At 37.0% G+C, this 144179-nt stretch overlaps 4 protein-coding genes and 1 long non-coding RNA gene across 17 annotated transcripts in view; 4 read left to right on the forward strand and 1 right to left on the reverse strand.

Annotated features, from left to right (window-relative positions):
• Positions 1-665: 665 nt before the first annotated feature.
• On the forward strand, positions 666-6373 carry LOC105201731 (class E basic helix-loop-helix protein 22). Of its 2 annotated transcripts, none has more exons than XM_011169890.3 (5): positions 666-1145; positions 1659-1856; positions 2276-2511; positions 2691-2914; positions 2997-6373. In XM_011169890.3, the coding sequence occupies exons 2-5, from the start codon at positions 1719-1721 to the stop codon at positions 3227-3229; spliced, it is 831 nt and encodes a 276-aa protein (XP_011168192.1). In that variant the 5' UTR covers positions 666-1145; positions 1659-1718; the 3' UTR covers positions 3230-6373. The 2 variants fall into 2 exon arrangements, with proteins under 2 accessions (XP_011168192.1, XP_039312754.1); XM_039456820.1 differs by lacking the exon at positions 666-1145 and adding an exon at positions 1205-1304.
• Positions 6374-7863: 1490 nt separating this feature from the next.
• LOC105201732 lies at positions 7864-63785 on the forward strand. Of its 3 annotated transcripts, none has more exons than XM_026137029.2 (5): positions 7864-8387; positions 49291-51421; positions 55211-55455; positions 57417-57839; positions 60893-63785. In XM_026137029.2, exons 2-5 carry the CDS (start codon positions 49291-49293, stop codon positions 62108-62110), a joined length of 4017 nt encoding a protein of 1338 aa, XP_025992814.2. In that variant the 5' UTR covers positions 7864-8387; the 3' UTR covers positions 62111-63785. The 3 variants fall into 3 exon arrangements, with proteins under 3 accessions (XP_025992814.2, XP_025992815.2, XP_039312746.1); XM_026137030.2 differs by lacking the exon at positions 7864-8387 and adding an exon at positions 47363-48177; XM_039456812.1 differs by lacking the exon at positions 7864-8387 and adding an exon at positions 48206-49082.
• On the reverse strand, positions 43248-44160 carry LOC120359420. The gene is made up of 2 exons (XR_005576179.1): positions 43922-44160; positions 43248-43758 (listed from the first exon to the last, which is right to left on the reverse strand). It is a non-coding gene; the product is annotated as an uncharacterized LOC120359420 (long non-coding RNA).
• Positions 63786-68929: 5144 nt separating the features above from the next.
• Positions 68930-117345, forward strand: LOC105201729 (ral guanine nucleotide dissociation stimulator). Of its 3 annotated transcripts, XM_011169886.3 has the most exons (8): positions 68930-69632; positions 71659-71964; positions 99474-100065; positions 108096-108200; positions 108859-109279; positions 110896-111521; positions 112160-112471; positions 112877-117345. In XM_011169886.3, exons 3-8 carry the CDS (start codon positions 99880-99882, stop codon positions 113519-113521), a joined length of 2295 nt encoding a protein of 764 aa, XP_011168188.1. In that variant the 5' UTR covers positions 68930-69632; positions 71659-71964; positions 99474-99879; the 3' UTR covers positions 113522-117345. The 3 variants fall into 3 exon arrangements, with proteins under 3 accessions (XP_011168188.1, XP_011168191.1, XP_011168190.1); XM_011169889.3 differs by lacking the exon at positions 99474-100065 and having other exon boundaries at positions 68931-69632; XM_011169888.3 differs by lacking the exons at positions 68930-69632; positions 71659-71964 and adding an exon at positions 87703-88394.
• Positions 117346-121389: 4044 nt separating this feature from the next.
• The window catches only part of LOC105201728 (whirlin), a 124943-nt gene continuing 102153 nt past the window's right edge, over positions 121390-144179 (forward strand). For all 8 annotated transcript variants that reach the window (XM_039456813.1, XM_039456815.1, XM_039456819.1 and 5 more), the window contains exon 1: positions 121390-121647. The gene's annotated coding sequence lies outside the window, so the exon portion shown is untranslated. The remainder of the gene's footprint in view (positions 121648-144179) is intronic.

Genomic DNA, 144179 nt, shown 5'->3' on the forward strand with positions numbered 1-144179 from the left:
AAAAATTACGCGCACCGAAATTGATAGATAATAATAAACAAGTCTACGTGATGATTATTAAGCTTTCGCGAAATAATTTCAAGTCAATAATAATCAAATGTTTAATAATATTTGATGATCATTAACCGATTGGCCACTATTCATATAATTACTAAATATTACTATTTGTTTATGTTAATTTGTTTATATTAATTAAACACATAATTGAAATTATTTTGCCAAGATTTAATTAATATTAGAGCCAAACTCTTTTTTCTTAGTGTAAAGCAAATTTTTCCTCAATAATAATTTTATTTGACATTTTATCTTTGTTTATAATTATTAATTTCCAAACCATCTTTTCGAACTCCAAAATTGCTCCTACTTTTTCTACGGAGAACAAATTTTTATAAACACCTACGTGCATTTCTTACGAATAGCTCTCGTTAAAAAGATTTAAAAGTGCACGGCGTCCTTACGTAAAATGTATTTCTGGCAACTAGCGACTTCTCTCGCTTCCCTTGGACACGATTCTCCTTTCCCGATGGTAACAAGCTGCTCATCCGGGAGTAGATCTCCGACCCGATCCGCCAGAGTACGCCAGTCGATGGTCCAGCACAGCATCCCCCGGTCGTAACGGGCGCACCCTCTGGCACACGACGGCCGAATTAATTCGGGGGTTGCGCACCCTCCTGCGCAGAATCCACCAAACAACGGGTGAGAGACGCGTGCGTGCCCCCGACGCCTGGGACGTCGGGCGCGATAATTTCATCAACGACGATTTCTTCATCGGAGATCATCGTCGCGAAACGGGAAACTCAAGAATTCGTCTCGAGCATCCTTCGCGCGAGACGAAGATCCCGCGAGGAAATCGCCCGAGGGCTTCACGGGATTTTTTTTTTCACCGAGAGACACAGCTCCAGCAAATTAAAATGGCTGTGTCTGACTGTCGAGTCGGGTGATTTCGACAGCGGCGACAATAGAAGAGGCCACAGGGTATCACGCGGGGTCGTGATTCTTGAAAAATCGTTTGTCGAGAAAACGCAGACGGAGGGATGACCCGGCGCTGCGCGCTGGAGCGCGAGAAACTTCGCTGAGCGCCGGATTCTACACTCCGCCGGGGGAGAGACACGCGCGGAGGGGGTGGAAAAAGAAAATCGTCGTCGGTAAGTGTTCCGCTTGCTATTGATTGCATTAGAACGACCGATGACGCCTCCCGCCCCCCGCCTACGAATGGCGGCGGTGATGCTAGTTTGAGAAATACGAAATGACAATAAATATTTTCCTTCGGAACAAGAGAAAATAAAATTTAGAGTCGTTGAAAGGTAAAACTATCATGTTTATGAGATCTAACGTTGACTTTTTTCTTTAAAAAAAAAAAAAAACCTGCGAAAAAATGTAATAAAATCACTTTTAGGAATTTATGTACATATATCATCGAAAAGTGTGGAAAGCTTAAAATTTCAATTAATTGCATCAACAAAATAAATTCCAGCGAGATTAAACAAATTATTCGTGTGAAATAAACAACGAAAAATAAAATAATAAATTGATTAAAACCGTATGTCAAATTTGTTTAAAGAAAATGCAAAAAGATTTAAGATAAATTTATTTTTGTCACTACTGTAATTTAGTTAAACGAGATGGGATAAGTGTAAAGTTGAAATTTACGATTGCAGGAATTAAGAGCAAGAGGGAAAGGATTTGTCGGGTAAATTGAAAAAGTGTCCTCGCGAGAAATGAGATCCTACGACGGCGAGAGCAGCTCGACAGAGGACGACGATCGTAGGGAGGGCCTGCCGGAGGCGCATCTGCAGCAAGGATCCTGGCAACGCACTGCGTCGCATCCTACTTGGGCCTGGGAGCATCGCAATGCCGTAAGTAACGCAGGATATGCCTCGAATTAAGCACTGACAAACAATTTTAAGAATAACCAAAAATAAATATTAAAAGAAAGAGAATAATGATATTTTCTAAAAAAACAATAAAACTGATAAATAAAATTTCTTACTCAACGATATAAATACTTACAAATAATATAATATATATTATATGTAACAGTTATATTATTGAGTGCATAATTATAATATTGACGTTACTTTGCTATTAATTAATATTTAAATGGATAAATTGCAGAGTACAAGATGAAATATATTTGGAATAAAACAGAAATTAATTTAATTCATTGCATTATACATATAAATATGTATAATGTAAAAATGTAAATAATAAAGATACGTGTAAAATATTAATATATTTTTTATTAAAAACTGCAGTAAAGAATTATTTCTTCTAGCATCCGCTGCCTCCACAATCTGCGGCAGCCCTCGAGTCTGTATATTCAACACCAGGCGCTTCGCACCCGGGTGTCTCGGGTCCCCCGGCGGCGTATTCATCGGAGCACACTCAGAGCGCACCAGGACGAAGGACTCCGCTGGGTGCCGTGGGTCTCGGTGGCTTTTACTTTCAGCAACAACCGCAACCCCACGCCTCGTCGAGCGCATTGTCCGATGAAAATCGACCGGACGAGAGGTACTCAATTTAAATTAAAATAAAGGAAACAGTTAATTTAATTTTAGAAACACATTTTATTAAATATAATATATTCAATAAAATATGTCTGTTTCTAAAGAGCGTTGGTAAAGTTTTAATCAAAATACAAAACGTAAATTAATAATATTGATACATATGCAATTCCGTAAATCTTTTAGACCCACGGGTTCGCGACTGAACTGCCCTCCGAAATCGAAGACAACTCGTCAGGGGAAGAGCGTGAGGCTGAACATTAACGCGCGAGAGCGCAGGAGGATGCACGACTTGAACGACGCCCTGGACGAGCTCCGTTCCGTCATCCCTTACGCTCACAGTCCCTCAGTGAGAAAGCTGTCCAAGATCGCCACCCTCCTGCTGGCGAAAAATTACATTCTCATGCAAGGTAACGACGCGAATACCTTGTAGTTTAAACTTAAAGTTAGAGATTGAATTTTAATCGACTGACTGCTCTGTCGCTCGCGCAGGAAACGCCTTGGAGGAGCTCCGGAGAGTGATCGCCGTCCTGCAGTCGCCGCACGCGCACACAACCGCCCTGCCGCCCACGCCGGTCTCCTACGACCTCCTGCAGGGATTCCCCGGCAAGTTGTTCCAAGGGGTGCAGGGGTTGCAGGAGATGCAGGGGTTACCCGCGAACGAGCCTCAGATCGTGACCGGCCCGCCCACCGACGGCACGGTCGCCAGCGGAGAGTCGAATTAAGGAGTCAATTTTTGTCCTTTCTTTTTCCCCGCGCGACTTCATCTCTTCTTTGGTTTTCCGCATGAAAGATCTGTGAATCGCTCGCACGCGAATACATGCCACGGAATTAAAAAGAGAATGTCGGAAAGAACAGCAAGAAGTAGAAGTCAAAGAAGTTTTTAGAAGCGAAAAGAGCGACGATCGATAAACGATGAAGATATCGTGCGAGATTTTTTAGAAGATATAGAGAGAGATGCTTTCAGAAAACGCCTTTGGCTACGAAAGTATTAATTACTAGAGTATTATAAAGTGCTAATTTCTCGAGAAAAAGAGAGAGAGAGAGAAAGAAAAAAGAAAAGAAGGGGGATTAGTCTTTTAAATATTAAGAATCTTATTTATCCGATTAAAATGAGGAAGGACGAACCGTACAATTTTATCTTTTCCGTATAGAAAACGAAAAAGAAAAATGTAATAAACCGTTCCAGAAAGAGAGAAAAGATGTCATACTCAAGTAATCAAAGATAAACACGAAAAGAGAAATGTTGAAACACAGGAATCAATTTATCGACAGTCTAAAAAAAAAACAACTTCTCAACGAAAAAAATAAAATGTACGGCGATTTCAAGTATCACCAATTCCCTCCAGCGGATTAATTAAGCTCGTCCAAATAAAGTCTGGACGGAAGCATTGTGAAAGTATTGCGAAAGTACTAGCGATTAAGAGAATAAAACACTGTCGCGATCTTACAGTCAATAATGCAGCAATAAGACGACGGCGCCGTTCTCATCCATCCGACGATTTTCGAAGAGACAACAAGTTTTCCGATCGCTCAATAATTCTTTATGAAATACACTTCCTTCGTGGGAAGAAAGCGCAGATTTTCTTCTGGAGGAAAATTCTTCTTATTGAATTTGATAGCCGTTTTAAAAATGTCGAGCCAACAGTAGAGGACTGAGGATTCGCGAGGATAAAGAGATCGCAAAAAAAGGGAAATTTAGAGAAATTTGGTACTGATAGTTATTTATTTATATTTATTTCGTTAGTAATTTTTTAAACACTCGAAATAAGTTAATTAATCTTCTGCAAACCAGATGAAAAAAATCATCATGGCAATCATCATGTGGAATTTCTTACATGCCACCCACGCTATAAATATACCAATTGCCTCTTAAGGTATACAAAATAAAATAATAAAAAAAAAATAAAATCTTTAATCTTTTAAAAGAAAGAAAAAGTTATAGAAGTTTAAATGCTAAGGAATGTCGCACCTCATCCAGCTCATTGAAGATGAATTCATTTTAATCAAATAAATATCGGTATTAAATTTCTCAAAAAAAGGTTCCAGGAGGAAATACAAGGAATTTGATTTCTGAGGCTTTCCGGTTTTCGAGTCGAACGGAAGGACGAGAACGTCGCCAAGACTCGGGACGCGAAGTGCTCCCGGGTCTCGTCCTGAAACACGATAGTCAATATTAGTATGTGATACGTATGTCGAGGAGTTCTAGTCGTATATACAACATAAAGATGTTGAATATTCATATACACATATACGGTATATATACAAAGTGTCTGATAATTGCTGACACAACGCTCGTGGACAAATAGAGCGAACTAAGCTAGTGACTATGCATGAGCGGCGGATTGCTGTTTACAGAATGCTCCTCTCGTTGTCTACACGCGCACTAAACTAATTTTAATCGCTAGACTGTTTCTTATCGCCGACGTGCACGCAAATCTTCATAAATTAATTTCTCGAAAATTGCGAAAATCGCAAAATTGCACAGGAATTTTTTTAATCAGTTTAATTCGCTCTATCTATCCACAATCGTTGTTTCAATAATATAATTATCAAACACCTTGTATACATATATATATACACATATATACATATACATATATATATTTAATAATCTAAACGAGTCATTGACTTATGACTTATTTATATACTTAAGAGTCTACTATACAATGTGCCAATGATTTGTCCGCTTCTCGAGAAGCGTACGAGTGAGAGAATGCGATGTGAGTAGCGAGAGAGAAGCATGGGATTGTGTGGAAAGAGAAAGAAAATTATTTATTGTGCTATTTACATGTAAAAGATATCGTGCGATTTTCTTTCCTTTTTTTTCGCGACACCACCCTCTTTCGCCGGAGGGGAAGGTGAGGGCTAAGCAGCGTCTCAACGAAGGTAAAAGAAAGATATACCTGTTGTAGAGTGTAGGTAATAATTGTTTAGTGCTCTCGAATAAAATCTATTTAAGAAAATCGCATCTCGATGTCCGACGCGCACACTAAATTGTATAATTATCGAAGTATCCACTTTAAGTTCACTTCATTATTTTATTTTGTTACACCTTTTACTTTATTTTGTTTTCTTGCGTCAGGTTTTTAATTTTCACATAATGACGTATTGTACACGGAAAGAATTTACTCTCAAAATTACCATGATCTTGGGATAACATGGTGCTTTGAAGAATTTTACTATAATTTTAATAAGATTTTAATAAAATTTAACTAAACTCTTTTATAATATAAAACAGTTTGGTTAAAATAAAGGAAGATAGATAAAATAGTCCAATTTTGCCTATTTTTGTTTAATAAATTTATGTGCTGAATATTTTCCTGACAAATTAAAACTTTTAAATGCAAAAATTAAATTCAGCAATTTAAATTATAAAATAAACATAAAATTATAACAAAGATACTTGTAATTCCAAGGGTAAAAATCTAATTACACATTTTATCTATCATCTTTATACTAAAATTTGAAATGTTGTTCCACGACTATTTAATTAAAAAAAATTCTATTTGGCTGCATTTACACCCTGCATTCGGGCTACGGCTTGTACTTCAAATTTGACCTAAAATTATTTAGGCCTTCTGATGTAAACATTTGGTAGGTAATAGTAAAAAAAATAATGTCTGAGACAGCTCCTTTCCTCCCTCCGTTTCCTTTGCCTTTTTTACTATACTGTTGACAGCAATCATCAATAGACTAATTATCAAATAGCTTTTTTAATTTATTAAAAATGCGTTTGCATACTTACCTATTACAAGCAACAAAATTTTCTCCGTTACAGATAGAAATTTATCCCAATTGTAGTAAAAAAAGAAATTTGGCATAAAAGTTTCGTTACTTCAATCACTTCTCTTTCGTACAAATCTATCAAATCTATAAAAAAAAAAAAAAAATCTTCGATTCAAAAGTATTATATCGCGCTTAAGGGGGACCGTCCTCTCCGCCTCCCTCCCTTATTACACTACTGGTGACCTGGCTTTAAGTTAAGCCTTGCTTTTGACCTGACCTACAGCAGGTCGCATGAAATTTCAATGTAAATACACGTTACCCAACCTTTACTACCAAATTGTCAATGTAATCTCAGATTCGCAATAAGAAAAACAGCGTTATCAGGAGGTCTCAGCAACGCTGAGAATACTTCAGGTTGATTACGCTATAAGTAGTTGGTGACTAAACCCATCTTGGAATATAAGCCAGGCCGCGCATAAGTCTTTGGATGTACACGTAGCCTTTATGCATTATAATTGATTCAACTCGGCCATTTTAGAGAATCTTTCTTCCGCATCCGTTTATATCCCAAAATGTCGTCAGAGACGTTATTCTGACGTTAAAATAATAATAAATAGCGTTAGTTCGCTACTTAGGACTGTTTCTTCTTTTCGGAAGCTGTTGCTTAAATCGCTTCAAGCAACATTTCTTCGCTTCTGAAGTAATATTCATGTTTCTAGACATTAATAACAAGAATCTAAAGTAACGACAATTTTGCGAGATTTTTCATAAATCGTACGTTCCGCCTTCATCTTCGTCGCTCTTTAATCAAAGAGCAGACTCTTCTGAGAACCCAATTTACTTTCAAAGTTGCCGCCTTTGAAATAGCGCCGCTTGCCGATTGCAAGTAAAAGCTTCTCTTCAAGGTCACTCAGCTATCCAATCTTCATCATCGTCGTTTCAAAAGTACCTTTTGAATCATTCTGAGTGTACTTCGTCGGCGTCGGTATAGAAACGTTTCGGAGACGGTCTACAAAGAGTTTATCAGATTCCATCGCACCCTTTTCACCAGTACTAACTGTCGCGATCCAATATTGAAGAAGCAAATGGTAGTAACGGCGGCAACGGTTGCAACGGTAGAGCGATGGCCGCGGTCAGGACCGTATCCAAGATTTTCGTTCCGGAGGGGGTTTCTGTTTTCACATAAACAACAATTTTGTTAGATTAATAAATTTATTCTTTTGGATATTTTAGAGCTTAGAATGGTTCCTCGTTCCTAATTTTGAATGGAAGATATATTAGATTTTATAAATTATAACTTTCAACCTTATCCTGAATGAAATATAGGCAAGTACACTTATATTAACTTCCAGAGAACTGGAAGTTGATTGACTTTTAACGATTTAATTAAATCTCGGTATAACCCAGTTGAAAGACTTCCTACATAAAAAACATTATTAGACTATTAAAAATAAGATGTTAAACTAAAGTTATATAACAAAGAAACGAAATGAAGAAAAAAGCAAAGAAAATTATCCAATAAAATTTACGAAATTAAAGAATTTTTTCTTTCCAATGCGATCAACACACTTTATTATTTAATATGACGACAAAAAATTTACTCAAAGGAGTCAAAAGTAAAATTGTATTTTTTATAATTAAACCTGTATAAACGAATAAAAAAAAATTTCGAGGGGATAGGCCCTCTCCCAAAAACCCCCCTCGGATACGTCCATGGCGGCGGGAGCAATGATATCAATGGCGGAGGTGGCAGCCGTCGCGTGGCGCCATCGCAACTTATTCTTTCAGCGTGCATCGTATTCTCATTCAGCCGCCTCCCGTCCTGGCAAGAGGACCTGACCGTCGCGTTCGGAGGAAGGTTGTGTCGTTGGTGCGCGCGTGCCCTCCTCAAGATGGCTTTGTTCGCCGCGGCGCAGTGATATCGCTCCGAACGAGGTAGGCTCCGTCGCGATCCAGACTTGGATTACGCCGGAGTACTGGAGTTGAGGTGGCCAGAACGACCGCCAGCACGACGACAATCATCGCGACCATCACCATCACGACGACGACGACGACGACGACGACGACGACGACGACGACGACGACGATCGGGACGAAGGCGCCAGTCAGCGACGTCCTCAGCGGTGCGGAGATGTGACGCTCGTTAGTGAACCGGTGAGTCCTCCTTCACGCTTACCCTGACGCGACTCGGCCGCTCTCATCCCGTGGGAATCATTTAGACCGGGAGGGCTTCTCGCTCCAAGCCGGAACCTCACGATGGCGTAGTTGCTGACGATCAGAGAGGAAAAGAGAGAGAGAGAGAGAGAGAGAGAGAGAGAGGAGCAATTTCGATGAGGTGGGAGAAGGAGAGAGGTGAAAGAGGGAGAAAGAGAAAGACAGTAGAGGACAGGGGGGGAAAAGAGAAAGAAAGAGATGTTGTTAAAGATATTATATTAACCGTCTAGATACTGTTATTTGCAATATAAGGTGGCTAAAGCCTCACGTAGCACCGCGCCAGCCTCGCGAAAACGACCCCGAGGTCCCCACAGGTGCGGGCGCAGGATAGGCACACTCGGTTGGCAACAGCTCCCCGATTGTTCTTTAAGATAAGCGGCGGGAAAAAGGAGGTGCACCCGCGCGGGGATAGGAGAGTTTGCAATAACAAGTCGAATAGTTAAATATGTCACGCGTTATCTCGCTTCTTCTTCGGCGGCCCCGCGCACGCGGTACGTAAGTGCGCCCACGTAGCACAGATCTCCCGGGGACGTCCATGGGACGTTCGTAGTACGTCCATAGTATATCATTTGAATAAAGTGTGTTGTTTGGCTCGGTTTCTCCCCGTCATTAGCGATAGTGCTTTTCGGAGCGCGCGGACAGGTGGCTACCCGGAGGCGGGGTAGAGCTCTCCTTACCGACGATCTTGCAGCGGGGAAGCGTTTTCCACGCGGCATCAGCTTTATTTTCAGTTTGCAATGCTGAATTCCGATTGACAAATAATAATGCCGGATGGAGTGCACGTCGCGCGCGCGTGCGAAAGTGTCTTGCCAGTCGAGGAGATAAACGGGCATGTAAAGCTGGTATATATATGCATATAAAGTAAATACGTCAACTGACTGATATCACGAACCACTTTTCCGCGTATCCGCTACTATATTTTAAGCGTCGCGTGAGGAAAAGAGAAATTAAATTGCGCAAAGAAATTTATATTAAAATGTAAACGTACGTAACTTTGTGCGAATTTTGATTGCGGAAATTTACGCTGCTTCACGTTAAAAGCATGAAAGAATCAGATTCCCAATCGACACAGTTAGGTGTTCGCTATATGATAGCTATAAGTTTCAATATTTTGTATAACGTGAAAGTTGCATCAAACTGTTATATTACAATTTCGCCCCTTTTTAAAAGTAACGATGATGGTATATTTATATGGTCTTATTATAATTAATTACTTTTTCGTATAACGTTTACGTAGTTCCAACATCTAAATTCTATATATTAAAGCTTTACATATTTGTTATGCAAATAATATGCAACATTTGCACATTTATATGTGCATAAAATAAAACAATAGATATAAGAAATTATGATATAAATATCATAATTAGTTGTATATAATATAAATATTTATTCCTCTTGTATTTTCCTCAAAAGTATTTTTACCGCAACTTAAAAAGAACCAAGTTAAAGAAACGATTTCATCAATTTAAACACAACTTTTCTCTGAGTACTTCTGCGGTTTAAATCCCCGCGCAGCGTAAATACCGTTGTTACTACCCTAATATAAAGCACTAAAAATTACCGACTAAAAACTCAAGAATAATATTCCATAAATTAATTGTAAGCCAATATCGTAGATCAAGAACAAATAAAATTTATATAATAAAAATAAGCTACTATCAATTAAAATTACAATCACAATAGTTAAATAATTGCCATTTTCTTGCTAATCAAGTAGATTGCAGTCAAATGGACACGACAAAGGAAAAGATTATAGTATAGTATGACAACCGGATTGTTTTGTTAATGTTAACATTACTGAAATTAAATAATAATGTTGAAAATATACATAGTGGTAGTATAAAATAAGATAACAACGATTATAAGACTTTCATAGTTTAACTTACATAATTTATACGCTGTTTTTAACTTTGCTATATGTCGAAATCTGTTACGAAATATGTATTTAAAAAGACAATCTCATCTAATCTACTCATTTCTCTGGTTGAATTGCTTAGTTTTAAGATAATGTCCACATATTATCGTGTAAGTACCTAGTAAGTAAAAACTAAATTTGAGTCGAATTTAACATTTAAATTGTTTAAAGAATTACATAGTTCTTTGATGCTGAAAAATTACTAGTTCTTGGAAATTTTTTTGAAAAAGATAATAAACAATTTTGATATCTACAAAAAAATGTTTTACTGATTATTAACATGAAACATTCTTTTAAACTGTTTTAATTTATTTAAATTAACTTTTATTAAGGCTGTTCTCGGGCCCTCCGACAAAACGCTCTTCTGTTTCGTAACTCTAAAATTCTGTAAAGCAAACGAAAATAAGGAAAATGATTACGACCCTCTAGATTGCGTCATTAACCGGTTTAGCACCAGCGTACTATATAAAGAAGCTCGAATATGTCAAGGACAGATTAATATTTTTTTTTAGTGAATGACCATATTAATCAGAATTTTAGGCTTTATATCTTATTGTATGCCATTATCCATTTCCATCTTACTTGCAATTTTCGATGCAATTTTTAGGATCGCGTTCGCTTATATAATCATTTATAGTAAATCATCTAACAGGACAAAAAAGATGTTGTTTTGTGCTATAGAAGTGAAAAAATTGCAAACAAAAAATTTGAATTTGTAAAGAGTGTAACGTCAGGTTTTGCATAATTGTTTTCAGATTTATCATACAAAAACAAATTTTTTATGTTACTTGCTAAAATCATCGTTTAAAATAAATTTTTATTTTAAATTACTCCTGAAAGGATTAAAACCTGAAGCGGATTTCAAAATTTTGTAAAAATTGAAAAGTTATATTATTAAAAAAAAAGTTCAATTTTGTCGACAGATTTTCGACCTTTAACTGTTGGCAAAAATTGTTATAATAAAAAATTAAATAAACTGGCCTCGCAGGTCAAAGAGAATTGCATTTTACACGATTAAATTTCGTTTTATCAAAAAGGATTGAAAATTATTAAAATTATCGCGTTGACTTTTGAAAAACATGGTTTCGGTTTGAAAAACGCATTCAAAGTTTGACAAAGAAAATTCATGTAAATAATTATGTTTTTGGAACTTTCCACTTTATTTCTACACTGGAAAAAAAAGATCTTGTTGCATTATTTAAAAACTTGGTAGATTCAACAAATACACCTGTTCAAAAAAAAGGGTCGAATCAGAAATCTTATGGAAATTACCAGATTATTAAAGTGTATTAAATATTTTAATTATAAAATCTCGAGTTTTATTATAATAACCAGAAATTCTGCTTGGTTTCACAAAAACGCACTCAATCGTATAAATCTTGTTCATGTAATAAAATCGTTTTTCTCAGTGTATATTCTAGACTATAAAGGCTGATTTAATATTGAAAAAAAATTTAACTCTTTTAAAAGTATGTAACTCCTTAACTTCACTGTTTTAATTAAATTAACGACGTATTACGTAAGAACAATGGTGACCTATAGAAATATTAAAAATAAAATTGGGCGTAATTCGAACTTAACAGTGTTGGAAACCTCTATATTGGTCAATCGAAAAGATTTCTCCGGTTTAATCATTTGTTTTTCGTCACGCGACCTTCGGACAGTTGATTTATTTCGTTCATCAGTCGCGCGTGCAGGCTATATGAGTAAATAAATGGAAAATGTCTCGAGACTCGTGTCTAGTCAGCGATATTGAGCACAATGGGTCAAGCGCCTCCGCTGTGCGGATACCTGAATGAGAATACGAAGCAAAACACTGCAGCACGTACTATTACCTGCAATTAGAAAGTAAAGTATAAGCAGCCGGGGAAAACGAAAGGAAAGGGAAAAGGATAGCGACGGGCGATACGACGATGCGATATGCTAACAACATTTTCGTCCTTCCGTATACTTGAGTTTCATCGCTTATTTATTTACGGGGGAAGTAAATTCAGCAGAGAGCTCTCGTTGAAAACAGCATTATTCGTTCTCGCATTATTATTATTATTATTATATTATTATTATTATGCGAGTGATGTTTCGAGCAAACCATCACGAGAACCGAAGAAATAATACAAATGTTACAATTGCGCCTCTATACTTTACCTGATTGATTTCTGTACATTTCTTTCTCGTATATTTTTCAATCGAACGGCCTCAAATTATGAAACGAGCGAATTATTTACGTCGACGTTTACTGTTGCAAGTAGAAACTTTGAAAGTGATATTTTCTGCAGCGAGCGAGAAAGCGTTAGGCTTCGCCTCTCGTCACGAAAGACCAGGTTGCCATCGAGTAGTTTCGTCTTGTGTGCCTGGGTCCCATCGGCACCGGGACCCAAATAGTCCCCTCACCTTTTACGAGCCTGCGGTACATCTGTTTTGCTTCTACAAAATAGCTCCGAGCGCCCGAAATAATTCTCGATCAATATCGTCAGAATTTGTGAAATCTGGGATCTCTTCCATTTCCATCGCTAAATGCAAAAACGCATACGCAATTGGAGCTTGCGGAGCTTGCTTCTACATAAAATTCTAAAAAAAAAATGGTAACAATAATCAAACCTAGATGATAGTTGCTAAACCATATTAAAATAATTTCAATTAAACGTTCAGTTAATGTAATCAAATATTTAGTAATATTTAGCAAACGTTTGGTTACTTATTATCATGTTTGGTTAGAGGAAAGTCGTCAATGCTAATACAGCAACGTTCTCTTAGTTCTCGGAAACTGAACATTGCACTTTATTAACACTGATAAAAACATGACCTGCTTACATAATTAAGGAAATAAAACTCCATAGTTTATATATTCATGGCTCTTTTCTATATACATAAAATCTGTGGAAAACAAATTTTTGAAAAACGAAAATAAAATTCACAAGATTTTCTCTTGTACAGTTGAAACAGTAGTATGTTATTTAAATAATATTAAATCATTTTACATGTTCTTAATGTCCAAAAATGTTTTATTTATATTTTTTACGTTATTATTTGTCTCACAATATTATTGCACATGCAACGTTTTGCAGAAGAGCACAAGACATTTGTATACCGAGAGAAAAACTTGTCAACTTGATTAAATTTTTCAGTTTGATTAAATTTCTTCAGTTCACGCATTTACGTATTTAAATTAAATAGATATATAGTTAAGTTTAATATATAAATGGAGTTTAAGTATTTTATATGTTTGAGTTCAAATACATAAATAGTTAAATTGAAAAAATTTAGTCAAATTAACAATTGATTTTTTTCTCAGTGTATGAATCGACAAAATTGAAAACATTTTACATAGAAGTGAAAGGCTTCTAGGAATCCTCATGTACTGGTAAATATTTTATGCAGATGACCCACGTGAAAGGAAAAGAAGAAAATGTAGAATTACTGTCTGCTGTCAATTCTAAGGCTCGTTTTGTTAGATGCGTTTTTTCCTTATTTTACGAAAAAATTATTGCAAAATTCGAGATAATACACTGAAAAATGAATTTGGTAATCGCTATCAAACGAAGTTGAGTGAAATAATGTCAATTAATATAACCGAAAATAATGTTACTTTGTATTTAGTAAGTATTATCAGATTTAATAATATGTATAAAATGTTTAGAAAAAAAATTATTTTTTGTTATATTAGCCAAATATTTAATCAGCATTATTTCAATATTTGGTAGCTATTATCAAACTTTTTTTATTGTTTTATAAAAACATCATATAATAGAAGACAATTTCTAGTTCGTATTTATTTCCAAAGTTGTATGTTTAAGTTTTAAGGAATAAAATCTAAAAACAAAATGGTATGTCGATATTAGCGATTTTTATTATTGATATAATTATTAAATATTACTAGATGTTTAGTCATATTAACCAAACGTTTAATCAAAATTATTTCACCAAACCTTGATTATTATTAAACTCTTTTTCAGTGAAAGAATTCAGTCAAATGCTTGTAATTGACGTAATTAAAGACCAACGCGCTATATACATACAATATATACTCGCATGTGATGGATATTAAAACATATTTTTCATAGGCGATTTACGTCCTGCGCATTTAAAAGTCAAGGTTATCGGTGAGCTGCAGATGTTTTTAAATATTCATCGCAGCATTTAATTTTTCAAACAAATTGTAGGACGGCGTGTACACAAGTAGCGATAGACAGACAACAGGAAAAATGGACAAAAGAAACATGCGGAAATCAATGCGGAAAACAAAACCTGCGAGTTTCCCCGTTCCGATAGCCTTACCGTGCCCTACATCGCGCTCGCCACATCCGTCACGTTGATACACGTGGACGGCCGCATATTTGTCGCGTACGAGGTAAACACGTGCTCCGCGGAAAATGCAAGCGTATAGTAACGCGTGTGTACGCACCGCGATTGTAAATAATGAATGTAATTCGCGGTAGGGTTCACCCCAGGCGCTTCGCTGCATAAAATTGTTGCACTGGTATCGGGAGGATCGATACCGGCCGATCTAAAGAAGCCGATTCCACTCCCATTTTTTTTCTCCCCCGTACAGTGAACAGCACGTGCGACAACGAAAAATGTGTATCAGAATGTTTTTTCAAAGTTTAATATTTAAGGGTTGCGGGACATTATTTATCGTAATTTTAGTTTTACCTACTCGGTAAATTTTCTCTGCGGATAAATACTGATTTTAAAAGGGTAGTTTAATAAGTAGATAGTGTACACGATATGTGTATGTACACTGAAAAAAGAGTTTGGTAGTAGTAATAATTAAACTTTGGTGAAATAATTGCAATTAAATGTTCAGTTAATTGCTATTATTTAGTTAATACAATCACAAATTATTAATACTCAGTAATATTTAGCAATTACGTTAATAGTGATTATAATAATAGTAACCAGTCAGTTACTAAATATTACTAAATATTTGGTTACTTTAATCGAATATTTAATTGAAATTATTTCACCATAAGCTTAATAATTATCATCTAGGCTTGATTATCATTATCAAACTCTTTTTTTTTTCTTTATAACGTAGGATAAATAAGTATTGACGTTTTCGAGCGGGACCGTATATCGAATAATAATTTTTATGAATTTTATACATTTTGCCCTTATAGTTTACGCACTGAGGAAAAACGTTGTTATAAAAAAAATCGCACACTTCAAAATGCAATTAAAAACCCATAAGAAATTTATTTCGAGGACCTTTTATATCTTAAAATCGATTACATGTTAAAATAGTTTTCAGTAACATTCTTTTCGTCCAAATTGTGACTGGCGCAGTTCAATTTCGTGTCTTGAACGAGCACCCGGGAAAATTTTCCGGTTTATCGTACGCCGTGCGAACCTCACGTGAGAAGTATAACGGGTTCTGACGCACTTCCGGCGCGCTTATCTCACAGGTAGCGTCCGTGACGTATGTGTGTCGCAAAATCGGCCAGCAACGATTGAAATGCGCCTACACGAAAAGTACCAGTCTATCGTATCCGACATCACTCGTGAAAAGCACAACTTCTCTCACATCCAGAAAATTATCCTGATGCTTGTAGGTGTTATCTGTAATAACACTTCGTGCGAAAGTTAAAAATATCCTTGTATCAGGACAAACATTGCCTATGTAGATGTTCACAACTGCTATAATTTATATTTAAAATCGTGCGGAGATAAAAATAATATTCTCGTCGTGATGAGAACGAAACGAATCTTTAGACACACTTTTCAATATATAGTAGATTGAAATTTTATGATGAAAATTATATTACGGCCGCGCGAAACCTTCAGAAATAGAAAATTAGGAAAAAAATAAAGTCTGATATCAAATTATGGAAACGTCAATCTCGCGACACGATGAGAAATAATTAGATATGATCTCGCTAATATTATTAAACGCGTTTAGAAAATCAAGCTTGAATGCTAAATGCCTTGCTCCCAAAATTGTCATTTTCAAAAAAAAGAAAAAAAAAACGCGAATATCAAGTCGATATTCGTCGTTACACTTTTGCACGACGGAAACTCGCATTGGCGAAGTTCCAAAGCTGTTTTTATCGCTCCGTTTTCATCGTTTTCGTTTTTTAACCGAACGGATTCGACAAACTGATTTCCAGCGTCGATTTTCCCTTTCGATCTTTTTTTTCTAAGGCAACTCCGAATTGTTGCTAGATCCTGTCAACTGGGTTCCGATGAATTGAGCTCAATTAACGATCTTAGACGTGGCTTCAAGTCTTGCGCAACGCGGAATCTCGGGGTGTTTTTCACAGTGAGAATCACATTCTTAATTTACAATCGGGGAATTATCCCGGCGCGCATAAACGAACGAAACGACTGGCGGGACGGGTCAAGGTGCGCCGATTGATGAAATTATCGACGACTGAGGATAGAATTGGAGCGCGTGAATAAAGAATGCGACGTCTGCCGCGTTGTATAAAGAAAAAAAAAAGAAAGACACGATCAATCTTGAAAAAATTCTCTGATCACGATGTACGCATGGAAAACACGATACGTCACCGTCTTATCAGTGGAATTGATATCGATCGAATAAAGACTTGTTTTGCTACCGAAATTTTGCGTTTGTGACCTCACTTTAAGCACAACCGCCCGATTTTAAAGGTTTTCGCGAAAAGAAATAGAAATAAAGCCGGGTGTTATAGAATAAATTTGTGATGCTACGTAGATTAACAACATATTATTTTGATAATAAGACGAGTTTCGAGAAGAAAATGCTAATGTGGTCGTAACATATTTCAGTATTTAAATGTTAATTGAGTGTATTCTGTAAAGCAATAGTAAAATATTGATTTAAGAATGGCTCTCTTTCAAATTGCTTGTTTTAAGAGTCTATGCAAAGAACGCCATTTTTTCCGAAGGAACCAGAAATAAAATAGTACTTTTTATAACATATAATGTGCAAATTCTAAAACATGAATTGTTCATTAATCTTATCTTGGACTGTACATCGAGTGACTCGTTTTTACCACATTGCTTTTAAATAATAGAAAGTTTTTCATCGTCTCATTTTGTTTTTTAATAGAGAATCGTCGTCAATATCGACAAACCACTTTGTTTCTGGATTGCATTTCTCACACAGAAACTAAAAATACAACTTTGGAAATATAAGAACAAACTAAAAAATGTTTGTCAAATGATGCAGAATTTTATTATACAGTTTCGAATTTTGCAATAATCAAGTTTTATATAACTGACATAACACAAAATTCATTTATAACAAATTGCGACAAAGCGGATCGGTCTTTTGATTGATCAATAATTCACGATCCATTCGGTATCCATTTCGAATAGCTTCGTATATTTTCGGAAAATATTACAAAAGAGAGGAGAAAAGAAGGAAACAGATAGCTATAAATAACAGCGTCGTTTCATTGTCCTTTCTGCGCATGCGTCCATGCGAGATAGGAAACAAATGTTATCTCCTTTTATCCGCCATTTTTTATCCATTTTGTCGCAATTCTTATTAAAAGATCTCTACTAGTGCTCTTCCTTTTAACATGTCATGTGTACAAAGTATTTATAAATTAATGTACATGAAGATAACCTTTCACTTCGATATAAAATAATTTCACTTCGTTTATCATCGGTCTATATTAATACCTTATGCTGTTCCGCAAAACGCAACATGTAGCGAGGCAATATATTGTATAAAAACTAGATTAGATTACCAACTTGATAGATAGATCTCTCTGTGTCTTTTATTCTATCCTATGCAGTTTTTACGGTCCTGTAAACTATTTTATTGACAAAAGTGTATCAGTTTATGCTGCACTTCGATTTTATATTTAAAATCATATTGTGAGACAAACAAGAGAGAGAGAGAGAGAGAGAGAACTGTTATATAAAACAGTTTTAAGACTCTATGAACATGTGAAGAGATCTAATATTGTCAATACTCGTAATTATTGTAACTGCGCAATTTGCAAAAAAAAACTCGTGCCTTTACGTTTGCTTTTGAAGAATTCGTAGTGGATTTCATATGGAAAAAGTTACAAATGTATTAACCACGAGTTTTACTTCTTTCACTTTCTAAATAGATCATGTTTTTATCTGCATTAATAAAGTGCAACGTTTAGTTTCCAAGAAACAAAGGGGTACCGCGTTAGAAGTCGGTACTGGCAACTTTCGTCTGTTGCAAACATTTTTTTATAAAATCTTGGATTGGAAAAGGTTTGTAATACAAAACTCTCACATCTGAAATTAATTAAGGAACACGCCATTGTGTCATCATTTATCTTTTCTCCTGAATGAGAGAACAATCTTTTTCAAGACAAAGAAATCTTCTCTGAATCGACTAAAGAGCATAAAAAAATAATCCGGTGAAGACGGAGAGATAGGATAAAGGAGGCTACGCCATGTATTATACATTTGGATACGTCACGATGTCGACGCCGGCTTCGCGGGGTATGAATCAGTTTTCGTTCACAACATCGTTCGCTCGAGTTGCGATACACGGGCATGGAAAATGAATGGAAAAAAAAGGGGAAACAAATGTCGGAGCAGCGTCGTGTGGGAGGTAAAACTGGTTCGCCAAAGAAGCTGCCGCTGCTGCTTGCTGGTCGACCGTCGCATTATCTCGTTATTGTATAAATCGTTTTCCTGATCAAGAAAGAGTGAGCGGAGGGAAGATGGAGGGGAAAAGATGGGACCCAAGATAAATGTCTTATCCGGTTGAGCACTAATAATTTCTTTAAAGTCGTTCGTATATAAAATTGAAATATTTGCATACTCGATTTATTAGTCCTGCATTTTCAACTAGGACTGTTCTCCGACAGGATTTGGATTTTTACAATCGTAAACAGTGACTTCTAAGAATTTTGTTCTTTCTCTTTCATTTGCGCTTCCTCCCCGCATTTTTTTTTCGCCGAAATAAAATTTTTCTCCGCGTTAAATTAAATTTCAACGAAAAGAATTCGTCGAGGCACGTTTCACGAAAACCACGTATTTTTCGCTTCTTCTGATTTTCGAAGATTTGCATTGAAATGGCACGTCGCGAATAATTCGACTGTGGCCTCTGCGAATCGTGCGATTCGTCAATTTTACCCCCCCCCTCCCCCTCTCCGTTTTTTACGAAAGCGCGTTATATCGAAAGAAAAATAAAATTTCATTATCATAACGCGTTATGTTGCGTCTTACTAATTTTTTTCTTTTTCTTCCATTTTTCGATATCTCCTTAATCTTTCTCCCGAAAAGTCTCTGACTTTATCAAATATTATCGGGACTTTATTGAATCGTATCACGCGTCTTTATCTTATCAGCCTTCTTCACCGGAAATTCCGCGGGTATTTACATCGGGGCGATTCACAGCAAATATAATTCGGTCTCCGCGAATCATTCCGCGCGAGCCCGCGATCGACAAATGCGCGGGTGGAAATACTGAGCGAAACACGTTGAAACGAGGCAAAATGCAGAGGAAAGAAGATGGGGAAATGAGATGAACAAGCGAGAGAGACGGGGAGGGGGCAAGAGAGAGAAAGAGAGAGATAGAGAAAGACGAAAACAAAGCGAACGCAGCCGCCGAGGCAACACACAATGGCGCATCGACCCGCCAAAACTCGCGCCGTTGGCCGGCCGATGCGCAGGAACACGCGCACGTCGTGTCTCCTCGAAACAATGAATACTTTTGCCACCCCCTACCCCATCCACGCTCGCTTTGCGCCATCCACCCCGCGCCGCCCATCATATTGATCGTTCCCCAAGCGAAAATCGATCGCACCGCGCCGAATTTCCGAGGGAGAATTTCCGGTTGGCTCGGAAGCAGCTCTCTCTCCGTCTCTCTTCCCTCCCCCCCCCTCTCTTTCGTTGCTCACCCCCTCTCTACCCCACCCCCCAAATTTCCCTACGTCGAAATTTTATTTCAGCTCACCTGATTTTGCTAATCGAGACTTTGCCAATGTACGCACGACGTGCAGAGCCCCCTGCCCCCCTTCTCCTCCTCCAGGTAATTTTCGTTAATTTCTCCGCAAGTTTTACCGATTTTCATGAATTCTTCGCTCGAAGCTTGATTCGAACTTTTTCTAATTCTCGCTGGTTCCCCGGATCTTGCTTAACGTTTGCCGAGTTTCGTCCGAACTTTGCTCAACTTCCGGCCAATTTCGCATCAACCTCCCGCTGAATTCTGACGGCCTCAATTCGCTCGGAAATATTCACCGGAATGAAAAATCTACGGACAAAAGGGGGTCCACGACACCGAATCCATGTCAAGTCTGACAACATCCCGCTAACGATCTCCTAGTCGCACTCGTAGGATCAAGGGGTGCGAGGGGGTGAAATCCGCGAGAGTCCTCGCGCGGATCCTTCGCGGACCCCTGGTCTTTTCCTCGGTTCGCGTCGGTCCCCGTGACCCCCTCCGGCGCCCCCGTGGTGTGCGCGCGGGGTCGGACCGAGCGAGAAGTACACTCGCTCCCCAGGATGGATGGAAGGAAGATCAGGTGCCGTGGTTGTCCTGGCAACCGGCATTGATCCTTCCCCTCTTGTTCTACCGCTGCCCTCCTCTTCTCTCCCGTCCGTTATTGCTGTGCGCCTCCATCTCTCGCCCCCCTTTGAACCCCCTCTCCGATTTGGTCCCCCTTCGGCCCCCTCGCGCGCGCAGCACCTCCTCACCCCCGCCTCCTCACCCTCGCGCTCATTCTCTAATGCATTCGGAGACTCGCGCGCGCACACAGACTAGCGCACGGTCGGTTACGCACGCATTGCCGGTATATACACGCGAATGCCGATCATTCCTCTTGCTTGTCCACGACTCCTTGATTCTCTCTCTCTCTCTCTCTCTCTCTCTCTCTCTCTCTCTCTCTCTCTCTCTCTCTCTCATGCTCTCCCTTTATCCTCCTGTCCTGCGTTTCCGCGCGCGACTCCGGGGGGAGAGGGAGGGGGAAGGGTTCTTCTTATTCCCGATCTCTCTCTTTCTGAACTTGAATATTCAGATTCAGCGTGCATTAGCGGTACACCGAGCACACCTTCGCTGCGCTTCATCCTTATTTATGCGTTTTTATACGCGCTACCTTCGCGTCTCCATCTCGTCCGCGATTTTTTTTACCCTTGTTTTGACAGTCGCCGGGGACGATCTCTTTATGGGCGAGTTAATTCGGTCGGCGAATATTTCTCACGATTTTTCGAAAGCTCCGTAAATTTTTCTCCTTGCGAATCTTAATACCTCTTGAACTCTTAATTAGATCAGCATTAACATTAACAGCACGCATACGTACAATGTCTCGAAGTGGTTACTCTCTAAATCTTGTTATACTTTTATAACTGTAATCATCGTTGGTTATTCGCTGTCTTTCGCTGATTCCCATTAAGAAAGGGCTCTCGCTGATCAGCGTATCAATGAAAGATAGCACGTGCATCACTGATTGATATAAGTATAGCATTGAAATCAGACTATTCACAGTCTTTCAGAGAATGGTTTTAGAGAGTATTCTCTAAATCCGAATCAGTGAAATTTACTAATTTGCAGTGCTACACCTGTAACTGTGAGCGACAGTGACTGTACTCACTGTCGCTCACAGTTACAGGTGTAGTACTGACTGTACTGGCTGTCTTTTAGTGATTCTGATTAAGAAGGGGTTTCATAGATCTCTTTCACTGATCAGTATATCAATGAAAGATAGCGCATGTATCGCTGACTGATATAGTAGCACTGAAATCAGACTGTTCGCTGTCTTTCGATAAACAACACACCGATTCCGATTACGGGGTAAATGACCTAATCGTATAAAGTAAAAAATTCGTGAAATTGGGTTATAATTAAGTCTCTATTTATCGCGAGAGAGCTCTTCCAAAAATCTGATAGACGCGTAATCGTAATCATGACACATCGTTTTCTATTATTACACGCTGTGTATATATTTATTATTTTCGTATTAATCACCGTGGAACAACGGTGTCGTAAATTAACGCTAAAGTCTCAGTCCCTCTTCTTTACAACTTTACTCGCTATTACCGCGAGCTTCTCGATCTTATCCGGAGACGTACCGTATACAGTAATTACTCAACTCATAACTTCGCTAGAATAAAGTCTACTAGAGAGACGAATGCAGAATAATTAGAAGTCGTTTTCTCTTTCTCTCAGCAGAAAGGAGCCCCTTTCTCCACCATCCTCCATCCCGTCCCGCTCTCTTTTACACGTTCCTGTTTCCTACCTTTCTAACTTTTTTCTCGCTCTCTTCCATGGAGAACAATGTCAATCACTTCTCGTCTCTGTCCCTCAACCAATGAGGCGCGAGGGCGGAAGATTGGGTAAAACGAGACGGACAGAGGGAGAGTGAAATGCGCATAGGGATGACAGGGGGGAGTTAGTCGCGAGTGAGTGAGAGAGAGGGGTGGGTGACGGGGAGAAAAAGGTGGAAAGGAGGGCAAGGGGAGGGAGGGGTTCGCTAAAGGTAGAACTGGTCGTGAACAGAGCGGTTGCCAAGCAACCGATATTGTTCCCATTGTTGCGGGCGTAGCGTAAATATTTGAGGCGAACTCGGAGGTCACAAAACTCATCCACGCTCCGCTCCCCCGCCCCCCTCCGTTACCCAGCTACCCCTCTGCCGCCCTCGTTCTTCTTTAGCGTTTTCTTCTTTCTCATTTTCCCGAAAGTTACCAAGGTACGCCTCGTAAGTCCTCGAAAGCACCTAATGGTGCCCGCCAGTAGATTGCATATCGGGGACACGTCGTCTAGTATTCTGCTCCTGTCAGTGTCGTCCCGCGTCTGCCCTCTGGCCAATACGCTCGCGTCGAATTAGCAGAAACTTGTTCGTCGCGAAAAAGGGAGAAAAAAATCACATTGTCGAGAATGGAAGGTTTTACTTTTAATTAAGATGAGTGAATTTGCGTAACTCTTAATGAGATTATGCGCCCATTATATAATGGACAAATATCAATTGTTTCGCTGAATTTCAACAGTCCTCATTTTATCAAAATCCTATTCTCTAAATTTGAATCAGCGAAAACTTAATGGATTTGCAGTGCTATACTAACTGTGATCATCAGTAACTATTCATTGTTTTTCAGTGATTCCTAGTAAGAAGCAGGTATTCTCATTGTCACTAGAAGATAGTTTATGTATCACTGATTAATATACTTGTAAGTACACAGAAAAAAAATTAATATCAAATCAACAATCTTTGTTTCATATACAAGCAAGAATATAAAATTTTCTTGAAAGATTTTATAGGGGAATTATACGAGAAAAATTTTCTTCATGTAAGCGAATTATGTTTGTTTAAGATTAGAAAGTCTTCCAAGAAGATTTTATATTCTTGCTTACATATGAAACAAAGATTGTTGCTTTTATACTAAATTTTTTTTCTACGTAAAATCAGACTAATACACTGATTCCGATTTGGAGAGTGACGTTAATTGGCCGCAAGACTTCGAATGTCTATAATTTGGAACAATGGCAGTTTTTGACGCAGAAAGAGCTGGAAGAAAATTTCTCGACTGGTGGGCTCGATCGCGTCGACTGAATAGCAAGGCGAATGAAGCGGCTTCTGGTATATACGTACGTCGTGCGATTTACTTTCGGGATCCGCGCGCAAACTCTTGAATGAACGTCGCGCACGTTGTTACGAGATCGTCACCGCAACGGCGGCGATGGCGGGAGCGAGCGAGTGTGCGAGACCGGGTGTTTGTTTACAGGCATTTATTTCGGTGGTCCCGCGGGAGCGTGTGAACGTACGTACGTCGTTGACCAGCGCTGCTGACCCCGCGGCCGCGGGTCAACCCTTCCGCGGTTGTGACAGATTACGGACGGGTCATCAACTTTCAAAGGGAGCAACGAGAGAAAGGGCGCGAGAGAGGGAAGAGAGAGAGAGAGAGAGAGAGAGAGAGAGAATTAACGAGGGAGATTATTGATTATTTCTTTACAATTTATTGGGATGTTGTAAAATGGCTCGTGTTCGACATTTTAATTGAAACACTCATAAATTATTGGCGCTCCACCAGTTTTTTCGGAGTTAAATTTAATGATTAAAATTAAATGTTCTCACAGCGAGACAGATACGTTTTATCGATTTTGTGAAGCAGCTTCTGATAATAATTCATTAACCCTTCAAAAATTCATGGATATATTTTAACATTAACATTGTTCGTAATTTTTGGAAAATAAATTTTGTAATAAATTAAATGGTAACTGATGGTAAAAAGCCAACATGTTTAATAGCTTATGCAAAATAACGTCTGACAATGCATGTAAATTGAAGAGAAACAACAACTTAATGAGGAAAAATATTTTGATGAATTAAAAATCGAGATAAATAAAAATTCTCGCTAATTAAAATTATATTTTAATCTCAATTAAATCAAAAGCATTTCCAACTTGAACTTTTCCGAAAGAGGATTTACTAACTGACGCAATATTCTCTCCATTTCTCTCACATAAATTTCAATCAGCAATGGTATCAATAATAATCAGCAGTAATCTCAAACAACACTAGTTAATACCAAATTTAATATAAAATATCACATAATTTCTGCATTACACGTTTTCCAAAATCCTTTTCATTAAAATTTGGGAAGTTTGTTCATAAAAGCATTAATTCGTTGATAATTTTCTCCTATTATGTACGATTAATATATTACCCAGAATTCACTTTATCGTAATCTTTTAATCAATATTACAATCGATGCTTTACAATATTCGCGTTTCCTGAGTTTCTCTTTTTTTTTTCTCAATGCCGAAGCGATTTTCAGTAGTATCTTTCCACTGTGCGGCGTCTCATCTTGATACGTCGTGACTGATCCTCGTGAGGACTTGGAATTAGGAATGGTCAGTTACACGGGAAATCGAGTCCGTCCCCTTCTCGCGTTATCCCGACGGCTTTACGCGCGGTGACGTCCGCCTATGGGACACGCTATTGACGCGGGACGTCGGGACGCCTCGTGCACGCTCGGCCCACTCCCGCGCTCAACCCTCTTATCCCACCTGGCGCATTTTCCCTTCCCTTTCCACCCCCTGATGTTCTCTCCCCTTGATGTTGCTCTCAAAGCGCATCTATGCGCTGCGTATTGATTTATTATCGAGAATTATATCGAGAAAAATCAAGAGCTGATTATAAAAGTCAGGAGAGCTTCCATTTTCAATTTTAATGGGAGAAGCAGAAATTTTTTCTTGGGAGATTTTTCGTTAAGGCATAATTTACGTTTCTGTATTAGAAGTGATAAAAGTAAAAACTAAGAGAAAGGTTCGATCAATGCAATCGCAATTCGTATTATAAGAGACAAGTCAAAAATGAATAATAATATAATGATGTAAATTATTATAATTAATCAATCAGAATTAACATTAAATTCTATAAGATCAACACAAGATGGACGAGCTCACTTGTCCTTCTTAAATTTCATCTTCAAAAAATAATGTAAATAAGACAGAATATTTTTATAAAAATTAACAGACAGACACGTCAAATATACAGAAAACTTGTCTATTAACAATGGATGACTTAAAAAAGTATTTTTCTTGAATCTTGAAATCATCATTTAATAACATGATTGGATTATCATTATATTATTGCATAATAATAAGCATTACGTGAATTCGAAATAGTTACACTGACAATGAGAAAAAAAAGTTCAGTATTTTCAACTACAATCACAGTATAAAATGATTATAGTTAAGAGCGTCATTTTTATAATTACTACTGCTATATTAATAATAATATCTTTGGCTATATAGTCTTATCAACTATCATAAAATCATCTTGAATATTTAAATTAAAAAATTCAGATTTTCTTTCATTATTTTTTATTTCATGATTAATTATATTTTCATTAGAGACCATGTCTACTTCTTATTGAAACAATTCTTTATTCAAATAGAAACTCGTCGCCAAATTCTTTTCACTACCTTCAAATGCAATATAAACCAATCTGTAATTATTTCATAATTTTTTTAATGTTTTAAGAAATGTCCAATACGTCCATAAATCGAACAGATTTATAAATTCGCAAGCGCGATATTTTATTGACGGTTAAGCCGCACGTGCGACGCATATCTTCGATCGTTCGCGTTTGATGAAGAAGACTAAGTGAATTTCACGGTTCCTCTGAGCGCCGTAAAATTTTTCGAGTTCGATTCCAGTTCGTCTCTCGATCTTTCCGCGCGAGTTTTCGAAAAGGTCGATGCGCCGCGCGATGCTCCGTCTGCGCTCTGGCCTCGTTTCCTCTAAAATTGATGCGGTTTCGACATCGTTCCATCTAACAATGGCCGTATGTTGTGAAACTTTCGCAACGCAACGCGCAGCGCACGGCACGTCACAGCACAGTACAGCGCGGCCGAGCCGAGCCGAGCCGAGCCGGACCGAGTCGGCGATCTCAGGATGATTTTGCAACTACCGCACAAGCCCGTTCGTCCGTCCGTCCGTCCGTCCGTTCGTTCGTTCTACTTGCATTCTACATTGCAGTCGTCCTGCACTGTGGACTTTCACATCCGAGAAAAAGCGTTGGTCGCCACAGTCAAGTCTAGCGATCGAAAAGCCTATCAACGGCTACTTTAAAAATCACCCCTCGCGGCTGGAATCATTAAAACAATCGCGAGTTTCTTTTCGCAGAAAAATTGAGTCGAGACTCAACTCGCAGAGTACCGAGCATAATGAATATAAAACGAGGAGTGATCCCGTACTGCAACCTTGACTAAATCTTGCTTCTTGACATTACGGAAAAACGGTTCTGCTGGTGGAATCGAGATGATTGGACTGCCTATTGCGTTTTCCTCGATAAAGCGACGCTTAGATCGCGTTTAAAAAATCATTTGCTTATCAATGAAATAGTAGCACTATTGTTTTTTTTTCTTTGCAGCTGGTTCCAGAATCATTTTTTTTTTATTAGGAAAAAAAGGAGTAAACTTAAGAAATCGACAGTTTTCAAATTTAGACAACTTTTAATTGCACCCAGAGAAAAATGTTTTAAATTAATAAAATTTGTGCACTGCTGCGATTAAAGAAAAGTTTCTTTGATTAAAAGAAATTTTTTTAATCGTTCCTTTTATTAAAATTAAAGAAACTGTTTCATTGACATGCAAATCTTGTTTTAAATGAAAGAAATACATTGTTGAAACCAAATAAACTGAATCATTTCAAAACATTTCTGTCTGCACTTCTTTGGAACTAAAAAATTATTTGTCTAAATGAAACAAATAATTTGAGGAAATTCTATTTATTTTAATGAAGACTACTAACGTCTCTTGAGATCAAATAAATTTCTATTTCTCTCAAAGATATTTTTACTTCAACTAAAAATAAGCAAAAAACGATTTTATCAATTTAAACATAATTTTTCTCTGAGTGCAGTAGAGTTTTTTTTTACATCCTTAAATTCAAAGTTGATGAACTTATGACCGATGACATTAACCCTATGACAACTTTTATGGATCGATATCGGTATTCCTCGCAAAGTTCGATGTCGCGCGACGTTTTAGAAGGTAATTTTCATTCAGAATTTCAAATCCTTGCACGAAAGAGAGAGAGAGAGAGAGAGAGAGAGAGAGAGAGAGAGAGAGAGAGAGAAACGACCGAAGGATAATGCGGCCGGCGTGACCGCTTATATCTCCACCTACGGAGGTCGCTCGGTCGGCTGTAAATGTGGGTCAGCCCTCGTTCTCCTTGGGAGCCTCGTACGTCATGAATAAATAGACATTTCGTGCGCCGCTCTCGCGGCGATCCACACTTTTGAACGTAACGCAATATGGGAAAAATCGACGGAAGCGACGGACGGCGGCGCGATGAAGAAGAGGAGGATCGTGAAAGGAGGAACGGGAAGTCGAATCTGCATCGCGGAGACATCTCCTCAAATCGCTCGTATTTACATCGCACGGCGATTTATAACTCTGAAACAATCGAGGAAAATGCCACTAAGTGCAGCGTTCGAGAGAGAGCATAGAGGAATGTCGCCAGTAACGACATAAGTCTTTTCAAGCGATATCCCCTTATTTCTCGGAGACTAAACATTGCACTTTATCAATACTGATAAAAGCTACTGCCACTGAAAAGAAACTTGTTTAATAAACTATATTTTTCAACTTGATTAAATTCTTCAGTTTAAATATTTATGTATTTAAGTTCAATATATTAATGTTTAAAGTTCAAGTATTTTATATATTTAAATTAAATATATAAACATTTGAACTGGAAAAATTTAATCGAATTGAAAAGTTTAGTCAATTTAACAATGAGAGAAGTGTTTGGTAATTGTGATTATAACTGCATGATAACAGAATTATGAAAGCTTTATTTTTATAGTAGTTACTGCTATAATATTAATAATAATAATAATAATCCAAGTTTTTTATAATTCTAACTTTAACTATAAAAAGATTTTACTACAAAAATTTCAAATATAATAAAATATAGTAAAATATAAAGATATGGTTGGTAAAAATAATACAATCATTTTCATATAGTAAATACAACCACAATTGTAAATATAACTATCTTTTAAACATTTTATATACATTTTCTAGTTCTTCGAACTGCGCGCCGTTACTATCGGTCTTTTGAAACGTAGCTCTTAAATTGAACCAGAAAAGTTATTACCTATATGCCTCGGCGATCGAACTGGCTACGATGTCCGCATGAAAGGTAGATAGGTTCAGGTTCAAATTCTGGCTGAGATAATATTTTTCGTAACAAATGGTGATGGTGGAGTGGATCTTATAGATGCTGTATAGTATTAGTATTATGAAATTGATTATCAATTTAACACTGAATTTATTTTCCTGATATTTCCTTCAATTTCAGAGCTGCGATTCAAGACCGAGTAACGGCGCGCAGTTCGAAGAACTAGAAAATGTATATAAAATCACACACGAATTGTTGTTTGAGCACTAAGCTCCGTTATGACCGCTGTTGGCCTTTTCTCGATTTGAATCGTGTTATACACTTTACGGTTTTAAATATATACAATATATTAACGTTAATTACAAATATAATATATTAATTAATGTTTTATTAATATTTTCCTCTTTCTTATTTTTCTCATAATGAGGTTTTCTCATAATGAGGTTTTCTCATAAAATCAGGCACAGCGTAAACTGACGACAATATAAGATATTTTTAAGTGTCACACTTAGTTTTGAAAATTGACATTTGGGACGACGTTAACGATAAATAACAGTAAATGTTTTTTATAACAAATATTACAGCTCTAGCATTTCTGCACGTAACTTAACAGTTGTCGAATTATTGTTATCAAAATATTTATTGCTTATAAAGCGTAAAAATGGACCGTGGTAAACAACGTGAAACACAAAATGTTTTAATTATTATTTGATTATTATATGTAAAATCCGTAATTTACTTTTATTTGCGAATTAATTCCGATCGTTTGCAGCTATATGAAAGATTTATTGATGCATAACAGAAAAATGTCTGCGGAGAATTACGCATGTATAATAATTTAATAAAAAGAGATTCGTGAAAATTTTCTTAAATTTTCTTAAATTTGTAGATAAACTTCTGTCGATCGTCTGAATCGTTCGTGACGAATAAAAGCGTTAGAAGTATTAAGCTCTTTAGAGTTTGCTTCTACCCTTTCGCCGCTCGTCGCGACGTCACAGCGACGTGAGCATGACGACGACTATTCGTCTGCGTAATGTGCAACTGTGTCACACTAGTGTCATGTTATTTGCATGTGCCGTAGTGATGTGACGGAACAACGCGGAATTCTCAGTCAAGGATTTTTCGATTCTAGAGTAATGTCAGGTGCGCCTGTATGGCTCGAAATACCGTATTTCTAAGCGACTTTACCAAGGCCTTATTAAGGCTTTGTGTTGTATTATAGCATTAAATTCACATTTGCTCATTTACTAAAACAATATAACTCAAAAATTGTCTGTAAAAGAAAGGAAAATTTTGATGACAATTTAATACGTGGTAAGCGAGGTGCTAATAATATCTTTTTTTCTCTACGATCAGTAAATTAAATTGTAAAATTGCATTTAAAAATTATGTAATAAAGTTTTAATGATTCAAAACATTCAAACTGCGAAATATTATGTTTTTGAGTTACATCGTTGTTTTAGCGAATGAACGAACATCTCCTGCAAGTGCAACAGGAAGAGATCCAGGTAGATATCTCGTTGATTTTGGAAAGTTTGATATTGAGTTTGATATCGTAAAAGTAACAGGTAACTTTCTCAAAGATTTTTTTCTTTTTCTACTGTGCGAGATCGACTAATAATATTTCCTCAATATGTGCTTTTCGTATTCCTAATTTGTAATTCTACGAAACTTAATTTTAAATTTATTTATTTATTTAAAAAATTAAAATAAAAATAAATTAAGCATTTAAAAAGATCCAAACACGTTAAATTATTTTTTAAATATGTACTGTTTGATAAAAAAAACTGCGAGTTCGAGAAAATGAGCACGTAGGCGTTGCGGCTAGACTGATTCTATTCGTACAACAAAGTTTCGACAATTTGCAGTGATATCTGTCATTTGCGTGCAATCGTTTCAAACTTTAAAAAATCTTGTAACTCCAACTCATTGATTCATAGGCACACGAATAATATATATATATATATATATTTTTTTTTACGCGACATGAAATTCTACCTTATCTTGAGATCGAACTTTCTAAAATCCGCGAGATACATACTAGGAGATTTCCTCTTATAAGATTAAAAAGTCTGAAATATAACAGTACCGTTCGCGATATCTCATTAAGATTGACTTCCTTCGATAAAACTTATGGCAATTTGATTTTGCTCGGTTAAACTTTAGTTAAATTAAAATGATGAACCGATCGGGGGAAAAGAAGAAAGGGAGAGAGAGAGGTAATCAAATATACAGATTAGAAATTATCCCAAGTAATTAGATTCTAATAAATTATAATTTATTAGAACTATACGCGAAAAGAATAATTTTGCTGGAGTATATATAAAGGTTTAGCCAGATCTGAAAATAATTATGTTGGACTCTCAAATTAATTTTGGAAATATTAAAATCTTCTGCAACATTATCATTATGTTCTTGTGCTTCTACACAATTATTTCGATAGTCCCAACATAATTATTTTTAGATCGGGTCAAATTTGTATTGCATTTTCAAAATTATTAATAGATTATAATAAAAAAAAAAATTATATAATAATAATAAATTATAAATATGAATATTTTCTTCTTTTCAACAAGGGCAATGAATAATTAATCTTAACTAGATACAAATCACGTAATTATTTTAAATAGAATTTAAATATGAATTTAATTTATTCGAGATTTTCTTGAGAACTTTTTATGTTACGATTATCCGTAGAGGCCGTCCGTTGCAGCTCAAGCAACGGTCGCTGTTGCGAGGACGAGAGGAAGACGGCAGTGACCGAGGAAGCGAGGAGACTCGTCTGACCTCGCTATTACGGTCCCGTTAACCAGAAGTTCATCTGGTGCCCTGCCTCTACCTCGCTAGGATCCCTTCGTTTTCCTTTTTTCCCTTCTTAATTTTTTTCCCCGCTCACAACTGCTCGAACTATTTACATTGAATTCGGAAACTTGAGAGAGTTTTTCGCTGTTTTTATAAAGAAACCGAAAATTGACTTCCGGGGATTCGTTTCTCCCCTCGACTCTCATTAGCACTTAAAACAATAGTCTTGCAAATGCAGCCACAACTTTTGGCCGCAAAAATTAACTAAGGTAGATAAATGAGTTGCAAATATCATGATATTCCATGTGTTTGATATTTAATCAGTCCAACAAACTTAACAGAATTTATATCTACCATTGTTTGTGAAATTTAGGAAAAAAATTTTTTCCATGGCGTCCATTCATATTAAGGTCAATCGTACTTATAAAATTTGAATGTATAATTGGCAATAAGACCTAAATTTTCTAGAAGGATTGCTGCTATAAATTCTATATATGACAAACAATATTTTAGCAGGTACAAAAAAAATAGCGACAAATTTTTCTTGTGACCTCTAGAAATCCACTTCAGCGGAACATTTTCGTTTGAGTGAGCTCGCTAGAGCTCTGCTGCAGAATCCAAGACACTGTGAATACCAAAACACGAGAACTTTGATATTCTCAATTCAGATGTTTTTCCCCCAGGGAAGCAAGTCACCTTCCAAGATGCTAAAATGCGAGAATTCCGGGATTAAAAGCTTTTAAAAATTTAGCCGCCTTTTTTCTTCGGCTTTTCACCGTCTGGTGGCGATTTCTTAAGGGCGTTTTTGGTTACAAAATACAACCTAAAAGTTATCGAAATTTAAAAACCGAAGGCTTTCTAAATTCATTCTTTTTTGTCCTAATTAACAACAAAAAATTTTGGTCACAAATGCTCGAATTTTGGTCCTGAAATTTACTATTAAAAAAAAAAATAATGAAAAATTTGATTTGTAATGGTTTTTGTAGCAAAAATTACTACGTTGTATTGTAATTTTAAACAAATAACTTTTAAACAAATAGTGGATATAAATAAATTTTTGCACAAATATTTATTAGATTTTTATTAGTATTTATAAAAATTTTAATTTAATTGGTAACGCTACTTCTCCAAATCTTAAATTTATGATTAAGTACTTCAAAAGGCGATTTTACATAAGAATCAAGAGTAAGCATAAAATTAAATAACTTTTAAACCAAGAAATAAATGCTCAAATTTTACAGAAACTTGAATGTAATATTAAAATATTATAAGAAATGTTTATATTTTTATTAATTTTCAGAGCTTAACCCATACATCCTTAAATTGTTCTTTAAATTTTAAGGAATTGAATTTTCCAAAATCCGAATATGATTTGGAATCGTAAAATTAGGACATTTAAAAATCTTACGTTTAAAATTCTAGAATTTGTCATTTAAGAATAGATCCGATCTTAAGACTCTTCGATTCGCAAATTGAATTTTAGAGTACGAATTAAATAATTTGGCGATCTAAAAATCCAATCCACGAGTCTCAAGATTCCGTTCAAAGTCCTGAAATTCTGAAGTTAGAAAGATTCGTAAATAAATTTGAAAGGAAACGTCTTCGAGGATCATCTCTATAAACGTCACGATTAAATACATCACGATTAAATACACACTGCTTGACGCGCCTACCAAGTCAATCTCGTCGTTCACAGACAAATGGGTTGAAATGAATTAAATCTGGTGTCCGGAAATAAATTCACGAATTCCCGATCTCTCTCCGCGACGGAGCATATCTAAATTGGACGACGTCCAGACGCGCGGAGTTTGAACATTCCGAAATCCTGACCGACCCGAGAGAGATCTTCCCTGGAAGGGAACGAGATGCTCCCGAGCGAATTCGCGGGGGTACGCTGTACTCTCGGGCGAGTGTGCGAGTCGATTGTGCATCCCGTGACACACGTTATAATACCTCCTCGCCTGTTATCTTCCCGCGCTACCCCTTTACCCGCCCTTACTACGGCGGCGCGTCTTCATCCCGCCGCCAACCCCCCTCGCGCACGGCCCAATGTCGTCGGTGCATTCCACGCCTGCAGCCGTGGACCGCGAATTGAATGAGCGCGTCGGTGGTCCTCGTATTGGACATGCAATCAGTGCACGAGGATACCGTGTCGTTCGAGCCTACAACAAGACCGACCGACTGTTCGAAAATCCAGAGACTGGGGAATCTCGAGTTCGAGGAGACGCTTGAGCGCGATTGGAAATTCCCAAAAAAGAAAAGACTCGGAAATTTAGGAATTCTGATTATTAATTTTTTTTTAATTTTTGTAGATTTACTTCAAAATTTAAATCAAATTTTTTTTCTGACAAAATTATTTATTCGATCATTTTTTATTGAAATGCAAAGTATCGATCATAATTGATTACCCTTACGTACATTCTCATGTAATTCGCGAGTTTTTATAAAACAGATTAATAACAAAACGCTGAAGAATAAATACTTATTTGTGGGATATAAATTTCTTTAATTGAAATAGATTGTTAATTAAATATGATGAAATAAAATTTTATTTCTAGCAAATAACCAATTAATAAGAAAGTAATATCAATGCTATTTTTTTATTAATTGGTTTATTTGCTAGAAATATTCTATTTTACGGAAATGAGATATTTTCCACAGAAATATATATTTTGTCATCTCCAATTTTTTTTATAATTGATAAATATCGAAGAAAATGTCATAAATAACGTTCTTCTGATTATTTCGACTTTTTTTTAGTATAGATTATTCTTAATTGCCGAATTTTATACTTTAGATAATAGATGTCCGTGTATTGCGGACAGATCGTCATACGTCATTTAGTTCATATAATTTCTTTTTAGCACTTTCTGAAATTAATAATTAAAACTCAAGTGGCTTTTTTTGTGATTTTATGATTGAGGAGCGTTAAAGGATGCAAGATAAATTTATTTTAGCTGCATTAAGAAATTCTTTAATCTAATCTAAAATGTTAAATAAAATTCTTGAACAGTATCTGATCATTTTCAGAAAACTTTTTTACAAAATTTGAATAAACATTCAAGTTTGCGTTTTAAAATTTTTTAATTTTTAGCATCTTTCTACTTAAAAGTTCTCAATCTATCAGGATCTCGAAATTAGAATTGTTTAACAGCTTCAAAATTTTGAAAACGTTGAAATATAGCATTAAGGAGTTTAGAATCTTTTACGCAAAAATGATTCTAGCAGCTCTCAAATCTTAAATGCAGAATTCCGAGAACATAATAGATAATGGAAATTAGGACAAAACTTCAATTGAGGCAAAATACAAATATTTCAAAAATACACCTTGCATTTAAAAAAAACCTCAAAGATTCCGAAATTGTCCCCAAAATACCAAGCTTTTCAATCCCCGAGGCCGGGACTTTCGAACCAAGAGCTCAAAACGTTCGTAAATCTCGGGATTCTTTATTCAGGTCGAAGCCTCCTAAAAGGTTGATAGGAAAGTCGCCTCACGAACGGCGCGCTAAAACGGCACCTCTTAAATAGCATTCAGCTGGCGGCGCTGCGTCGCGGCGATTGTTACGGCACTGAAACGCTATAGCATTATGAAAGCAGAGAGCTCATGGTATGTATGCACGTGGGCTGCTATAGCGCTACACTGCGGTGGGATCGATTCGGCCGGAGGTGGGCGGAACCACCTCTCTCCCTCCCCCTCCCACCCCCGCCGGTCGCCCACCTCCATTTACAAGCCTCAATATACACCCCCTTGGCGTTCTCCATCCGTTCGTCCGTCCGTCTCCTTCGCGCCCCCGCAAAATATCCGCAGTTTGTCTCGAATAGTCCCGTAATCTATTTCTCTCTCTCTCTTCCACTTCTCTCTTTCTGTTTCGTCCTTTTCCTCTCGTCATCCCTCCACCCCGTGTTACCCTCAACATCACCGCTTGTCGTGTTGCTTTCTTGTTAGCGGGGTGGAAAAGCAGATTTCTCGTCGCCCTTACCTACGGAATTTCTGATTTACTTTCCACCTAACGAGAGAATTCTCGGATTGCCGAGAGGGTGCTTATTACGCAATCCGAATTTTTTGAAGGGCCGCTACCGGGGAACATTTGTTTAACGTTCGATACGTGCCCGAGTGGAGAACGCCCGTCAGTTCCCACGCGCAACGAACGTGCGCGACGCTCGATATCGATGAAACGATTCGTGCTGTTTTATAAATTCCCTACATACATTAAATCGTTATGTTCTCGTAATTTTCGTATATTGTCTGTCTAAGGGACGAAGAAAAGGACCGATGCACTAATTAATTACTGAAAGCGAGGAAAGTACGAATCGGGCGTGGTGGTTAACGAGACCACGTGCTTTTCAACGGGGTACGTGAAGTGCGTTTTAATTGAGCCGCGGAGGAGGAATCCGCGGGCGCTCCTAAACCACGGGTGCATCCAACATCGCGGTCCAAGTTCAGGAAGGGTGAATACACCACCGATGCGCCGGGTATAGAGTCCACCCAGTGCGATTCCGCGTACGCCGCGCTGGCCACCAATGCGGAAGTGCATAGCTGCGACCGACTGCCGAGCCCGAATCGATAAGCCTCCCCGAATCGATACGCGTCAATAATTAAGATAAAGTTCCTGCACCTCCTTCGGCAGCCCCGGGATCCATTCCTAATTGCTCCGTAACGTTATCGCGATATCTCCCTGTAACTTACCCGCGAATTAAAATTTCAGTCTAGGAAACCCCCACTTGAAGTTTAACGAAGAAAAATTGCTCTTCTCTCCGAGGTGGCCATAAGGGCATGTTTAAAATCGAATTGTAGAAGTGATTCTGGGAGATCTTTGTTTGCGCGTAAGAGCAGACTCTTAAGGGAATTGGGCTCTTAATCTTGGAGTTAGAATGTTTATAAGGATTTCGTTCGACTTCACTTTATTTGCAAAATTTCTTGGACCTTCGGTTACTCGTGATTTAAATTTAAAATTTATCTTACAAGTCTACAGTATCTTTTTTTTTCTCCCCGTGGAAAGTTCGAACTCCAAATAAATTAAAAGTTAAGAGAACATCGTGGGAATGGGGGGAAAAGGTCGTCGAAATCGCACCACCTCTAAACATTCAATCGCGTGCTTGTACATTTTCTATGGGATTATTTGACAATTGTAGAAGAAGACAAATGGTTTTGATAAAATGATCACGTTGCTACTAGATTAATAGGGTTAAAGTTTTCTTTTCGCTTTTGTAACACTGAGAAAAAAAGTTGTTAACTCGACAAAAATTTTCAATTGATCGAATTTCTTCAGTTCAAGTATTTATTGTCTTTAAATTAAATATAATGAAGGCTTTTAAATTCAAGTATTTTATGTATTTGAGTTAAATATAAATATTCAAGTTAAAAAATTAAATATCAAGTTGCAAAATTTAGTCAGTTTAACTTTTTCTTCTCAGTATGCTATAGGTGATTAGATAAACAAAGTTTTACGAAATGTTCTAGTCCAGTAAATCGTACTAGGATATAGATTGTTGCCTTTTCCTTAAATGGCCAAAAGAGAATACGGAAAGTGGTGTCTAGAATCTATGAATCGTACACTCAAAGAGTGTAGAGACAGAAAACAAGATTAAATAAAGTAGAAAGGGAATAAGGCATTTCCATACAAAAAAAAAAAAAAAAAAAACATTTTTGCGACATCCACTAAAGATGACTCAAAGTTAAGCCGAAACGTCTGTATTTGCAAAAAAGATCATGTAAATTTTATTCAAGATGATAATTAAAGATTATTGCAAGTTAAACTAATCAATTTGGATGTGCACCGTTTACCGCGCTAACTCTTAATTGCCTCCCTTTTTTCTCATTTTATTATTTATACTATAAAGAATTGTAAATGTTAATTATTATTTTTGCCACATCAGAATGAAGTTCTACGTGAAACATAACGAAAAGATTACGAATGGTAGAGTATCATTATGATTTTGGCAACTTGCGATTGAAGAGACTCGTTTCCTAAATTGAACCGCGCTTATTCCAAACTTGTAAAAACTCTTTATTGAAAGAAAAATATAAAAATTATAAAAATATTACATAAGAAAGGGACACTGTTGTACTCTATTATAATGAAAAGAAATTAAAAATATTCTTCTAAAAATTTCCGTGACATATAAGCCTTTGTGTGAAAAGTGATGCGACTTCGGTAACCTTCCTCTCTCTAGACAAATCCGCAGGTTCACGTAATTTAGCACGCGTAAATCTTTATTACATACACACTACAGCGTTTGTTCACGTGCTTCGTATTCATCGACACCGTGGTAGTCGCTCAGAAAACACCGGCCACGTGCGGCGGCGATATTAAGGGCTGCCTCGTAACGCTCGCCCCTTCCGCCGGGGGGTTTTCACGAAACGCGGTGGGAATCGGGGTAAGGGGGAGATTGTACGTGAAGGCGACGGTTTGATCGGAGCTTGATACGGATTTTCGTGAGAAAGACAGAGAGAGAAGAAGCGTTCGGCTTCTCTCTCTTCGGGCTCCATCTCGCCGGTTTCTGTAAAGCCGAGAAAAAAAAGAGCGGCAATGGAGGGAGGGAAAGTAGGAGGCAGGAAGGAGGTGGTGTCTCTGCTCGTACGTAGAAAAAGAAGATAAAAATGTTTCAAGCGAGGGAGCGAGAGAGATAGATAGATAGATAGAGAGAGAGAGAGAGAGAGAAAGAGAGAGAGCCGAGATCAAAGCGGTTTTACGACACTGGCAGACGGCGCAATATTACTCCACAAGCGCTTTCTACGTATCGGGAAAGCTCTTGAGCTTCCTTCTAACCCCCTTCCCCCTCCATTCTCTCTTCCCGTCTCTTCTAATTATGTTTCGCGCTCCTCTTCGCCTTCGTTCTTAATGTATTAGCCTTTCATATGCAGCGCTTGTGTGCTCGGATCTTTTTTCCAGAATCTTTGAATTTTTAAATTCGCATGTCTGAACTTTCGAGATTCTCCAAGAGACGGGTTCCCCTTTCAGGAATGTTTCCTCTGTCACAAGTTGACAAACGTGTGCAGTAAGTAATTTATGCAGTGAAAGACTTTTTTCTCAGGAACATCGTGCGCATGAATTATAATCAATTGAAAGTCTGACATAAGAAAGTTGCAAACATAAAGAAATTTGTGTAAAAACTCTAACTCTGAAACCCGGAAAAAAATTTTCATATAATTGTATATCAAATATGTCCATATATATAATACAATTTATATATTTATTATTACACATATATTATTATATTTAATTAAATATAAAAATATAATTATATATTACTTTTTATTCAATAAATAATTTTTTATTATATCTATATATTTTTTGTTATATATATTTATATATGGACATATTTGATATAAAATTACATATATGAACAATTTTTTCCCGGGTAATTTTAATTCTCTTAAAAGACATTTATCATGTACATCTCTTTTTTTTTTAATTCGTTTCTTGCAAGCTGTATTTTACACATTCAATTATCTCCCTTTTTGAAACACGTTCTCATGAAGAGATTTCCTTCTTCTTTATTCTTATTATCATTTCTCGCTATTAACTAAACTAATTAGACCAGTTATTAACTAGGTTTCTAGTTATTTGTAGCTTAAATTAATTGTTTCGTGCTGGATCTTCTTCTCACGCGCGGAACAACGATGTCTTCCCATTTGTGTCCGTGTGTTTGCATTCCTCCGTCTTTTTTCTGTTACATCTCAAATAAACGGGAGTCAAGAGCAGTGTCTTACCACCGTTGGCAGTTTCTGCCGCGCGCGCCGCAAGTTTAGCAGCGGGGGCTTCCCCGCCGCGCGAGGGCAGAGATTCTCAAGTAGAGAGACTGGACGCCGCACGTTTTAAACAACGTGTCTTGATTGGTCCGCACACGGACGATGTCCAGGATGGTCAACATAAAATGAGATAGACGCGTGAAATAGAACGAAATAGAAGCATCTATTTCAGTCTCATTCTATATTAAACTTTTGTCCGCCATACTTAGGACGCGGCATTCACCGTTTTACTCGAGGATCTTCAGCCGTGAAAATTTTCTCGGATCTTCCGAACGGGCGGATTTTTACCGGGACACCCAGTAGAGTCGGGTACAACGCGTCGACGGGACATGTGCGCCGCGTGCCAGGCAGTCGGTGTGCCCGAAGGAGAGTAACGAACAGCCGGCGAGATGTGGGCCTCACAAACGCGCGTGCACACTTACACAGGGCAGGCACACATGGACGCACAATAGGACACGCATACGTACACACGTACACACGTACACACGAAAGATACAGGCGAGACACGGTATGGGTCGCTCCGGAATAATAAGAGCGAGAGAATGGGACATAATACGCAGCCACCTCCGCTCTCCGATGGCCGCCCTGGAAGCTGCGGAATGCACCACCCTCCCCGTCTTCTTCGGCATCCCTTCGTCCGGGACTAGTTCTCTTGCCGTTCCTTTATCTTCTTCCCTCCTCTCCATTTGCTCTTTCTCTTCTCCTTTACGCGGACGATTTTGGGAGCACGAGCGACGTAAACACGTTAGTATATCATTAGATGATGATCGAACATCGGCTGTGTTTAGTTGGACGGGTTTGTAGGAAGGTAGCAGTTTCGAATCTCCTCTCGAAAATGAAAGGTATGCGTTCGTGCGAAAGTGTATAAGAATAATATTTTGTCGATTAATTTTTCTCGCGCAATTTTAAATAACGGATGTTTGTAATCTAATTTGGGAAAATTAACAATTGCAACGCACTACTCTGATTATCTCTTAATTACCTTGTCTTTTAAATAATCAATTCAGTTAATTAATTAATTTTTTTAAATCATATAATAATCTACCAATCTTAGCAAATTAAATTATTTATATTTTATCACGTTATTATGTGTTACAAAATTATGAAGTATACATGTATAATATATATTTCATTATTTTAAATAAGTTTTAATGAAATAATTCTTACTGCGGGGTAGTTTTGTTAACATTCACGATCGATAAATCTATTAGTATTTCTCTACTAATAATAGATTAATAAATATGCATCAATTAATTATTATACATTAATTAATATACTATTGATAATATAATGTGTAGCCGTATTGGCGCGCTAAGTAATTAACGAACATTTGAATATAATTAATTTAATGATACTGCTATTTGGCAACAGGTTAAGGCAGATTAAATTATCTGCGTCGCGTTACGTGAAATCTCGTTGACGTATTATTCGCGACGATGTGTCGTTGGTAGAAGTGACATCGGAGGAGAATCTCTTGCCGTAACGAACGGATGGAGACGACGGGAAAAATTGAGAGAGAAGTAGAAAGGAAAAATTTGCGAGAGCGCGCTACGCGCGCGCGAGATTGATAACGCTCGGTACGCGAAAGCGACGAGATTTAATTCGCGAGCGCTCGATTGTCTTGAAATAGAAAGCAATTAATAAAGCTTGGCCGGGGGACGCTCCAAGATGGCGAGATAGGCAAACAGCGGCAGAGCTTTCCACCGCGACTGTCCGCTCCAATTCAATTAGATCGCATCGGGTTACCGGACGACTGGTCCTCCCGTTCTCGCGTATGTATCTCTCGATTGCTCTCGAAAACGCCAATGGGACGGCTTTTATGGCTCTTCCGCACCGTGGCGGTTCTTTCATCGTCACAAAAATTCGCGTTTGTTTAACTCGCTTTTAAGAAAGCCTCTTGGAAAAGACAAATTTGAAAAGAGAACGATATGATTTGTTTTATTATTTTATCATGTTACAATAATTTATAATAATAATAATAACAACAACAATAATAATAATATTATAATAACAATAAAATGTTATCATAATTATTATTATTAATAATTATTATTAACAATTATGTTATACTCATAATATGAAATATAATAATTATTATTGTTAATAGTTATTATCGTCTACTCAAATTTTGCTTTTCCGATAATAATACAATAATAATAACAACAATAACATTATTATCAATATTAATAATATTATTATTGATAATAATATATTATTTTTGTTATTAATAATAATAACAATAACAATAATAATAAAGATTGTTAACGTCAACGTACCCCTTCATTTTTAATTATTTTTTCTAAATAAAAACTAAAAATAATATTTTGAGAATTTCAATAAAAAAAGAAAGTATCTTCTATTATATGATAGCAATTTTTATAAAATATTGTTTCAAATTTTGCAAAATAATTAAGCTTTTCGTAAAATAAGCAAAAATAAACGTCTAACAAAATAAGTCTGAAAACGTAGCAAGCGGTAATGCTCTACATTTTCCTTGTTTTCCTTTCATACAAGTCATCTACATAAAATGTTTATAAGCTAATATGAGAATTGATAAGGATTTCTAAAAGAACTTTCACTTTGATGTAAAACGTTTTTTCTCGATTTATACAAATACCTTTCGCTATTCCATAAAACGTAACATGTAGCGCAATAATATATAAAGATTAGATTACTAATTTGATAGATCTTCTAACACTGCACTTTTTATTTTACCCTATATAATTTTTACTATCTTATAAACTGTATTATTGATAAATGTGCCAATTTACGGTGCATTTCATTTTTATGTTTAAAACCGTATTATAAAAAAAAATAAAAAATAAAAAGAGAAAAATATAAATAAAAACATTTTAGGGTATTACAAATAATACGATATTATCAATACGATAATATACTTACTATTGTTTTAACTATGCAACCTGCAAAAGAAAATAAAAAAAAATATTTTCACATTTGAATAATTGTTTTTAGCCGATTTTATATGAAAACAAGTCATCAATTATAACATATAAATTATTAAAGGTTTTTCTTTTAAGTCTATTTTCTATGACTAAAAATTGTTACTCGTTCTTCCATACTTTATGGTGATTGTTTTGGCAAAGATGCTCTCAAAGAGAGTTTACCATTAATAATAATAATTGATAATAATTTAATTAATAATAAACTTTAGGTTACATAGTGTTTACGAAACACTATGTACTTAATAAAAGCATGATTTGCTTAGATACTTAAAGAAAATATATGTACAATAGTTGTGGTGATCGTGGCGTAAGAATTGCGTGTCTGCTCTCTACGCAAAGACCCAAGTTCAAATCCACTGAGAACAATGTAAAATTTTTAATTGATCACCAATTCCTCTCAGAAGGCAATGGCGGCAAACTCCCGAGAGTACCATTGCCAAGAATAGTCACCATAGAACATGCATCAAATAAAAATCACGATCTTCATTTGATATAATAATATTAAAAAATTATTATTGTTATTATATCAAATTGAAATCACGATTTTCCTTTTTATTTTCTCTTTCATAATGCGGTTTTAAACAAAACCGGGATGCAGCGTAAACTGGAGTATACATAATAATAAATTATTGTTATTATTATATCCGACGATAAAAAAGTTTACGTCGATACGAGCGAATTTCCTTTAATTATAATTATTGTAATCATAAATATTACTATTATTATTAAAGGAAATTCATCAATACCGACGTAGATTTTTTATTACAGGACATAATAATAATTTATTAGAGACTAAAATAATAATAATTATTAGTATCATAATTTACAAACGTTATTTATAAATTATTTATTGCATATTACATTGCGCATCCGGTGATCGAAGTGCTAGAGAATAACATTTAACTCAAACCGGTCCCAATTGGTGAACCAATATTCACGAAAACGCACTAATCAATAATCATACAAATACTTTGCCATTTATTATATCAATTTTCATCGTAAATTCAGCAAAAGTAAAAATACTGAAATATTATCTCAAAGTTATTAAAATAAGAGAAGAAGAACACGGCACGCCATTTAAATTTGCCATTCCGTATTCTCACTTTTAAATTAAATGTCGTTCGCTTCGCGGATGATTAAATTCGAATTCAAATTACACATCCAGCCGTACATGGAAATACAATGCAAAGCAACTTGATACTTCGGCGGCAGATAAATATTCGTATAAAAAAAGTTTCCGTTACTCTTCCCTCTGTTGAGCTTCCAAGACGACCGTCTTCCGCTCGCGCCTCCGGTCTCGCATCCGCCGTCCGGTCCACGTCGCCCCGCGAGGCTGGATCGGAAGAGAGAGAAAATAAAAAAGAAAATTCGTCCCTCGCATTTCGATTCGATGGATGCGAGTGCGAGTGCACGCCGGGGGGGTTAAATCGGGGTAAATTCCAAACATTAGGCGGTCACGCGCATTTAGCATCCAGAGTATCCAACTTTGCACCAACCGGAGGCGGATCAATACTCGCGCGAACGCCGATCAATAATCCTGCGAAACTGGCGGCGGCTCTCTCTCGTTTACACCGGAAATCTCGGTGTCTCGGTGAGAAAGGGACGAGACAAGACACCGCGTGCGGGCCCGCCGCCGCGCCGTGCTCACCCTCGAGGAGGAGGAAGCTCTGGCTCCTCGGGTCGCTAAAATTCCACGAGAAGACTCCGCTCGCCTTCTAGTTTCGCGGAACGTGGAGCGACAATTACGGCGCCCGCCCGGCGCGCAAGCGCTGCGCTCTCTCGTTCGTTGAACCGTCCATGAGAGAGAATCGTATCGATGTGTATGTACGCGCGTATGCGTGTGCGCGCGCGTGTCCGTGTGCCGGCTGTGCGTCGAATGGAAAGGAAAAAATATAGATTAGAGAGAAAGAGAGAGAGAGAGACAAAGAGAAAAAGGAGGGGGAAGAGAAAAAGAGAGAGAGAGAGAGAGGCAGAAAGCGAGAAAGGGACGAGAGACAGGCAACAATCGCTGGACGCTACCACGCCGATTCCGGTACCAACGCTATCCCCGCACGGAAAGAACTGTTTCACTAAATTAAGTGTCTAAAAATTTAGCTACGAACGCAGATCTGAAAATAATTATGTTGGATCATCGAAATAATTATGAAGAAAGCTACTAATTCTTTGCGTGACATTTTTATACGTTAATTATATCGTACGTATCTTTTACGTGAGATAAATATGTTGAAATCAAAGAGGATGTTGCAACAAATTCACCGTAACATTTCCATAATATTACAGAAACATTTCTTGTGGATATTTCGATGTTTTTGCAACCTCGCAGAGGCGTTTCAGAAACATTGCGTAATATTGTAAAATTGTAACAATTTTAATATTTCAATTGTTACATCCCCGCAACGTTACAGAAACTTTTCTATGATACCAGGACTGTATCCAGCAAAACTTTTACATTTTTTTTTTTTTTTAGTCAAACCGTTCTTTCCGTGCGCGGACCTCGTATATCCCGCATATTTTCGAAATAGCGAGTAGTAAAACGATCGTAGAACACTTTAGCCAATTTCTATTCAGAACGAAGCATTATTCCTCGCTTAGATGCCAGTCGATCTCTGGCGAGCGTTCTTCGGCGAAAAACGGCCCTCCGGTTCTCAACATCGCGCTCGCGCCTAGCGCGTTCTCCCTCTAGCACCGTCCTTCGAGAGGCCGCCTGTCGCTGCCCCGAGGAGCGCGGTGATAATCGACCGCGATCGCGAAACGAGCCTGGCTGCCAGGCCTTCGCGTCCCGCGCGAAGTTCTCGGTGAAGCGGGAGACGGGAGAGACCGAGAGGACCGCTTCGCGCGTCGCACGGCTTCGGGGCTGACCTCGATGGAGAAACGTTTGTCGGGGGAGTATCTCGGGACCTGCGACGAGATCGCACGTATCGGCAAGAAACGACGTCGCCGCTCGACGTGCACGCTTGCGTCACCGCCTGTCTTGCTTACGTCAGTCGATTTTGTTATTATTGTGCATCATTATCGCGCCCGTACACGGTAGTATGCATCTCGCCGCCTCCGTCTCTCGCGTTTTTCACGTTTGCCTTCACGCATCCCCGAATCGGGAATCGAAAAAAAAAAAAAAAATCGCGAGACTTGATGTAAACTCTCTCCAAAACCAGTCAAACATTTATGAAATACGCTGACTAGGATTATGTATTTTAATTTTGTCATTTATGCACATATTGTTTGTACATCAGCTCGGATTTTTCGTCTGTCGGGATTACTCTCCCGCCCTACAAATGTTTAATCAAAATATTTATTTTATTCGATTCAAAATCCGGTGCAAAAAAATTGCAAATATTTATTTTCTTTTAGAAGGATTTTGTAAACATATTCATATTCTTTACACATATGCCATTCGCATAATACTATTAGTATTCATTTTATCGGTTTACATATTTAATTTCCTGATGTAATCGAAATTTTTAAGGAACATATTTACACGTCGCTTGTTCATTCAAAGTATTTAATTCAGTATATAATTCGCGGTTTATTTCGACGAATACTACGATTTTATTTAAATCGAACCTTCCAACGTTTCTTTCGCTGCTTGGCTAATCCAACAGAATCACTGAGGCCTGACAGTGTTTTCGAAAGTTTCTGGCTTCTAAAAAAATTTTGCGTGATACACTCCTCCAACATTCCAGAATACGATTTCACAATTGTTCGATCCGAAACGTTTTTCCCTTTTTTTTGCACGCGTCCGAATTTGAGGCAGGATAATTCAAAATCGAAAATTCGCTTTACAATTTCTGGTTGGGCTACGAAGGGTTAATATAAGCAAATCATGCCCTCGGCAGCTTTCGCGTGCAGAACCGTTTTTTTTTGCAATTTGAGGGATTGTAAATCATTCACGAGTTACTTTCTACGCGGCTCCTTCGCGAATAAACTTTGCGCCTCCTTGTCGACGCGCCGCCGCGCCGCGCCGCGTGGCATCACTGGCGTAATTAGACTACGGCGAATGAATGCATCATCGTTGCAGAATTGTCAATTCGCATTGCACGGTCTCTGCTGTCGGGAAGAGTGCTAGTCGAACTTCTATTTTATTCGATGTGATATTGCGGAACGAATAATTCTATGTTTAGTGCAGGAAAAGAGAAAAAAAAACGTACGAAATATTTAAAATATAATAACAGTAATAATAGTGCATCGATTAACAAACAAGTTGAATACATGTACAGTGGGAGATGAACAAAGATACCAACAAGTGTACGCGATAGGCGGGACAGCAACTGAGCCATAGCTGAGAATTATAAATAAACAATGAATAATAGAACATATTCCTTGAATACTAGAGACACGCGGATGAAGAGTTCTTGAAAAGATGAAGAAAGTTTAAGCAGAATCAGAGTACAATAAATATACGATAAATCACAAGTGCTCAGAGACTTACAATCAATTAGGCAAGTGGAATGAATTTGAAATCTGCAATATCCGTATTTGAAACAAAGAGCAGTCAAATTTCTCATTCAATTTATTCCGCATTTGCTCAAATGACCTTTGTTTGAGCGCTCCTTCGCCAGCTGCGCCGTCCCTCGGTTACGTCACTTCTACCTCATCCTTTAACTCGGCGATCTTTTCCGCAACAACGCCGCTCGAGAAGCTTCAGAATCTCGTTACGGTGGAACGAAACCGCGAGGTTTGTTTCGGCGAAGCCGGGACGAAAAGAGAATTGCGTCGCGCGTCATTCGGCGAAATTAAAAATACCACAGAGAGATGAGCGTGGAGGAAGAAGAAGATCGGCCCCCCGATGACTAATCCGCTCTAGCGGGTGTGCGTTTTGAGAACCGCTGCGCTCCTCCGCGCGCGCGGCGCGCGTTTCGTGTGCACCACTCCATTACGCATTCACCAACACACGTCCTCGGTGTGTCTTCCGTCCGAGCCGGGTCGAGCCGAGCCGAGGGTATCCGAGAGCGTGGCGTCGGCGTCGGCGTCGACGTCGACGTCGGCGTCGTCGATGACGCCGAGCGACGACGCCGACGCCGCCTCCGCTCACTCTGCTCCGAGCTGTCGAACGCGCCGCACCACCTCGCCGTTGTTCTCCAGATTACGTCGCTAACACAGTCCCCTTCCGTCCTCTCCCGACGCACTCCTCATCGTCGTCGACGTCGTTCGTCGTCTTTTGGAAGGATGTCAGTTGCTTCCTGGGTTCGTACGTTCCTCTTCCGCGCCGCAGACCTCGGGGTTTCTCGTTAGGCGAGCTAAGCTCCAGTCGCCTCCTTCACGTTCACGTTGGTACACTTCAAGTTACTTCCTCGAGTTCGCCCTCGTCGGCTTTGCGACGATCCGTTGATCCCTCTCGGGACTCCCGGATATCTCGGGGAACCCCTTGTCCGCGAAACGATCGGATGAATCTCCAGGGGTGAATCTCGTGCGTTTCCCATGAGAGTGCCGGCGAGCCGGTAGATCTCCTCATCTCTCTGGTAGAACGTGTCCCCCGGATCGTTTCGTCCGTCGCGAATGTTGTGTCCGAGCTATTCGTCGTCCCCCTCGCACGAGGACGCGTTCGGTCCTGCAATGGGACCGTGCCATCGGCATCTCGCGGGCCCTCGCGAACGGGACGACGGTGGTAGCCGGAGTCGCGAGACGACTTAAGACAACCGTTTCTCCCCTCCCGGAGGGAGAGACCGTTCAGGGGCTGTTCAGATAGCGAACCCTCGCCGCTTGTCGAGGGGCACAAAGCTGGACCAAGCTGGAGGAAGGATCGCGCGACTTCAAGGTAAAGGAGCTAACCCTCCCCCACCCACCCACCCCCACCCACTCTTTACAATCCGGTGGCCTGTCGTCGGGTTTTTAGGATTCCCGAGAGTAACTCGCGCACGCAGTGCTCGTCCCCGTCGCGAATGGAGGTGTTTCTGCCGCCCCTCCTCCCCCTTTTGCCCCCCTTTCGCCACCGTACCGGTCGGCTTTGAATCAATAATCTCCGGCCAAGATTATATGTAGGCTCCCCCGCGATATCTTGTATATTCGAGGACGATAAGAAAAATGTATCAAAAGGGTTTTGGGACAACGGATAAGGGATTGTGCGCTAGGTTCCAGGAAATTGATTTTCCTTCCTGCATCGATGTTCTCTCCCTGTCTCTCTCTCGCTCTCTCGTTCGCTCGCTCGCTCGCTCGCTCTTATTCTCTTCTGGGTTTAGCAACGGTGCGCGCGATATCAGTGCGCGGATTATTGATTTCCCCGTTCTCTCCGGCTTGCTTATGTTATTTTCGTGAAAAAGGTAGAGCGCAATGATCGCTGATCGTAATACCGGGTGAAATCATCTGCCCGCGCCGGAAGAGAGACAGGGAGGGCAAGAAGTCGTTTTCCCGCGGTGAACGTAACGACCCAATTAATCTGTATTCTGCATCGGTCATTTCGGCGTCCTTCCATTTTATGTCGTTATAGTATAATTTCACTCCGATCTGTATATAAATCCTCGTCCCAGTGTTTCCGCGGGATTTAAGTATTTATGTTTTGCTTAACATCTCGACATTCCAATATACATTCCGAGTGATATATTTATATATATCTCCTCTCTCTCTCTCTTTCTCCAGTAGCACTATAAATATATTTATTTATACAATAATACGAAGGATACATAAAATGTGATAATTATTCATACTGTGCAATATAAAACTGATGTAAACCATTTTTCATTTTATCTTCAGATTTCAATATTTTCGTTTTAATAACCTTTGTATGTTTGCGCGCGATATATCATTTGTAACGCATCGATAATTTCATCGCCGTGCTTAGTGTGTGCCGCGGAGAGCTGCCGATCGATTATCCCTTCGTCAAGAATGTAGAAGCCGTCCTTTAATCTCCAATCTGTGATTTTGGTGCTTGCAGATGGCAGAATCACCCGAGATGGAATCGACTTCGGCCCGTCAGGACTGTTTCGTTGAGGCCCAAGAGGATTCCACCTCAGTGGAGGCCGAGGCGAAGGGCGCACCGTCGCCAGGCGGAACGACATCAACAACGATAACGACGGCAGCAACGGACGCCGACGAGGACGACGACGACGACGACTACGCGGCGCGTTCGTCCGTTCTGCGGAACTCGCGCGAGGACTTGGTGATGGTGTGCGAGAGATTGGAGGAGAGACCAGAGGACGGAAGACCCGAAGCGAAACAATCGAGCGATAAGTCGGAAGAGGATCAGGCGAGGGATCAAGAGGAAAAAGAAGAAAAAGAAGCGAACATGGGTCTAACAATAGGAAAGAAAGTCAACGTGGACAAGAAGGACGAGAAGGATGAGATCGACGCGGAATCGACGGAAGGTACTCTCCGGGAGCTTGAGGGATCGCCTAGAACGTCCGATACTCAAGATCACGACATCGAGGAGTCCACGGAGGTACGGAAGAATGGGCTCGAGAAAGCCGCGCTACCGGACGTTTCCAGAAAGAGATCGGCCGCGAGTGACTTTCTGCCAATCGGCGCGGAGATCAAGAGGATCGGCATCGAGATCCCGGAGGAGCAGGCGACCCAGTTGAGAAACGACGTCAGGAGGCTGTCGCCGGTGTTGGTGAGCCTGCGAGAGAGAACCCTGGGCGAGGTATCCCTGACCTCGGAGTCCTGCCTCTTCGGAGACGAGCTTGAAGGTAGGATAACGCCCAGAGGCAACGATATCCCGGCGGGATCGTTCACGGCGAATGATCCCCAAATTCGCGATATCGATCAGAGTCGCGGGGGCCAGGATGTGGGCGAGTTGCGGGAGGAGGAAACGATCGGTAGGATCGACGCGGATTCTTCGGAGTGCACGAGCAGCGACGCTGTCGAGGATACGTTAAACCGCGAGGCCAGAAAGATGGATTACGACAACGAGGAGGGAATTACGACGCTCGGCATCGATGTGACTTCCTCGACGTTCTCGAGAAGCGACAGTCTGGACCAGACGACGGAGTCGCGTCAAGACGACGTCGTCGGAGACACGAGCGCGGCGACGAAGGTTGGGAACGACTTTTGCACTCCGACGAAAAATTGCGTCGTCGAAACGAGTTCTGCGTCGAGTCCCGTCTGTCGAAATTTAACCATCGTGCTGAACCGTATTGAGAACGAGGATTTAAAGAAAAATGTCCCAATGAATACGAGCGGCGACGAGAACATATGGAACTACGTCGTCGGGGAGAGTTTGCCTTATTCCGGCGCAAGGAGGAATCTCATCGAGGAGGAGCATGAGACTGCGTTCGCAGAGACTTCGGAAGCTGAGAAGAAGAGCACCCCGAAGAAGCAACGATGGCAGAGCAGCTCCTCTCCGATGACCAGATCGAAGAAGAGCGAACTGATGGAGGGTGCTCGCAGTCCGAACAGTGGATTGATCCTGAAGAAGTGTCAGGTGGTGCTGGAGCGAATCGGCGAGGTCGCGGGGCAATCGTCGCGATCGCCGGAGAACGAAGCCTCGAGGATGCACGAGAAGGACGACGAGTCCGCGCCCGTCGCGGTGATCGGCAAGCTCGAGGAGGACGAGGAGGTGGTGCTGGCGAGCTCGTCGTCCACGGCCGAGGATAGCCGCGTGTCCAACGAGCTGGACTCATCGGAGACGATGCCGAGCTCACCGGAGGAGACGCCGGAAGTGTCGATGGACGTTGCCGAGGGTGCCGACACCGAGACGGAGACGGAGACTGGCTCCGACAGTTCGGAGGTGTCGCCCATCACAAGCATTCGCCACGAGCTGCGCGACGTCGACATGGCGCCCGATCAGCTACCCTGCTCCGACGGGGTCGCCCTGTGCTGCGTGGAGGCGATGGCGCCGATCATGACGAGATTGGAGGCCGATCGACCAGAAGCGTATACGGAGGACTCCGCCGAGAGCCTGGCCTTGGCAACCGGCGCCAGGGACGAGGTCAGATCCGATGGGAGCGATTCCGGCTTGGGGAACGAGATCCCTGGTGATCCGGGTCCGGCGCCCGCACCGGAAAGCGATTCGGAGACCTCCTTCCTTGACAGACTGCCGGACGACATCCTCTCGGACAAGGAGAAAGGTAAGGAGCGCTTTCTCTTATTAGAATTTGCATTCTTCTTTCGTTATGTATTGATTTCAATGCAAATGTTAAGAATGGTTCAAATTATTGTAAAGTTCTGGTTGAAAGACTCTTCGATATCAGGGTGTTTATTACTGAGAAAAATGGAGAAAAGCTGGACTTTTCAGGGAATTTATTTTGTAATCGTAAATTTTCATGAGATTCTGTTGATATTCAGGGAAATTTTTAGAATTTAAATTCTATCTCTTTTTTCCGATAAAATTGTTTCTCGTATCATTTTTTCTTTGATAAAATCGATTGGCAATAAATATGGCAATTATATAAAATATAGTTACTTGAATTTTTATTAAAAAAATTAGATACAATAATAGAAGTCACGAAACACCGTTCAAAATTATGTGTTTAATTATTTTACGAATTCTGTTCTTCCGAGCTAGATCCGCGTATTGCGCTTTTAGTTCATATTACTTTTTCACTTTCTTACTTTAAAATTCAAAACTCAAGCTGCTTTTGTTTGCGCTTGTATGATTAAGGTACATTAAAAGGTATAATAACATAAATATATACCAAAACTGCGGTAAAAAATTTTCTCATCTTATCTGGAATTTTTAATAAAATTCCTGGAAAATCCAGAAAAATTCTCATGTAATAATTTTTTCCTACAATTTTACTAAACACCCTGAATATGCTTCTTGAAATTTGTGATCCTTCGATAAGAACACAAAAAACGATTGAATACAAAATAATCATTGAAATCGAGAATTAGAATATGATGTCGAATATTGGAATTGTTAATCATGTTTAAGATTTTATTAGATTTTTTAATGCACGCAACACAAATGTTATTGTTCACGATAACGATGATGACTCTTGACGTAAAAGTTATCTACTCTGTGTGTTTTTATTTATTTATTTATTCTTACGCTTATTTGGATGACTTTCTTGTTTCTACGATCAATTACGAGTTGTACATCTATCTTATTTTACATTCATTTCTGAATTATGTGTCATTCAAAATTTCTTAATTATTCGATGTTTGTATACAAATCTTCATCTGCGCGAAGATTGTCTTATTACTCCATCTTGTACAAAGATTTTCATAAAAGCCACTTAATGCAATCTCTTGATAAAGAGATTGCTATTAAGTACAGAATCCCAAGGATAATCATCCTAAATGAGACAACCGACTCGAAAGATTCCTTTAGACTTTTATCCTCGTAAAAACGCAAAATTTTTAGACTTTGCGAGGATTTTCTTTGCCAGTAGTATCTTTGCCAGTAGTACGGTCTCGCGTTTGCTGGTCTTGCTGGTCGAAGCTGTCCAGCGAGCGAGCGAGGAGAGCGCAACTCGATAAGCCTCGCATCGATTGTCAACGTGCGATATACCGGGTGTCCCAGAATACAAGGAAAAAACGCGACGTTGCTTTCCCCGATAAAAATCAAGGTGAACTTTTCACGGCGAAAATGTCAACCAGTCGAGCCTCCCATCTCGAGCTACGAATTAATACCTCGTCGCGGTAAAACCTGCTTCGAGTCGAAGGACGAATATAAGGAATTTCGTTATCGGCGAAGAAATTTTTCCGTTCGCCGCGACTCGTGACTCGCGAGAGGCTCTTCCCCTTCGATGAAGAAAATCATTACTGTCTCCGCAAATCTTTTGTTGATGGTAATCGACTTCAAAGGGACGATGGGATAAAATGAATCGATTTCTGTCTAAAAAGTGTTACGTAAGTTATTCGTGTAATCTTAAGTTTTTGGAGTTGCTGAATAATGATTATACGGATTTTTATACCGTATAATATAGAGTTTGATACATTCATTCGTTGCCATCAGCATTGATAAGAAGTTTCGATATAAAATATATTATTTCAATATTCAGCAGAAACATTGAATCCAGATATCGAGTATCAGAGAAAACCAGATAAAACCGTGAGCAACATATTACATAAATATCAACTCTACAATTATATGAATAAGCCGGTGCAGTTGAAAGACCGGAAGCGTTTTTATCTATTAGTGGCATGAACAAAATACAATTTGATTAATTTTGAACGACGAAATCGCATTCGCGTTTTCAACGGAAGAACATTAGCAGAATTTAAAGTGATATAATATTTTCTTAAATTAAAATATTAAAATAAACCGTCTCTCGACTTAAAATTCGAATTGGTTCCATTTGGCTTTGTGTAATCAGCGTAATAGCATTTTTCAATTGATATTTGCCACGCAGAATAAAGTTGGAGTTGATCAACATCTAAAATTAGAAAGCTAGTTATTTCTGCGCTATACTATAACGGAATAGAAGTACTTAAATAATTGAAACAAATGTCTGAATTACTATTAACTGTGACTAAATTATTTCGATTCCTTTAAGTGATCAAATTTTGATTACTTTCCCAAGTTTAGGTAAATCAAAATGCAGTCAACGTATTCTGCAAGCTAAAATTACACGTGTAGCTTACGTTACATTTTTAAAGCAGAAATCGACCTATTTTCCGAATCGAAATTTTACTCCTACTTACAACCTTAATTAAGGCCTCTTGAGTTCCTACTTGTCCTCAAAATGCTAGTTATCGGAAAATTTCTCATTTGAAGTTAAAAAAAAGTTTTAGAAAAAACCTTTTAAAATTCTACAAGCCTAATTACAGTCAATAGGTTAAGTATATCAAAAGAAGTCCATTTGAATATTTTAAGTACCAAAGTAGGCACAAAAAATCTAAAGCAGATCGTGCAAAAATTTTAGTTGTAACCATTAGGCGTAAGCAAATCAACCAATCACAATCAAAACTGTCTTACATTTCAGGACATTTGATTATAATTGGTTAATGTGCTTACAGTCTCACGGATACAACTAAAATTTTTGTACGTGTGATGGTTTCAATCGAGATCGAAAGTAGTCCTAATAGCAATCTGTCGTAAGACTATTGTAAATCCTGCAGATCTTGTCGGATTCTGCCAGCGGGACGTTATGATCTGTCTCCTTATTCTATCCAAGCCTTCCGAAAGATTCTGCAAACAGATTCTCGCAAGAAATTGAATTGCAGTATTCTTTCTTTCGTGATTTGCACGTCAGTCTGTTGACAGACTGCTGACAGACTGTTTACAGACTGCAGCAGTCTACGGGAAGCATCTGCTTCCAGATAGCTCGATTTCTGTAGCAAATATCTCATTTCACGTACAGTGTACGAATCTCGCGATAGAATGCCAACAAGGTAGTCGTATTGAGAATAATCCTTTGCAGATCTGACTCAATTCTGTTGCAATTAACCACACGCAGACCCTGCTGTGAAGAAAGTACTATTAAGGTAGGAGGTAAAATTTCCACTCGGGTTTACCCATCGTCTTTTAGCAAGTGTTCAGTTTCATAAGTGGCGCATGAGCGCTAGAGTTTTTGCGTGCGTTTATCGACTCGCGCTTGGTAATATCGATCTTAGATCGATCCCAGCTATAAAAGTCAAGTTGGCTTCATTGTCAAAAGGGGAAGAACCGGGACGGACTCAACGAATGTAGCCGTAGTCACGTTGTAAGAGACCTCGGAAATGCAACAGTTTTATTATACAAAGGTGACTTGTTTCGAATTATTATTCTGATCGACGACACGCGTCCGTTACGGCACGAACAGCAAGAGTTACTCTCTTTCTCGAGAAATCGTTGTAATATGCCAGAGTCTTAGAATCATTCCTGCAATTTCCGTGAAACTCGAGGAAAAGCGCTGCGCATCGGTCTTTCGTAGGGATAGGAATTCTCATAGGAATTTGCTATTTCGTGACATGGCGTTCGCGTCTTTCAGGCGTAAATCAGTTGGACGGGTACGCTGCGTCCTCGGGAACGCCCGGGACGCCGGGCCAGCTGCCCCTGACGAGCTTCCGGACGCTGCCGGCCAAGAGCAATCTCAAGCGCAGGCTGACCGACTGCATGGAAGGCGACGAGTCGCGGGTCGACGAACCCCTGAAGAAGAAGCGCAACATCCAGTTCGACGCCGTGACGGTCTATTACTTTCCCAGGGCGCAGGGCTTCACCTGCGTACCTTCCCAGGTAAGTCCCGAAAATGGGTCCTTTCCCCTCGCTTCGTCTTTCCTTTCAGCTCGCAGGTAAACTCCGTGCTACTTCGCGATACGAAGTCTCCGCCCTGCCTTTCTTCCCTTTATATTTACATCCCCGACTCGTCTTGCTAGGCGCTCGAAAGTAAGTGGTCATTCATTGAATGTAGCATTTGAATTTTGTATATTTTCATTCCATTATTCCGGAAGAGTTTGAATATGAAAACTGTTACTCGTTTGTCTATTGGTTCGCTATCGTTGTCTTTGCAATCTGTACGCTTCGCGCATTGCCCGCTTGTACCGCTCCAATTATTTTCTTATGCATTACTGTTTATTTACCTTTCCACCCTTTCCCCTCGTTGTGCATTATAAACACGCATGAATCATCGAAGTAAGACGTGTTTTTCTTTTTTTTTATTTCTCCACATTCGTCGAGATCGTATTTTTACTCGGTTCGGGAGAATGAATAACAAGCGTCCGAAAGTTCTTTATGACGGGAAATCTCACCGTAATTTGTAAAACTCACCCCCGGGAGAGAATGTGAGCGCTCGAATTTATATATGAGATTACGATCGATCCCTCTTGCTTTCAATCGCGTTCACGCAAGACAACTCCTCTTTCGCAATTCCACCCTCCATCTCGTATCATTTATAATACCGTTCGATAATATCACGATAATATTCGCTATCGAATTTGTATAAGACACCGTCGATTCCCTTTTCTTCTGTGTGTGCCATTACTTTACAATAAAACTCTATAGTACCCTGATATAACGTTTCTCATTGGTTGTATGTAAGGTTTCAGTAAGGGAGATTCCATAATCGCCATATTAGAGTAAAAAAAATGAACAAAGTTTTCATCGACCTAAAATAATAGTAAAATATCATTTGTATTTCATTTTGAAGCTTATCTTTATTTATTTACGTTACTATTATTCTTCATTATCTTATTTAGACTATTAGTCGATTTATAAATTTATATGAATTTGAAATAATGGAAGAGAGAGAGGAGAATGAAAAGTAAAAGAGATAAATGTAAATAAATTTAAAAGTTTCAGCACACTCTTTCCGTTTATAAAATTTTGCACTGTAAAGAATAAAATGCGTGTTAATACAGTTTGCACGCAATATGTTTATTAATTTATTATACGTTTTTTTTTATTAAAATTGGAAAAAAGAACTTTTTTATATATAGCAGCACGGTGTTTATAAGAAACATTTTTTTTATTAAGAGATTTTTCTTGGGACTATTTATATTGCTTTATAAATATAATCTCTGCACACTCTGCGCTCGCAGTTTTAATCACAGACTTGTATTTAATTTCTACGAGAATATTGTTTTCGCACTGGGAGGAATTCACATTCCTCTTGTGTTAGTCGTCTATCTATATTCGATTGTTTATAAGTGTCTAGTGCGAAAGTTGAAATCGATTTTTCTTCCAACCGATAAATGATATTTGTCTATTTGAGAAATTTACTTACAATTAGCCATAGCAATGCAAGAAACGTCCAACGCATAAAATTATAAATTTTTAATTATTTGTAATTAGTCTGTCCATTTTTCTACATTAAGCAGAAAAGATCAAGCCTAACATGTGCCTAAAATTAATAAATAACAATCTTCATCCACATTTTTCATCAACAACATCAAATATTATTTGCATTTTTTTTTCGAAACGCACTTCACGTGGGTTGGACGCATCTCGCATAGCTATGGCCCCAATTTTTGTTTATAATTATTTTTCGGTAATTCGCCGAAATAAAATCATATCTTTTTATCTATAGATAATTTTATACATGCAAACTAGTCATGACATTGTTAGCGGACTGTACTCGTTCTCTTTTCAATTTTTGTTTCAAAGGCTCGCACCCGGTCGTTAAACAAATAAACAAACAACGATAAATTGCGCGGGTTTATGCACGAGAGACGCGAAAAATCGATTCTGTTCGGTTTCAGGGCGGCAGCACCCTGGGCATGAGCGCAACGCACACGCACGCGGAGAGGTTCTCGTTGTCGGAGCACGCGGCCGAGCAGAGGCGAATCCATCGCGCGCGGCTCGCGCAACTGCGCTCCGAGCGCAATTGCGCGACCAACTGCGTGACCGAGACGGCGTCGAGCTCGGAGGATCCGAGTGACGACACCGACGAGGAACCGAGCGATAACGAGGAGCTCGACATCGACAGCTACTACTTTCTACAACCGGTGCCCACGTGGCAGCGTCGGGCGCTCCTTAGGGCCGCCGGAGTGCGGAGGATAGACGCCGTCGAGAAGGACGAGTGCCGTGATATCCGCGCCAGCAGGGAACACTGCGGATGCGGCTGCAAGGGATACTGCGATCCCGAGAGCTGTCCTTGTAGTAGGGCCAACGTGAAGTGTCAGGTGAGTGAGAGGGAAAGAGAATGACAGACTGGAGCAATAATTAAAAGGGAGCATACTTTGGAGTATGCGGTAAATTTATTTATGTTTAAAACAATGAAAATAAGACGATATAGGAGGAAAAATAAAGAAATATATTGTATATATATTATAATTGTTTAATTAATATATGTATTCTTTTATTTATGTAAACATATATTTCACAAGCTAATAAAAACAAATTAGAGATGTGCAAAAATCAAAAGAAAAAGAGAGGGAGCATTACAAGAATATACATACATATGTACATATATATATATATATATATATATATATATATATATATATAGTATAAGTGTAAAATTAATTAGAAAGAAAATAAAGTATATTGATTTGCTCTTGAATTTGTTTATTTAAATTTAGTTGTGACAAAAACTCCTCTTTTACATACATATAAATGAAAAATAGTGCCATGGTTAAATAGGAAGAGGTATCAAATAGTATTCTTGGTCAGATACGAAGAAGTCATTCTATCAAATATTCTTTTGGCACATTTAATGGATATGGTCCAGGACCAAGGGGTCTATCGTCTTTAACTTTAAATGATATCTCACGGATTGGAAAGCATTTGCTTACATGTGTTACACATTTCAAATAACGACAGCAATCATAATACGTGAAGCACTAAAATATTTAAAACATAATATTTTGAGACGTATTGTTTGATATTTTAATGTCAAATAACATTCATGTTGTTTCCTCCTATATGGGATTTATTGATATATATCCGTTATAAACTCATTTTATTTAAATATTATTTGAAATATGCGTTTGTGTAAATGCAATATTAATATTAATTTTTTAATTATTTAAATTAAATTACATAGGAAACAAAATGAATTTATGATACCTTAACTTACTTAATTTCTCGTTTTTTGCTTTGTAATGCAGGAAAGATTATACTCTCTTTATATAATATATATATATATATGTGCAATCAAAATACTTACACGTTGAAACATAGGACTGCACTCATTTTCTTTTTCTGCTTGAGACGCAAGCATCGTCATAGCAATTATAACGAAAATAGTGAAAATAATAAATTTCATTTTGCCCAATCCTTCTGTAATTATTATTTCTTCTATATATTTACAATTCGATACGTGCATACGATATAATAGAATGATATAAATACAATAGCAATACTTTTAGAAAAATAATCATAATAACTTTACGTTGAATCTATCTTCTAAATGATGAAGCTGAATGATGTAAGAAATAGTTTATTACTTTCATAATACAAATAGTTTCAAAAAAATAGTTTATTATTAATTTGGACATTCTATGTTTACTTTATAAAATTAAATAAATATAACAACTTACTTTACGTTTTTCTTGGATAGATTGGATTGTAATCGTAGGTGATCGCAAATAATTGATTTTTCGTCTTTGCAGAATATCACACTTGTAAAATAAAAAATATTGGAAATGTGTTACATTATTTGCTATCTGATGTAAGATTCATCAACTGAATTGTCTTAAAAAAGAACTTATTTCTTCTTTTCTTCTTGAAATAATTATTTAATTGTAAATTACAATTATTATTTGTCACGTATGCGTGGTTTACAGTAGTACGAGAAGTATGGAACTGTCGCTGGAGTTCCAGAGCTCCCTTTTATAAGGCTAGGCAATGATGCATTATCATGTTTTAGAAAACTTATAAAAAATGATGTATTTCTTCTTATCGAAGGGAGTCCTCCGAGAAAGGAAAGTCTGACTTTCTAATCTTAATGCATTACTTCTTAGCGAAGAAAGACCTCTGAAATGGAAAGTCTAAACTCACAATTAGTCACATAACAAAAAGTAATCCTAAAAATTATGACAAATCTGTCACAGTAAAAAAGCTCTTGAGATATATTATATCTAATCAGAGAAAGAAAATAGTGAAAAATCCTTAGTTATACAATGTATATATGTTTACATAAATAAAAGAATACATATAGTAATTATGTAATTATTATAATTATATCAGCAGTCGATTCTTAGATTCATATACGAATTGGAAATAATAAAAGGGCAATGAAAAAGAAAAAAAGATAAATATAAATAAATAACAAATGTAACAAAGTTAATATACAAGATATAATTAAAATAAGAAAATAACTACAGCATATTTTTAAAAGCGACAAATAAAATAAAAGATACAATGTACTTAAAAAGATTTATAAAGCAAGCAAGCAATTTGCGTATTTGATTTATCTTCACAACTGTTATTGGTAAAAACCTTTATATCAAAAGCCTATTTCGTCCTTGTGTTTTAATTATTATTTTCATTGAGAGAAAGAGAGAGTAGAGGGACAAGCAATTAACGTTCTATCTACTTTTATAAATTAATTGGACGAGCCATAATTCATAGTTCTCGTTTTTAGTGGGACTTCTTAGGAGGAGAGAGCATATCTTTCAAATATATAAACTTTAAAAAACTTTCAACGAATTTGATTGGACTGTACTAGTGCGCATTGGTGCACATATTAAAGCCAATGTACAATGATCTAATAAAAATGCAAATATCTTGAATGATAAAATATATATCAAACAGCACAATAAAGTATAAGAAGATTTCACGGTTTAATTCATTTATGTATTTATTGTAAATACATATCTTTACATCGATTTGTGTGCGACGGTTTTAAATGTTCATCAGTGGGCACTAGTGCATCCAACCGAATTCGCTATTTGATTGAATGCGAAGTGAAAAATTAAGAAGTTCTGACCTACTTTCTTGAGAATTTGCGGAAATTCCGGTAAAAATTTAATTTTTTTCAGTTTGTGATCAATGTGTTAGATAATTTGAAATTAATCTGCTGAAATTTTCTAAGACCGTTATTGCATTGAATTCTTTGAGCAATTAATTTCTCCATTTATTAACACGTTCCACTCAGTTGAGATCAGCTTAAGCGTTCGAAACTGAAGGATAAACCCAGAGATTAACAGCTAAAGCTTGAGAGTCGATCTTTCTCAACTGCAAAAAAAGACTGAGAAGTGCGAAACAATTTTTCACTAAATTCAACTTTCAGGTGGATCGACCGGGTTTCCCTTGCGGCTGCACGCGGGATGGTTGCGCGAACAGCACGGGCAGGATCGAGTTCAACCCAGTACGGGTGCGAACGCATTTCATTCACACGCTGATGCGATTAGAATTGGAGAAAAAGCAGCGCGAAGAGGATGGCGGTGGCGATCACGACCAGGTGGACAATCAGAGACAGAACGGCAGGGGTATTCGTGCGCTGAGGGACATCGGCTCCCTGGGGATGGAAGCTACTGTGGGCGGTGACGCGTGCGCGATCCCGGGTGCGGGACCCGGGGGAGGCGGATTCACGACCTTACACTACGAAACGAGTCACGATGGTGTGGGGGCCGGTGTGGTCGGCTGCCAACCGGAGGTACCCGGCACGCGAGAGGACAGTCTGGACTTGTACGCCATCAGGGACGACTGTTACGCGAGCGAAGACGCGGTAGACAGCAGCCAATCGGTCGTCGTGCAGCGAAAGCTGCACCCAGAATTCGGCCAAGCTTTTCAGAGCTTTTCGCCCGGCGTGCAAAGCGGTGCAGCCGGCGGTGGCGGTGGCGACGGCGGTGGTGGCGGTGGCGGGGGCGGCATGAGCTTCCAACAGTCCTCGTACCAGGACTACGGATCGCCGTACGCGAGTCTGCCGTCCACGTCGCGGGTCCCGCAGTTCCAGCCGCCGCCGCCGCAGTTTCAGTCGCCGCCCAATCCGGCCGCCTTCGCGCACTACGGGCCCTACGGCGGGCCCCAGGATGCCGCGAGTGCCGCTCTTCAGGGCGGCTGCGCAGCTCAGGTACCGGTGCATCAGATGCCCCAGCCACCACCGCCGCAGAGCCAGCAGCAGCAACAGCAGCAGCAACCGCAGCACTCGTCCTACGACGCGACGGTGTTCGCGCAAGATGACGCCGCGAGTACCGCGCAATACACGAACCTCACCAACTCGGTGCAGCCGATGAACGCGACGGTGGTGCAGCAGATGCAGGGCAAGCTCGAGCCCTTCTCGGAGCTGCTCAGCGGCAGGTACTCGTACTACGGTGAGATGCACGATCCACAACACGATCAGCATCACGGTACTTACGGTACTCACGGCACGGCCGGCAAAGTCACGGAAATGATCGAGTCTGGTCAGGTCACTGGCGAGCAACAGCCCGACAGCACGCCCGAGGACTGCGACGAGAATTTCGGCGAGATTATCAAGAAGTCCATGGTGGAGACCGTGTCTGCCTAGGATGAAGGAAGCCTACCTCGCGTTGGAAATGTCCAGGAGGAATACCGGAGACACTCAATGCGCGACGAATACTCGCCGCTGGTCTCCTCAGAATTGAAAGGCTAAAGTCCTTTCTCGTCCGCGCGACAAACTCGAGAACGAGGAACTCGGTCCTCGACGCTCGACAGTCCGCTTCGTTTTCCTCGAGTCCTTCGTCCAGGATCGTTTGAACGACGGACTCCGTTGAATGCGCGGGACACTCGACGCACTTCGTAAATGATGTTAGTCGATTCTTTTTAAAGCCTCGAAGATCGAAATCCTTCGGATCTCTTCCAATTTCGCGATAATCTCGAAAATGAGGACTTCGAGGACAATCTAGACGGATGAGATTGACAGTTCACTTTATCGTGTGAACAGGGGCGAAATACAGTGCCCTCCGAGGGAGATGAAGCATCTCCCGGGGTCCACAGTACCGGGTTTTTGAGAGATCTCGTTCAGAGATTGTTAGGCAATTTTACGGCTACGTGTGCGTCCGCCCGGGATGGAGAGACTCACGACGTCATCGTCGGCGCGATTCTTAATCCTGAGAATCGACGCGCCAGTCGAGTCACTTCGCTATACGAACATTTCCCGAGTTTACAATCCGCTTACTTTTCGTTGCAATCGAAGATCGCTTACTACAACAGTGGACTACGTCGCATTTTAAATACCTGCTATCGCTAAGTAATCATTTTTTTACTTAAAGTTAACAATACCGCTATTCGAGCTTTACGCACGGGTGGAATTTCAAAACCCATTCAGCATAAAATGTGGAATAAGATCTTCGGGGTTCGAATCCGAGACCTCACTACAAAGATGCAATCCCTACTAAATATGAGACTAAAGCTCAGCGCACAATGCAACGGGGAATAAGGAACAGTTCAATGTGTTGAGTAGGGAACGCTTTATATGTTTTCCTTATTTAATATATTTATCCTGTTTCTTACTGCCTTTGCTCTTCATTGTGCATTAGGCTTAACCGTTTTTGCATGGAGCCATTTACCATTTTCCTGATATCGCTGGGTATTGAAATATCCTACGAACCAATCTATTTTTTAAATGTGCTTTAGAGTTCATTTTCTTCACTTTCTTTTACAACATTGTGTGATTTAGCTCACTGTTGCAACCAACCCTTCAAGAATTGATTGTCGTTTGCAATGAAAGTGCGGACAAGTGCTGGAAGATCGTAAAGTTGAGTGGCTCCGGCGCAGATTGACGACGATGTACGTTGTGCGAGACAACGACGACGACCTGGAGCCTGAAAGGTCTCGTAAAAGAGAGACCTTCGAGCTCCGGGATTCCCGTTGGTAATTTTCAAGAGCGATCCGTGAAAGCAGTGGTGGGAAAAGATTTCAACGAGGTTGTGACCAAGAAATAACACATGGGATCAGCTTATAGATTGCAGTTTATAATATCTAACTTTAAGCGTAAGGGCGACCGACCAGGAGCGGGTCGCGTGTCCTTTTAGGCGAACCTTGAGTCAGGGACTGCGTACGCGGATAATCGGTATCGATCTAGAGCGAATCTGCGCTCGCTCTAATTCGAGAGAATCGTTCTGGAATGCACACAAACACACACGAACATGCTCGCGCGCGCGCGCGCATTCACACACACACACACACACACACACACACACACACACACACACACACACACAGAGTTGAATTTTGAAGATTTATATCATTTATTATTGTATGCGATATAAAATGATATTGCATACAACATATTGTATATCGAAATTTATATATCTATATATACAAATATCGTATCTGTATTCAATATTTTTATATCAGAATTTATATAATATTTATATGAATTGTCTCATATAAGTACTATATACATATTTAATAGAAATATGTGCAATTTATTTAATGTTTTATAACGAAATTTATTAAACAATCGTTTAGATTGGAGTTTACGTGATTGATTATTCTCAGTTTCTCACGTATGGGCTTTTAGCGTCGAGAAACGTTGCGAAAAAAAAAAGAAAGAAAACTCAGATTCTGCCAAGTGCGTTGCGTCTGTCGGTGAAGGGCGAAATTCCAGAGTGAGGACTTCGGATCTCTCGAATCGTTAGAGCTGCCGAATCGCGTTCTAGAGCGGAACTTTGAGACGCGAGGTGCGAACGAAGCGACACGACGTTTCGTTGATCGCCATTTTTATCGGAGAATAAACGACAGCGAGAACAACATAACGATGAAATTGTAAAGCGACGAAGAGCACACGCGCGTACACATGACACATTCGTAGACGAGCGTGACGAAACGTGAGCGATTGTGATACTTGTGCATACGAGGACAAAAAGAAAATAAGAAAGGGAATGGGAAGGAACGGTTCAACGCCAAGTTCGTAGGTTAAGAGACAAATTATATGGGACTTTTTTACGCCGGTCAATGTAGAAGCTGCGAATGTTGTTTCCAGTAACGATCGACGACGAAGCGCGGATTTCGATTTTCTTCTCTCGCAAATTCCATGCGTGAAGATCTCGAACGTGTCGAGCGCCAGAGGAATATTTTTTCGAAAATAAAAAAAAACGCACGTTTGCTCTCTCGCGCGGAGGGCCGATCCTTTATATTTATAATTATGCATGTGTATAAAAAAAATGAAATATATATGAAATTACATATAAAATGATATATTTTAAAATTATATAAGTACTTTACGAAAAAATATAATGTATTTATAGGAACGTATACAATTGTTGTTTCTTTATTTTTATAAATAATATTATTTCGTCACGATCGGGAATCGCGGAATGGTCAGACAATTAATTTACTTGTTCCAAATGGGAATGTTAATTTTATATGCGTTGTCGGCACACTATATCATGTGTTTTCCCAAATGATATTTCTATAATTATATATACATATAAATATATATACATATATACATATAGCGACTATTCTAGAGCATACTTTTATAATTTGGCGCTCGATACATTTGAAGTTCTCCATTTTAAATTAATGAACACATTTGTAACTGATATTACGGTGCCTACGTAATTATATACGACTTTTAGAGTCGCGCGATTATTTCTCCGCCCTGAACGAAGAGGTGCGGAGGTGGGTGAAATTTGGACGGACGCGAAAACACATGCGGCGTGGGAGATTCGCGACGAGGAAGGGCGAAGAGGAAGCTCAAGAGAAGGGGGAAGTGGGAAATTCGCGCTTGAGGCGACAGGCTCGGCTCTCCGCGACGTAAGAGGAACATGAGCTGAGAGGGAGAGAGAGAGACTCGTGAGGGGACACACCGCACCGCCATCACGCCGACTAAAAAACCCTTTTGCACCACCCGTCACCCTCCAAATCGAGAAAATAAGAAAAAAAAAAGGGAAAACCCAATCAATCGTACTCCCCGTAGAAGACATTTCAAGAGAAACGGACCTCTCTTTAGCGCATCCCGGGACGTTGATCGCTGTGTCCACGATTAATCGAAGCACTTATACATAAGCGAAGCGTTTAACGATACGACGATAGTATTAAATTTATACACACGTGCGTAAAACAGACAAACGAAACAAACACACATATACAGAAACACACAAACGCGTACATGCATATACACTCGAAGCCGGACGTGTCAGTTCCCGAGGTTTGCGAGGCACCCTTTTTCTTCTTCTTTTTTTTATCCTTTTTTTTCCTTCTCGCTCCCTGATCGCGCTGGCGTACCTCACTGTGTTCATCATCGTCGATGATCGGTGCCTAACAAAACGAGCGAAAGGTAGAAGAAATCGCTGATTGATAGAGAGAGAAGAAAGGAGAGAAAGGGACAAAGGTTACGAAGCGTTTCGAAGAAACGCGTTAGATGGGGTAAAGGGGTGAGAGTGTATCCAAAACGCGAGAGGGATGTGACACGTCCGCGCGCGTGGCATTGAAGAATAAAAAAAAAAGGAATAAACATATAAAAGATTATACACGTATGTAAGTAACTTTTAGAGTATTTGAGTAAAAAAGAGGCATACATAGTTGATAGCGTTTTATTAAATGTTGTGAAAAACGTCTCTCGTCTGTCTGTCTGTCCATCTATCTGTTCTGTCTATCGTTTCGGTCTCTCGTCTTCATGTTCTTGGCGCGCGTTTGGCGTTTAAAAGCGGCTGATGCTAATCATAATCGCAAGGAGCCTAAAATTTGGGAATTTAGAAATTTAATGTAACAGAGATTCGTTTCCTTAGAAGATAACTAGTTATTTTAATTACTCGCGATTATTCGAACCACGAACTAAACAGCCACTTTTAGCGATAAACGCGCGACCAGAATGCCTGTATGTTTCACCGTTCTTCCTTTTTTTTGTTTGACAGAAACCTAACATTTCAAAGATACTTTTATCCAGCCTTGTTATCTGTCCCATCCGTCTCATTCTGACACTTCCATGATTTCTTTTTTTTTTCTTAAGGGCACCATACCAGGTCACCCTTGGTGATAACTTTAGAGAGAGCTGTTTCATATCTGTATAACTTGCCCATCAAGGGACTTTGAGATTAGGGGTTCTTTTGTTCTTTTGGGTTTCTCTTTGTGATATCCTGGAAATAATTGGAGTTGTTCCCCACTGTCTTCTCTGGTAAACTTTCGATAAAATCGAGTCAGTCACATGTAAGATAAGGGTATTGAACTCGGAACCATAAACATATAAGATAAAGAGACCCTATATAATATATATTTTCTAGCGCTTTGAGTGGATTTAGCGGGAGGGTGAGAGAAGAAAAATATGGGGGAATCTGTTTTTTACTATCATCCATATTGTCATCAAACCGTTGCGCATCTGACCTGCGCGAGAAAAGAACAGATCCCCTTTTCTCATCCGCCTCTTTCCGTCAGGGAGAGATATAAGCGAGTTTTTTAATTCATCGATTGATACTAGCCACATTATGCGCAAATGCAACTTTTATCTGTAAAAGTCTTATCTAGAAAAGCTGCATTTGCGCATAATCAATCAATGAATTAAAAAAATTCGCCTATATATAAACTAATGCTGAGTCTACATCTGTTATGTCCAGATCTCACCGACTGCAAGTCGGCTGCTTTCATAAAGAGTCAAGCACCATCCCTGATGGTTTTTTTTTTTTAAGAAAATTGTATCTCCTTTAGTTTAATTATTTTAAGTAACTTGAGTTAATCAGTTTAAATCAAGTTTAATTATTTTAAATAACATTGAACTTTCTAAATACTTATTTCAAATAAGTTTATACTAATTTAAATAAATTCTCAATCTTTAAATGAATTATTGAATTCCGAAGAAATTCCGAAAAAATATTAGCTCGTTAGTGCATCAATATTGATAACTTTTTATATCGTTTTTTCGTTGGTTTAGATTATTATTGTTACTTTGAATAAATAATATTCGTATCATTTGCACGACACTAGAAGCCATTAGTACAAAAAGAATTAAATATGGGGCAAATACGCAAACGGGAACAAAGAACAACGTTTGCAGAAAAAAAATTAAAAAAAAGATAGTGGTGTAACGTTCCTCAATTTTCTGCGGCATATTTAAACCAGTCTCTTTTCAACGAGCGGGTCCAGAAATGGAGAGGTCGCAGCACTCGTTCTATTCTCTTCAGAAAGCGTCAACAAAAATGGCAAAGTGGTATAGCAATTCTAAACATGGTGCGTAAAATCTCTCTTTCTCTTTACGGGCGTTGGACATAGAACACAACGGGAAACCTTGAAGAAAGCAGATTCTCGGACCAATGAGATGATAATATTTCATCATGTTGAGATTCTCAATATAAGAGAATATGCAAAAGTATGTGAAAGATCGACTTTTACATGTAAAAAATTGGTTTTTAGACGAAAAGTGGATTCTTGAAGTTACAAACTTAATTTATGCTGCTTTAATCTCTTTATTAAAGGTGTCATAATTTTTTAATGTACTTGGAAAATTTTTCTTTGAAAGAAAATTCAATTCTATTAATATTTTTTATTTATTCTTAATTTTAATTAATGATAAAATTTAAATTAAACTTGATTTCCTCAAAAGAATAAACTTGCAATTTTTTACGATTTAATTTCCTATAATTTTTTTAAGTTTCTTGTCTCTAAATATTCGAACAGGTTTTTTGTTATTTTCGTAATTATAATTATTTAATTTTGCAATTTGCTAATGTCAACATTAAAATATCATCCTTTCGATTAAAAAAATCGATTAAATATTTCTTCAAAATTGTCGGAAAAATTTATATTTTTCATTCCCGAACAAAAGACCTGTTTCTCGTGTCTTTAAGACTTTTTCTCTAAAAAAATTAGATTAAGTCTTCATTTTGAACACTTAACTTTAATTGGTAAGGACATTTAAATTAAATTTGATTACCTCAAAGAAGTCTGAAGTTATTATTTTCTTTTGAGGATTTAATTACAAGTTTTTTGTTCCTAAATATTTGAACAGAGTTTTTATTACTTTCGTAATCACAATAATTTAATTTACAACTTGTTAATCTCAACATTAAAAAATATTTCCGATAAAAAATCTGTTGATTAAATATTTTCTTAAAATTGTCGGAAAAAAATATTTATATTTTACACCCCAAACGAAAACAAACTCGTCGCGCCTTTAAGATTTTTTCTTCCAAATTAGACGCCATTTTGAACATTTAATTAGTGAAGAAATTTCAATGAAATGTAATTACCTCAAAAAGATTGAAATTGCAATTTTTTCTTTTTAAGATTTAATTTTCCACAGTTTTCTAAGTTTCTTTTCTTTAAATATTCAAACAAGATTTTTATTATTTTTGTAATCATAACTATTTAATTTTGCAACTTGCTAACTTCAACATTAAAATATCTTATCAACATTTGGATAAAAAATTTGTCAAATAGATATTTCTTTAAAATTGTCTAAAAAAGTACTTATATTTTTCACTCCGAGCGGAAGAAAACTCGTGTTCAAGACTTTTTCTCCAAAATTAGGTTGAACACCTAATCTTGAACACCTCGGCATCAGGCTTTGCAGCTCATCGATCCGCCCCTGAGTACCCTCACCCAACAAAGCCGAGGGAGCACCAGGGAGCACCTCCGTTACAACAAATGGCGGGTACCGTCGTAAGTACCTGCTCCCCCACCCCGTGTCTCGCCCATGGTGGGAAAAAGTCCGTCACACACCGGCACACATCTCCGGCGTGACGGTGGTTGCCACACAGTCGTACAGCGAGGTCCGGCTCGCGAGGGAAGCTCCGAACGGCTGACAATTTTTCCGGCGCGTCGCGGCTCACGCGCGCGTCCCCCAATCCCGCCTTGGTTTTTCCTTTCGCAATCTGAGGAGCGGGGACCCCCTGCTGCATGGTGGTCCCCCTGTCCCCTCCCTTGTACCATACCATACCGTATCGTACCGTACCGTACCGTACCGTGCCGTTCGCAGGGAACGGCACTCGCTCGCGCGCCCGAAAGAGAGAGAGAAGTCGCCGCCCGTCCGTCTGTTCGTTCGCGTTCGTTTGCGAGCGATTCGTCTCGTCGAAGCGATACTCGAAGGTATCGAAAGTGCAGTTTTGGAGGATCACACAGTGGATCGTGACGTGAGTGAAGTTCCAAAGGGATGCGAACGAGAGGAAAGGAAAGTGGGAGAAAGAAAGAGAGAGAGAGAGGGAACAGCGACGATGTGCTCGGAGGTGTCGTTGACGTTTGGTGTGTCAGTGTCCTCTCTCGGGCTCTCTCGCGCCCGCACTTGCCGCATTGCTCTCCGTCTCCCTCTCTCTCTCTCTCTCTTCTCATTCTCTGTTTCTCTCGCTTGCTCTGGCTCTCGCGAGAGTGCGTACGAAGGAGCGCAACTCCCGAACAGAGTCTCAAGTATTCCGCAAGAGTACTCAGAGACTATATAGTGACTATATGCCACCGATAGAGGCATACATAGTTTATACTGCACTCCTAAAATCCAAAAGCACTATTGGTGCTATTTTTCTCGGATCCCTGCAGCTGTTCCTCTCTTTCTTCGCGTGACACAGGATATCCCAATCCAGCCATTATAATCCTATGTCCCTAGAGATCACTATAGTCTCTGTCACTCGCTCTATTCATATAACTTCTCTTTTCTTCCCAGAGAGTTCGATGGATACGTTGTTGATGAACATAATCCAAAGATGATAATGTGGAACCTTATCACTCAACTATTATTATTATTATTATAGTACTTTTTTCTCTTCTGCATATGTTCTACCCAGCAAACATCAAATATAACATGGATGTAATGACATATTAATATATACATGTATTATACTTGTGCTATATAGCATGATATCTATTTTATATTCGGCGTTTGCTGGCTAGATATAGAACATATAGAAAAGACAAGAAGCACCGTAGTAATAATAGTTGAGTAATAATTGTCCTAAGATTCCACGGTATCATATTTAGATATTATACTATTCTATACTAGATACTATACTACTTTATTCTATGCTATAGACTATTATGCTATAATCCGATTGCTATAGCTGATATTATTATCACGATCTCTATTCAACTCTAGCTTCTATCCTTCATCATATAGTTAAATCTCTCATCTAATTCAAATTTTGGAACTTAAAAATGATTAAATACTTAAATAATAATTGATGTACCTGGGCTGCTTAATTATTTGTGTCGATAGAGATTTTAAAAAATAAAGTAAAATAAATTTTGTTAAATAGTTTTCTAAATTTTATTAAATATAGTTTCTAAAAAATTTCATTTTAGTTGTAATGTACTGTATTATATACAACTATTTTTTATTAGTTTTCTCAACCATTAACTGAGTTACAATAACTATAATATAGTGCACTTAACTGTATATTATAATTCTATTAACAAAATTTGTATAATTGTCGCTACTATAATTTTTTCCTTCGGTGTAGTATCATAAATTATAATTGTCAAAACATCCACCAAACTGCGTTAAATTAATTCATGAAATAATTTTTTTAATTCTATTTAAAAAAAACTATTAAATAGATTTTTAAAAATATTAGAATTAAAAAAAATTAATTAATTGGCTCTTGCTCAGTCCAGGTACCTCATTAATCATATTTCATACCGTGTACGGATCATTATCGCATCCAACATTATCGGTGTTATTTAATGCTCTACTTCCAATACTGAATCAATCATTGTCAATTATAAATTTAAATACTAACGGCTTTTCTAAATTTCTTCATCCAAGTTTGTATCTTATTACATCATATTCTCGAATCGTGTCGCTTATTCAACGTGCATTCTACAAATGCCATTTTCAGCATTCTTACAGGAATATTCTAGAATGACAATAACACATCTGTTTCTCCAACTGTTTATTCGTATCTTTTACTTTCATGATTCAACCCTCTTTTTCCTCGATTCGTTAGCCTCGCGTCACAAGAATACGACAAATGCAAGCGTAAATATGTCCCCATGCAACGACTTTTTTCCAATGCATTTCTGCCTTCTTTTTCTCTCTCTTTTCTTCTTTTCTACCACTTCGAAATGACTCCAAATCCATCTGCAAATTCTACAATCGTTTTTCGTCTCTTTCCTTTCCTTTTTCCGTCTCTGTCACTTCATTTTTCCCTCAAAAGTAACGTTTTGTCCCAGAAGAGGAGGACAATCGTGAAAGGAGAACAAGACACTCCTCGGCGTCGTGTGGCGCGATGCCGGATGACAGATCAGGTCCGGAGCAGCTATCACAGGTAGAGTCCCCCGGGAACGTTCCCGTTTGGGGGCCAGGCCTCGGCGCAGAATGACGAGCATCGTCGGCTCGTGCTGCTGCTGCCGGAAGCGAAGCCGCGAAGAGGAGCAACGAACAGCCCGGCGACGAAGACGACGACGACGAGCGACGAGTTCGGGTCCCTCTAGCGTCAGCGGGGGGCTATGAGCGCTGACAATGGGGACGAATCCTTGGTAATTATCGTGCCTTTCTCTTTTTTTTCTCTTTCGCCCCCCACGCGTTTTCCCCCCTTCCCCTCTTCGCTTTTTCCGCCCTCCCTTCTGTCTAGGTAAACGCGTCGAGCGACTTTTCCATCCGTCATACGTACGTTTGTACGAGCTGTGTGTTAAACTACACTTTCGCATTCCGCGCCGTTGGAGGGTTTACGTAAGGATAATGATGGCATCTGGTCTATTCCTCCCTTTTACGATTTTCCGTTTTCCTCGCATTATACCTTCTGGCGTAATTTGAAAGCATTACTCCGCTTTTCGTTAACATCAAGATTGTTATCGCGAGGTAACACTGGGCTGTGAATAGGCTTAGTCAATTTATTTATTTTTTTAATTACTCAATTAATTGATTTTACTTTCTAAAAACAATATTAAATAGAATTTTGGAAAACTCCATCGAATAGAATTAAAAAGAAATTAAGTTAAATGGTTTTATTTAATCCAAATACTTTAGGTATATGATAGGTATATGAGGTTTTGAATTGTAGAATGCGAAAACACTTACATGAAAAGTGTAATTAGCGCGAGGCACTCTATTTACTATTGGTTTTTCCCTTTCGTGTTGTTGTCAGAATTTTTTTAAACTTATCTAACTTATTCTATAGATAAGATTTCTAAGCTTATCAATTTATAGATATCGCTGTATCCAATTTTTTAGACACGCGCGACTTCAAAAATACGATAATGTATTCTAAGCTCATGCCGCTCATTCTCTCCTTCCGTCTCTCTTGCTATCGCGTGGAAGGATTGTGGCTGGATTTGAAAGCCCGTTTCTGACGTAACTCGGTCACGGATCGTACGTTTTCGTTTCCGGAGGTACGACGCTTGAAGATACGATCGATAGAGACTACAGCACTGACAAAATGTATTCGCTATCGCTACTTTATTTCGCGCGATTACCATACCGACAATAATATTTTAATAACAGTTTCAAATAACCATGTAATAATTTAATGTAATAACTGCAAATTAAATAAAATACCAAAAGAAAGATAACAGTTTTTTTTCGCATCTTAAAATTTTACAAAGATCGAGAAAGTTTTAAATTATCGCTGGAATTTTTTGTCTAAAAAAATAATTTAATTTTAAAAATCAACACTTTCTAAAAAGGCATTCCGGAATTTCTGTTCCGAAAAATATTCGCAAGATTCTAAAAGAATTGGGTGATTTAAAAAATTTTTTTTAAGTACAAGAATTTAATAATTATGAATTGAATAAAGCACATCAATAGAAAAACAATAAATTATCCATTATTTTTTGTACCTTAGAAAATTCCGAAAAAATCGATATTTTTTAATTATCACTCAAACTTTTCATATTTAAAAATATGTTAGTTAATTTTATAAAATTAGCTCCCATGATATTCTAAAAAGGAATTTGTGATGCTCCAAAAATTATTTGAAGAATTTAACAATGATCAATTAAATAAATCATATCAATAGAAAAACAAAAATATTCCGAAACTTTTTCGGAAAACATCGGAAAAATCAACAAAATTTTAAATTATCGTTCGAATTTTTTATACCTAAAAAAACAAAATAGTTTATTTTTTTTAATAGCGACGCCCTCGATATTTCAGAAGGGCATTTCAACATTTCTGCCACTCCAAAAAGTATTTGAAAAAGTCTAAACGAATTGAAAGTTTTCCACAGTTTTTTTTTTCTTGAAACACATAGATTATCGCAAACTGCAAATTTTCCCATAAATCTTCGTTGAATGTAATGCCAGAATAATCGAAAGATAATCAATAACGACTAGCGGACAAATTTTGACGCTCCTTACACAATTCCTGCAAAAAGCAAAACGGTGAAAGTAAGGCACAGAAAATCTGATCTACCGGTATTTCGTAGCTAATTGAATCCTAGTCAAGCCGAACCGAGAACTTGACCGGCACCGCTGAGCGCAATTTCTACCTTCACTTCCGTCGTCGCTTTTCATCAGCGGCGCGATATTTTCATTGCACGTGCCGCCAAATCGTTTCACGGCGCGCCTCGAAGTTGCCGAACTTGTATCTTTATTGCATATCACGCTCGTGCACGATCGTGCACTGTAAAGTGACGACGGCGGGCCGTCCTTGGCTCGCCTGGCGAACTTCTCCATCCCAAGCGTTTCGCAACTCTCGCGCACTTTGTAGTTTGATATTACCGCGCGGCGCTGCTCCCTTGTACGTACATAAATCGCATAGTTCGTTTCCCCGGCTGGCTCCCCCTTATCTCTCGCGCGCATCGTCGGGGAAATGTCAAGGATTTCGCGCGTGCGGAGCGAGCTGCCCCGGAGCGGGCGGCCGTCCGTCCCCGCGACGCTTCCGCAACGACAACGCCACGGCCGACGTTAATGGGCAGAAAATTACGGCACCGATATATAACACACGCATCTCCGTGCAAATCGTCGCCGCGGTACGGTGTGTGTCTCTCGCGCATTGTCCCGGCTTGGCATTGGGGGCCTTGACACGCCGCGTGCGTCGCTCTTCCCACTCAAACGTTATCGACGATTATCGCGAGTCCTTCGGCGCGCGCCCGTGAAACGCCGCGCTTTACGTGTCCTTATCAAACATCGTACGTCATTTGCGATAGCTAGATCCTCCGGGATCAACGCCGTTGCGGGACGCCTTCGTCGCTGAATGGCGTCCCGCAGTATTATCGCCGCAACCGCTATCGGTCCGACGTTTCTTTTTCTCTTTCAAGGAAAGCTTTCGAGGAAATATTGAAGATTAGATACGGAAGAGCTTCTTCGGTTCTAAAGAAGTCGAGCATTAAAATTCGAACGCAAAATTTCATCCTTCGAACGCTTCCAAGCGAATTTTCTTTTATGACAATGTTAAAATTTATTTAGAAACTAAAATAATAATATATCAATTTAAAATAATAATTAAAATAAAATATTATTTATAATTTATGGAATGTAATTAATATAATAGTCATATCAGAAAACAAAGCTTTACTTACATTTTTTAACTTTGTTAACAATTAATATTTTAGCAAATAATAATTCAAAACCATGTCGAACATTATAGCGTAGTAAATTAAACATTACTTTAAAACAAAAGTTATATTTAAACTAAAAAGAAAAGATACATTAAATCACGATACAAATTTCAACTTTACTTAATCTTTTTCAGTCGCAGATACAAAAAAAATTAAAAATGTAACGTTGCATTCTTTTTAATTGTTAATATTTTAGATTGAAAACAAACTTAACTTACATTTGTTAACTTGTTGTTCAATCGATTCTAAACTCAAAGTTATAAAATATTTATTACATAAAATATTTTTATCAATAGACATGCAACATAAAATATTGTTTAAACTTATTTGCATAAGTCAAAATGTGTAGTCAAAGAGAATATTAAATGACAAAAAAAAATACTCGAGTGTGTACATTGTATTTCTATGATACTACGTTCAAGTTTAAAAGGAATGAAGAAGTACGTGTAATTAAATGCTAATATATGTATCTTGAAAGCGTTTCGAAATGTTCAAAAGTAAAAATACCTTATGAATGTTGACTATTATGTATTGGCATATTAGTGGTATTGCATAACAGGGGACTATGAAACAAATGTTACCATAGGTAATCTCGAATTCGTCACCTAATAACGGAAATATTAAGAGAGAGAGAGAGGGGGGGGGGTATTAAAAAAGTTATTTTAAGAATTGTTAGGTTTAGATAAAAATAATAAAAAGGTATTATTTATTTTAATTAATTAATTATTATTATTAGTAATATTTTTTATCTATGGAATTAATTATACTTTATTTATTATTTAAAATTTGATTAATTTCTACTTTTTGAAATTATTTATTAGGGAAGAAATACAGAACGTTTAAGTTAAGCATCATATTATTTAATAATTTATATAGCTTTCTTTTTATTAAAATACCAATATGTATTTAATTATCAAAGGTGTTGGAGGCTCTTGTATATGGAATTTCGAATTAGTATAATTTTAGCTAGAGTATTATTAAACATAATAAACTTTTTAATTTTTAATTTAAAAATTGATCATTTTATCTACAAAGACTGTAATGCTACCTTTTTCTCTAAAATATAAAAGTAATCATATTATAATTATATTATTATTAATCTAACTACTACTGCTGCACTTTAATGATATAGAAGATAAAAAAGTAGACAGATACAATAGTGTCAGCGAAGCACAAAGTAAAAGGCGAGTCAGAAAGACTGCTATTACAAGATCTACCTGTATTGAATAGAACAACAGTAATGCTGTGAAGAAGAAAGAAAAGAAAGAATAAAGAGTTAGGGAGAAAAAAAGAAACATTAGATATAATTACTATATTAATATTTAATAAAAATTATATTATTGTATAATTAATAAATCAATAAGTAACGTGATATAAAAATTCTTTATAGTTGGATAATTTTTAATCTGAACTCGTTTAAATTGATTACTACGTATCTTAAAATTCAACGAAATTCAACCACTCTTGTAGTCTGGTATTGGGAAAGTCAATCTCAGAGGATAGAGAGGCTTTAGCTTCTCTCCTCAATATCCGTATTTCACGGTAATCGAAGCGCGATTGTGCGCGACGTATCGGTCTCGTTTCCTACGGGACGACTAACAAGTCGCTTCCTCGCTCCGGGAAAGTTCCGGGCAGCGGACTGGAAAAGCGCGGCTAGTTCCAAGTTTGGAATTTGCTGCAGAGGCCTAGTCTATCCGCTCTATCGCGCTTCGCGTCTCCCTGTGGCGCTTATGAGGAATGCAAAGTAATACGTGTCAGGTCTAACGAGGCGCGTCGCGGAATGCAGACGGAAGGCGAAGGAAAACGCACTCGGCAACGTGAGAAAAATTAAGGCTGGATCAAAATACAGAGCTCGAGAATCGAACTTAACCACCCTCTTCCGCCTCTCAGAATTGTCTTCTATGGTGTAGAATTCACCGAGAGATACACTGAAAAAATTACTAAATTTTAATAAATTTTTGAATAGTTGCATTGAAATTTTTACTTGCGGTAAAAAATATTAAATATTTACTGTATAAAAAATGATAGTTAAATAAAATTGGTGGTTCTTGTATTAAATAAATATTTCAATAAGAAATTTTTAACTTGACTGCAAGCAAATGCTACTGGAGGCATCCACCGAGTGCATAACTTTTGTATTATAGTTTTTTTTTGTTGTAAGATGTTTTCTCTCTCAGTGCATTAATTAATAATTATATCATTTAATAAATATATCATTGCAACTATTCAAATATTTATTAAAATTTAGTCATTGTTTTCTCTCAGTGTAGACATCTCTTGCTTAGTTCATAAGAAATGGCTAAATAATTATGAAAAAGTTACGACGTCGTTATTATTTCCTAATTGCTTTAATTAGAACACCGCACATCTTTCGGTTGTACAATGATGCAATTAATCTTGAAACTTGGTATTAAATATATTAAAATTTAACGCAATCATATCTCTGAAACGTCTTTATATTATCTTTCATAATGCTGCCATTCGCATGAAATTGATATAGTCTAAAAATTTCACATGTTAAACATTTTTTAATACATTTTATCGATATGATTATTATTTATTAATAATTTAATTAAACCCTGTTAATTATCATGACTTAACGTGAAAATAACAATTTGCGTAACGTTATTGTTTAATTGAGTTTTTCGCAAATTAAATTTTTTAATATAAACGAAATCCTGATATGATATTATTAAGAGAGAGTGACCATTATATCTACAAGAATCATAATACCTTCTTTTCTAAAATATAAAAGTAATTAATGTTATTATTACAGAAAGTAGATAGATACACCAGCGAAACATAAAGCAAAAGGTAAAGCATCAGCAAGATTGATACATGTTTAATTAAATTATTAATAAATTCACAATAATCATATCACTAAAATATATGTAGATTTTTGGAAAATGTTTAATATGTGAATTTTTAGACCACTTCAATTAATTTTCAATTTGCGAAGCGTTAGGAAAAAATAATAAATATTTTTATTAAATAAATAATTTTTCCTGAAATTCTAGACACACGAGGCAGAACTTGAAATATTTTGCTATGCGTGCGCGACACAGAAAAAGCTGGAAGCGACAGGCTGAAACCTGGCCGCGTGTTATAGTTTCAAAGAGAAACCGCGACGGTCGCGCGTGCCACGGTATCAGGCGTACTTTCGCAATTCCGACGTGCGAAAATCGCGAGCTACGGGAGGGACGGGAGGAAGCGCGCGAGTTTTGCGCGGAAAGGAAAAGAGATTCCTCTCGTTCCGTACCGCGAATTCAGAATGGACATCCGCCTTTCTCACGGCGGAGACGTGAGAAGATCGGCTCGATCGAGGCTCGAGTTATAACTGGCGCGTGTACGGTCTTCCCCCTCGCGCGCGCTCAATGCACCTTGATCGTCGTAACGTCCAATTGGAGCGATCGCCTTTATCCGTGTATGGATCCACCCACACTCCGAACCCGGCTCAATTTCTCGCCGGGAATTGATAACTAAAATTGTCGCGGCTCGAGATCAGATCGAATGAAATAAAGGAGGATGGCCTCTATACACACGGCCACCGCTGCGATAGGAAATTTAGCCTCGCTCGCCGGGGTATTAGGTCCACTTAAAGCGATTAGCACGTTTTTCACGTCTGAAGAAGGCCAGGAGATACGATGATCGTGATCAATTATCCGATGACTCAAGCCCCTCGTTGAAATTCGCGTGGCTGAATCAGCCCAAACGGTTGGACGCTTTGCTCCATTTAAAATAATTGTTTAATCGATACTCTTGCGATATTTCGATGTACGTACATTTATCTTTTAAATTTATAATTAGATCTTTTATTTAAGTATCGCATGTAATTATAAATTAATATACTGAGAGAGAAAATATCTTGCAACAAAAGAACTGTAATACAAAAAAAATTATGCACTCGGTGGATGCCGATAGCTTTCGTTTGCAGTCAAGTTAAAAATTTCTTATTGAAATATTTATTTAAATAAAATGAGGAAATAATTTTTATTCAAGTAATTTTTTTTACAACTTCGAGAAAATATTTTACTGTTGAATTATTTTTATATTCAAAATAGTCACATTTTTTAATTTAAAGAAGCAATTTAATTAAGTTTAATGATATTGTTAATTTACTTGTAAAATCGTTATTTTAATGTAAAAAATATAAAAATACAAAGTTATATATTTAAAATAATATGTCTACTTAAAAATAAATATTTTTACTTAAACAGAACAAACAAATGCTTGCATCAAAATATATGATTTTAAGATAACGTATTTTTTTCATTAAAAACATTTTTTCTCTTAGTGTATATTTATTTGAAAGAAATTTTTATAAAATTGAGCACATACAAAATATTTTTCAAATATAAATATAAATAATAAAATAAATTATAATTACAAATAGAAATACTTTATGTCATTTGTTATTTATTATTTAAAATAAAGACACAAAAAAAAATTAATAAATAAAAATATTTAAAATACATGCTTTATTTATGAACCATATAAAAATTTCAGGGAATAAAATGAATTTTATTCTTATAATCACGTTCTTTTAAGACGCACTTTTAATATATCCAATTTGAGAAATGTCGTACGTGGCGGCTTAATCAACCGTGCTAAAATTTGATAAAAAACCAATCGAAGTGCTCCGTTTAAAAGTGTTGATTTCCTGTCAGTTGGAATCACCATTGGGCACATACAAACCGATCGTTTATACAAATGTCTGATCGCTGGCAGCTCTCGCCGGCATTCCGCGTGGCCCGATCGCTTATTTCAATGCAACACATGTGGCACACTTTTATTTGAGGTTGCGACCCACGAAAGGAAACGAGACACATTTCGAGCACTCAGTATTTTCGAGGTGTACAAAATAAAGAGAACTAATCGCACTGTTCTGAGAGAAGTAATCTCGTCATTAACTTTTCGTTTCATCAAAAAATTGAAAAAAGAAATTTTACTTTTGTCTTACGGCAGAATTAAATTTTTAAAATTTGATTTATACGAGTAGTGTAAACATACGGAAGAGACTTAATTAATTTCTTTTATTCATTCATCATTATTTCGAGAAAAATAAAAATAATGAAAAGATATTCTCTAAAATCTTTGAAGTGGAATCCCACTCTAAAAGTGTGAAAATCCAGTCTTGATAAAGATTTTCACACTTTTAGAGATTCGACTCTTTTAGATGAAATTCCACTCCAAAAATTTTAGAGAGTAACTATAAATTTTTTTAAGTTAATACTTGTGGAAAATTAGGGAATTAAAAATGCCTCAGCAGTAGTTTAGAAACAAAATCGCTTGCAGTAAGTGTACGTATGCATCATCCACGCGTTTCGCGAGTGCATCGCGCCTGTTATAAAACGGATAGTTTTGCGCCGTGATTTCTGCAGATTAGTGGCGTGTCTGGCTTGATCCGGATTGAACTTTAGCTCCTGAGAGGCGGCGTCGGGACTTGACCGACTTGAAACCACTAGCTGTTTCGACGAGTTTAACCTTGACTTCAATATATCGCTTCCGTCAGCAGTTCTCTCGAGGCAAAACAGTCTGGTAATAATCTCAATAACATCGTTCCATCTGACCCGTCAATTTCGATTTTTTATCTGTCACTCTCATATTTTACTCTTAGATCAAATTAGATTTTTCTTCTCTTCGAAATCAACTTTACTATTATTATATTTAATTTTATGCCTTCCAGATCATACACACACATATATTATTTTTAAATAAATTAAATATAAAATAATATAAAATGTTTTTTTTTAATCATCTTTTCGAGATTATTTTAACTCATCAGTTTACATGTAATTTCTATCCCGAAAAAGTTAATTTCAAGATCAATTTTTTATATCATCGAAAGAATTGGAAAAGAAATTTTACTTTTGTCTTATGACAGAACTAAATTTTTTAAATTTAATTTATACAAAGAGTGAAAACATACTGAAGAAACTTAATTAATTTCTTGCAAAACTTTTTCATCATTACTTCGAGAATAAAAATATAAATTTTTTCGCTTACCTAGTGTATAATTACATGCAACAATTATAAAATATGTATACATATAATTATATTGCATACATAATTATAACATGTAATTCGAGTAACCGTTCTTTAGGAAGACGTAAGATGAATTTCTCAATATTAAACGATAAAATGTTAAGTAAATCCATTTAATTCAAAAATGTTAAGTGACACATTTCACGCATTTTTTTATATTGAAAGACGAGCGAGGCAATCTCGGATCAATATGTGCACGCGTGGGACACGCGTGATCCTGAGTCACGCTCTCCTACGAAATGCTGCAACTCTTCAAGGTCTCTCATTAAAAATGATCGCGACGGTGGTCTCACGCGCGTTTCTAAAATGGCTTCTACGTAGGTTTCTTATGTAAATCCGCGTTCATTGTGCGTTCTCCGATTGGACTCCGCGCGACTGGATCTTAATTGTGCCCCCGGGGCGCAATTATCGCGACGATCGAACGCACGTTTGTTTTACGTGTGTGTGTATGTTCGTTCGCGCATACGCGCCTCGCATTGTATGCCGCGCGGACGAAAGTAAAACGCTGAGAAAAATCGCGTTCTCTCGCGAGTTTCTATGCTTTCGCTAATCAAGCGATTATCCTGCCGACTCGAATTGAATGGGACGAGAAATTGGACGCCGCGAGACGCGAGCGGACGCGCTTAATCGCGCGGCGACGACGACGACGCGAGCGCGCAATGCAATTTATTCGCGCGTGGATTTATCAACTTGCGTAAGAGTGAGGTAGCCTAATCGCCGGTATAGTGGAGTCGAATGAAATTTCATGTTTCATAAAAAGCCGCAGAAATTTACACCGATTTCAATGCGGTTTTTTTTTTCTTTAAGTGAAAACTAGTGAAATTCAGAACAACTTCGTAGAAGCAAATTTTTATTTTTTGCTTCCCTTCTTTACGAAATCAGACATAATGAGGTTAGATTTGGGAAGTTTTCAATCGAATAAATCAAATCTTTATTGCACGTCCCTTGGACTCCTTCAGATAAGTCTCTCATTGGAATTGTACTGAATAAAATAAAATAGAATAATTTAAATAGAATATCTATTGGATTCTTCAATAAATGTGGAAGCTCAAAATTTGTTATTTCATTTACTAATAAGTAAAAATATCGATAGTGCAACAATCATAATAATTTTAATTATACTGATTGATTGAGCATGTGATATATATTTAATCAAAATTTAACTTAATTAAAACAATAATTCTGATTCGTTGGAAATTTTCTAAATCCAATTTCTCTGTTTGATTTAGTAAAGAAAACTGAGAAAAATGATCTGCTTATATTAATAAAACTTTGTATAACTGAATGTTTCTAGTAAAACCAAGGAAAATTTCTGGTTATTACAATCAGAACGTTTGATAGATTTTACTATAATCTATAATTCCTATAAGATTTTTGAATCGTTCGTTTTTGAACAGACGTATTGGTTGACTCTATACCAGATTTCTAAATGATCCAACGAGACTCTTTTTCCTGTAAAAGCAAAAAGAAAACAAGAATTCGGCTCGACAAAGTTGCTCTGAATTAACTTCCATTTAAAACAAAATATTAGAAAAACATAAAAAACTTTAAAAAAATCTGTTAAAATTTTGAGACTCTGTAACCCTTTTTACAACATAAAACTTTATTCGACCCCACTGTATGTCGGCATAACAGCCGGTGTAGATTTCGTCATGCGATACGGCGATACATTCGTACGAGCGCGCCGTTTGTCGTTCATATGGCGCACATGCGCACGCACTGGCGCACACACGCACACATGGTCCCGATTCGCTGTCGAGTGCGCCGTCGGTCTTTAATATTCATTAACGTTCACTATATGAAATTAAACTGAGTTTGACACTGCAGTCAGCACAGCCCGCTTATCAATCAAAATCGGGCCGCCAGGTCGAGTCACCACCGTTCGATAACGAGAGTCCGCTGGGACGTTAATTGCCGATTGGAGGAGCACGTGTTCGTGGCGTTCGTTACCGCGTGAAAGTAGAGAAAATTCACCTTTATCTGCGCGACACACTCGCACAGGCATGGACGCAAATAAGCGTAAAAATGTGAATCCAAAATCTAAAGTCCCGAAAGAGTGATTATTCTTGCTTACATTGAAATATTTTATACGTAGGTGCAAAGTTTTCGGTTCAAGAGTATAAAAAATGGTGATAAAATAAAACATTTTAATTTTTTAGTACAATCATTTTTCTATTTTTATTATATAACTTTTAGAGAGCAATGAATTAACTTTTCTATGCTAATAAAAAATATTCTGAAAATTTCTGTTCATAAAAATTGAAAATAAAAGTATTTTTTAAATTTAAAATCCAATTCGCGTGAAAAAATTTACCAGTAGTAAAAGTAATTTTTGCAGCATTAAACCATTTCAAGGATAAAAATTCAGAACATGTTTTAATAGTATAGAAAAATTAATTCATTGTTCTAAAAAAATGTATAAAAATAAAAAAAGTGATTATATTAAAAAATATAATGTCCAATAATAATGTAAAAATATTTAATAAATATTAAATATTATTATTGCACATTATATTTTAAATTTAGTGAGTAACATTTACAATGATATTCAATGATTTTGTGATAATCCTAAAATTACATCAATAACTTTTGGTTTTTTTTTTTTAATCAAAAGGTCTTGGAAAAATTTAGTTAACTTTTATAAAAGGAAAAAAATTAGAGTTACAGAAATTAAAATAAATATATTAGCAAAGTGATATTAAACAGTTAATTGCTGCAAAACATTTCTCTCAGTTTTTATTAATTTCCTTCACTTTTGTATGCGAAAACAATGGCAATTTGCTTTTCTTTTACATTTTACGAGTGTGAAACGCGCCGGAGAAAATATTCGGTCAAGCGACAAAGCGGTTTCGGCGGCCATTTGTAAGTTTATGTTAATCATCCCTTCTCAACCGGCTCATTCCGGAGTTTAGAATTTTTTCAGCTTGATGACGGCAGTTCTCGCTTGAAAGACGCTTTCTAGATGGGAAGAGAAAAATAAATGCCACGCCAATACCGAGGTTAACGAACATCCGAAGGCGAAATTTTTGTCAGACAACGTCGCTCCTCTCGAAACTGTAGTCGTTCGCGATGAAAGTTAACCATCAGCTGCTCGGTTGACATCTGAATAAGATTGGTGAAAATCATGTTTGAAATATATAATATATTATGTGTTTAAGACATAATTTTTACAAATCCTATATCTCCGGATGCTTCCAGATTTCTAACATTTTTCTCTGGAACATACATCAAAAAAGTTACGTTTAAATTGATGAAATTGTCTCTTTAATTTATTTTTTTAAGTTAAAATAAAAATATAATACCTTTGAGAAAAATAAAAATTTGATTTCAAAAAATGACGTTATTAGCCCTTTTTAAAGTAAATAAATTATTTATTCAAATTATTTCATCTAAATAAATAATTTTTAAATTCAAATTAAGTACTGACAGAAATGTAAGAAATAATTTCGTTGTTCTGGTTTTAAAAATTTATTTCTTTTATTTCAAAAAAGATTCTCGTTGCAGAACCAAATTATTTCTTTAATTCTAATAAAAGAAACAATCAAACTATTTTTTTTTTAATCAAAGAAACTTTCTTTAACTAGGATAACAATGCACAAATTTTTTTGATTAAAACAAATTTTTATGGTTTGAAGAAACTTTTCTCTAGATGTAGTTTTCCAAGTTCAACAGCAAGCAATCGTTGAAGTTTTAAAAGAGTTTTATTAGATTAAAATTGAAATTCGTTATTAGAAAAATTGTTGGAAAAGTAATCATACATACAATCATTAAAATAATTTTATTTTTATGATATTATATTAAAATAATTCTTTTAATTGTTAAAAATTGTTTAAAAAATTATTAAATTCAGAAAAATTGCTAATTGAGTATTTTTAAATTAAATACAAAATATCAAATTGGTATTAAAAAATAACGTTGTAATAAACATCAAATTGTGAGAACTAATTCTTTTCCATTTCGTTCTCCAATGAAAAGTGACTCATGCTCATTTTGCGATAAGCGCTTCGAATCAACGGTTCCGGCATTAACTACGAAATTAGCGCAGTTTTTTAAACGCGTATCGATTCGCCGGCCTCGGCCCACGGCAACGTCGATGACGTCGCCGTGACGCAATTAACGGTGGGTGTACTACTGCGTCACTTACATGACGACGTCTCTCTGTATCGCCACTAGCAGAGCGCGTCACGAGTGCACCGTGTCATCAGATAACGAACGACGTAAGGGAATTAACCGGCGATCGTTACTGCCGGTTCAAGTTCAATACCGAGCGCTTCGTCGGAAATTTACTGCTTGCGCTTGTGAAGGCATTCACTTGTACGATCAAGATATTTTGTCGCTGACGTTCGAAGGCTGCACGCGAATTATTTCCTCGAGAGCGCGTCGACGCGAAAGTCGCAATCGCGGCGTCCAGCTTCGACAGGATCGGATCTAGAACTGGTGCCAATTCGAAACACATGCATATTTCAAATGTTTTATGGAAAGTGCAATGAAGAGAGAAATCTACTCTATTTCTTTACAAATTAAAATTCTCATTTGCTTGTATTATTATAATCGATAAGTTATAATATAAATTCTTATAAAAACAAAATTTATATTTTCTGTTATTATTTAAATAATTAAATAATTATTTCAAAATAATTAGAAATTAAATAAACAAAAGGAAAGGGCTGAAGGAAAGTCAAACATGATTTATCAATAATTAATTCCCAGAGTGTATTAAAGATGCAACTTGTAGGTCTTATTCTGAAAATAATTAATTCTTCCGATTCTTAAAAATAATTAAAAACAATTAAGAGATAATTATAAAAAAATAAGTAAATTATAGAAAATAATTAAAATATAATTGTTTTAAAATTATGTAATTTGGAATTAAAAAAGATTTTAATGCCCAAGATAAAACTTTAATTAATAAATAAAATTGTTAAGAAGGTGTTGAAATTATTATATTACGACAAAATATATAATTAACACGACAGAAATTTGCGTAGTTTAGACCGACAATTTACCCTTTTCGTATGTGTCTGTAATTTTTACTGAAGGATGCTGGAGAAAGCAGCTGGTAGACGCACATCTGACGACCGTTCCCTACAGTTTAACTTCACATCGACCGCGTCTGGGGGATTGTCCCGCCACCCTTGCAACGTCGCTCTTTCTTCCTGGTAGACGATAGTACATATAGGAAGGATTTGATGACTCAGACTGTCGTTTTATAGGGATGCAAGAGTCTGTTTATTCTCCAACGAGAACACAACACAGCCCCCATTCACTTTTAATCATTGACATGACGAACAGTCGTGACGAAGAAAAACATCAAAGTTCAGCGAAGATTAAAAGAGAATATTATTCAGTGACTGAAGAGAAGGATGAAAGAATCTTAAGCAATTAATTTTAATTCGTCATTAATAACGACAGCACAATTTATAATCGTTAGTTCGAAAATTTTATTTGTCAAGAGAAGTAAAAAAAAAGAAAAAAAGAAAAAAAATATATATTTAATTTTACAGCAATATATCATACGATGAAAAGAATTTATACGATTTTATCGGCTGCATTTATACATTCGATATCAAACCAAATAAAAATTTCGCGCAATTGCCTTCAAATGAGGCTACACGATTACGCGATAACCATGTGCGAAGACACCCGTGTTTCCAGGATTATGTGTAGAAAGCGTTAAAGAAGCCTCGCCGAAGGCCCGCTGATGGTCATGCATGTGTGCGCTTGTCATGTGCCGCGTATCCTGCGAACTATCTGTAAAAAGAACCTTAGTTCCCGTATTTTATGTCCCTCATCTGCATAGTATCTTCCACAAAGATTATTGATTATAAATTCAGCGATAAATTCGTTTATTTGTAACGGAAACTTCGATTTCTCTCTCCGACTCTCCAGAATTTATTGCAAGGAGACGCGGTTGCGCGAATTATCTTGCGAGTAAGAATCATCACTGCTAGTAATAAACAAATTAGAATCATATAGTTAATTAAATAAATTAGACAACTCTCTTTCCTTCTTCTGCCTGTTTCTCGAATATTTTATATTAAATCGATTGATTTATTTTGTTCAAAAAAAGGGAAAACAAATATTAGATAAATAATCTAATTTATATTAAGTATACATTATTTTTCCCGGTTTTTGCCAATTGGTTTATTTTATTCAAGGAAAAAATATTAGATAAATAAATAACTTACTCTACTACATATAAATTAATTTCTCTCGATATTCACAAACGTGTTTTGTTTAGCAATAAATTCTAAAGAGTCGAAGAAGAAAGAAATTGAAGTTTCTGTTATATTTCGGAGTCAATTTACATTATTCTTCGATTTTACACGCTCCAAAATCGGACTCGATTCTAAGGTGTAATATAGAGCAATCTGTAATTGTTTTGATAATTATTTCATTATTCTGAAAATATGTATAATATACATCCTACATAATATACATCTCCTTAATAAGATCTTAAAACAAATTAATATTTTTTTTATTAGAAGATATTTTGGAATTGATTTTACAAATTTCTAAACTTTTTTTTAATTACACAATTAAAGCACGTATAGAAATGAAGAGAGCAAGAACGATATTGCCTTTTGCCCTCTTTATTTGTAAATGTTTAATTTTAAAATATTTTTTAAACATAAATTTTTAAGAATTAAAAAGAAATTTTTTTAGTATGAAAGGAAATCGTTCTTTGCTTTTTTCGTTTGTACGCGTATTTTTATTGTGTAAAAGAATTTAGAATTCTATGAAACCAGATCAAAGATATTTTCTAACAAAAGAATTTTGGTAGATATTTGCTTTAGGATCCCTTTACACTGAGAGAAATATTTGACGAAATAGACCAAACGTTTAATTAAATAGTGATCAAGTTAATTTTGTAGTTACTCGGCTACCAAAAACGTAATTACATTTAATGAAAGATTTGGTTTCATATTATTATATGAAAACTATAGTTTGGTTAAGGTTACAAATTTAGTTCAAACAGCTACATATTTAGTAATTATAACTATAAAATTTATTTGATCACTAACTGAACGTTTGGTCGTCTCACCAAATATTTTTCTGTAAAGTGTAAGCGCACCCTCGCCGTTTCTCGACCACGGTGCCCGGCATCGGCGGTACGTTCCTGGATCGTATGGTCGCAACACCGTAGCGTGGCGGCGTGGTCAGTACATCCTCGAGTGCACGCTCGGCGCCGGGGCGCGCGGCTGCAACCGCGTCAGTCAGTTAGTCAGTCGGCGTCGGGACGGCGTGCGGTGCGGTCATTCCGCTTTACCTTCTCGAGAACCGGTCTCACCGCGCGATTCGGCGTCGGAGTCAGGTGATCGCGTTCGCGGTGACAGTGCACCTGGCCGAGGCAGGTCCTGACAGGTAACGAGATCCGGAGCAGCTGCTCCTCGGAGCCGCAACGGCGGCGATTCCTTGCAATAATTTAACGCGCGAGTCACTTCGTCGATCGCCGATGATTAAGAGAAGCACGGTGGTGATTAAGAGTCGCTGATATCATCGGGCGTGTTTCGCAGTCGCGAACTGGCGAGGGACGCGGCCGCTCGATCGGCTAATAAATCTTTCCAGAAGTCGGCGATTTACTCTAAACAGTTTTTCGATCTCGGCTCCACTCTGACCTTTCCAAAGATTCAATTCCTCTCAGATCTGTTGCGCGAAACGAGATTCTTCGAAAGTTCGGTTCTATCGAGCGGTTTCGAGGACGGATCGTTTAGAGCGCGTTCCAAGAGGAAGATGGCAACTATTAAAAATATACCGCGAATGTAATTAACAATTGAGTAATGTGTCGTACGGCGTAAGTCACCACGATTTCCTCGAAAGGATCTTACTTTCCATTGTAATCACGCGCCGGAGCACGCACGCTTTTGTCTGCCGCTGTGTCAGCAATCGATCCAGCTGCACAATGATTCATAGCCGTCAGGGAAGTAAGCGAAAATCCATAACTCCGATTTCCCTTGCTAAAGATACGCAACGCGTTTCCCTGAAATCGGAAATTGCTCCGTTCTTGTGGCAGCGATCGATACTGCACTCGTAATTGCCAGCGAAACGTTGCTGTCGCCGTTTAACATCGCGTAACGCTATACTTCGATAGCATCAAATTGATGTGAAACCCTCATTCACTTTTAACTTAATTGCGACGCGTCCAAAATCTCACTCGTCGTTGACGGAAACCAGATGTACGTATCCAGAGAAAAGTAAGAAATTTGTGCATTGCTATACGATTAAAGAAGTTTTTATTTTTTTATTTGAAGAATATATGTTTTGGTTGTTCCTTTCAAAATTAAAATAGTTGGTTGTGCAACGCAAATGTACTTTTAAAATAGAAAGAAATACTTTTGAAACCAAAATAGCTAAATCACTTTCTCACATTTTTGTCAGTACTTTCTTTAAATTAAAAAATTATTTGTTTGAATTAAAAAGGCTAATAATTCATTTCTTGAAATTAAATAAATGTTTCTTAAAAAAACGGCGATTTATTCGTAATGATGTATAAAATTTCTCCTTTGCGACTATGTACTTTTTCTAAAAACACTAACGATTATATAGAAATTTTACGTTACGAAACTGTTGATGTGGCTCTATATTTAAATTTTAATAATGTCAAATTCTAATTCACGTTTGCTATTGATTGATTGTGCCAAAGAGAACTTACAATTAGTGAAGTCAAAACGTTCACATATTTTGTACGTAAGAGATCAAAGGATATACTTAATGATTTCTTAATATAAACACCTTGGATCTTCTTGCTCGTTAAGAACCTTTGTTCATACTCATTATTTTACTTTTATTGACATTAAATAAATTTTTATTTTCCGTAAAAATAGTATTTTCACATCAGCTTAAAAAATTAAGTTAAAGAAACGATTACATTAATTTAAACATAATTCTTCTCTGGATGCATACTACTAAAATATTACAATATTAATCGTGAACTTCTGTCAGTGAAATTAATAACAAGTTAGTAAAGATCGTGTATTTGACATATGTATTCCTCAAAAAATAACTGATTTGCAAAATGATAATATGTATGAGAAGAAACTTGTATATTTTAATTAGAATATTTATTAAATATTTAATCAATATATTACCTTCTTAATTCAATGAATATTTATTAAATTATTTAAAAAAATCGAATATTTATAAAAACTATATATCTCCAAAACCTAAAAAAAATAATACATGCATTAAAAAGTATTCCGAAAGAAACTGTTGTACATAACTATAATATTTAATACAACACAAAACGACTCGTGAATGAGAATCTCGAATGCAGAGTCGCTTTTCGAAATCACGAAGATAATCGTCTCGTTTTGCAACGTTGTGAATAATAAAACAAACCTTCGAAATCTTTTATTGTACCATCGTCCTCCAAAGCACAAGTTTTGCTTCTTCAATATAAAAATAAATTTTATGAGTACAGCCAACACCCGGTGTTTTCCTACGTCAAATTTTAGTGCGCCTCGCGCGAATCGCTTTAAGTTTTATAAGCTCTTGTCCGCTGAATTGTACGAATATATTTGCGCGAAATTGTTCTTTCACTTTTGTTTCTTTACTCTCTTCACATCCGCGACTGTCTCACCCAGCCGACATAATCATTGAAATATCATTTCCGCTTTCGATTTCGCTGCTATTTCCAGATCATGCATCTCAGAGCATTTCCTCTATTCGAAGTTCAACAATTTTATTCAACGGATTTAACAATCAAAGTTTTCAAATATACATTCGGCATACCTCTCTCTCTTTCGCTTTTTTCGTCTACTATTTCTCTTGCTGTTTTCGAGCAAGGTTTTAACTTGGAAATTATTTGACCACCTATTAAGCATAAATTCCTTTAGCTCGGTAATTAATTTGTTTCTTTCGTGTGCTCGATATCTTTGTATTTTCACATTTATCTCATTCTATTAGTACTGTTCAATTTCCGAGTATTTTTGTTTAATCTAGCATATTCAATTTTATTATCTCTGTTTTATTACGTACATTTTTTTGTTCTCTGTTTATGCCTCCTCTCTTTTTAATTTAATTTACTTTGTTATTTTTATATTTTGTATACTTTATAGTTTGTCTGTTTCTTTCGTATGCTCGACTGCTCGATACCTTTGTACTCTCATTCATCTCATTCTATTAATACTGTTCAATTTCCGAGTATTTTTGTTTAACCTACCTTGTTACCATATTCAATTTTATTATCTGTTTTACTTGATTACGTATATTCCTTAATTTTTCTTTAAGTTTTTGTTAATTTGCTCTTAATGTCTTTTCCATTTTATTTTATTACTTTTGTTTATTTTATAACTAGTTTGTATTTTTCGTGAGCTCGATGTCTTTATTCTTATTTATCTCATTCTATTAGTAATGTCCAATTTCCGAGTACTTTTGTTTAATCTACTTTATTACCATATTCAATTTTATTATCTGTTTCATTTGATTACGTATATTTCTTAATTTTTCTTTAAGTTTCTGTTAATTTGTTCTTACTTTTTTTTAAATTTAATTTTATTACCTTTGTTAATTTTGTAACTAGTTTGTATTTTTTGTGTGCTCGATATCTTTATTCTTATTTATCTTATTCTATTAGCAGTGTCCAATTTCCGTGTATTTTTGTTTAATCTATTTTCTTACCATATTCGATTTTATTATTTTTCTTTTATTTTGTTGTGTATATTTTTTTTTATTTTTCTGTAAATTTCTGTAAATTTTTTCTTTTTTTCTCTAATTATATTTTGTTACTTTTATTAATTCTGTATGTTGTACAAATTTCTACACGGTTGTACATCGACTTTGTTTGTTGGTTACAATTGTACTAATATATTTATTTTAACTCTTTCTCTTTCTTTCCGAGTTTCATAAAATTTTCGCGCGGCTCTTTCAGCGCTAATATAGTCGGCGTACAATTCCGACACGGAAAATTACACGACAGAAATATTTCTTTCCATTTGGCCTGGATGCAGAAACACCTTGAAAGACTCTAACCAGTTATTGTTGCGTCGTGCGAGCACACACGTACGCGTACGTGCGTACACGTTCACGTGCAAGCGATTCGCGTATCAACGTAACGTATGACTAACCGAGTAACCCATTACTTAGGCATTCGTTTCCCATGATTCGCTGACACTATTATTCCCCTGAGTTTTGACCGAGACCGGTACATGCAATTTGCCGTCGGCAATTTTTTTATTCGAGAATCTCACAAAACGGTCAAAAGCTCTTCAAATAATATCCACTTAAACAAATAAATCGTAGGTGTTCAGTAACATTCCAAAAAAAATTTACACATGTAATTTTTCTTTTCTTAATTTGTTTACCAATGGCAAATAGCCGCGGACTTATCGCATTCATTTCGCAGACGGAATTAATTCCCATGAAAATTAATGCCGCAGTATAACGATATGGAGATATGTTTACTGCCACTTGCAAAATAGCCCCACGGTACTTTCGACAAAAATCGATATCACGTAGCGCCGGGGATAATTCCGCGGTTCGTGCACCGTGCACGCACAAAGGGGCCGGGGCGTAATTATTATAGATGGCGAGTCCGGGGCACCAAGGCGCGCGCGGAAACCGGGGCAATTAGGATCCTCCATTGCGGATGAGGGGTTTTACATGGGCCGCCATTAAAGCCGCTAAATGACACGAGAGCGAGAGATGCGAGAGGTGCTTAAACGTGAGTTAAGCACTTCCTGCTGGCCTCCCCGCGGAGCCACTACCTCCCTTTATGGACAATACCTGCGTTGCATAATGCATTCAGATTGCATGCGCTCCTCTCCTGGGAGTGCATCGCATCGACAGAGATCCCAGATAGCGCTATGTAGATCGGCTCCGCGATCATCTCCGGTCACCACAGGATCATTACGTGGGGCAGACGTGACCAACGATATCTCTCACGCGCGTTGGCAAAATTTCCTTTATTGATTCCTGGGTTATTTTTTCTTATCCGTTTGTTGACGCGGGGAAACCAGAAAAGAGAAGAAAAGGCTTCACTTATTACGGAATTAATATCGCTCGAAAGAGGTCTGAAACTTCCTCGGAATTGTTTGTTTCATTGTCTCAAATTATTTGAGACTATGGAGAAAATAACTTTGATCACGATCATTTGATAAAATATATCTGGCAAAAAATTTTGTACTTGAAAAAGCTTCGTACGAGGATTAATTTTATGTAGAAGCTAAAAGCGTGATGAAAAAGCTCGAATTAAGGTGGAATAATGACATGCTATCATTTTTCATCCAAAAATAATTAAATTAGATAAAATAGTACGTGACAATTTAAAAGTGCTTGCTTTAATTAAGAAATTAAATACGAGATAAAATTTTATGTAGAAGTGAACGTGATTAAAAATATAAATTTGTTTTCTTAGGAAGACTCCCCATTCTTTTCACATAGTATAACGGCTTGAATAAACTTGAAATAAATTTATTTAACTAATTATTAATGTATAGGTATTGTTAAATATTTTTCAATTTTTTTATATAACTTTCTAAAATAGAATACTGAATTAGTCAAGAAAAATTTTAAATTTTAAATAATTTAATCGTGAACAAAGTGTAAAAATTTTTGAAAAACTATTTATTTGAAAGAATAAAGTTTAAAAACATTTTGGAAAAAAATAAAAATTAATCATTTAAATAAATTAAAATAATGAAGATTTATAGTATTTTCGTGAGACTGAAATGTTCATGAATTAATACAATGTTCTTCGAATCCGGAGTGCACTCACAAAGTGCAACGTCGCTTGTTAATAACAAAAACACGTGTGATTCAAATTGTTCATTATTACATAGAAACATTGACAATTGCCACGAAATGCTACGTTAAAAATATAAAGTCACGTAACTTTCCCTCTTTCCATCTTTCTAAGCTGGAGAAAATCTTAAGAAAACAGCATCGTACGGATGTTTCGTATACACCGAGAAAAAAAGAGTTGTTAGCTTAATTAAATTTTTCAACTTGATTGAATTTTTTCAGTTCAAACATTTACGTATTTAAATTAAATATATATGCAGTTAAGTTCAATATATAAATGCTCAAACTGAAGTCGGAGTATTTTATGTATTTAAATCAGATACACAAATAGTTGAAAAAAATTTAGTTAAATTATTAACTTCTTTTTCTCAGTGTACAGAAATAATTATGATAGGACGCGACGATTTGGAAGAGTTCGCTCTTTAATTCAAAAATCAAATATGACGTCCCACGTTTACGAAAGGGTTAAGGTTTGCGACATACGCCCGTTAGTTTCTCGTGTCATGCCGCGACGTGACGGGGCGTTCGTTTTATCATTCACCGACGAGCGAGGCGTCGACGGGCATCGACACTTTTATCATATTCCACGTATTCTACTTAATCGTTGTTGCGTAGGGCCATCGCATCGCGACGTCCGTCACTTCATTCAGCCGACAAAATCCAATCGTGAGCGATAATCGAATTTCGAATTTTGCTCGTTCGCGGGAAACGAGCTCGTCCCAATCGCTGTGCATCCAACGTGGTGTCTTTTCTTCAACGATTCTTTTTTACTCTCGCCAAACGAACACTAGAATTTCTCAATTAAGAGTTAGGCCCTATGCACAATGGAGGAATGTAAAATATTAGAAAATTCTATGAATTAGAATTTTAGAATTAATTGCTCGAAAGAACTTTGAACGCAACGCACAACGATTACGAATAAAATATAAAGCATAAATGTGTCGTATAAGACACAACATAATTTATTATGTATCTATAGTCTCCATTGAGGAAACTGATTATAAAACCCTTGTATCTAATATTTCTTCATTGCGTGCAAGTTCTTAAGACATTGAATGATGATTTTTAATTGATTCGTTATATGTAAATAATAAAAAAAAAGCAATAGAGTCAGATAGAGTAAATTAAAACAGCTGTTCGTTTTTAATTAATTCCTCATTGTAACTTATGCAGCTGATATTTATCTCTTCTATTCTGTTTACTGAAGAAAGACTTTAATAATAATGAAGCTTACATTGAGAAAAAAAAAACTGTTGCAATTACCATAATTTAACTATAATTGATAGCCATTTTTAATGTCAACTGTGTATGTTTTTATAATTGTTTTATTTTAACCATGAAAGTTACAACAATGTGTTACTATTGCTATATAAATAGTAAGCGAATGTTAAAAAATGGTTTAGTATAATTGTGATTGAATTTACTACATAAAAGTGTTTATTTTACTTCTACTATCCTTATCTTGATATTTTTCTATCTTAATATTTGAAATTATAATTTATAGTAAAAGTTCTTTGCGATTGGTAAACATAAAATTATTATTACTATAACAGTAATAATTATAAAAATGGAGCTCCTACTATTATCATATTTAATCATTATTATTATTAAATATTATTAAATATATTTGATTATTGTATCAACTAAACACTTCATTGAAATTATTTTACTATGCAATTATTAGTTACAAATACCAAACACTTTTCTCTCTAGTTACTAAGCTTGAGTGAAATAATTTCAATTAAATGTTCGAATACAATAATTAAATATTTAGTAACATTTAGTAATCGTTAGTGATCATTTAGTAACCGATTGATTACTATTCTCATATTTGGTTATTAATATAATTATTAAATATTATGAAATATATTTGGTTATATTAACCAAACATTTAATTGAAATTATTTCACCAAAGCTTGATTATTATTACCAAATTCTTTTCTCACTATAAGATAGATTAAGATAGAAAAATCTGTATTTCTTAATAACGATGACTGATGTCCCAACTCTCACTTCAGGAACTCTGAATAAACACTATTAAAAATCAGAGTTCGTCCCGTTTCACGCGAAGAGGGAACATTCCGCGAGAACGTTTCTCGCACATTCTGACGTAGCATCCCCCGTGGGAGAGTTTCCTGAGAAAAACTGACTCCGCATTCTTTCGCGAGATACAGAGAAAGTATAAGGGGATGCTCTAGAACCTCTTTCTCTCCGAAGAACAAAAATACGCCAGGGTGTATTCCGAGAGCGGAGTATATCCTGATATACATTGTACTCTAAAGATAGTTTAGTGGTTTATTTCTGAATTTCTGATTGCGCGCCCCTCAATGCATAATAACGTGCTTTCTCGCCCTCCCTCCCCCCACGCGGGGGAGGAAGGAGCGAACTATTCTAAACAACCCGCCCTAAGAATACTTTTCCTCCCCCCCCCATCCCTCAGAATAAAGAGAACGAGAATAAAAATATTTCCTCCATCGTGCCCCGCGTCCCACGTTCGCGATGATCCCACGTTTGTTCTGGGATATTAAATTACGAAAGAGAGAGAGAGAGAGAGATATCATCCTCCGCTTCTCCCCGTGCGCGCACGCGGTCAATTCGCGGAATGAGAATTATCGCCCATTAATGGAAGCGAATGCAATGGCAACGTAACAAATTGGTAATCGACAAGACGTTTGCGTCACGTTATCACATGGCGGGATCCCAAATGCATTTAACCCTTTGATACCGAGGTGACGTCTTCACCTCGCGAGAGAAACAATTTGAACGCGAACAATCAAGTTACTATCGTAGTTAACAGTTGTTTCTATTGTAATTTGACGGCACAACTAAACGGTGTACTATTTCTGTCGCGTAATTGGTCGGGAAAATGGTGTACCAATTTTGACGTGTTTTATTGTACGAGTTCCATTTTAGCGTCTAAAAATATAAAAACAATTTTAAAATAGTATTCTTTCAATTATTGACAGTGATATTTTTTTGTGTAGATTTAAATTGTTATATGTTTTGTATACATTCTTTTTTAAACTAAAAACACTGAATTCTGGAAAGTGATGTGTCTTATTAACATGCATAAAAGGTGTGCATAAAGAAAAGTTAAGATATTTCCATATTTTTGTATGAAAATTTCATATAAAATAAATGCAAATTTTTCATATGAATATTTATACTTTTAATTGTTTTACATTATATAAAATATATGAAAATTAATGTGAATAATATAACAAATTCGTATCAAAAATTTAATTTGAGCAAAAATATTTCCTTATACTACCTTCCTTAAAAATTTTACCTAGACTTTTATCTTCACTTTGCTTTTATTTTTACCCTTTTCAAAGTGCAATATCTGTTACTATTAAAAAATATAACATTTTTCCCTACTTGTTTATTTTATAAATAATAAGTTAAAACTGACGGTGTTGAATTTTAAATAATTTTCTCTAGATGACTACTTAACAACATAGACAATTCAAATATAAGACAGAACGTATAAAAAAATATTTTCTAAGTTTACAAAGAAAATAAATTATTTTATATTATTAGCTAATATTTATTTAAATCAAGAAAACAATTTTAAAATAGTAAATACATTTACTTAAACATAAAGAATCTTTTCTTTTAGTGTTCTTAAACTGTATATTTTTACTTTTACAAATATTCAATAGGCAGTTTTGCAGGATGACATAATCAAAGGGTACAACGGGTCAAAATAACACCACCTTGCTCTACTGTGCCGTCTTTCATTCCATTTTTCGTTATTATTCATCCTACGATCGTTTTAATTACTGAAAACTGAGTAACGTGAACTTAAACGTATTAAATATGAAATAGCCACTTTGTGTTGCAGGAAAATTGCCTCTGTTTCGGTCAAATACCGTTTAAATAACGCGCTGCGCCCTTTAAAGCTCGTCGCAGATATGGTGCCCTTTAGCTTCGAAAGGGGAAAGAGAGAGAGAGTGAAGTGTTACGGTGGTTACGCAACTGTCTCTCGCTCGATATACATAATTCCCTCGTACGATGGGGTAGCCCACGTGTAAAAGCACTCCTCCGATGCACCGGAAGTAACCGGAAGTAGGTACATATACGAGTACGCATGTCACCTACGACCTTTTAGAGCCAATTAACTGTTGTTCGAACTATTGAAGCGCGACGGCGCAGCGTGTCGCTCTCGTTAGTTTCCCGAAATAGAGCGCATCATTCGTACGTTTGTTATCTCCGTTCTAAGACGGGTGTAAGAACGATCGATAATCCACAATAAACGCAAACGTGTGATAGCGCGATAAACGTATCTGTGTACCGACTAGGCTGGCGAATCAATTTGAAATGAATATATTTTTAAAATTAGAACTCGAATTTATTTCAAAAAAACAATGCTCAATGTATTGTTAATTTTACAGAATATTAAAAGTATTAAAATCTCTTTCATACAATTTCAACAGAATGTTATTTTAAGTAAAATTAAAATTTACATTGAAATTTTTGTTTATGTTTCTCTTTTAATTTAAAATCTCGTTAACGTTTCTTGGAATAGACGGAAATCAATATTCGGGCATGGATTTAAATTCATATGAATAAATTGAAGAATGAGCGATCCAAATAAATTTAGATTTATTTCGAAAAGCGCATGTAATAAGAATTTAAGTACTAATATTTAACATATATATAAATATATACGTTCCAGATTTACGAAAAGATAACTCTTCGATCGAATGCAGAATATTTCGAAACGGTTCTAAATTAAAAAGCGAATTTAATAAATGCAAAAAAAAAAGAAAAATAATTGACAATCGTGCAAAAATTACTTTTTGAAACAAATACACTTCAAAGAATTCTAAAATAATATTTCCAGAGGTATTGTCAATATTAAAAAAGATAAAAATAAAAAACTGTAATATAATTTAATAAAATGTAATTGAAACCTAAATTTATAATATCTGAAAATCTCGTTAATATTCTTTTCTTCGGATGACCAAAAAGCTTAAATATTTGAGGAGGGATTGAAAAGAGATATAAATAAATCAAAGAATAAGTGATCCAAATAAATTCAGATCTATCTCGGAAAGCACACGTAATGAGAATTTAGATATTTATGTTTAAAATGTACATGTTCCAGATTTAAGTAAAGATAACTCTTCGATTGATTGAAATATTTAAAAACGGTTCTAAATCAAAAAGCGAATTTAATAAATGCAAAACGCAAAAAAAACAACGAATAATCACGTAAAAGTTAATTTTCGAAACGAATATACTTCAGAGAAATCTGAAATAATCTTTTCAAATGTACTGACAATAATATTTAAAAAAAATTAAAAAAAAGTAAAATACTGTAGTATAACTTAATATAATAAAATGTAATTAAAATCTAAATTTACAATATCTGAAAATCTCGTTAATGCTCTTTTCTCCGAATCAATAGAAGTTGTCAATGCTCGAGAAGGGATTTAAATAAATATATAAATTATGAGGGACAAGTGACCTAAATAAATTCAGGTACGCGCGCGCGTTTCCGAAAGTGCACGTACAGGCAACAGGAGAATTTAGATACTTAGCAATTGATAATCGTGCTAATCGCGGGGTACCAGTCCCCGCTATTGCTTAGGTTCGCGTAACAGTCGACGAAGTGACTCCGCGAAACTTCCCGTGGGGCATCCAATAAGGCCTGCCCGTCAGCTCGCAACTGAAACCAATCAAAATCTCAAACTTCAGTCGCAGCTGTCGAAACGTCGGCGAACGTCGCTACGGCTCGGTACCATGATACGCCCCTGCATCCCGAGCGGGCGATCGCGCGTGAACGTCAACGTCGTCATCGTCGGCATCGAGGCGTGGTGACGCGACGTCGGCCGACGATCTCAGTTCGCCGGCAACGGCCGTCGTGACAACTCGCGCCGTAACGCGAACCAGCCCTCGGAAAGAGATCGCCCACCCCTTCCGCCCAGAGAAAGGGTGTATCGCGAGGGGTGCGAAGAAGACGAGAGCGAGAAGACGCGGCGGTGGCGACGAGAGGGCTACACCGTTCTGCGATAAAGGAAACAATACCAAAGGGGTGACATTAGGACGAGAGAAGCGAGAGGAGACGATAGCCGGAGGAGGGGCACAGGGACAAAACACGTGGATGCTGTGGCCGGTGTTGGGGGGGGATGACGGGCTGAGCCCCACAGCGTCGCCCACGCCGGTGGCGACCAGCGCCGTCCCCCCCGCGAAGGGGGTAAACAAACTGACCCCCCTGCTGCTCTGCGCCCCCTGCAAGCCCGGTGGCCACCGGAAGAGCCAGAGCTCCACCCAGTGGTACGTGCAACAGGTAAAGAGACACACCGGATGACCGGACGGCAACCCTGCTGTTTTGGCCTTCGTTCTGTTCTGCTTCATTTTTACGCCTCGCCGTGCATTTGCCTGAGTGAGCCGCTGGCTTCGCGAAGATTAGTGCATCGCGAAAAGATCATGGGATAACGATAACGTATCGAGAGCGATAAGATCGGGTTACGCTCGCTCGCCGAGCCGGCGTGATTTTATTTCTGTTTCGCTTCGTTTGTTTCTGTATGATTTGCCAGCGCTTTTGTCAGCGTGTGCTTGATGTAATCGTGTACGTATTTCGCACGACAGGTGTATCGTAATGTTTTCGATAAACACTCGAGTTAAGCAAGCTTAATCGCGAAATTCTTTAACGCCAAAAGAGGAATTTTCAATGTAGCGTACGACGAGTTGTTCATCAACCGCGTCTCATCACATTTGCCTTACCTGTAGAAAAAATGACGCTAAAAAAATAGTAAAAAATGACGTATTAACAGCGTTGATAGCTAAAAATAATCTCATTAATTCAACAACAGTATATATAAAATAAATAAGGATTTAATAGTTTTATTAAAACGCAATAAAAATATTAAATTATTGAAAAAGATAATACTTTAATAATTTAATTTTAAAAGCATGACGTATTTATTTTATTAATACTATTCTTGAATTAACAAGATTATTTTTAATTAGACTATTGCTCTGTTGATATTTTTTTGTCTCTATTTTTTTTTTTTTTTTTTAATTAATCAAGTAATAAATTCAACGTCTGGTCTGCCAGATTTTTTGAATTGTGCGAATTACGGAAAGTTTGGCGTAAAACTGTTTTCGTTAATAAAAAATTCAATCAGAGAATGTATTTATCTTTACGATACACCCTGTATATGTTTGCATGTAGCTCGCTAGAAATATCAGATTTTTGCAATGAGTAATTATTTAATTTTTTAATATTTCTGGTGAACATTTTTCTCTTTTTATCGTGAGATGCACAGGAAAAAAGAATGTCATTTTTTTGTTGCTTTTATCGTTGATGTTTAGACTGGTGCATGTCAAACAGAATTTGTATGTGCGCAACAGGCGCATTGTCGCAGTTATGTCAATCCCTTACCTCTCTCTCTCCATGCCCCTCTGAACCTTGAAAGTAAATGAGTGACACTGATTCCCGGATTAAGTCGCGTACATTGAAAGCCTCGTGCGTGTGTCGCACACACGCCGGCTTTTTAACCGAGTAATCAGGGTCAGAGTGTCATCGAAACTCGTATCGTCTTCTGAATGGGAAAAAAAGCGCGATCGCTTGGCAGCTCGATCAGCGAAAATAAATTTGCGTTTGCCGCACAGTCGCCATTCAGATGAAGAAATTTTTCCTCGTAAAAGTCATTTTTAGCAAAATAAAACAGCGTTCGCTGCTATCACAGGAACAAATTTCATATATAACTTTGTACACGGCAAAAATTGTCCTTCTGTTAGAGAACCTATCCTCAAAATCAAGGTTTAGTAAACTTTATTAAAATTTTAGTTAAATTTAATCAAATTTATTTTATAATATAGGATAGTTTAGTTAAATTGCACTAAAATTATAATAAAATTCTTCGAAATTTTATGTTATTCCACATTCACAATTATTAATAATTTTATGGATAAATTAAAAAAAAATGTTCCGTGTATTTTGGCCATATATAATAATTATGCAGTTATATATTAATTAAGGAGAAGTTGCTGAATACGTATCGCCTAAAGCGTACCCATTCAATATTTTACCTTTCTATTTCATATAAGCAACATTAAGTAACAAAAATAAAAAGTAAATAAAAAATAAATAATAAAAATTTAAAAAGTTCTATTTTGTTTCGTGTATGCTATCGGCATTTTAGAACATCGAGTATATCTGATGCAAATTTTTCAACCTGTGTAGCTGATAATAACATAATTATGCAATTTTATTTTAAAAAGTTTTCAAAATAGAGGCTTGTTGTAGAATATTTTACATTTATTGTGTATACATAGTTACAATTATTATAAAAATTAAATGAATATTTTTATCATCTCTATCAAGTTTCCTAATTCTTACCACAACTTTTAATATAAAAAAAAATGATATTCGCATAAGATTGTTAAGTAAAACTAATAATTGCTATCGCATAATAAAAATAGTAAAAAATGGAACGCATTTAACATCTCTCCCGTACACATATATAATTATTTATTTTAACATTATTATCAATTGTGAAATTGTAATTATAATATATACAAAATTCATGCATTAATTGCAAAAAAATATTATTTCGCGGTACTCAAAGAGGAGCTGAGATTTATTATAGAAAAAAACGTAGCGCTCATCAATTTCTTCTGACGTATACAATTATAAAGAAGTAAAGTCTCTTTGTGCAACTCTTTAGTCAGTAATTCTAAAAAGAGAAATGAGTAAGATCGATTCAGCGATGCAAAGACAGGCGCGTCTGTATTCGCTACGCTCGAGCCGCGGTTTCGCGGTAGTCGTCGACATTGCATTCCGCGAGAATCCAACGGGAAATAATGGGGATGTATTTCGGGACCCCGCGGGCGGACCATTGACCCCGGTTGGACATTTACGGAATTCCGCGACGCGCCGCGCCGTCCGCGAAACCAATGTTTCGCCACATGCTCACGCGCTGCGGTTACGCGTTCCGAGCGACGTCGTCGTCGTCGTCGTCGTCGTCGTCGTCGTCGTCGTCGTCGTCGTCGTCGTCGTCGTCGTTGTCGTCTCCTCGACGTACCAGAAACGGCAATGTTTCACCGCGCGCACTACCACCGTCGCGTCAATTTACTTATAGTCGTGCGCGCGGCGCGACGACGACGACGTCAACGTGATCTCATGAATTTTGTATTCATCCCCGATGCGATCGATCCCCAAAGCTGCGCGAATCGCGTGTCTATGGCCGCGCCACCCGGTATACTTGCTCATTTACACGCGACTAGCATTAAAATTCGGAAATCCCACGTGTCACTCGGGAAGTCGTTGCTCCCTGTCGCTTCTATCGTGTGCGCTATCGCGGAAATCGTTTCCCCGAATTTACAAGTCCGGACGTTTATTTTAATTGAAACACACGTGCGATTTGGCTTGCAAATTGTCTCGTGCCGATAAACTTTCTTCCAAAGTCTCTGAAATAAATGAGTGATGTTTAATTCACTAGGTTCCCCTTTAAGATTTTCCTTTTCGGCATTTGTAATCAATCTTTTTGTCGTATGTCCTCAAACATTCAATTTAATTTCTATTCAAAGAATTTACTTTTTCATCAAAATAATAGTAATCGGGACAATACATATTTGGAAGAATTTTACTGCAATTTCAGTAAAATTTTAGTAAAATTTAACCACACTATTTTCTATTGTAATAGATATTAATAAATTAGAGAAATTCTTTGAAATATGCCGTCCCAGGATTATAATTTTGAGGAAAATTCTAAGAGAAAATTCTCTGTGTATTTAGAATAGAATAAAAGAAAAGATATGTTATGTAATAATAAACAGCGGAGAGTTGCTGAATACGTTACCGATTGCGTAAATCAAACCGCACCAACAAAAATATGAAATAAATAAGAAATGAGTAATATCGACAAAAATTTAATTGGCTATATTGTGTCTCAACAACACTTAAAAAAATCAAACTGATATTAATTTTTAAAATGTTTTTAAAATGTTTTTTTTTTAATAAAATTTTATTTAAAAAACATTAAAAAATATTTAACAAATATTGTCTGTTGTTTATTGGGGACTGATAATAACGTAATCATTCAGTTTTATATTTTCATAAACAAAGATTTATAGTAGAATATTTTACATTCATTGTATTGCAACATATTTGCAATTTTATTCACAAAGTTAAATCGACAATTTTATAAAATCAAGTTTTCTTTGAATTGTACCATTGCAAATTTTATTACAACAAATGATATTAATGCAAAACTGATAAATAATAATAGTAAAATTAATAACAGGCATAAATAAAAGTATGTCAATTGCAAAAATAAAAAGCCAGTTTTATTTTTATGTCCTTATCTTTCCATTATTGTTATTTATTAATTTTTTAATATTTGATCTTTTTTGATAAATTATTAATAAAATAAATGTACTTTATCATTCTTTATATTTTAAATTATTTTAATTCATAAATTCGATATTTCACAGGTGATATGATTAAAAAAATTCACAAGTATAACTTATCAATTACCTAAATCATACCTTTATATTGCTATAAAAGTTTTATAATAAATTAATTTGTTATTAAAAACGGTTAAACGTAGTAATAGCTATATTAAACATCAAGCTGCAATTTCCAACTTTTATTTGTGTACAAATCAATATTAAATGGGAAATATAATAAAAAATAAATTAAATGGTACGCATTCGACAATTCTCCTTCTGTATAATAATATATATAACATATACATATACATGTCGTTAATTTACGAAATTAAACAAAACAAACAGCGCGTGCGTGTGTTTTAAAGTAAAAACACTATCATCCTGCATGACGTGATCGGCGAACGATATCGTATGATTCCACGCGGGGCTTATTACCGGAAATGTCCCTAATTACAATTCAACCTCGATCGGAAGATATTCCGTTGCATCGCTTTGCGTAAGAAACAGGCGCACCAAGGCTCGAGCTCGTGCTGTTTACAGCGGAACAATGGTAAATACATCGACATACGAGGGAAGCGGCTGCCAAGGACGAGCGCAGGTACGAGGACCTCAAGTCACGCTCGGGTTCCTCCTGCGGGTGTCTAATTGCTCGGTCGTTCCGGGGCGTGAGCGGGCGGACTTGAGGGCCCCCCTGTTTCTGCGGCCTCGTGCTTGTGTGCCTCGAGATGAGATCGACAGTTTCTCCATTTGAATTTTTTAAGTCAAACCTTTCTTAAATTACAAGAAATTTATTCAAATTAATTAGAAATTAACCGATTAAATTTGCAAAGAGAAATTCTTGTCAGCCCGAACTCTGGATCAGAAATATTTAAAAGTTATTGATCTACCCGCATTGAAATTAATTGATACGGAAAACTTTTGTTGTGATGTCTAAATTAAAAAAGGTCTAATTTAAAAGTAGAAGCTAAATTAGTTAGAAATAATTAATAAGCAGATGGAACTTAATTCTGACGCATTCACGGCAATATTCAATTCTAATAGATAATTTTGTGATTTTTACAAATAAAAAAAAAATTTTTGTTATTTTAGCGTTGTGTTATTAAAACCTTGTTTTAATAACAAAAAAATCATCGTTTTAATTTAACACCATTTTAATTTTGTCTCAATACTAATTTCTTTTCTCGTAAAATCTAATTTACATAATTACACCTACATATGTATAATAAATACACAATTCTCAGATCAGTTTCTGCGAAGTAGTTTTGTTTTATTTTAATATTTCGCGGAACAGATACTCTTTTGATGCCTCTAATAGAAAAAGCTGTCGTTGTGATGTCTAGATTAAAAGGAACCTAGTTTAAAATTAGAAGTTAAATTAATTAGAAATAATTAATAAGCAGATGGAACTTAATTCTAACCGCACTGCTGTCAATGTTTAATTCTAATAGATAACTTCATTGAGAAAGATATTTCTGATACTTCAGCGTCCTTGATTTAATAGCTCATTATTTTAATTTCATGCCATTTTAACTTTGTCTCAATACCCTTTCATGAAATCCGATCTATTATAAATTATACATAATTATACCTATACAATAAATACGCAATTCTCGGATCAATTTCCGCGAACTATTTTCTTCTAATTAATATCTCGCGGGAGAGATACTCTCTTGACAATGCGCCCGACAGGAAAAATAGGAACACGATGTCTCGACAGGTTCCGGCTTCTACGGTTTTTCTACGGGACGATCTCTCTTCTCGGAAGCGAGAAAAAGCATCGGAGGCGGCATTGACACGCTTCTCCCTCCGTCGAGAGTCTTTACGATCGCCCCCCTCTGCCCTTCACGCCGGTAATGTGCCTTCAATACGGCTTCGATTGTAATCACCCGTGCCAACGCGAATGCGTACGTCTGTCGCACCGGATTCCACGACATTAAGCCCTCTTTACGGCCTCTAAGACCCGCTTTGTTTACAGGCTCTCAATGCCAAATAAATGGACGTGACACGTCAGGCGCCGATGTCACGCGTTTGCACGATCGACCGCAATTAAGTCCCGGGAAAAAAAAAGGAAAAAACAACAGTTGTGCTCAACGCTGTTTGTGGAGGCTCAATTAAATTAAATTTTGACTTCCTTAAATTACCATCAATCTAATTAAACGTTTTAAAGTCAGCTGTTTAAAGAACTGACATGTTTGTTAAATTTTTGAAAAATTTTTGTTGTACCTCTTAACCCTCCGTGGTCCAACCAGAGATTTGAAGACCCAGACGAGTTTCCAATTTTGAATTATTCTGCCTCAAATTTGGACACGTACTAAAGAAAAGTGAACAACGTTTCGGGTCAAACAACTGTAAAATCGTACTCTGCAATGTTGGAAGAGCAAATCAAAATTTTTTTCAGATTTTTTAAAGCTTAAAAACACTTTCAAAAACACACTAACGAGCACCGGTGACCGAGAGTTCAGAGTAACTAGGAAAGCAGCGTAAAAACGTTGGATTACGGAGGATTAATTTGATGTTGAGCCGCGAGGAGTGGCTCAATTGTTATATTTGCGGGAGAAGCGTTTCGCAACGGAGACCGCTAATTGCAGTTTCTTTTCGCGATGATAAGTCGAAACACCTTGCCCAAAGGCTAACTACCTTTAAGGCGGGTGTTATCACAGCGTTACGTCATCACGTGTGCAAGCCCGTCTTTATCAAGCTGGAATTAATTATACGGACTGCCCGTGGCTCGACTGTCACCGATAAGTAACACGCTTGCATGTGTAATACACGCACACGTGGACACGTGTTTATTATGCATGGACATGAGTCAGTTTCATGATTGATTCATTTAAATTAGAAGTCAAGGAGGATCGGTAAACAGATTTAAATTCGCCTTGCTTTTTTGACAACTATCTCATTTGATAAAACATCAATCGCTCATCATTGTCGCTTATGTCATATTCCTGCCATTTCACTTCCTACACTGTGATCGTACAATGATTCTACAGAATGCTTCGCAAAATGCACGAGTCCAGTTTCAAAAGCAAAAAAAAATACACTGTAAAAAAAATTTTTATGTTTAAATAGATATATTTATTTTAATCATTATTTTCTTGATTAAAAAAAATATTTTCCAAGTTTAAAAATAAATTATTCATACTAGCTAATATATATTTAAATCAAGAAAATAATGTTAAAAAATAAATATATTTACTTGAACAAAGAAACCATTTTTTCAGCGTCATTATGCATTTGATTAATTTTTTTTTTTTCGGAAAGAACAAATTGCATCGTATCACATTTTCATGTCTTGTCGGGAATGCCCTGAAGCATTTTGCCAGAAATCCCTGCATTAGCACGTGTAATTGTTTTTAGACTTAAGTACAAGTTGTTTTGATAACTCAGAAGATTTTGAGAGAAAACTTATTGGAAATGATGACGCACGATAGTCTGCCAAATGTTCATATTTAGAATAGTGTAGAGAAAGGCAGGCTACGGGATGATTTTGTAATCAGCAAGATATTATACAAAGACAATTATACTATATAATGCAGTAATTAATTTTAATAATTAATGCAATATTATAATACGTCAATCGATGCAGTAATTATCATATTTATTCAAAATTTTATCGTTTACTTGTAATTCAATTTACATAAAACATGGTCAGTAATAACTCTATAAAGCAGCTAAATGCATTTCAATCTTAATTGTCACAATAAATAAAATAATCGCAGAAAGAAATAGATAGAATCATCTATCTTTACTTGTTACGGCAAGTTTATTAGCTCGCGACAGAGGGTGCCGAGCATTCCGCCATGAAATTAGAAGCTTAAATCATCCCCTAGTGCACCGGCCTTCGTTATAGTGGCTACAGCATCTATTGGTATACGGACGTTTATGACTAAGTTTGGCGTTCGATTTTCTACTTTGCAGCCCACGTGGCGTTTATGGGGCGAGGAAAGGGGCGACGGCGTCATATACACGGTATACCTAAAGAAGGTCCGATACCACCGGCCCACGAGAAGTCTATCAGCATCGGTGAGCATGATCGAAATATATTTATAACCAAGATTTTAACTCTTACTCCACAATTTAATTTTAGAATGCTATTCATAATATACTTTTTCTTACATTAATACTATCATATTTTGGAAAATTTATTCACAAAATTGAGAACTTTTTACACTTTTAAGAATTTTTCTAAACTTTTTTTCTACTTTAGAGGTTCCAAGAGTAACTATTAGAATAATTGAACCAATGCTAAACTAAACAAAATCATATGTATGTTATTTTAAACTATCCAAATTTTAGTAACAGAAACAGAACTAAAATTGAAGTAGCACTTGGATTGCACGTAGCACGTGAAAATTCAAGAGAGAGAGAGCAGCATTCTAGGATTAATTTGTCCGTTCTTTTTAGATTTTTAAACTTTGAATTAATACTTGTTGCTAATTTAATTTAGTAAAAAATTTATAGAGTTTGAATTGAAATGTACTTGCGGCAAACTTCTTCCACAGTTTTTAATTCGAGTATCATGGTTCTTCTTTAAAGATATTGAAACATATTCGTCCCATTAGATTTTAAAGAATTAAAGGAACTTATCATTAACGTTAAAAAACGTGCATGTGCATGTTAATTAATTAATTAATTAATTAATAAACTTTAACACCCAAGTAAACCGTTTATACCTCATCAGGACTCTGACGACGAAATCTCGCACTTGGAATGGGAGACGGTGAGGGTGCGCTTCCTGAAGGCTGGCACGGTGCAGCGGCTGGTCGAGAGCCTGGCGAACGACGACGGCGAGTTGGAGTCCACCTACATAAACATCTTCCTGGCGACGTACCGGGCGTTCACCAGCCCGCGTGAGGTCCTCGAGTTGCTACTCGCGCGATACGACGCCCTGGACGGGAGCGTCGGCTGCGAGCAGCACCGCAAGACCCTGGTCCAGGCTCTGCACGTCTGGCTGGATGCCTACCCGGGCGACTGGAAGTCACCCCCAAATCACCCGCTGCTCACCAGGCTCCTCGAGTTCACGCAGCAGCGCCTCATCGGCTCTGAGCTTGAGCTCAAGGCCAAGCACCGGCTGCACCGATTCCAGCGAGAGGATCAGATAGGTAACGCAGTTTCGCTGATCTGGCGAGTGAGTCACGTCGTTTCACTCGCGTTAACTTTAAATACGAGGAATCGCATAATTGATAAGGCACCGTGGGAAGTTCAAATACAAAGAACTCATCGTCTTATTTAAGTTGAAAAAGAAAACGGTACCGTGAGCTGTTAATTCGTTTTAATAAAAATAACGTTTTACGAAATTTTAATTTTGCATACGCAATATTTTAAAATGTAATTTAAATGAATGAAATTCACGTAACAAATTTACCCAAGTTTTCATGTTGCAAAAAATGTTCTTGTATTTTCTCAGAAGCTTACAGCAATATTGCAGGGATATTGTAAAGATTTTTTTACATTATTATTTATTTTTTTTAATAATACTTTCACAATATCTCAGCAATATTGCAATAATGTTTGAAAAATACTATCCTACGTTGCAATCGCGAGCAATACGCCACCGCCACCAGGATAGAAAAAACTACAATATGTAGTATATAGACACATTATCTTAAGTAAATAATTTTACATTTTTTACTTAAAAATAAATATTTTTACTTAAATAGAACAAACCAATGTTTGCATCAAAATGTGTGGCTTTAAGAAAATAAACTTTCTTTTATTAAAAAAAATGTTCGCAATGCATTCGATGATTTTCGAAAGACTAATGGTGAGTCCAATAACAAAATAATAATACAATAACATATTGCTTATGCAATTCGAACGTAACGACTAGCACGGCGACTTACTTTATTTACTTCGAACTTTTGCGATAAGCGAACAAAACATCCGCTGGAATATCCGCTGCGTTTCGTGCGCTTTGTTCGAGGAGAAAGGTCGCGAGCGTTATCGTGCACAACCTCCGTAAGAAGTCCAAGTTACGAAACTTTCTCATCAAACTTGGACAAAAAGGAAAAAATGAGACAGATGAAGTAATAGAAGGCGGGCCTTGCTTTTCCAGGTTTTTCAGCGCGTTTCGACGCGTATCTCGCGAGTTTCCAGAATGCGCAGAAAAAGTTAAACGGCGTATTTTACCGCGGCGCGAACAGCATTACGAAAGAATCGCTCCATCGTGAGTTGGGCGCACAGAAAGAGAGTCTGAATGTAAGCGGCGGTGAAAGGCCAATCAGGCTGCTCACGCTTGCACAAAGGCGAGCTTCCCGTGTATAAATTGGGGGTCCAGAGGTTCTGTTATACTGTTACGTCCGGGGCAGGGCTCACCTTTCACTCAGAGTTCGCCTGATGGAGAACCCGATCGAATTGCGATATTCTCAAAATAGATGGTTTCGCTTAAATCAATGAGAGAGACATAGAGAAAGATGATGAGACGATGATGATAAATCATTATTTTATAATTTGATTTCGTAATTTAATTAAAGTATCAAAGTGGCAAAAATTGATTTAAATTATTCTTCTAGATTAATTAAATTTTGTAATAATTCATATTATAAGAAACGTACAAAAGAAAGAGAGAAAGAGAAGCTGTGGGAAATTTTGTAAAAAAAAGTATGAAAGATTCGATTATGAAAATGAACATTTCACCGTGTAATTCTAGATTGCTTTTCATTTCTTTTAATTTGAAATCGAGCCAGATTAATTTCAGTCCGATTCTCTCATTTTCCAGACTCCTGCATGGTGTACGACAATGGCCGACTACCCATGCGCGGTTCCCCGGATCCGATGGCGGATCACTGGGGAAACTACATCTTCCCCGAGGTGCCCCACCGTCACTTCGCCGAGCAGCTGACTCGGATGGATGCCGAAGTGTTCAAGAAGCTGGTCGCCCACCAGTGTCTCGGCGCCGTGTGGTCCCGGAAGGATCGTTCCAGGAGCCACGAGGCCGCCACAGTGGTGGCGACCGTTAACCAATTCAACGCTGTCTCCCTGCGAGTAATCTCGACGATCCTAACGGACACAACGCTCAAGTCGCAGGAGCGCGCCAGGATTCTCGAGACGTGGATCGACGTTGCGCAGGAGTTGCGAGTACTCAAGAACTTCAGTAGTCTGAAGGCGATCGTCTCCGGCCTTCAGAGCAATCCGGTGTACCGACTGGAGAAGTGCTGGCAGTGCATGCCCCGCGAGAAGCACGAGCTCTTCCGCGAGCTCGAGAGGATATTCTCGGAGGAAAACAACGCCTGGACGCAGAGAGAGTTACTCATCAAAGAGGGCACTGCCAAGTTCGCCGACACCGCCGGCAGAAGCGATAGGCATCTGCAGAAGCTCTTTCAGAAACAGAATACTAACGCGGGCGTAAGTGCAATAACGGCATTCTTTTCTTTTTTTTGAGACTTTGCGAATTTTTTCTTCAGCTTTCTTTGAGAAGACTGTATAGACATTTAAATCGCCGCCACGTCGAAAGAAAAATCGTGGTAACGATGACTTGTACAAAGAAGCAAGTTAGCTCGCGTGTAGAGTGATGAAATATTAATATATTTGACATTTGTGCAGCTTTAAGATATTTAAAATTTTAAAAATGTATCACATCGGAATTAATTGAATTTTAACGAAGCTAGAACGTTAATTGTAAAGCTACGATGTATGTACATAAAATTAAATTTATTTTTAGTCTAAATTTATAATTCATTACATATGCTTAATAATTTATTACTAATCTACTATCATTTCTAACCAATTTTTGAAATATAAAATTAATTATAAACCAATTTATAATTAATTTTATAATTCAAATTAATAATCAATTACAAGTTTACGTAACAATAATCTAAAATTGTGTTTAGTATTCGCGAATAATAATTTTCAAATACAAATTAGATATAAAAATCACTATTTATATACGGGCAGAAAATACAAATATATTATATTTTTTGCGCTGCTCTCTTTTTCTTAAACATGCAATTCAATAATCGTTTCCTTATTTCCGCTCGCAGAACATTAGCTACGGCACGATACCGTACCTAGGAACCTTCCTGACTGACCTCACCATGATCGATACGGCGATACCGGACACGATAGCCGACGGTCTCATCAATTTCGACAAGAGACGGAAGGAGTTCGAGGTGCTAGCCAGAATAAGGCTTCTGCAGGGCGCGGCAAACGCGTATAATTTCAGTATGGACCCCGTGTTCGATCGTTGGTTCCACTCGGTGGTGGTGCTGGACGATCGGGAAGCGTACAAACTCAGTTGTCAGATCGAGCCACCACCGGGGAACACCCTCAATAATCGCGGCAAAAAGAAGCAGGTTAGTATTCTTTATCTAATAAGAAATTCCGCTTATTTGCCATAATGATAACGTAACTCAAAACACAAGATTTTCCAGAAAATGATACTTAAAGTTCTAAGAACTCCAAAAACTCGTCTTTTTACTGCAAACAATTAAAAACCGACAAATTTCGAGTTGCGGCAAATGAGAAATATGTTCTGATATAATTTCTCCATATTAGACACAAATGTCACAAAGTTTCTTAAAACTATCTAATCTGACTGTAGAAATGTCCTTATCAAAGTCATACAAATTCAAAACAAGTACGTCAGGAGATATTATTAGATAATAATTATACATATTCTTAAAATAAACTACGTATTTTACTATAAAGAATTTATCTTCAATACCAACAAGAATCTAAACGAGAGTTGATTGCTACAGGGTCACCAGGGTCATCGGAAGAACGATTCGATCGCCTCCACGTCCAGTTCGAGCAGTTCGCAGTTTTACTGCGACCTCGACTCCCTCCCAAGTTCACCACACAACTCGCTAGATCGGCGAACATCACCATCGCAGATGTCCAGCTCGTCCTCTAGTTCGTCCCTACCATCCCTGGATGTGTCCCTGAGCTCCGGCGGAGGTGGCAGCCATCAGACTCGTCTGGCACCACCGACAGGCGCCATGGCCAACGGTAGCACTCCGAATCTCGCCGGGCTATCCAGTCCCAGCCACTCGCACAAGAGCTCGCCCGATTTCTACATCATCAAAGTCACCATGGAGACGGACAATGTGGAGACGGAAGGCGTGGTGCTGTACAAGTCAATAATGCTGTCGAACAACGAGCGGACGCCTCAGGTTATCCGAAACGCCATGCTGAAGCTCGGCCTCGAGGGCAGCCCCGATCAGTACACCTTGGCCCAGGTGCTACCTGATCGGGAGATGGTGCTACCCAACTCAGCCAACGTCTATTACGCTGTAAATACCGCGCACAATCTCAATTTCATACTGAGACAGAGGAGAGAGCCCAACGACGCGATCTCGGACAGTCCCAGGAGCAAAGGCAATGGTCACAATCACAAAAGGTAGTCTTCCTGATGGCCGTCGAGCGGAAAAGGAAGACTCCCGACGTTTGCCAACGTAAACGGGACAGTTCCCGGACAGTTACACGAACTTTAGACGCGAAATTAGAGTGCCGATGGGTTCTCGGTGAAAAAGAGTAAAATCGATCGGTGTAATTGCGATAGAAGACTAATGCGATGTCGTAGCGTACGTCAGCGATCCCGTCAGAGCCGGATAAATTAAGTTGTAATAACGCACAAAATTTCTTAACATTTGATATGACAATGTTGACGTGTCAACGGTATCTTAATCGATACTATCAATAATAATTGGTAATGTTAATGTTACTAATTGGCGTTATTAATGTATCACTGCTGGTTACTAATGTTAACAGTATTAATTACATAATATCGCAACAATACATATCAGAGTATTGCAGCTCAATGTCCGGTTCGCTATTAAGATATTCCATTGTAATTTAAAAACGACTACTTATTTAATAGTTATGTACTACATCGTCATTCGCGTGAAGAAGCGACGATCACAGTATCAAGCATCACAATTACCGCAATCAATCGCGCATCCTTGCTCTCTCTCTTTCTCTCTGTCGCGAATTGAAGAGCAAAGAGAGCGAATCTCGCCGTACTCGCGATAATTAATTTGTTTATTAAGATTTACCATGACAACCCGGCCGCTTCGTTTTTTCGACGCGACGAAAACGAACGATCGAGTTATGATTAAGCGCGTATGGGTCACTCGTACGACCGGAAGTGCGTAGACCCGCGTAAACGAAACCACACATACACACACACAACACACACACACACACAAATACACACGAACACACACGAACGTACGCAAACACGCACGCACGAATGCACACGCGCACGTACGCACGGTATATATGTATACATGACTTGTACCAGTATTCAAAAGACAGAGAGCTCGACGTAGAGTTGCGCAACCGAGCGAGCTGTTCTAGCATTATTCTAGGCGCAGCGTTTAGCGTGAGTCACACACGCGAGGTTCTTATCGATGCCGCCGTGTGACGCAAACGAGCGCGAGGTGCCCGTATTCTAGCTTTAGCATGCCGTTAGAGCGTCTCCAATGTTAAGAGAGCACGTGCGACCGCTCCCATTTGCCTAATTCTGTGAGGAAGAGAAGCGTAAAGATCATCGATAAGGATAATTGAAGATTTAGGAATGTCATTCTCTCTCTTATATATCGTGATCACGTTTAACGATGAACGCGGTCGATTGAATGTCTGCCTGATGTAAACACGCGACGATATTACTGGAAATAATTATACTATACTCATAAAGGAAGCGCTTAATTTTAAGATTATATAAAAATTGTTTTTTTTTTGCCTCTGTTTTTAATTACTTAAGTGTTCTAGTTGAAACGATGTTTAGATTTAAAACACTAAAAGCATTAATTTTAATGGTGAAATCTTTCAATCTTTGACTTTACGTTCATTTCCACCAATGTAAATAACTTTGATCTCCAGTCAGCTTTTTCTTTATCTTTTCCTAGTTCTAAGAATTGAAAAAAGATAAAAGTTAAGCCGAGATTGAAGTTAGCGTTTTAAATACGAACGTCATTTAAAATCAAAACATTGTCAAGTATTTAAAAAACGAAAATATAAACAAGTCATTTTAATAACCTGAAATTAAATACTTCTTTTGTAAGCGTAATTACTTCAATGTGTTTTGACATCGTATTTAAATGAAGAATCGAGATTATTACTCTCACGACGGAGCCATATTTTTTAAACGTGCTCTCTTTGCGAAATTTGTCCGATAATAATTACGGTCGATGGTATTATGAGAAAGATAATCATGTTAAAGTAACTCAACGGGAATTTCTACGTTCGTTGTGCGAGCCGCGTTGAACTCTAAACGTGCGGCAGCGAAATTACGGGCACCATCTACGACGGCACCTCTTCGCGTGTGCGTGTAATGTACAATAAATGATGCACGTGTTTTTTCGCGGACGTTAACGAGATTATAGAGAAATAGCGGGACAAGCGACTCGAGCCGATAAGGGTCGATTGTGATTTTTTTGTAAATAATTGTAATTGTGCGTAGAGCGGTAGACTCGACCAAGCGGGGGGAAGAAAGGCCCCCTCGCGCGAGGGGGGAGGCGGTGCCCCGCCGAAAACTTGTCAATTATATTGTTCGCCGTTCCTTCTCTCGTGTACTCCGGCAAGCGGGATCCGACACTAGAACTGCCTCGTCAAATATTCGTCCTTCAAAATATCCTCGCGAATTCGTCCGATGAATTGTTGCGAAGGCAAGGAAAAATTCTGTGATAAAGGAATCTCTCCCATTTTTTTTTCTCTCTCTCTCTTTTTTCTCGACTCGCCGCGCACAAAACGGAGGACGAATTTCGGTCTGCGACGATCGGACAAGCCCACTTTTTCCGATATCGCTCCGCGCGAGAGGTCGGGGGAAAATTTTCAAGAGGCTTTACGAGCTCTCTGTGGTTTTATCACGCCACACACTCGCCGGCGAGATAGAAACGAACGGCCCGGCCGCTCCCGATAATCGGACAAGTCTATATTTTTCTGTTGTTATAGAAAAACCGTGAAAACGTGCGGAAGGTATCACGAGATATTTCGTTTGAACTCTGAGCGTGTTTACCGAGGCGAAATCGTAAAACAGAATTGATAGATCCGTAATAGTCAGAAGAGTCCGTGTCTTCCCCCGCTGCTGTAGAGAAAAATCATGAGAATGCGTCACAAAGTGGTATTATTACTCTGATATTATTTTAATGGGGGAATAATGACATTATCACTCACTTATTCTCTGACTTTAGAATTTAGCGTAAGCGCGAAGAAACGTTTATGTGTCTCTTCTAATTGTAATATACGAAATTAAAATTATTTTCTCTTGGAAATATCGTGTTAGGAATAATTCGCTTTCTTAAATATGTGTAAATAAAAACCAAGAATTAACTTAATGTATTTAAGAAAATTTAAAATGACATTTTTCAAGATAAAATTTTTTTTTAACGAATTAACGATTGAACGTTCGAAGAAGCATTTTTGCAAATACTTCTACGTATAATAAAGGTACCGCAACTGTGCCAATCAAAGTTAATACTCGATTATCGAGTAATTAATCGGAAAACACTAGAATTATGTATTATCCGATTTGCTCCGGAACCGAACGAATCCGCAATAAATAATTCGGAATTAAATGCCGGAAATCCGAAAGAAGCGGACCAAGTTTTTCAGCTGGTCGCGCGCTTGGGAGGAAACTCGCCTGGGTGTCAATCGATACTCCATTAGTAAAGCGAGCGCTAAATAATGGACGACTCATTCGTCGTGGAAAAAAAAAGTGGGCTTGCCCGGTTTTTTACCGGCGAACCTCGGTAGGCGGAATCGAAACCCGCGCGTGCTAATCAACTGATCGAGAGAGCCATATTTCAACCAACCCCGTCACGTCGACCACTCGGGGTTTTTTTTTAACATTGTTGCATTTTTTCTACCGGAGCTTCGCCGTAAATTCGGTAAACCCTCGCGCGGCCAAAAGGGAAGGAAAAAGCATCCCAATCATTTAGGTTACGAACAAGGTCACCCCCTTCCCTCCTCCCCTAACCCTCCGAAGAGAAACGTTAGCCTTACACAATTTTTGTACTTATCTTCCCGTTGATTTTTCCCTCCTTCTTCCCTCCTCTCTCTGCTCTTCTTTCCCATTTCCCAACTCGTTTGTCTAACTAGCTGTGTATTCTCCTCACGTGTATACGCGTAGACGGCCTCGGAAGAATTAGCGAGACCGTCGGCGGGAAGCGAAGTTGTATGTGTAGTACGACCTGACAAAAGTGAGAATAGATGGCCTACACTTTTACGTGTCGTGTAACGTTTTTTATCTCTCTATCTCGACAATCTTTCACGGTCGTAAAGCCATCGTGTGATTTGTCGACGCCCCGTCGATTCCTGTCTCCTCTCCTGCCCCCTTTTTTATGACTCGTTTACGGTCATGCAGGTAGAAGATGCCTCCGATTTCCTTTCCTTTCCACTTCTTCCTCTATTTTCATTCGTAAAATAACAGATATCTCCCTTTAACGATTAAAATGTGTTCACCAAAAAAGAAGATGCGTTTCGAGAATGATCCCAAACGATACAAAGTATCAAAATTGGATCATAAGATGTCTAAAAGACGCCTTAAAGACACCCTTGAAACATCCTACATAAAACCCTTAGATCTCTCTTAGCTTCATGGGTTGTCCATTTCCACGATGGACGTCAGATAGAGCTCTAATAGAGATCCACACTATATCCATAATAGATGTCCTCTACAACCTCATCATGGACATCTATTATGGATATATAATAGATGGGATTGAGCAAGTAGAATGCGGGACAGATGGTCACGGTAGCGTTCTATTTCCCGTAATTAAAAAATAACAGAATGAAATAATAGACGTAGCCTTACGAGACCTTTCAATCATATTCTGGTGAAGTAATGACGAAATGCTTTCTTTCGAAGGCGAGCCTCCAAAGTTAGATTCTAAAATTAAAGGAGAAGTTATTTTGATATTTATAGATAAAGCGCATCTGTAAAGAATCTATTAAACTTGCAGTTATGCATGTATGAATATGTTTAATAGAGAGGAAGTTCAATGTATGCATGTAATGCGAAACTATGGATTTCCATTGGAAGTTTAACGGACGTCTAATGGAAGTTCCGAATCATCATCTTTAAAACGTCTTATTTCAAATAGAACAAAAACCTCTTATAGACCATCGGACAGCTGTCATGAAGATTCGGAATCTCTATTAGATATCCATTAAAAACTTTATGAACCCCAACTTTGAACTTTACGATACCTGGAGTGGCAAATAAAATCAAGCGTTTAAAGGGGTGAAGCTTCGAGGGTTCGAAAAGACTTGCTTTAAAGATTCGTATCGCGTGAATCGTCCGTTATCTTAGATCACGATAACGATCCTAAAATAGAGAGTGAAAGGGGTAGAGGATCGCGCCGCGAGTCTTACGCGAGACTTTCACCGGGTGAAAGGTCGAGCCGATCGGTATCACGCAGAACGATTTCACGTCGACTGACGAGTGGACTTCCGCCCGTGTGTCGGCACATCCGGCACGCGAACCTGTTGATCTTCCCCGCAAGAAGCTCGAACAGTCGGACTCGCAGGTAGGTAAGACTCTATCCGAAACGCTAAATAAGGCTAATGGCTTCGTCCGGCGGCGGTACGCGATCGTTCAAACGGCGTCGGCGAAGAGGAGAGACGCCGTTCCGTCTTGACAGGGAAGATTTGTACCAAGTTATCTCAATAGCTCCTGCGATATTCAAGGGCGTGATTGAGTGAGAAATGAAGTGGAAGACATACAGTTGGATTGCTGTCGTTCCGGCTCGACAAAGATTTATCGAGGTAGCCGGACAATCCCCAGGAGTCTTACTATTGATATTTCACCTGAGTAAAATGGAACAGCGAGAGATCCAAGTGGATAATTGTGTTCTCGTTTGCTCGAAAAATCAAATATTGTGAAGACGCAAAATTAGGAAAAAAAGTATTAAAATGAAATTTATATTTGTGCCTTCAAGTAAAAAAATATCCATTTTATTACGTTCAGATCCACAGCTGCGCGACTCTTTAGGCAGAAATTTTTCAAATCATGAAGCAACTTTGTTTTACATTTTCTGGATAATTTTTTAAATAATCATAGATAAAACGCAAGGCATTCCCGATAAGAAATTTTCTCTTAAAATTTTTCAAGAATTCCTGCTTTATAACTTTTTAAAAAACTTCTCAAACTTTTTCATATGAATTGAAACATTTTTTAAAAATGCTAAGAATGTTTACATTTTTTTCACATCTCAATTTTTGTCAGTTCAATAAACTTCTTTCCATTTATATTTTATTTAATCTTCTGTTATTATTTGTTCTGTATTATTCTACTTTATTTTATATTATACCTGTTTTCTCTTTACTTTTCTACTCTTAATTTTATACTCTTTTATACTTTCCACTTAATTTTATCTTTGCTCTGTAAATGTTACTGTCTGTTTAGTCGCGTTCTCAAAGAGCTTGCCTTAAAACGCTAATAAACGTTTAGTCTATCTGTCTTTTCTAGAATATTTTAGATACATAAATTCTGAAATATTCTAAAATTTTTTGATCTATAATTTCTGAAACTTATAAAATCCGTAAAAAATTAATTTTTTTTAGAAATCTTTATAAATGTAAAACAGAAAAAATTCTTAAAAATATCAGATTGAGAATTTCTTTACCAAAAAATTCATAAAAATTAAATTTGATAATCTCTCTTTAATATTTTGCGTGTAAAATTTAAAAAAAAGGAGAAAAATATTTTATTATCTTGCTACCTCGGAGAATATTTTTCAAAGGCGCACGTGTCTAATTCAAAACTTCAAAAAATCTTGAAACATGATGGAATTGAGTTTTACCAGTAACCTTAATAGTCTTCGAGATAACCACTTGTAACACTTCACGTGTACTACTCAGCGCAAGTGGCTTCAAGTACTTCGGTAACTCTGGTAGCAAAATTTAAAGTAAAACGACCTATCTTTAGCCGCGGATAATTTAAAGCCGCTTCTCTTCCGTCCTTCAGCCAGGCGTGTCTCGACATATTGTCCTAATCGTGGAAAGAGTCACCCAGATACCGAGATTGTTCCGCGCGATATCGCGTCTCGCGATTGGTTTTGCTCGAAGTGGTTCAAGGCCGCTGCTGGCGACGACGTCAGAAGTGGCGAACCGGAGGAATTCGGATATATGCATTCTAGCGGTGGGCTTAATTGATATCGAAAATTAATTCGTGCTCATCTTGCCGTTCGGCACGTGCCATGTGCCAGATATTTGCTACTTTACCCTAACAGATGCGCCATTACGTTTCAAATTAAATCAGTGTCGTATGAGCCATCGGTTCTCGTTATTCTCGTAAAACATATTTGATAGATCTACGAATACTTACGTAAGAAATTTCATTACGTCTTTTAATTAATGAGAAATATGAATAACTGTTATCATTAATAATAACAGAATGAAATGAAAAATAAATATGCAATATAAAGATAAGCATAAATAACAACTGAAATAATAAACACTGAAATAATAAATTGTTACAATACATTCCTGTTAAAAATAAAAAAAAATTTTTTTTTAACTCTTTAAAGTTATTTCTTTAATTAAAACAGTAATAAAGAGTTCAACGTGTAATAATTCGAGAATAATAAAGGCTAAAGTAAACAGAAAAATATTGTGTTTCTACTAAAAATGATAAATTGTTTTTTCGAACTCATCAACGTTTTTTTAAGTTGAAAAATCCAAAATTTGTATAACCTCATTCTTCAGAAATAATAAACATTAAAATAAATGTTAATAAAATAATAAATTATATATTCTTATTTCTTATAAAAATAAGAAGTTGTTTTTCTAAACACTATAACGTTATTTTCTTTATTGAAAACAGCGTTGAAGCGCGTTCAAGACATAACCTCATTCCCCGAGAATTCCAGAATTAGAAATAACAGTGTACTTTAGGAAAAAAGGATATTGAAACTTGATAGTAAAATTAATGCGGAATATAGAGCGGAGTTTAAAAAAGAGCTTGAAAACACGTTGATTGCGCGGCGCCGCTGCCCCCCTTCTTTAGAAAAAGACGACTAGGACAAACCGACCCGAGTCACCAATGCCACACCGGTACCGAAACAACACAACCCTCTCGCAACCCCGTCACCGACGGGGCAACCACCAATCAAGCACGATTGCCCTGTCGCGCCTGCTCGGGGATGACTTCCCGCAAACGCCAGCAGGCGTCGCGGCGTCCGTCGTTCCCCCGATTTACCCCCAATCTCTTCCGCCACCCCCTCACCCCCCCCGAAGAGCCGGTGAACTCAAAGCCAACCCCCGGCTGGCGCTCGCTCGCGAGCAGTGGAGCCAGTCGTGAGCTTCGTGCCGTGGTTGCTGGGGCGATGCGCCTGGCGCATCGACCGACGTGCGCGACTGCAGCAGCAGCAGTAGTAGTAAAAGCAGCAGCAACGAGTGGTGTATTGCGCGTCGCACCCGTATCGCGCCCGTTGTCCGTCGTCATCGCCGTCGTCGTTGGTGCCGGACTCACTGGAACGACGACGCTCGCACGTGAGCACGTCGCCGCGGCCGCGAGATGAGAGACGTGAGTCCCTTCGATCGGTCCACCCTCTCTTTCTCTCTCACCCTCTGTCTATCTCTCTTTCTCTTTCTCTCTCTCTATCTCATTCTATCTCTCTTTCTCATTCTCTGTCTCTGCCGTACGCCTCGAGCTTCCGTGTGTGTCGCGGCACTACGGAGGAATACAACGGAAAGAACTAGCCATCTTTGAAACCCTCCCCGAACAGCCTGCCTCCCCGAACTGCGTATACTCGCGATACGCGTATTCGCGGCATTACGGAGATGTCGTGCCAATCAGACGTCGAAATGGCACCCCCCGCGTTGTCCGTCTCGCTCGGTCTCTTTCTCTCTCTCTCTTCCCCCTCCTCTTGTTTCCGTCGTGGCTGCTCGGTGTTAGTCGTGGCGCCTGTTCTTCTGGAGAACGCGACTACGATATCGCGAAGAAATGTTCAAACGCATCGCGTCTGCAATTGGTTTCACGCTCGTCGTCGAGGACGAGGTCATGAGCAGCAGGTGTTGCCTGCCCCCTAGATATCGGCCCCCTAATATAAGTCATCTCCTCCCCCTGTCCCTCCACCGATTACTAGAGTAAAGGATTAATCCTGACCCTGGAAAAAAATATGAAACTCGCGTCTCCGGGAGTGTTCGCGACGTTGAGGTAACCGTGACACCAATATTTGCGCAGTAGTATAGCGAAGGAAGGCCGACGAGGCTTGACGGGGCAATTTCTTTTAATGGCAAAGTTAAGAAACCCCAAGTAGAATTGTTAAAGTTAGCTTCGTCTGGTGTGTCGGGAGCTCTTACTGTTGCGGTATCAGAGCGTAGAAACATACGAGAGACGACGAGCTTACGCGGTAATTGGCTCGGGCTAGCATCAGGTGTTGCCTTGAAAAATATTGTCATTGGCAATAATCGCCCCTAGAAGCTGGGATTGCAGCACGCCGACCCTAGAAACTTACTGCTAATCAAAGTACGGTAAATATGGGGTAAATGTGTCGCGATAGACTTTGACTGAAGATTTATAACTGTTATCGTTTGGTTGCTTTTAAAAGATACGTTTATCAAATTTCAATAATCGGAGAACATATATAGACCGATATATGAAAGCACAACTAATTAAAAATGAGTCTTATTTGCTGTCGTAGCTGAATCTTTCAGTTCTGATATTTCTTTATCACATTTTTAAGTTCACCAAACTGCGTCAAGAACAAATCGAAATTTTGGTTTAGTAAGAATCTCTAGATCCGTTTCAAAAAGACATTGGAAATGGGAAAAAGAGTATCAAGTGCATTTTTCATTTTAATCCTCCTCAGACCAATCTGTTTTTCATTGCTTAGAACAACTGGGTCACTGGTAAACGGTTATATTTTTCAAAAAAGTTTACGAACTTTAAAAAAGTTTGAAAAAATTTGATGTACTCGTTAAACATTTAGAAACACAATTGTACATATAGTAATTATTTCACCTGAAATGTTTTTCTTTTTTTTTTGTACACGTCTGAATTTAAAGCAGTAAAAAAATTTATCATTTGGGTTAATATGACGCAGCTTGGTCTGTGAAAGATTAATTTCTATGCAAAGCATTTCTATGCAAAGTGTGCTAATATTTCTCTTATTAAGAACTTAAAAAAGTTAGAATTTAGAACTTAAAAAAAATATACTGTCAAATTTTAGTTCTGCAGGTATATAGGGTGGTCGTTAAGTACTTTGAAAGATTTTAAGAGGTAGTTCCTCGCACTAATTCAAGGTGAAAAACTTTATATGTCTAAAACGGCTTGGTTTCTAAAAGGTACAAGGTGCTAAAGTTAAAGAAAAAAAATTATAAAAACCATTTAGGTTATTTTCAACATACAGGGTTTCAAAAAATAAAATGTTTCTTTCAACTTTGACATCTTGTACCTTTAAAATTAAATCGTTTCAAACTTATGAAGTTTTCGTCTTGAATTAGCGTGAGAAATCATCCCTTAAAATTTTTTATAGTATTTTTGATACGGATTTATACAAAGATAAATTGTAACAATTCTCTATGATAAAACCTAAGTATAATAAAATCCTTGAGAAAAAATTCTAGTTTTTTCGATTTTCAGAAGTAAACTCGTACAATTGTTAAAGAATTAGTTCGCACGTGAAAACGTTAGGACGTCACCGTAGCGTACTGTCACCGTAACTCCCATCAATTCTAATGTCAAGATTCGAGGTTGGCGGACGGCACTCGCCTTGAAAAACATTGCGTCAGCTCTGACGCCACTAATAACCTATTCCAGGGGGCGAGATTACCCTACTCCCTGAAGACGTAATACTAGCTTCGAAACTAGTTAAAACAAACACGTACACACGAGCTAGCACCCACGCAAGAACGTCTGAAGGATGTACGTGAGACGTCTGAAGAGAGCAATACATATTCATCAGACACTTTTGACAGTATTTCGCTTATTTTTCTGATGTCTTATTCTACTTATTTACAGAAGGCGTCTCGCGCTTGTTGTCCCTCGTTATCGTTCCTGTTCCTCATCGATCCCGCCATTGGTTCGTTCATTCGTCCGTTCGTTCGGTCGATCTTCGGGAAAGCCGCCGACGCGGGTTGGCGGTCCGTTAAAAATTTGATAGGGTTAAGGGCGGTTCCTCGGCTCGGCCTCGACCAAGAAGAAGGTAGAGCCTGTGCACAATTTCCTCTTTCCCTTCCTGCCACCCCTTTCTCTCTCGTAACACTTTTCAGCCCTCGACCTCGTGGCCGAAGATCGATCCCCGGTGGTGACGTGCTGCGTGAGCACACCCTCGTGGAAAAAAGCGGTCGCTCGGTCGCGTTAATAACTAATAACGACGACGGCCACGGCGTATACACGTATATGCGGAGGCCGACACGCGACGGCACCTTCTTTTGCTTATCCGGGGCGTCGCGGCGCTCGCTCGTTCCCTGCGAGCGTATGAGCACGTGCCACGTGAACGTGAGCGAGAGAACGTAAGATAGCGGCTTGCTGAAAGGGAGGAACGGAGAAAGAGTGAGAGAGATCAGAGGGGTAAAGAGAGGATGAGCTCCCCACCATTCGCCAACGAATCACGGGGTGACGGAAGCGTTTGGTAGCGCACGTGGTGATGACGATCTTCCTCGTCGAAGGCAAAAATAGCTTTCCATTAACGAAAACGTCGCGGTGCTCGAGTAGTGCTTGACCTCCGTGAGCGATTAAAGGGAAAAGAGCCTCTGTTGGCTCGACTCTAGTCGCACGCTCTGGGGGATCGATGAGAAAAGTTCATTCCACAGTTAATTAGTAAATGATCTTCGCTCTAGTAGAATCTCCATTCGAAGTGAGTAACTTGAATTGCCGGAATATCTGATATTTTCAGCTTTGAGAGTGATGACCGAGCTACGCGTAGCTTTCAACGAGGAGAACCGTCGTATCTGTCCAACGTGCCTACTTCCAATCATCCTGTGTATAGAAAGAAAGTTCGAATGTGCTGTGGGTAGTTTAAATGTGCCTGTAAATTGCCCGTACTTGCAGAAAGATTTAGTTGACGTTTAATTATTAAGATGTTACGCGGGCGACACGGTGAAGTGCTTTCCTAGCGTTCGAGAAACAAAACTTCGAGTACAAAAATCAACAACACGAAATTTGCTTTGAGGTTTCAAAAGTCATTTCTTGTGCACACTGAGAGAAATATTTGGTGAGATAGATCAAACGCGTTTAGCTAAATAGCGATTAAATAAATTTTATACAATTACTAATAGTTCTTTTGACCAAACAATCTCTAGCATTAGCCAAGCAATTGTTTTTATACAACTGTAATCAAATGGTTCGTTAAATGTATCCAAGTTTTTGATACCAATAACTACAAAATTCGTTTGATCATTATTTATCTAAACATTTGAACAGTTGATATTTCTCTCAGTGCAGTACATTTGGCTAAACATCAAGAATCTAAGCGTGAAATGTTTTTCTGCCAGGATTTTGAGAAATTAAAGTTGCTAAAAATTTCGGCATTTTTTGATGATTAATAACTTTGGACTGGATGTGCTACAAACTTCCGCAAAGTTTGAAACGGAGAATCTAAACCACCACTATATAGGATAAAAAGTAAACCAAGCAAGAGTAGTTTTTAAGTTGTATCCAATCTGAAACTGACTTTACCTAATCTACGAACCCGTATAGAAGCACATTTAACTCTAAAAGACAAATTTTCACTAAATATGACAATTTTATATTTTGGGGATCGCTGTACAGGAATCTAAACTCAAATTTCAAAAATTAAAAATAGCGGATTTAATATGTCGAATGTAATTACGGAATGTACAACTGGTTAGTTTTAACTTTTGGAATTTGTGTTTCGTGTTCAGCGACCTCAAAAATGTATTGGGGTCATTTTTTGTGAAAATTTATCTTTTAGAACTAAATGTGCCCATGACGGCCAACGAGTTCATAAATTAGAATATATTATGGAACTCATCGAAATGGTTTCCAATCGGAATTATTCAATTATTTCCTAGATTACTATTATATTTTCTAGAGAAAACAAAATAATTCCGATCGGAATTCACAGTTCTATAATATCAGTCTAGATAATGTCAATTTAATGTGATTAGATACAATCTTAAAACTATTCTTGTTTGGTTTATTTTTTATCCTATAATGATAGTTTAGATCTTTCAAACTTGCGGAAGTTATAACTCTTCCCACAGTTCAGAATTATCAATCATCGAAAAATGCTAAAATTTTTAGCAATTTTAATAGCAGACTCAAAATCCTGACGTAATAAAGATCATTTACGCTCAAATTTGTGTTTAGCAGCATAAGACATGGCTTATTAAATCTTAAGGCAGAAGGAGTTCATTTTTTGTCGCTTAGGGTAATTTTTTATACCCTACAGTACGTAACATTTTTATATTGGAATTATAACAAAGAGAAAGGTATTTAAAAACTTATTCGTGAGATACAAATTTATTTCACTGAAATAAATCTATATTTATATAGATGAAGCGAAATAAAATTTTATTCTTGACAAGTAAACGTATTAATAAGAGAGACGAGATATATTTCACAGAACTGCGTATTTCACAAACCGGTTAAATTTTTTAACCGACAAATAATCAATAAATAACGAAGAAAATATCACCAATATTTGCTCGCATTCGACTTTTTTTCTCAGCGCAGCTGGAAAACTGTATTAAAAACAATTTTTCTCCATCAGACGTTATCATGGGATACTTCGCTTTTTCAATCAATCTATCGACTCTCGAGAGAGATGTAACACGCGCGTTCTTTGATATAAAATAATTAAGAAAGCCCTCTACATCATGTTCCATCGTATACGATAAAATGTTCATACAAATCGTTTATAAAAAATGTAATTCTGCGGGGAGTGCTATACTAGACGGTTAGCTTCAGCAATCGCTCAGAAAACTCTCCTGGAAGCGCGAGAGGCTCCGCATCCATAATTTAAGAGGCATATCCTCTCTCTTTCTGCATTATGTACATTTCTCTCACACGTGCGACAAGTGCAACAAACTCAACGACGCCCTCGTTTTTTTGCCCTCCCCTCCCGCCCTCGCCCATTCTCTCGCTTTGTTCGGTTTCGCTCTCTCGCGCGGAATGCATTAAAGGGCGCTCGAGTACGCGCTCGCTCGGCCGAATGTCGGGTGTGGATGGCGCACGTGGCACGCGCGTAAACGCTATAAATGTAACTTGGACAGTTCCGACCCCGTCCCATTCCATCGCACAGTAAATTCAGAATACACGCGTGACAGTCATGCTAACCGTCACGGGAAATTGGATTCAATTCCCGCGTTCCTCTCACCCGCTCGAGGCCCGCCAATGAAATGCCTTCGATCCTTCCGCGTATGTTTCCAATAATTTCGAAAAAAGGTACTTTCCATGCTAGCAGTAGATTGCATTTTGTGTTAGAAAGATTAACAATACAAGAACGTGAGAGAATGTTTATTTTTAAATTTAAAAAAAAATTTTTTTTAAGCGACTCAATTTTTAAACTCTCTGTCTTGGTGGTTTCATATAAAATGTAATAAAAAATATCAGAGCATATTCATATACGTTTTGCTATGTAAGTAACAAAAATACTGAGTATTTACTCGTATTATTTCTGTATCTTTTACGCAGTACATTTAAAGAAAACCACAAACAAGAGTTTAAAATCAAAGAGTTTAGAGTCAAAGACTGCTTTTAAAATTTTCTGTCAAATTCTCAGAAGTAAATACTAAGAAACGCTTATTGTTCTTATTATACCCCAGTATACATTAAATATTTATCGTTGCATACATAAAAGTATAAATAAAGTATGGTATTAGAAATAAATAAATACAAATTGATTATTTTATAAGTATATCATACTGAGAAAAAAAATTGTTAACATAATTAAGTTTTTCAACTTCATTAAATTTCTTCAACTCAAGTATTTATATATTTAAATTAATTAGTATTTAAATGAACTAAAGGAATTTAATTAGGATTAGTTAAGTTAATATATCTTTTAACTAAAATAAGTTAAAATTAATAGCTTATAAAACTAAATTAGTCACGTTAAAAGTTAAGATTAAGATAATGTAAGTTCAATTAAAAGTTAAGGTTTACTACCCAATCTTGAATTTAATTTAACTTAAACACATAAATACTTGAATGAAAGAAATTTAATTAAGTCAGCAACCAATTTAGTCAAGTTAATAATTTTTTTATGTGATGTAATATAAATAAGCATAAATAAAATATGCAATTACTATAAAATTGTCTGGGATATTAACATTAGAATTACCAACATTTTTTTATTCATTGAAAAAACTACAAATAAATTTATAAAATAGAAAAAATGATGAGAAATTAAATATTTTATCAGAACAAAGGAAATAATAACGAAAAGTTAGAAAATTTTATAATTTTATCACATGCACAAAAAGTAAAATATTAATTAAAAAAAATAGAAATAGTTAATAACTAATCGTGTGATGCTTTTAATGTATTAAATAGTATTAGTATAAGTAGCGAATACAAAATTTCCTTTCAACATTACTTTTAAAATTTTCACCGACGGAAGGCAATATGAATTCATTATTGTTGTAACTTCTCGAAAATGCAAGCTAAGTACGCAATCATGAATTAATAATAGTAATGAAATCTAACTTCGAACGAAACATTAAGGGAAACCTTGAAATAATAATGCTGCCTCGGTCATCAAAATTACATTTCAGCCGGACTAGAGATAGTTACACGTACAAATTAGTTTACACTCGCGTAAACTCGTTCTGCGAAGTTCACGGACTGCCGAAATTTTTATTCATCCCTTTCTCTTTTTACGTCAATGCCATCGTGTCATCGCGCGCCATTTTTATCCGGTTTCCTGAAAGAAAGTCCCTTCGTCATCCTCCGTGGACCCGAGACAGCGAAGGGTCGACAGCGCGTGACGCAAAAATAAGTCATTGTGGACGACGCCATCATTGATCGCGCGCGCCGCTTATAAATGTCTCTCCCCATATTATTAATAGATGGATTCGCCGGCCGTTTATACTCGCGATTATCGAATGTATCGCTCGTAAGCGGACCGCGCCGACGGGCAATTTCTCGGGCGATTTTCCGCGCGATTTCTGATACAACGCATACGTTCCCGGACATTGTCGATTTATTCAATAGAATAAATTCACCTCTATTTCTCGCATGTAATTAATTGACGTTGAGATCGCCGCCGCTTTATCCTTGAGGGATGTACGCGCCACATCTCAAAGATATGAAAATTTCAAGGACTTCTTTTGTTACGTTTGAGCACCAATTCTCTTATTGATTTAACTGTGAGAAAAAGTTGTTAACTTAAAGCTCACTCAAAATCTAAGTAAAATTTAATAATAGTATGTATGAAATATTTAATATAAATTAACATAGAAAATAAAATTAAAGTCAAGATAGGTCTATACATGGTTAGAATAAGATTTTGGAGCTGAAATAATATTCTTTGTGATTTTACATACAATTCCTGATTCTTTTCAAACTGTGTACCGTTACTTTCGTTTGGACCACTAAAAAGTGGTCGGATCCAAAGATTAGTCTATTATATCAATTAATAAATTAAATTAAATTAATTACATTAAAATTACTTTATAATAGAATTTTGTTAATTAATAGTGGACTATAAAAAATAAAAACGCGTAAAACCTGAAAAAACCTACTAGGCTATTATTTTTTTTTTTTAAGGTTTTATAAATCCTGCTTCGTACAAGCAAATGTTTAAAAATGCGACGAGTTTTTATATGCGCAATTTTCCAAAGATCGCAATCGCTATATCGTGATCAAAGTAACTTACACCAGATGCTTTCGGGTTAAGTGCGATTCGGGGAGGGAGAGAAAGGGAGGGAAAAGAGGGAAGGGGAAATTTACTTAGCGCTGCGGACACACGTTTCGTGAATATTCAACATTGCGACGTGCACCGGCCACGCAATGCAGTGGCAATTCGAGACGTTGGCGCGCTAACGCGAGAACAGGGGCATGAAAAAGGGAGAGGTGGCGTAAGGGCTCGCGTGGAAAGACGCTGACTATTTTCCCCAAGTAACATCGTAAGCGTTGCTTTTTACGACTGGCGTGACGCGAAATTGGAAAAGTTAACGATTGCCATGCTAATGAGGAAGATTTAGTTAGAACACGTTACTCTGGCGTGTGTGGAAAATATTATTGCTTGTCTAACAATTTTGCAGCACTGTGCAAGGCTCGAATTTCTTCTTCGCGATTCTAATTTCAGATAAACGAAAGTAATGATCGTTATGTATAATGCTAACAACCAGAACAAATTATCCATTTAAAATTTTAAACTTGTATAAAAACCAGTTCGATACACATATAAGTATGCATACATTTTTTTTATATAAGTTTTGTTTTATTTTTGGCAATCCAATATCTTGAAAAATATCGGAGATACAGAGAAACATTTCAGATAAAAGTACGATTTAACGAGGAACACACAATAATAAGAGAAACAAAAATTAAATTAAATTAAATTAAAATATTTAGATAGAATTAAAAGAAGATACTTCATTGTTCAATTGTGTTGTTACAAGTGGCATAATTTATTTAAAAAGCAATGTTGCCTTTAAACCAATTTATTATATCGAAATATAAATCTCTATACTACTGATTTTTTTTTTTTTTTTTTTTTAGTAATTCTATCTTAATATTTTTATATATAAAATAATCAGAAGAATTATATTATATCAAGAAAAGAATATAATTCTGTTTAAAAATAGTGATGACTTCTATACGACTTCAAGAAGTCGATTTTCTTCGGAAATTAATTTTACTATTACTTGTCCTCCCTTAGATCGTGCAACTTTTATCTAAAATGGTTTTCCGTATCTCCCATATTTTCCGAGATATTTGACTGTTAAAAATAAAATAAAACACTCTGTGTATACATACAAATATATAATATAAATATGTACGTGTACTATATGTACGTAACTTTTTAAATTTGCATAAGAGACATAATTATTCGCGATGTTTACAAAGTATATATTTCTATAAGAATTTATTGCATCTGCCATATTTATTTTAATTCTCTGCAATTATGTTATTAATTTATCGGTAGTTATTACCTCGTAAATTTCGTTACTAATAAATACCTTCATTGACATATCAATACCATTTGTTTTTCATATTTACTCCTTTTATCTCTCAATACATGTCCCGTATTTAATAATTAACAGAGCGTAAAAAATACATTTTTTATTGAATTTATATCTGGTTCACGAGCAACCTCTTCCGCGCCGTTTACATTTTGCGTTAATTTCCTCTGGGCTCGCTCCAAGAATTCGGTGTATTTGCACCGCAGATTCGCCTGTCGCGATAGCGGCGACGCGGGAGCAAATTCGATTAACGGAACGGCGAAAAACGGCGAGGCGTATCGAAACATATTCATAAGCCTCCACGGGACAACCATTTATTTTCCGCGAAGCAGGTGGTGTTTCTTCTGCTCCCGCGTCAGATACCGATCACGGGTTCGTGATCAATTCGCTTTTCACACCTCATCGAGTTCGTTACTCGAGCGCACCGCCGAATCTCGCTCGGGGCGCCCGCGTCCGACCTGGGCGTGGAAATCCACGTTGTTTCTATCAAACGCAATACGCATACGGTTCCGCTCAAACCGCGTGTGCAATTTTCGCGAAAAAACCTTCAAAAAAAAACCGCTTTAAAAAAATATTGAAACGTGGAAAACGCGTGGGAACGATTGCAAGGTGGTTTCACGCGAGCGAGCGTGGGTCGACGGTGGACGTCCGAGGAATCCTGCAAATCATCCCCCTCGAGTGGTGCCCTTGGCTGAGTAGGAGTTCGCGTTCGTGACTGTGTGTCAGCACGCACGTGCACGCGGCTATTGCACGAAACGCGGAAGGCTGCTGGTCAGGCCAGGCCAGGCCAGGCCAGGCCAAGCCAGGCCAGACCAGACCAAACTCGCCCGTCGGGTTCGCGTACATTGCACAATCAGGCAATGCCAGGGCGACCGAGTTCGATAGGACGACCTGGTGTATTTATAGGCGACGATGTATACACACTGGCCTGCCGGCGGTCGCGCATAACCCGCGCACAATTTGCACACATTAAGCCGATCACATGTTTCGGTCGGGTGATCCGTGAATTCTGTCCCGATTGCATCCCCGATGCGCTCAATTCAATTCCCCGCCTTGATCGCGAGCTGTGCAATATAATATTGGTCGATCGAATTAGCGTGCCGCGGCTACTTGGCAATTTAACGTGACGAAGAAACTTGGGGGCCTCGGTTGACGAAACAGAAAAAACTTGCTGTAAAAATAATTATTACTTGCGCCGCTATTTAAATAATTTTGTCCTCACAGTGATTTGTGTCTATAAAATATTTCACTTCGAAAAACTTACGATATCTTTATCAGCCTTTAAATCAGAAATAAAGAGAAGAAAAAAAAACTTTCGCGAAGAATAAATTCGATGCCCAACGCCAAAGCACAAAACATTTTTACTCTTGATAATTAAATAGTTTTTATTAATCAATAAACTAATCAACTAATAAAAAAACTAATAATATATAATAATGGATACTTTAAAGATCTGACAATTTTTATATATTCGACAAGCACATAAGCACGTTCTTAAGAAAAAAATCGTATTCATATATAAATTCAAATTCTAAATTTTATATAAATGTTCCAAAACTCAGTTTGTAATAATTATTAAATAAAATATGATCAATAGCAAGAATTATCAGTCAAAAAAATCGGTCGGTCTGTTGCAACACTGCATGTGCATAATAATTTTGCTTAAAGTAATTTATTTCTGTAAAATACGTGAGCATCAGTCGGAATATTATAATGACTGACTTTCATAAATTTTCTCATGAGATCTTTGGAGAAAAAAATCATCGCGGAGAATATATTCACGTTCAATATCAGCATTTACAGAACATTTTTATTTTTCTAATTAATAAAATAGTATTTTTTCAATTTAAACACTAATAATAAAATAAATAATAATAAATATTTTTTCTTCTCTTCTTCTTCTAGACATTTAACATCGGGAGTCTTAAGCTTGTAAAAATAAATTCTCTAATTTTCATCAAAAGTTCGATAAAAAAAGCAGATTCTTAAAATACTCGATATATTTAAGTCTAAATTTACACATATAGATGATTGTAAATTTTATATCGTCTTGTTATATAAATATTCCAGAAGTCAATTTGCAATAATTATTAAACAAACGATCGATGACAAGAACAAGAATAAGATTGATCAAAATGCCATTTTCTGTTACAGCATGTGTAGAATAATTTTATATAAAGTAATTTGTCTCTATGCTGTTAAAAAAAAGTATATTAAATTTAATATACTTGTAACAGAAACAAATTACAAGCAAGTATATTAAAAATATTTAATATACCCATTTGAAATATCAATGAAACGCGCATGTACAAAAGTATACTTTTCAATAATAGATACGTTAAATTTAATGCACTTGTGTAATTTAGAAGTACATTGAATTTCATACATTTTTAACAGCGTATAAAATATTCGTGCATTGGTCCGGAAATTATGATATTCCTTTCAGTCCTTTTATGGAATTGCAGAACAAATTTTTGAAAACAAAGTAAAATATTTTTGCGTCCAATTATCTACAAAATATTTTTATTTTTTAATAATTTAATAAAACAGTATTTCTTAATATATCTGAACGCCAATATTAAAATGAATAACATTAAATTATAATAAACATTTTTTTTTAGAAATACCTAACGTCGGGAGAAACCTGCGAATTAGACAAGTAACAAGTTGTACCTTTCTTAATAAGTAAGCAAGGTAAAGACACTTAGTTTTCTCTTGTATTCATACCTCGTTATTGAAAAGTACAATCTAGTTGTCTAATATTCAATTTATTCAGCTGGTTTCGTTTGCAGATTGTACCACTTTTGCGGTTACTTACTGATTGCTATATGTATATCATCCTATCATTGCAAACATTGTAGAACTTGATTTGTAATAATTATTAAGCAAACGATCGATGGCATGGACAGTTTGATGGAATATCGGTCAAAGTGTCATATCCCGTGGCGGCAATACAGCGTCTACAGAATAACTTTGTATATAAAGTAATCTGTGTCTATAAAATATTTATATATCGATCCAAAAATCGTGATAAGACAAATAGTTCAATTACTGACAATGTCCCAAGCAATGGAAATTCAATCTGTAATGCTTTCTTAAAAGTAAACATTGTATTGTTATATGATTGTATTTAATTTTACTGAACTCTTAAACGGTTCTACTTATTATAAAACTTTATTAAAACTTAATTGTTATAATATTTTATTTTGTTAAAGGTAAAATGTTAAGTTTTTAATTTAAAAAAGGCATTTAAGATCGAATTTTTAGTATTTGGAATATTATCAATAATTGGGTCATTCATCTTCATCTTTTTTTAGCCTTTTCTCGAGAAATTTAAAAAAATGAAAATCTCTGAAAAATAAATTCATGTCTAGCACTAAAGTATCTGAGAAACATATTTTTTATTTTTAATAAAATAATGTTTTTATTAATCAATAAGCTAATTAATAGTACAGTTAATAAGTAATAACATAATATAGAAACCCCCCCGTCTCAAAACAAATTTGTAAAAAGAAGCAATTTCAATTTTTATCACAATATCCAATAGAGAAGTAGGTTCTTAAAATTTACATATTTATTATAAATTCATGTTTATTTAGAATCTAAATTCTACATCGTATCATTATGTAAATATTCAGTTTATAATAATTATTATACAAATTATGATTATCGATGACAAGGACAGTTGACGAAATATCGGTCAAAGTGTGTTGCGGCACTGCAGAATAATTTTGCCTAAAGTAATTTGTGTCTATAAAATATAATACTTGTTCATCGATCCGAAAATCATTATGTAATATCTTCAGCCTTTTCATTCAATTTAAAAAAGAAAAGAATATTTGTAAAGAATAAATTTGCGGTCAGAGCATCCACGAAATGTTCTGATTTTTATTAATTAATGAAACAGTGTTTTTAATTAATAAGATAACCAATAGCAAACTAATAACAGGATTGATGATAATAAATAATAACGGATACTTCATAGGATACATGATGCCAGGAGTCTTAAATTTATAAAGAATGCAATTTCAATTCTCATCAAACATCTGGCAAACAAGCACGCGAAAAAAAGTCATTAAAATTAACAAGATATATTTGAACGAGCAAATTTTGATGAAAGTAAAGAGAATTTCTGGTCATTACAATCAAATAGTTTGATGTAAATCAGAACATTTATATAAGGATTTGATTAACACTTTCTAGTTGAATCCACGAAACTTTTGATTATGCAACGGCATCAGCGCTGCTGGGTCGTTCTATCCCTCGTAAGAAAGTACATATAAGAGAGAATAAAAGGCGCAGCGTAAGATTTTTCAGCGACATTCTAATATTGGGTTGTTACATAAGTTGGTTCGAGTTTTTTTTACTTTACAAATGTATGTTTCATTTTAAAAAAAGTAAAAAAAAACGAATTTATGTAATAACCCAATAAAATCATTTCTCCTGCGAGTTTCTAAAATTTCTAAAATTAGATTCAAAGACAAGAGCAAATGTGAGAAACTTATTTTGACAGTACAGTTTTATAGTTCTGTATGCAAAGATTATTTTAGGAATCCGATAATTCCTACAAGAATCTTAATTCGTTTCGAAATAGATCCCAGTTGAATCTGCCTCGAATTTCCAATTAATGTCACCAGATTTTTTTTTCCAGTGTGTCTAGAATCAGAATGCATGCAGTTAAATTTAGCTGGTTACCTCAACCAGAATGCGAGTAACTCTGTCTGGTGTTTTAACGAAAATTTATGGACCGTATTTCGCCAAACTGTCAGATTGCCGTGTTCATATTTCAGATTAATTCAACCACTTTTCCTTAGTGTAGACGGAACGTTTCCTCTTCAAACTTGAGACATTCTTACACAAATTTACTCAAATCCATATTCTAGATCGTCCCCTCGTAAACATTCGTAAACATTCAAGAACTCGGTTTGCAATAATTATTAAACAAACGATCGACGACAAGAACAGTTGACAGAAACATCGGTCAAAGTGTCGTCTCCTGTTGCGGCGCTGCAGCGTCTGCAGTTGCAATATTTCATGGATGAAGTGACGAGGGCAAGCCAGAGACGGGGCACGCCCAACTCAACGGTGTGTTCGCAGTATTATGTACCGGCAGGAGTGCATACGTGCGACGATACTCATATGTATGCATGTGCAGTGAAAACTCAACTCGGCCGAGGTGCATACGCGCCGCGCCGTACTACGACACTCCACTTCGGTTTCCGCGGAAATTTCCGCGGAAAATTCATGTCGTACGTTCCACATGTCGGGACATGCGGGACACGCCGCCGCCCGCCGCCCCCGTCGAATGCAATATCCGCCGAACGGCATCCGAAATTACCCATTCCCGACGTGCGCGCCCGAAGCGTGTTACGTTTAATATCGGGGAACACTTGCGGGAAGAATGCGCTCTCTCCGTGTCGATGGCAGTTCCGAGCGAATCGGCAGTCGGATTAGATATCCTCGCTTTCGATTGAATTCGCTTTTTTAATTCAGCTGTACGACTTTTTGCCTTCTCGCCAGGGGGCGAGGGTAGCGTAGAGATTTTTTTCGGTAATGGAAAGATTATACAATATTTGTCACAAATAATAAATGTCTCGAAATTGCATGAATTATTTATTATAAATTAGCCATTAAAAATTAATAATTATTTATATTGATTTTAAAGATTCATTGATTTAATTTTTGTATTTTAAGAATGTATAGAACATGCAGTCTCTGCAAAGTATAATAAATAAAATTTAGAGATTTATTTATTATTAACATTTTAAGTAAACTATATTTATATGAAAGTGCGAATGATTGTGCGAATATGATTATATTTTTAATAACATATTTTTGTAGTTTATTTATTCTATTTGTTATTAAAACTTAAATTCTTTTTCACAACATTAAGAAAAACTTCAATTTTTTAGTAAATACTTTAAGTATTCAAGATGATTTAAAGTTCTATTATAATTGTCCATTTAGTTATTTTGTAAATAAATTTTGTTTATCTTGCAGAACTGATCTCTAATTCGTAAAGAAACTTTCACATAAATTATCTCGAATATTTAAAGTACTTAAAAGAATTTAGATTTTTTCATTATTTTATTTTTATTTATATTTTCATTAGAGCACATGATTATTTCTTATTGAAATAATTTTTTATCCGGGTAGAAAATCGTTGCCAAACTTTTCCTACTACTTTCAAAAGCCATCTGTAATTTTTTCATAATTTTTTAAATGTTTTGAGACACGTCCTATACACCCTCAATAAATTTATCTAAATTAATTTAACAAAAATATTGTTCAATTTAAATTGTAAGAAGAGTAAACGCTCTTCTCAGCTGCACTACGAGGAACTCGAACTTCCATCAAAATTAATTAGCTTCAATCCGTATAATCCACATTTCCAACACAACTAAAGAACTGATCAAAAGTCTTATAATTAAAAAAATGTTCTTTAGTCTCAAGATTGTCTCGAGACTCGAGAAGATTTCTTAAAGTTTGCAATATATCGCTTTGCAATTCCTTATTGCTTTACATAATTAAAAAAAATGTGTTGCCTTGAATATCTCATTCGAGTCCTTCGAACTGTCTTAATCATATTCCAGGCGCGCCCGCATTAATTTCACGTTGCAATTAAGGCTGCGCGCATCTAACTGTAATCGGCTCCATTATCGAAGACGGTGCCTATGAACCGGGATTATTTTTAGAACAACCGGTATATACGGTCAATAGAGCCGATGGCGGCTGTGCTCGATGTGACGTGACGGAGAGTGCGGATAAAAAAATTGTTAATTAACTCAAACAAGTTACAAACTATCGGCAGAATTGCCGCGCGAGATTCAGTGCGCCTACGAGACTCAATAAATACGGGCAACAGATATTCCAATGAGAATTACGTTAAATCCGCGAATCCAGGAATAAAAATATTCGTGTTAGAAACATTCAAATTACAAAAATTGAAAAATCTCGAATATTCTCTAAAGAATATAGAATCAAATCACCGTAGCATTTGATAAAAAAAAAAATATCAATGCCGTAGTCTAAAAAAAAAATTTCTAGAAATGTGTATTCTGACCGATCAAAAACAAATATTAGATCATACAATTAGCCAGCGTATTTGGTTGGATATAAAATACAAAAATCTTTTATAAAAATTTTAGACGTAAAATCCTAAAGTGTATGCAATAAAAGTTTATCGCATTTATTGTTGTTTTTTTTTTTAATTCTTTACAAAGTAAACAATTTAAAATTTTATAAAGTAGACTTAAAGTGACTAAAGTGATTAACGTAAACAATCATAATGAAACGAACCTTGGCCTGGCAAAAATCAGGTCGCATTTTGTTATATATCGCTCATTCCACGTCAAACCGGACACCTCTAAAACACTGCACTTTTAATTTTCTTTTTATTTGCTGACGTATTTTACAGAGAAACACGAGACACGTGTTTCGGGGAAAAAAGAGAGATTCTTTTTATAAAGTTATTCACGCTTGTAAGTTGGAAATTTATAAAAAAAAGTCGCTCATGCGAAATTCAAAATGATTCATAGGACAATTCAAGATCTTCAAAATCTGTCCATTGCATTTTGTACGACTAACAGTTTCGACGATAAAGTAATTTAAATGTTCGCACGTGCATGAGCGACGTTTTTTTATGAATTTTTGCAACTTACAAGCGTGAAATTTTTTACAAGCGTCAAACTTTTTTCGCGAAACACGTGTCTCATGTTTTTTCTCTGTAGAATGTGTCAACAAATTAAAACAACAAATTAAAAAGTAACGATATTATAAAGGTGCCCGGTTTGACGTGGAATGAAGGATATATTTCAACAAGTATATTTACTTCTTTCATATTTTATAATAATAATAATAATTCGTAAATTTTTCATGACGGAGCAAGTTTTTGATTACTCTCGTTGACCGTTTTGATCACTTTAAGCCTATTTTATGAAACTTAAAATTAAATAAAAAAGCATTAAATATGTGTTAAACTTACATTGCAAACATTTCAGGATTTTATTTATAAAATTTTTATTAAATATCTACTTTTGTGTAAAATTTCTCTAGAGTACATTTTTATGTCTAACCAAATACTTGGCTAACTGTATGATCTAATATTTTTGAAAAGCGCAAGCACATATTTTTAAAAAAAGAGTAAGTGTTAATACTTTTTTATATAAATATTTTTTCTTTTTTTTTAAGATTTTGTTTAGGTATAAAAGACAGGGTGATTTTTCTACATGTTATTTCTACACGTTATGAAACAGTGTTGTAAATGATAAATGTCACTAAAGCAGAACTCGTAAATGGAAACCATATATTGGAAGTATCGAATATGAATTTACAATATTTTTATTGAAAGCAAGTAATATGGATTTAATGATTTTTGCATTATGCTCCCGAGAAATAATAAAAATGAGGAAAAGAGAAAAAGAGGTTTGCGCCGCAGGATTTTATGGTTAAATAGCTGAGGCTTGAATGGAAGAATTTAATGGGTATATAGAATCGTCACCGCAGTTTTTTTCTATTTGATCTTTCTTCAATAAGAAAAAGAGAAAAAGAGAGAGAGGAGGAGGAGGAGAAAGAAGATTCTACTGCTGCACTCCTTCGGAATATTATCTGAGAATCAACGTCCTTATTTCGTCCGGTCGCCTCGGCACGGTTTCTGAAAAGCCGAGAATAGAACTCGCGCACCGTGAAAGGATTAGCCGCAATCACAACGCGGCGATTGTGACGTGACGGGAATGTAACGTAATTACGTGGGAGCGAGCGCGAATTCGAGATTCCGGGCTCGAAGAACGCGCGCGCAGAACATCCGACGCGGAGCGAGCGCGCCCGCAACGCGCAATTCCATGTTCGCCGCGCGCTGCTTCGCGATTTTTCGCCGTTACAATGCGGCACGATAAATAAGTCCTCGTGAACCGTGAACGTTTAACAAGCCACCGGAATAACAGCGCGGATATGGCGCGCGAGGCGAATAATAGACACGTAGCCGCTATTCTTCGCGAGATTTAGTGCCGATTTTTCCTACCGAAAATATCACAATGCACCTACTGAAAAAGTTTTCCTGCTTGGAAATCACCCGCAACGACGATTTAGGAAGTTAATCTCCTTATCGAGATATTTACAATTTTGTACAACTTATCTTAATATATCGAGTAGGGTAACTCTGATGAATATATTACCTGACTAAAACTGAAGAGATTACATATCTTCTGAACTTTCAAAATAACACAATTTTTTTAAAATCTTAAATCACATTCTTTATAGTGTCTAGAATATGGGAAAAAAGTGGAAAATCCAAAAACATAATTAGTCGCATGAATTTTCTTTGTCAAATTTTAAACGCGTTTTTCCAGAAACCATGTTTTTTATGTTTTAACGCGATAATTTTAACAATTTTCAATCTTTTTTGATAAAACAAGTTTTCACTTGTGTAAAATGCAATTCTCTATGACCTGTCGGGCAAATTTTTTTAAATTCGTATTGTAACAATTTCATTGTAACAATTTTCAACATTTAACGGTTGAAAATATGCCAACAAAATCGAACCTTTTTTGTTTTAATTTTTTGATTTTTATAAAATTTCGAAATCCGGACCGTCAGACCTTAACACAATCATTCTTCAATGACTCGCAATCATTTTTCTTATTTTTATATGTTTTACAGAATTTTAGAACACTAAGATTGGAGAGGTGGGCCTGAGAATAGGCTTAATAAAAGTCAATTTAAATAAATACAAAAAATTGTTTACACATTAATAATCAATAAAACATGTCTTTTCTGTAGACATCACATTTATTTATTATCCTTTCTAAAAAGAATTCTCAAAAATCAGCTATTTTTTAGCATCGAGAAAGTTTGTAACCTTTTAATTAATCAAATAGTTTATTATATTTAAGAGACATAAACCATATAAATCAAATTTTCCTATTATCTATTACTATTTAAAAAATAGAAATATTATTTTTCTGTATTAGAAAAAAACTTAAAAAATCCTTACATTTTTACCATTCAGATTCAGCAGCTTAAAAACTATAAAAAACATGATTTTTACTTGTCACTACGGGGACCAACATCGATATATTTTACCTATCGTTCTTTCAAAAGCTTTAAAAAAATTTTGTAATCTCATTTGAAATTTTGTACAAAATTCTTTGAAAATCCAGGAATTCTCAGAAAATTTTAGTAAAATTTGAATAAACATCTTTCTTCACTAATTCTTTTACAATTTGTATAAATTTACATTAGTACTATTAATTTATATTGTACAGAATTAAAAGAAAGGGAGACAGAAAGGATACATTGCACGTTATCTCTCGCTGTAAAATGGGAAAATTTGTAATTTTATTCTACCGCGCCAGATATATGACTCTATTTTGATGAAATTTACATTTCTTTGGGCACGCCCGACGGATACGTCCCGATTTGCATGAAACGCAGCGCGGCCGCGGGACTCTCTTTTGCACAACGTTATAAATGGGTCCTCGTCACTCGGTCGGCTCGCTCCGACGAAATGTAAATTTTTACGATTTATCGACTCAATCGAAAGGCTATTGTCATCGTCGTCGTCGTCGTCGTCGTCGTCGTCGTCGTCGTCGTCGTCGTCGTCGTCGTCGTCGTCGTCGTCGTCGTCGTCGTCGTCGTCGTCGTCGTCGTCGTCGTCGTCGTCGTCGTCGTCGTTGTCGTCGTCATCGTCGTCGTCGTCGTCGTCGTCGTCGTCGTCGTCGTCGTCGAATGTCCTTTTCGCGTCGCGTCTCTCGCGTAATCAATACATATTGTATTATACATATTGGGCCGCGCGGCAACGAGATACACACTGAAAAATCGCCCTTTTACATCGTCCATGCACGCGCGCGCATGGTCGCGTAACTTTTAAAGGAAATGAGACGACGCGCAAAATGTATTGCACCACCTTTCACCTTTTGTCGAGCGAGAGAGAGAGAGAGAGAGAGAGAGAGAGAGAGAGAGAAAGAGAGGCTGACTGACTTTCAGTTATTGTCCACCACACCGCCACTGAAATTACCCACTCGAGAGACGATATCTCAATGAATTCATTTCGCGTACACACCATCCGAATTCTAAACACGCACGTGTCTCGCGTAATGTCTAAGTTATAGATATACGAAACGCACGTGGTGCTTACACAGAGGGCACGGTCCAATTTTAACAGTACGTTTCGACTCGGCACGCAATTCAGGTTTAAAAGGCCTGATTTATCTCGGGGAATCATCGCGTACGCTTTATCTTACATTTGCCTCGACAAATTAACACGTTTTCCTTCTCGCTAAATTCTAGCATGCAATCTAATAACACACCTTTATTTCAAATTTTATGTCGCTAGAGGCTTTATTTCCTTTTTATTATTTTCTTCCCACCTTCTCCCCTCTTTTTTCCTCGTTTTATTTGAACGTTATTGTCAGAATTTTTATTTCTGTCTGTAAATTTTAGTACTTTATTTAATTAATTCTTTTTTTATTTATATTGATTTAGGTTGAATTTATGTTAGATGCGAATACGCTAGTCCATTCTACCGTCCTCTATTTCTCTCTATTAAACGAAATATTAATAAAAAAAAATCTCTCTCGGTAAATTAACACGTGTTCCTTATTTCACTGAGCATGCAATCTAATAACACGCTTTTATTTCAAATTTTGTGTAACTAGAGATTTATTTCCTTTTTATTATTTTCTTCCCACTTTCTTCCTTCTGTCTTCCTCGTTTTATTGCAATTTTATAGTCACAATTTTAATTTGTGCAATTTTTCATTTCTTTATTTGATTAATTCTTTTATTATTAATAATGATTTATGTTAAATATGAGTATAGCCCATGCCATCGTCTTCTATTTCCTATTTCTCTATTAGACGGAATATAAATCACCGAAAGGATCTCTCGGTAAATTGACACGTGTTCGTGATTTTGGAAAATTCCAGCATGCAATCTAATGACATGCCTTTATTTGAAACTTTATGTAACTAGAGATTTACTTCCTTATTATTATTTTCTTTCCACTTTCTCCTTTCTCACTTCCTCTGTTTTATTTCAATTGTATCATTGTCGGAATTTTATTTGTGAATATAAATTCTAATTGCATATTTAATTAATTCTTTTATTATTAATAATGATTTATTTTAAAAATGAATTTACACTAGTCCATGCCACCATTCTTTATTTCTCTTTATTAGACAAAATATAAATCACAGAAAGAATTTCTGAGTAAAATTAACATGTGTTCATTATTTTGATAAATTCAGGCATGCAGAAATTCGCTTTTATTTTATTTTATATAACTAGAGATTTATTTCCTTTTTACTTTTTAATTTTTTTACCTCCTTTTCTTCGTTTTCATCATTATGTGTCATTAGACCTTTGTGCAAATGTTTAGTTGTTTATTTATTTTTTTATAATTGATGTTAATTTATGTTTAATAAATACCACGACACTTTTATTTCTTTTTCTTCTATTTGACAGAATACAAATCATAAAGAATCTCTCTTGGTAAATTAACACGTATTCATTAATTCGGTAAATTTTAACTTAAAAACTCGCTCTTATTTCAAATTTTATGTGTATGTGTAACTAGAGATTTCTTCTTTTTTATTATTTTTCTTCCATCTTGTCCTTGATTTCTTCCTCGTTTTATTTTAACGTTATTGTCGGAATTTTAATTTGTGTATGTTTTCAGTAGTCTGTGTTTATTTAATTTCTTTACAATTAATATTGATTTCTATTAAATGTGTCTATGTTCAATATGCTACCTTTATTTCTCTTTAGTTCTCTTCATTTGATGGAAAGCTCAAAATCTCTCCTAAAAACAAATTTCAACTTTGTTTTATTTCATCGTTACTTGTCATCAGAATTTTAGTTCGTGCATAAGTTTCTAATTATCTAATTTATATATATTCTTTATAATTAAAATATTAATTTATATAAAATCTATTTAAATATAAATACCACCGTCGTCTTT

This window comes from Solenopsis invicta, chromosome 13 (genome assembly GCF_016802725.1).
Source record: "Solenopsis invicta isolate M01_SB chromosome 13, UNIL_Sinv_3.0, whole genome shotgun sequence".
Taxonomy (NCBI): domain Eukaryota; kingdom Metazoa; phylum Arthropoda; class Insecta; order Hymenoptera; family Formicidae; genus Solenopsis; species Solenopsis invicta.

What these genes read in the sequence shown, in the direction of transcription:
- LOC105201731 (XM_011169890.3), top strand. Translation starts at nt 1,719, where the DNA reads ATGAGATCCTACGACGGCGAGAGCAGCTCGACAGAGGACGACGATCGT. An exon ending in GAAAATCGACCGGACGAGAG is followed by an intron (nt 2,512 to 2,690) that starts GTACTCAATTTA and finishes TAAATCTTTTAG; the next exon opens with ACCCACGGGTTCGCGACTGA. An exon ending in AAATTACATTCTCATGCAAG is followed by an intron (nt 2,915 to 2,996) that starts GTAACGACGCGA and finishes TCGCTCGCGCAG; the next exon opens with GAAACGCCTTGGAGGAGCTC.
- LOC105201732 (XM_026137029.2), top strand. Translation starts at nt 49,291, where the DNA reads ATGGCAGAATCACCCGAGATGGAATCGACTTCGGCCCGTCAGGACTGT. An exon ending in CCTCTCGGACAAGGAGAAAG is followed by an intron (nt 51,422 to 55,210) that starts GTAAGGAGCGCT and finishes CGCGTCTTTCAG; the next exon opens with GCGTAAATCAGTTGGACGGG. An exon ending in TCACCTGCGTACCTTCCCAG is followed by an intron (nt 55,456 to 57,416) that starts GTAAGTCCCGAA and finishes GTTCGGTTTCAG; the next exon opens with GGCGGCAGCACCCTGGGCAT.
- LOC105201729 (XM_011169886.3), top strand. Translation starts at nt 99,880, where the DNA reads ATGCTGTGGCCGGTGTTGGGGGGGGATGACGGGCTGAGCCCCACAGCG. An exon ending in CGAGAAGTCTATCAGCATCG is followed by an intron (nt 108,201 to 108,858) that starts GTGAGCATGATC and finishes ATACCTCATCAG; the next exon opens with GACTCTGACGACGAAATCTC. An exon ending in AACAGAATACTAACGCGGGC is followed by an intron (nt 111,522 to 112,159) that starts GTAAGTGCAATA and finishes TTCCGCTCGCAG; the next exon opens with AACATTAGCTACGGCACGAT.